Genomic DNA, 144,179 nt, shown 5'->3' with positions numbered 1-144,179 from the left:
AAGGTCAGATAACTAGAACTGTGGTTTTGCAGTGCCACGGTTCCAATCTCTGTATTATCCTGCCTTGGCATTTTTTCCGTAAAAAAAACAGTAATAGTGTCTCCTTGACTGTTCAGACACTAATATACCTGTTTAAAATAGTCTGGAGAAGGCCAGATAACTTGAACAGTGGTTTTGCAGTTCCGTGGTTCAAATCTCTGTATTGTCCTGCTTTTGGCATTTTTTCCGTAAAAAAACAGTAATAGTGTCTCCCTGACTATTCAGACACAAATATATCTGTTTAAAAGAGTCTGGTGTAGGCCAGATAACAAGAACTGTGGTTTTGCAGTTCCTCGGTTCAAAACTCTGTATTATCCTGCTTTTGGCATTTTTTCCGTTAAAAAAAAAGCAGTAATAGTGTCTCCCTGAGTGTTCAGACACAAATATATCTGTTTAAAAGAGTCTGGTGAAGGTCAGATAACTAGAACTGTGGTTTTGCAGTGCCACGGTTCCAATCTCTGTATTATCCTGCCTTGGCATTTTTTCCGTTAAAAAAAAAGCAGTAATAGTGTCTCCCTGACTGTTCAGACACAAATACATCTGTTTTAAAGAGTCTGGTGTCGGCCAGATAACTAGAACTGTGGTTTTGCAGTTCCACTGTTCAAATCTCTCTATTATCCTGCTTTTGGCATTTTTTCTGTAAAAAAAACAGTAATAGTGTCTCCTTGACTGTTCAGACACAAATATATCTGTTTAAAATAGTCTGCTATAGGTCAGATAACTAGAACTGTGGTTTTGCAGTTCCACGGTTCAAATCTCTGTATTATCCTGATTTTGGCATTTTTTCCATAAAAAAAAAAACAGTAATAGTGTCTCCCTGACTATTCAGGCACAAATATATCTGTTTAAAAGAGTCTGGTGCAGGCCAGATAACAAGAACTGTGGTTTTGCAGTTCCAGGGTTCAAAACTCTGTATTATCCTGATTTTGGCATTTTTTCCATAAAAAAAACAGTAATAGTGTCTTCCTGACTGTTGGCACACAAATATATCTGTTTAAAAGAGTCTAGTGTCGGCCAGATAGCTTGAACTGTGGATTTGCAATTCCACGGTTCAAATCTCTGTATTATCCTGCTTTTGGCAATTTTTCCGTAAAAAAAAAGCAGTAATAGTGTTTCCCTCACTGTTCAGACACAAATATATCTGTTTAAAAGAGTCTGGTGTAGGCCAGATAACTAGAACAGTGGTTTTGCATTTCCACGGTTCAAATCTCTGTATTATCCTGCTTTTGGCATTTTTTTCCATAAAAAAACAGCAATAGTGTCTCCTTGACTGTTCAGACACAAATATACCTGTTTAAAATAGTCTGGTGTAGGTCAGATAACAGGAACTGTGGTTTTGCAGTTCCATTGTTCAAATCTCTGTATTATCCTGCTTTTGGCATTTTTTCCGTAAAAAAAAGCAGTAATAGTGTCTCCCTGACTGTTCAGACACAAATTTATCTGTTTAAAAGAGTCTGGTGTAGGACAGATTACTAAAACTGTGGTTTTGCAGTTCCACGGTTCAAATCTCTGTATTATCCTGCTTTTTGGCTTTTTTTCTGTAAAAAAAAACAGTAGTAGTGTTTCCCTGACTGCTCAAACACAAATATGTCTGTTTAACAGAGTCTGGTGTAGGCCAGAAAACTAGAACTGTGGTTTTGCAGTTCCATGGTTCAAAACTCTGTATTTTCCTGCTTTTGGCATTTTTTCCGTAAAAAAAAACAGTAATAGTGTCTCCCTGACGGTTCAAACACAAATATATCTGTTTAAAAGAGTCTGGTGTAGGCCAGAAAGCTAGAAATGTGGTTTTACAGCTCCGTGGTTCAAATCTCTGTATTGTCCTGCTTTTGGCATTTTTTCCGTAAAAAAAACAGTAATAGTGTCTCCCTGACTATTGAGACACAAATATATCTGTTTAAAAGAGTCTGGTGTAGGCCAGATAACTAGAACTGTGGTTTTGCAATTCCACGTTTAAAATTCTGTAGTATTGTAATTTTGGCATTTTTTCCGTAAAAAAAACAGTAATAGTGTCTCCATGACTGTTCAGACACAAATATATCTGTTTAAAAGAGTCTGGTGTAGGACAGATACCAAGAACTGTGGTTTTGCAGTTCCACGGTTCAAATCTCTGTATTATCCTGCTTTTGGCATTTTTTCTGTAAAAGAAACAGTAATAGTGTCTCCCTGACTGTTGAGACACAAATATATCTGTTTAAAAGAGTCTGGTGAAGGTAAGATAACTAGAAGTGTGGTTTTGCAGTTCCACGGTTCAAATCTCTGTATTATTCTGCTTTTGGCATTTTTTCCGTAAAAAAAACAATAATAGTGTCTTCCTGACTGTTCAGACACAAATATATCTGTTTAAAAGAGTCTGGTGTAGGCCAGATACCTAGAACTGTGGTTGCGCAGTTCCACGGTTCAAATCTCTGTATTATCCTGCTTTTGGCATTTTTTCCATAAAAAAAAAACAGTAATAGTGTCTCCCTGACTGTTCAGACACAAATTTATCTGTTTAAAAGAGTCTGGTGAAGGTAAGATAACTAGAACTGTGGTTTTGCAGTTCCACGGTACAAATCTCTGTATTATACTGCCTTTGGCATTTTTTCCATAAAAAAAACAGTAATAGTGTCTCCCTGAGTGTTCAGACACAAATATATCTGTTTAAAAGAGTCTGGTGAAGGTCAGATAACTAGAACTGTGGTTTTGCAGTGCCACGGTTCCAATCTCTGTATTATCCTGCCTTGGCATTTTTTCCGTGAAAAAAACAGTAATAGTGTCTCCTTGACTGTTCAGACACTAATATACCTGTTTAAAATAGTCTGGAGAAGGCCAGATAACTTGAACAGTGGTTTTGCAGTTCCGTGGTTCAAATCTCTGTATTGTCCTGCTTTTGGCATTTTTTCCGTAAAAAAAACAGTAATAGTGTCTCCCTGACTATTCAGACACAAATATATCTGTTTAAAAGAGTCTGGTGTAGGCCAGATAACAAGAACTGTGGTTTTGCAGTTCCTCGGTTCAAAACTCTGTATTATCCTGCTTTTGGCATTTTTTCCGTTAAAAAAAAAGCAGTAATAGTGTCTCCCTGAGTGTTCAGACACAAATATATCTGTTTAAAAGAGTCTGGTGAAGGTCAGATAACTAGAACTGTGGTTTTGCAGTGCCACGGTTCCAATCTCTGTATTATCCTGCCTTGGCATTTTTTCCGTTAAAAAAAAAGCAGTAATAGTGTCTCCCTGACTGTTCAGACACAAATACATCTGTTTTAAAGAGTCTGGTGTCGGCCAGATAACTAGAACTGTGGTTTTGCAGTTCCACTGTTCAAATCTCTCTATTATCCTGCTTTTGGCATTTTTTCTGTAAAAAAAACAGTAATAGTGTCTCCTTGACTGTTCAGACACAAATATATCTGTTTAAAATAGTCTGCTATAGGTCAGATAACAAGAACTGTGGTTTTGCAGTTCCTCGGTTCAAATCTCTGTATTGTCCTGCTTTTGGCATTTTTTCCGTAAAAAAAACAGTAATAGTGTCTCCCTGACTATTCAGACACAAATATATCTGTTTAAAAGAGTCTGGTGTAGGCCAGATACCTAGAACTGTGGTTGCGCAGTTCCACGGTTCAAATCTCTGTATTATCCTGCTTTTGGCATTTTTTCCATAAAAAAAAAACAGTAATAGTGTCTCACTGACTGTTCAGACACAAATTTATCTGTTTAAAAGAGTCTGGTGAAGGTAAGATAACTAGAACTGTGGTTTTGCAGTTCCACGGTACAAATCTCTGTATTATACTGCCTTTGGCATTTTTTCCATAAAAAATACAGTAATAGTGTCTCCCTGAGTGTTCAGACACAAATATATCTGTTTAAAAGAGTCTGGTGAAGGTCAGATAACTAGAACTGTGGTTTTGCAGTGCCACGGTTCCAATCTCTGTATTATCCTGCCTTGGCATTTTTTCCGTAAAAAAAACAGTAATAGTGTCTCCTTGACTGTTCAGACACTAATATACCTGTTTAAAATAGTCTGGAGAAGGCCAGATAACTTGAACAGTGGTTTTGCAGTTCCGTGGTTCAAATCTCTGTATTGTCCTGCTTTTGGCATTTTTTCCGTAAAAAAACAGTAATAGTGTCTCCCTGACTATTCAGACACAAATATATCTGTTTAAAAGAGTCTGGTGTAGGCCAGATAACAAGAACTGTGGTTTTGCAGTTCCTCGGTTCAAAACTCTGTATTATCCTGCCTTTGGCATTTTTTCCGTTAAAAAAAAAGCAGTAATAGTGTCTCCCTGAGTGTTCAGACACAAATATATCTGTTTAAAAGAGTCTGGTGAAGGTCAGATAACTAGAACTGTGGTTTTGCAGTGCCACGGTTCCAATCTCTGTATTATCCTGCCTTGGCATTTTTTCCGTTAAAAAAAAAGCAGTAATAGTGTCTCCCTGACTGTTCAGACACAAATACATCTGTTTTAAAGAGTCTGGTGTCGGCCAGATAACTAGAACTGTGGTTTTGCAGTTCCACTGTTCAAATCTCTCTATTATCCTGCTTTTGGCATTTTTTCTGTAAAAAAAACAGTAATAGTGTCTCCTTGACTGTTCAGACACAAATATATCTGTTTAAAATAGTCTGCTATAGGTCAGATAACTAGAACTGTGGTTTTGCAGTTCCACGGTTCAAATCTCTGTATTATCCTGATTTTGGCATTTTTTCCATAAAAAAAAAAACAGTAATAGTGTCTCCCTGACTATTCAGGCACAAATATATCTGTTTAAAAGAGTCTGGTGCAGGCCAGATAACAAGAACTGTGGTTTTGCAGTTCCAGGGTTCAAAACTCTGTATTATCCTGATTTTGGCATTTTTTCCATAAAAAAAACAGTAATAGTGTCTTCCTGACTGTTGGCACACAAATATATCTGTTTAAAAGAGTCTAGTGTCGGCCAGATAGCTTGAACTGTGGATTTGCAATTCCACGGTTCAAATCTCTGTATTATCCTGCTTTTGGCAATTTTTCCGTAAAAAAAAAGCAGTAATAGTGTTTCCCTCACTGTTCAGACACAAATATATCTGTTTAAAAGAGTCTGGTGTAGGCCAGATAACTAGAACAGTGGTTTTGCATTTCCACGGTTCAAATCTCTGTATTATCCTGCTTTTGGCATTTTTTTCCATAAAAAAACAGCAATAGTGTCTCCTTGACTGTTCAGACACAAATATACCTGTTTAAAATAGTCTGGTGTAGGTCAGATAACAGGAACTGTGGTTTTGCAGTTCCATTGTTCAAATCTCTGTATTATCCTGCTTTTGGCATTTTTTCCGTAAAAAAAAGCAGTAATAGTGTCTCCCTGACTGTTCAGACACAAATTTATCTGTTTAAAAGAGTCTGGTGTAGGACAGATTACTAAAACTGTGGTTTTGCAGTTCCACGGTTCAAATCTCTGTATTATCCTGCTTTTTGGCTTTTTTTCTGTAAAAAAAAACAGTAGTAGTGTTTCCCTGACTGCTCAAACACAAATATGTCTGTTTAACAGAGTCTGGTGTAGGCCAGAAAACTAGAACTGTGGTTTTGCAGTTCCATGGTTCAAAACTCTGTATTTTCCTGCTTTTGGCATTTTTTCCGTAAAAAAAAACAGTAATAGTGTCTCCCTGACGGTTCAAACACAAATATATCTGTTTAAAAGAGTCTGGTGTAGGCCAGAAAGCTAGAAATGTGGTTTTACAGCTCCGTGGTTCAAATCTCTGTATTGTCCTGCTTTTGGCATTTTTTCCGTAAAAAAAACAGTAATAGTGTCTCCCTGACTATTGAGACACAAATATATCTGTTTAAAAGAGTCTGGTGTAGGCCAGATAACTAGAACTGTGGTTTTGCAATTCCACGTTTAAAATTCTGTAGTATTGTAATTTTGGCATTTTTTCCGTAAAAAAAACAGTAATAGTGTCTCCATGACTGTTCAGACACAAATATATCTGTTTAAAAGAGTCTGGTGTAGGACAGATACCAAGAACTGTGGTTTTGCAGTTCCACGGTTCAAATCTCTGTATTATCCTGCTTTTGGCATTTTTTCTGTAAAAGAAACAGTAATAGTGTCTCCCTGACTGTTGAGACACAAATATATCTGTTTAAAAGAGTCTGGTGAAGGTAAGATAACTAGAAGTGTGGTTTTGCAGTTCCACGGTTCAAATCTCTGTATTATTCTGCTTTTGGCATTTTTTCCGTAAAAAAAACAATAATAGTGTCTTCCTGACTGTTCAGACACAAATATATCTGTTTAAAAGAGTCTGGTGTAGGCCAGATACCTAGAACTGTGGTTGCGCAGTTCCACGGTTCAAATCTCTGTATTATCCTGCTTTTGGCATTTTTTCCATAAAAAAAAAACAGTAATAGTGTCTCCCTGACTGTTCAGACACAAATTTATCTGTTTAAAAGAGTCTGGTGAAGGTAAGATAACTAGAACTGTGGTTTTGCAGTTCCACGGTACAAATCTCTGTATTATACTGCCTTTGGCATTTTTTCCATAAAAAAAACAGTAATAGTGTCTCCCTGAGTGTTCAGACACAAATATATCTGTTTAAAAGAGTCTGGTGAAGGTCAGATAACTAGAACTGTGGTTTTGCAGTGCCACGGTTCCAATCTCTGTATTATCCTGCCTTGGCATTTTTTCCGTGAAAAAAACAGTAATAGTGTCTCCTTGACTGTTCAGACACTAATATACCTGTTTAAAATAGTCTGGAGAAGGCCAGATAACTTGAACAGTGGTTTTGCAATTCCGTGGTTCAAATCTCTGTATTGTCCTGCTTTCGGCATTTTTTCCGTAAAAAAAACAGTAATAGTGTCTCCCTGACTATTCAGACACAAATATATCTGTTTAAAAGAGTCTGGTGTAGGCCAGATAACAAGAACTGTGGTTTTGCAGTTCCTCGGTTCAAAACTCTGTATTATCCTGCTTTTGGCATTTTTTCCGTTAAAAAAAAAGCAGTAATAGTGTCTCCCTGAGTGTTCAGACACAAATATATCTGTTTAAAAGAGTCTGGTGAAGGTCAGATAACTAGAACTGTGGTTTTGCAGTGCCACGGTTCCAATCTCTGTATTATCCTGCCTTGGCATTTTTTCCGTTAAAAAAAAAGCAGTAATAGTGTCTCCCTGACTGTTCAGACACAAATACATCTGTTTTAAAGAGTCTGGTGTCGGCCAGATAACTAGAACTGTGGTTTTGCAGTTCCACTGTTCAAATCTCTCTATTATCCTGCTTTTGGCATTTTTTCTGTAAAAAAAACAGTAATAGTGTCTCCTTGACTGTTCAGACACAAATATATCTGTTTAAAATAGTCTGCTATAGGTCAGATAACTAGAACTGTGGTTTTGCAGTTCCACGGTTCAAATCTCTGTATTATCCTGCTTTTGGCATTTTTTCCGTAAAAAAAAGCAGTAATAGTGTCTCCCTGACTGTTCAGACACAAATATATCTGTTTAAAAGAGTCTGGTGAAGGTCAGATAACTAGAACTGTGGTTTTGCAGTGCCTCGGTTCAAAACTCTGTATTATCCTGCTTTTGGCATTTTTTCTGTAAAAGAAACATTAATAGTGTCTCCCTGACTGTTCAGACACAAATATATCTGTTTAAAAGAGTCTGGTGTAGGCCAGATAGCTAGAACTGTGGTTTTGCAGTTCCACGGTTCAAATCTCTGTATTATCCTGCTTTTGGCATTTTTTCCGTAAAAAAAACAGTAATAGTGTCTCCTTGACTGTTCAGACACTAATATACCTGTTTAAAATAGTCTGGAGAAGGCCACATAACTTGAACAGTGGTTTTGCAGTTCCGTGGTTCAAATCTCTGTATTGTCCTGCTTTTGGCATTTTTTCCGTAAAAAAAACAGTAATAGTGTCTCCCTGACTATTCAGACACAAATATATCTGTTTAAAAGAGTCTGGTGTAGGCCAGATAACAAGAACTGTGGTTTTGCAGTTCCTCGGTTCAAATCTCTGTATTGTCCTGCTTTTGGCATTTTTTCCGTAAAAAAAACAGTAATAGTGTCTCCCTGACTATTCAGACACAAATATATCTGTTTAAAAGAGTCTGGTGTAGGCCAGATAACAAGAACTGTGGTTTTGCAGTTCCTCGGTTCCAAACTCTGTATTATCCTTATTTTGGGATTTTTTCCATAAAAAAAACAGTAATAGTGTCTCCCTGACTATTCAGACACAAATATATCTGTTTAAAAGAGTCTGGTGTAGGCCAGATAACAAGAACTGTGGTTTTGCAGTTCCACGGTTCAAAACTCTGTATTATCCTGATTTTGGCATTTTTTCCATAAAAAAAACAGTAATAGTGTCTCCCTGACTGTTGACACACAAATATATCTGTTTAAAAGAGTCTGGTGTAGGCCAGATAACAAGAACTGTGGTTTTGCAGTTCCTCGGTTCAAATCTCTGTATTGTCCTGCTTTTGGCATTTTTTCCGTAAAAAAAACAGTAATAGTGTCTCCCTGACTATTCAGACACAAATATATCTGTTTAAAAGAGTCTGGTGTAGGCCAGATAACAAGAACTGTGGTTTTGCAGTTCCTCGGTTCAAAACTCTGTATTATCCTTATTTTGGCATTTTTTCCATAAAAAAAACAGTAATAGTATCTCCCTGACTATTCAGACACAAATATATCTGTTTAAAAGAGTCTGGTGTAGGCCAGATAACAAGAACTGTGGTTTTGCAGTTCCACGGTTCAAAACTCTGTATTATCCTGATTTTGGCATTTTTTCCATAAAAAAAACAGTAATAGTGTCTCCCTGACTGTTGACACACAAATAACTCTGGTTCAAAGAGTCTGGTGTCGGCCAGATAACTAGAACTGTGGTTTTGCAGTTCCATGGTTCAAATCTCTGTATTATCCTGCTTTTGGCATTTTTTACGCAAAAAAAACCCAGTAATAGTGTCTCCCTGACTGTTCAGACACAAATATATCTGTTTAAAAGAGTCTGGTGTAGGCCAGATAACAAGAACTGTGGTTTTGCAGTTCCACGGTTCAAAACTCTGTATTATCCTGATTTTGGCATTTTTTCCATAAAAAAAACAGTAATAGTGTCTCCCTGACTGTTGACACACAAATATATCTGTTTAAAAGAGTCTGGTGTAGGCCAGATAACAAGAACTGTGGTTTTGCAGTTCCTCGGTTCAAATCTCTGTATTGTCCTGCTTTTGGCATTTTTTCCGTAAAAAAAACAGTAATAGTGTCTCCCTGACTATTCAGACACAAATATATCTGTTTAAAAGAGTCTGGTGTAGGCCAGATAACAAGAACTGTGGTTTTGCAGTTCCTCGGTTCCAAACTCTGTATTATCCTTATTTTGGGATTTTTTCCATAAAAAAAACAGTAATAGTGTCTCCCTGACTATTCAGACACAAATATATCTGTTTAAAAGAGTCTGGTGTAGGCCAGATAACAAGAACTGTGGTTTTGCAGTTCCACGGTTCAAAACTCTGTATTATCCTGATTTTGGCATTTTTTCCATAAAAAAAACAGTAATAGTGTCTCCCTGACTGTTGACACACAAATATATCTGTTTAAAAGAGTCTGGTGTAGGCCAGATAACAAGAACTGTGGTTTTGCAGTTCCTCGGTTCAAATCTCTGTATTGTCCTGCTTTTGGCATTTTTTCCGTAAAAAAAACAGTAATAGTGTCTCCCTGACTATTCAGACACAAATATATCTGTTTAAAAGAGTCTGGTGTAGGCCAGATAACAAGAACTGTGGTTTTGCAGTTCCTCGGTTCAAAACTCTGTATTATCCTTATTTTGGCATTTTTTCCATAAAAAAAACAGTAATAGTATCTCCCTGACTATTCAGACACAAATATATCTGTTTAAAAGAGTCTGGTGTAGGCCAGATAACAAGAACTGTGGTTTTGCAGTTCCACGGTTCAAAACTCTGTATTATCCTGATTTTGGCATTTTTTCCATAAAAAAAACAGTAATAGTGTCTCCCTGACTGTTGACACACAAATAACTCTGGTTCAAAGAGTCTGGTGTCGGCCAGATAACTAGAACTGTGGTTTTGCAGTTCCATGGTTCAAATCTCTGTATTATCCTGCTTTTGGCATTTTTTACGCAAAAAAAACCCAGTAATAGTGTCTCCCTGACTGTTCAGACACAAATATATCTGTTTAAAAGAGTCTGGTGTAGGCCAGATAACAAGAACTGTGGTTTTGCAGTTCCACGGTTCAAAACTCTGTATTATCCTGATTTTGGCATTTTTTCCATAAAAAAAACAGTAATAGTGTCTCCCTGACTGTTGACACACAAATATATCTGTTTAAAAGAGTCTGGTGTAGGCCAGATAACAAGAACTGTGGTTTTGCAGTTCCTCGGTTCAAATCTCTGTATTGTCCTGCTTTTGGCATTTTTTCCGTAAAAAAAACAGTAATAGTGTCTCCCTGACTATTCAGACACAAATATATCTGTTTAAAAGAGTCTGGTGTAGGCCAGATAACAAGAACTGTGGTTTTGCAGTTCCTCGGTTCAAAACTCTGTATTATCCTTATTTTGGCATTTTTTCCATAAAAAAAACAGTAATAGTATCTCCCTGACTATTCAGACACAAATATATCTGTTTAAAAGAGTCTGGTGTAGGCCAGATAACAAGAACTGTGGTTTTGCAGTTCCACGGTTCAAAACTCTGTATTATCCTGATTTTGGCATTTTTTCCATAAAAAAAACAGTAATAGTGTCTCCCTGACTGTTGACACACAAATAACTCTGGTTCAAAGAGTCTGGTGTCGGCCAGATAACTAGAACTGTGGTTTTGCAGTTCCATGGTTCAAATCTCTGTATTATCCTGCTTTTGGCATTTTTAACGCAAAAAAAACCCAGTAATAGTGTCTCCCTGACTGTTCAGACACAAATATATCTGTTTAAAAGAGTCTGGTGTAGGCCAGATAACAAGAACTGTGGTTTTGCAGTTCCACGGTTCAAAACTCTGTATTATCCTGATTTTGGCATTTTTTCCATAAAAAAAAAACAGTAATAGTGTCTCCCTGACTATTCAGACACAAATATATCTGTTTAAAAGAGTCTGGTGTAGGCCAGATAACAAGAACTGTGGTTCTGCATTTCCATGGTTCAAATCTCTGTATTATCCTGCTTTTGGCATTTTTTTCCATAAAAAAACAACAATAGTGTCTCCTTGACTGTGCAGACACAAATATACCTGTTTAAAATAGTCTGGTGTTGGTCAGATAACAGGAACTGTGGTTTTGCAGTTCCTTGGTTCAAATCTCTGTATTATCCTGCTTTTCGGCATTTTTTCCGTAGAAAAAAACAGTAATAGTGTCTCTCTGACTGTTCAAACACAAATGTATCTGTTTAAACGAATCTGGTGTAGGTCAGATAACTAGAACTATGGTTTTGCAGTTCCACTGTTCAAATCTCTGTATTATCCTGCTTTTGGCATTTTTTTCCGTAAAAAAAACAGTAATAGTGTCTCCCTGACTGTTCAAACACAAATATATCTGTTTAAAAGAGTCTGGTGTAGGCCAGATAACTAGAACTGTGGTTTTGCATTTCCACGGTTCAAAAATCTGCATTATCCTGCTCTTGGCATTTTTTCCGTAAAAAAAAACAGTAATAGTGTCTCCCTAACTGATCAGACACAAATATATCTGTTTAAAAGAGTCTGGTGTAGGCCAGATAACTAGAACTGTGGTTTTGCAGTTCCACAGTTCAAATCTCTGTATTATCCTGCTTTTGGCATTTTTTCCGTAAAAAAAACAGAAATAGTGTTTCCCTCACTGTTCAGACACAAATATATCTGTTTAAAAGAGTGTGGTGTAGGCCAGATAACTAGAACTGTGGTTTTGCAGTTACACGGTTCAAATCTCTGTATTATCCTGCTTTTGGCATTTTTTTCTGTAAAAGAAACAGTAATAGTGTCTCCCTGACTGTTCAGACACAAATATATCTGTTTAAAAGAGTCTGGTGTCGGTCAGAGAACTAGAACTGTGGTTTTGCAGTTTCACGGTTCAAATCTCTGTATTATTCTGTTTTTGACATTTTTTCCGTAAAAAAAACAATAATCCTGTCTTCCTGACTGTTCAGACACAAATATACCTGTTTAAAATAGTCTGGTGTAGGCCAGATAACTAGAACTGTGGTTTTGCAGTTCCACGGTTCAAATCTCTGTATTATCCTGCTTTTGGCATTTTTTCCGTAAAAAAAAAAACAGTAATAGTGTCTCCCTGACTGTTCAGACACAAATATATCTGTTTAAAAGAGTCTGGTGTAGGCCAGATAACTAGAACAGTGGTTTTGCAGCTCCACGGTTCAAATCTCTGTATTATCCTGCTTTCGGTATTTTTTTCCGTAAAAAAAACAGTAGTAGTATCTCCCTGACTGTTCAGACACAAATATATCTATTTAAAAGAGTCTGGTGTGGGCCAGATAACTAAAACTGTGGTTTTGCAGTTCCACGGTTCAAATCTCTGTATTATCCTGCTTTTTGCCATTTTTTCTAAAAAAAAAACAGTAATAGTGTCTCCCTGACTGTTCAGACACAAATATATTTGTTTAAAAGAATCTGGTGTAGGTCAGATAACTAGAAGTGTGGTTTTCCAGTTCCACGGTTCAAAATTCTGTATTATCCTGCTTTTGGCATTTTTTCCGTAAAAAAACAGTAATAGTGTCACCCTGACTGTTCAGACACGAATATATCTGTTTAAAAGAGTCTGGTGTCGGCCAGATAACTAGAACTGTGGTTTTGCAGTTCCACGGTTAAAATCTCTGTATTATCCTGCTTTTTGGCATTTTTTCCGCAAAAAAAAACAGTAATAGTGTCTCCGTGACTGTTCAGACACAAATATACCTGTTTAAAATAGTCTGATGTAGGCCAGATAACTAGAACTGTGGTTTTGCAGTTCCACGCTTCAAATCTCTGTATTATCCTGCTTTTGGCATTTTTTCCGTAAAAAAAAACAGTAATAGTGTCTCCTTGACTGTTCAGACACAAATATATCTGTTTAAAAGAGTCTGGTGTAGGCCAGATAACTAGAAGAGTGGTTTTGCAGCTCCACGGTTCAAATCTCTGTATTATCCTGCTTTCGGTATTTTTTTCCGTAAAAAAAACAGTAGTAGTATCTCCCTGACTGTTCAGACACAAATATATCTGTTTAAAAGAGTCTGGTGTGGGCCAGATAACTAAAACTGTGGTTTTGCAGTTCCACGGTTCAAATCTCTGTATTATACTGCTTTTTACCATTTTTTCTGTAAAAAAAACAGTAATAGTGTCTCCCTGACTGTTCAGACACAAATATATCTGTTTAAAAGTGTCTGGTGTAGGTCAGATAACTAGAAGTGTGGTTTTCCAGTTCCACGGTTCAAAATTCTGTATTATCCTGCTTTTGGCATTTTTTCCGTAAAAAAACAGTAATAGTGTCACCCTGACTGTTCAGACAAGAATATATCTGTTTAAAATAGTCTGGTGTCGGACAGATAACTAGAACTGTGGTTTTGCAGTGCCACGCTTCAAATCTCTGTATTATCCTGCTTTTGGCATTTTTTCCGTAAAAAAAACAGTAATAGTGTCTCCTTGACTGTTAAGAAACAAATATATCTGTTTAAAAGAGTCTGGTGTAGGCCAGATAGCTAGAACAGTGGTTTTGCAGCTCCATGTTTCAAATCTCTGTATTATCCTGCTCTTGGCATTTTTTTACATAAAAAAAGCAGCAATAGTGTCTCCCTGACTGTTCAAACACAAATATATGTGTTTAAAAGAGTCTGGTGTGAGCCAGATAACTAGAACTGTGGTTTTGCATTTCCACGGTTCAAAACTCTGCATTATCCTGCTTTTGGCATTTTTTCCGTAAAAAAAAACAGTAATAGTGTCTCCCTAACTGTTCAGACACAAATATATCTGTTTAAAAGAGTCTGGTGTAGGCCAGATAACTAGAACTGTGTTTTTTTCAGTTCCACGTTCAAAACTCTGTATTATCCTGATTTTGACATTTTTTCCATAAAAAAAAAACAGTAATAGTGTCTCCCTGACTGTTGACACACAAATAACTCTGGTTCAAAGAGTCTGGTGTCGGCCAGATAACTAGAACTGTGGTTTTACAGTTCCACGGTTCAAATCTCTGAATTATCCTGCTTTTGGCATTTCTTCTGTAAAAAAATAAAAAAATAGTGTTTCCCTCTCTGTTCAGACACAAATGTATCTGTTTAAAAGAGTCTGGTGTAGGCCAGATAACTAGAACTGTGGTTTTGCAGTTCCATGGTTCAAATCTCTGTATTTTCCTGCTTTTTGGCATTTTTTTCCATAAAAAAAAACAGTAATAGTGTCTCTCTGACTGTTCAAACACAAATAAATCAGTTTAAAAGAATCTGGTGTAGTTCAGATAACTAGAACTGTGGGTTTGCAGTTCCACGGTTCAAATCTCTGTATTATCCTGCTTTTGGCATTTTTTCCATAAAAAATACAGTAATAGTGTCTCCCTGACTGTTCAGACACAAATATATCTGTTTAAAAGAGTCTGGAGAAGGCCAGAAAACTAGAACTGTGGTTTTGCAGTTCCACGGTTCAAATCTCTGTATTATCCTGCTTTTGGCATTATTCCGTAAATAAAAAAAAAAACAGTAATAGTGTCTCCCTGACTGTTCAGACACAAATATATCTGTTTAAAAGAGTCTGGTGTCGTCCAGATAACTAGAACTGTGGTTTTGCAGTTCCACGGTTCAAATCTCTGTATTATCCTGCTTTTGGCATTTTTTCCGTAAAAAAAAAACAGTAATAGTGTCTCCCTGACTGTTCAGACACATTTATATCTGTTTAAAAGAGTCTGGTGTAGGCCAGATAACTAGAACAGTGGTTTTGCAGTTCCATGGTTCAAATCTCTGTATTATCCTGCTTTTGGCATTTTTCCGTAAAAAAAAACAGTAATAGTGTCTCTCTGACTGTTCAGACACAAATATATCTATTTAAAAGAGTCTAGTGTAGGCCAGATAGCTAGAACTGTGGTTTTGCAGTTCCACAGTTCAAATCTCTGTATTATCCTGCTTTTGGCATTTTTTCCGTAAAAAAAACAATAATAGTGTCATCCTGACTGTTCAGACACAAAAATACCTGTTTAAAATAGTCTGGTGTAGGCCAGATAACTAGAACTGTGGTTTTGCAGTTCTACGGTTCAAATCTCAGTATTTTCCTGCTTTTGGCATTTTTTCCGTAAAAAAAACAGTAATAGTGTCTCCCTCACTGTTCAGACACAAATATATCTGTTTAAAAGAGTCTGGTGTAGGCCAGATAACTAGAACTGTGATTTTACAGTTCCACGTTCAAAACTCTGTATTATCCTGATTTTGGCATTTTTTCCATAAAAAAAACAGTAATAGTGTCTGTCTGACTGTTGACACATAAATAAATCTGGTTCAAAGAGTCTGGTGTCGGCCATATAGCTAGAACTGTGGTTTTGCAGTTCCACGGATCAAATCTCTGTATTATCCTGCTTTTGGCATTTTTTCCGTAAAAAAAAACAGTAATAGTATTTCCCTCACTGTTCAGACACAAATATATCTCTTTAAAAGCGTCTGGTGTAGGCCAGATAACTAGAACTGTGGTTTTGCAGTTCCATGTTTCAAATCTCGGTATTATCCTGTTTTTTGGCATTTTTTCCGTAAAAAAAAACAGTAATAGTGTCTACCTGACTGTTCAGACACAAATATATCTGTTTAAAAGTGTTTGGTGTAGGCCAGATAACTAGAACTGTGGTTTTTCAGTTCCACGGTTCAAATCTCTGTATTATCCTACTTTTTGGCATTTTTTGCGTAAAAAAAAACAGTAATATTGTCTCCCTGACTGTTCAAACACAAATATATCTGTTTAAAAGAGTCTGGTGTAGGCCAGATAGCTAGGACTGTGGTTTTGCAGTTCCACCGTTTAAATCTCTGTATTATCCTGCTTTTGGCATTTTTTCCGTAAAAAAAACAGTAATAGTGTCTCCCTGACTGTTGAGACACAAATATATCTGTTTAAAAGTGTTTGGTGTAGGCCAGATAACTAGAACTGTGGTTTTGCAGTTCCACGGTCCAAATCTCTGTATTATCCTGCTTTTGGCATTTTTTTCCGTAAAAAAAACAGTAATAGTGTCTCCCTGACTGTTGAGACAGAAATATATCTGTTTAAAAGAGTCTGGTGTCGGCCAGATAACTAGAACTGTGGTTTTGTAGTTCCACGGTTCAAATCTCTGTATTATCCTGCTTTTGGCATTTTTTCCGTAAAAAAAAACAGTAATAGTATTTCCCTCACTGTTCAGACACAAATATATCTGTTTAAAAGAGTCTGGTGTAGGCCAGATAGCTAGGACTGTGGTTTTGCAGTTCCACCATTTAAATCTCTGTATTATCCTGCTTTTGGCATTTTTTCCGTAAAAAAACAGTAATAGTGTCTCAGTGACTGTTGAGACACAAATATATCTGTTTAAAATAGTCTGGGTTAGGCCAGATAACTAGAACTGTGTTTTTTCAGTTCCACGGTTCAAATCTCTGTATTATCCTGCTTTTGGCATTTTTTCCGTAAAAAAAACCCAGTAATAGTGTCTCCCTGACGGTTCAGACACAAATATATTTATTTAAAAGAGTCTGGTGTAGGCCAGATAGCTAGAACTGTGGTTTTGCAGTTCCACAGTTCAAATCTCTGTATTATCCTGCTTTTGGCATTTTTTTAGTAAAAAAAACAATAGTAGTGTCATCCTGACTGTTCAGACAGAAAAATACCTGTTTAAAATAGTCTGGTGTAGGCCAGATAACTAGAACTGTGGTTTTGCTGTTCCACGGTTCAAATCTCTGTATTATCCTGCTTTTGGCATTTTTTCCATAAAAAAAAAAACAGTGGTAGTGTCTCCCTGACTGTTCAGACACATTTATATCTGCTTAAAAGAGTCTGGTGTAAGACAGATAACTAGAACTGTGATTTTGCAGTTCTACGTTCAAAACTCTGTATTATCCTGATTTTGGCATTTTTTCCATAAAAAAAACAGTAATAGTGTCTCTCTGACTGTTGACACATAAATAAATCTGGTTCAAAGAGTCTGGTGTCGGCCAGATAACTAGAACTGTGGTTTTGCAGTTCCACGGTTCAAATCTCTGTATTATCCTGCTTTTGGCATTTTTTTCGTTAAAAAAAACAGTAATAGTATTTCCCTCACTGTTCAGACACAAATATATCTCTTTAAAAGCGTCTGGTGTAGGCCAGATAACTAGAACTGTGGTTTTGCAGTTCCATGGTTCAAATCTCGGTATTATCCTGTTTTTTGGCATTTTTTCCGTAAAAAAAAACAGTAATAGTGTCTCCCTGACTGTTCAGACACAAATATATCTGTTTAAAAGTGTTTGGTGTAGGCCAGATAACTAGAACTGTGGTTTTGCAGTTCCACGGTCCAAATCTCTGTATTATCCTGCTTTTGGCATTTTTTTCCGTAAAAAAAACAGTAATAGTGTCTCCCTGACTGTTGAGACACAAATATATCTGTTTAAAAGAGTCTGGTGTCGGCCAGATAACTAGAACTGTGGTTTTGTAGTTCCACGGTTCAAATCTCTGTATTATCCTGCTTTTGGCATTTTTTCCGTAAAAAAAAACAGTAATAGTATTTCCCTCACTGTTCAGACACAAATATATCTGTTTAAAAGAGTCTGGTGTAGGCCAGATAGCTAGGACTGTGGTTTTGCAGTTCCACCGTTTAAATCTCTGTATTATCCTGCTTTTGGCATTTTTTCCGTAAAAAAACAGTAATAGTGTCTCCCTGACTGTTGAGACACAAATATATCTGTTTAAAAGAGTCTGGTGTAGGCCAGATAACTAGAACTGTGGTTTTTCAGTTCCACGGTTCAAATCTCTGTATTATCCTGCTTTTGGCATTTTTTCCGTAAAAAAAACCCAGTAATAGTGTCTCCCTGACGGTTCAGACACAAATATATTTATTTAAAAGAGTCTGGTGTAGGCCAAATAGCTAGAACTGTGGTTTTGCAGTTCCACAGTTCAAATCTCTGTATTATCCTGCTTTTGGCATTTTTTCAGTAAAAAAAACAATAATAGTGTCATCCTGACTGTTCAGACAGAAAAATACCTGTTTAAAATAGTCTGGTGTAGGCCAGATAACTAGAACTGTGGTTTTGCTGTTCCACGGTTCAAATCTCTGTATTATCCTGCTTTTGGCATTTTTTCCATAAAAAAAATACAGTGGTAGTGTCTCCCTGACTGTTCAGACACATTTATATCTGCTTAAAAGAGTCTGGTGGAAGCCAGATAACTAGAACTGTGATTTTGCAGTTCTACGTTCAAAACTCTGTATTATCCTGATTTTGGCATTTTTTCCATAAAAAAAACAGTAATAGTGTCTCTCTGACTGTTGACACATAAATAAATCTGGTTCAAAGAGTCTGGTGTCGGCCAGATAACTAGAACTGTGGTTTTGCAGTTCCACGGTTCAAATCTCTGTATTATCCTGCTTTTGGCATTTTTTCCGTAAAAAAAAACAGTAATAGCATTTCCCTCACTGTTCAGACACAAATATATCTCTTTAAAAGCGTCTGGTGTAGGCCAGATAACTAGAACTGTGGTTTTGCAGTTCCATGGTTCAAATCTCGGTATTATCCTGTTTTTTGGCATTTTTTCCGTAAAAAAAAACAGTAATAGTGTCTCCCTGACTGTTCAGACACAAATATATCTGTTTAAAAGTGTTTGGTGTAGGCCAGATAACTAGAACTGTGGTTTTGCAGTTCCACGGTCCAAATCTCTGTATTATCCTGCTTTTGGCATTTTTTTCCGTAAAAAAAACAGTAATAGTGTCTCCCTGACTGTGGAGACAGAAATATATCTGTTTAAAAGAGTCTGGTGTCGGCCAGATAACTAGAACTGTGGTTTTGTAGTTCCACGGTTCAAATCTCTGTATTATCCTGCTTTTGGCATTTTTTCCGTAAAAAAAAACAGTAATAGTATTTCCCTCACTGTTCAGACACAAATATATCTGTTTAAAAGAGTCTGGTGTAGGCCAGATAGCTAGGACTGTGGTTTTGCAGTTCCACCATTTAAATCTCTGCATTATCCTGCTTTTGGCATTTTTTCCGTAAAAAAACAGTAATAGTGTCTCACTGACTGTTGAGACACAAATATATATGTTTAAAAGAGTCTGGGTTAGGCCAGATAACTAGAACTGTGTTTTTTCAGTTCCACGGTTCAAATCTCTGTATTATCCTGCTTTTGGCATTTTTTCCGTAAAAAAAACCCAGTAATAGTGTCTCCCTGACGGTTCAGACACAAATATATTTATTTAAAAGAGTCTGGTGTAGGCCAGATAGCTAGAACTGTGGTTTTGCAGTTCCACAGTTCAAATCTCTGTATTATCCTGGTTTTGGCATTTTTTCAGTAAAAAAAACAATAATAGTGTCTCCCTGACTGTTCAGACACATTTATATCTGCTTAAAATAGTCTGGTGTAGGCCAGATAACTAGAACTGTGGTTTTGCTGTTCCACGGTTCAAATCTCTGTATTATCCTGCTTTTGGCATTTTTTCCATAAAAAAAACAGTAATAGTGTCTCTCTGACTGTTGACACATAAATAAATCTGGTTCAAAGAGTCTGGTGTCGGCCAGGTAACTAGAACTGTGGTTTTGCAGTTCCACGGTTCAAATCTCTGTATTATCCTGCTTTTGGCATTTTTTCCATAAAAAAAAAAAACAGTAATAGTATTTCCCTCACTGTTCAGACACAAATATATCTCTTTAAAAGCGTCTGGTGTAGGCCAGATAACTAGAACTGTGGTGTTGCAGTTCCATGGTTCAAATCTCGGTATTATCCTGTTTTTTGGCATTTTTTCCGTAAAAAAAAACAGTAATAGTGTCTCCCTGACTGTTCAGACACAAATATATCTGTTTAAAAGTGTTTGGTGTAGGCCAGATAACTAGAACTGTGGTTTTGCAGTTCCACGGTCCAAATCTCTGTATTATCCTGCTTTTGGCATTTTTTTCCGTAAAAAAAACAGTAATAGTGTCTCCCTGACTGTTGAGACACAAATATATCTGATTAAAAGAGTCTGGTGTCGGCCAGATAACTAGAACTGTGGTTTTGTAGTTCCACGGTTCAAATCTCTGTATTATCCTGCTTTTGGCATTTTTTCCGTAAAAAAAAACAGTAATAGTATTTCCCTCACTGTTCAGACACAAATTTATCTGTTTAAAAGAGTCTGGTGTAGGCCAGATAGCTAGGACTGTGGTTTTGCAGTTCCACCATTTAAATCTCTGTATTATCCTGCTTTTGGCATTTTTTCCGTAAAAAAACAGTAATAGTGTCTCACTGACTGTTGAGACACAAATATATCTGTTTAAAAGAGTCTGGGTTAGGCCAGATAACTAGAACTGTGTTTTTTCAGTTCCACGGTTCAAATCTCTGTATTATCCTGCTTTTGGCATTTTTTCCGTAAAAAAAAAACAGTAATAGTGTCTCCCTGATGGTTCAGACACAAATATATCTATTTAAAAGAGTCTGGTGTAGGCCAGATAGCTAGAACTGTGGTTTTTCAGTTCCACAGTTCAAATCTCTGTATTATCCTGCTTTTGGCATTTTTTCCGTAAAAAAAACAATAATAGTGTCATCCTGACTGTTCAGACACAAAAATACCTGTTTAAAATAGTCTGGTGTAGGCCAGATAACTAGAACTGTGGTTTTGCATTTCCACGGTTCAAATCTCTGTATTATCCTGCTTTTGGCATTTTTTCCATAAAAAAAACAGTGGTAGTGTCTTTCTGACTGTTCAAACACATTTATATCTGCTTAAAAGAGTCTGGTGTAGGCCAGATAACTAGAACAGTGGTTTTGCAGTTCCATGGTTCAAATCTCTGTACTATCCTGCTTTTGGCATTTTTTCCGCAAAAAAAAACAGTAATAGTGTCTCCCTGACTATTCAGACACAAATATATCTGTTTAAAAGAGTCTGGTGTCGTCCAGATAACTAGAACTGTGGTTTTGCAGTTCCACGGTTCAAATCTCTGTATTATCCTGCTTTTTGGCATTTTTTCCGTAAAAAAAAACAGTAATATTGTCTCCCTGACTGTTCAAACACAAATATATCTCTTTAAAAGAGTCTGGTGTGGGCCAGATAACTAAAATTGTGGTTTTGCAGTTCCTCAGTTCAATTCTCTGGTATATACTGCTTTTGGCATTTTTTCCGTAGAAAGAAACAGTAGTAGTGTCTCCCTGACTGGTCAGACACAAATATATCTGTTTAAAAGAGTCTCGTGTAGGCCAGGAAACTAGAACTGTGGTTTTGCAGTTCCACAGTTCAAATCTCTGTATTGTCCTGCTTTTGCCATTCTTCCGTAAAAAAAACAGTAATAGTGTCTCCCTGACTTTTCAGACACAAATTTATCTGTTTAAAAGAGTCTGGTGTAGGGCAGATAACTAGAACTGTGGTTTTGCGGTTCCACGGTTCAAAACTGTGTATTATCCTGCTTTTGGCATTTTATCCATAAAAAAAACAGTAATAGTGTCTCCCTGACTGTTCAGACACAAATACATCTGTTTAAAATAGTCTGGTGTAGGTCATATAACTAGAACTGTGGTTTTGCAGTTCCATGGTTCATATCTCTGTATTATCCTGCTTTTGGCATTTTTTCCTTAAAAAAAAACAGTAACAGTGTCTCCCTGACTGTTCAAACAAAAATATATCTGTTTAACAGAGTCTGCTGTAGGTCAAATAACTAGAACTGTGGCTTTGCAGTTCCACGGTTCAAATCACTGTATTATCCTGTTTTTTGGCATTTTTTCCGTAAAAAAAAACAGTAATAGTGTCTCCCTGACTGTTCAGACACAAATATATCTGTTTAAGAGTTCTTGGTGTAGGCCAGATAACTAGAACTGTGGTTTTGCAGTTCCACGGTCCAAATCTCTGTATTATCCTGCTTTTGGCATTTTTTTCCGTAAAAAAAACAGTAATAGTGTCTCCCTGAGTATTGAGACACAAATATATCTGTTTAAAAGAGTCGGGTGTAGGCCAGATAACTAGAACTGTAGTTTTTCAGTTCCACGGTTCAAATCTCTGTATTATCCTGCTTTTTGGCATTTTTTCCGTAAAAAAAAACAATAATATTGTCTCCCTGACTGTTCAAACACAAATATAACTGTTTAATAGAGTCTGGTGTAGGCCAGATAGCTAGGACTGTGGTTTTGCAGTTCCACCGTTCAAAACTCTGTATTATCCTGATTTTGGCATTTTTTCCATAAAAAAACAGTAATAGTGTCTCTCTGACTGTTGACACATGAATAAATCTGGTTCAAAGAGTCTGGTGTCGGCCAGATAACTAGAACTGTGGTTTTGCAGTTCCACGGTTCAAATCTCTGTATTATCCTGCTTTTGGCATTTTTTCCGTAAAAAAAAAACAGTAATAGTATTTCCCTCACTGTTCAGACACAAATATATCTGTTTAAAAACGTCTGGTGTAGGCCAGATAACTAGAACTGTGGTTTTGCAGTTCCACGGTTCAAATCTCTGTATTATCCTGCTTTTTGGCATTTTTTCTGTAAAAAAAAACAGTAATAGTGTCTCCCTGACTGTTCAAACACAAATATATCTGTTTTAAAGAGTCTGGTGTAGGCAAGATAACTAGAACTGTGGTTTTGAAGTTTCATGGTTGAAATCATTGTATTATCCTGCTTTTGGCATTTTTTCCGTAAAAAAAACAGTAATAGTGTCTCCCTGACTGTTCAAACACAAATATATCTCTTTAAAAGAGTCTGGTGTGGGCCAGATAACTAAAATTGTGGTTTTGCAGTTCCTCAGTTCAATTCTCTGTTATATCCTGCTTTTGGCATTTTTTCCGTAAAAAAAAACCGTAATAGTGTCTCCCTGACTGTTCAAACACAAATATATCTGTTTAACAGAGTCTGCTGTAGGTCAGAGAACTAGAACTGTGGCTTTGCAGTTCCACGGTTCAAATCTCTGTATTATCCTGCTTTTGCCATTTTTCCGTAAAAAAAAACAGTAATAGTGTCTCCCTGACTATTCAGACTCAAATATATATCTGTGTAAAAGTGTCTGGTGTAGGCCAGATAACTAGAACTGTGATTTTGCAGTTCCACGTTCAAAACTCTGTATCATCCTGATTTTGGCATTTTTTCCGTTAAAAAAACAGTAATAGTGTCTCCTTGACTGTTCAGTAGTGTTGAGCCACCCCCGTAGTGTTCGAGTTCGGTTCGGTTCGTCGAGCACCCGTGTGTTCGCCGAACTGTTCGTCGAACTGTTCGTCGAACACCTTCGAACACCGTTAAAACCAATGGCAGGCAAACAAAAACACATAGAAACACATAGAAAACACCTTCAAAGGTGTCCAAAAGCTGACAAACTGCTCAGAAGACACAACTAACACATGGAAAAGTGACAAGTACATATAGTCATGCGAAAAGAAAAGAGGTGGAGGAGTAAAAGGAGGGGGAGACACAGATATAGGCATGTCATGCCCTTCTAAAATCCAAAAAGTGAGAAGCCGACACGTTCAGTCCGCTCCTGCCCGTGCCACCTCCGTGTCGCCGGGTTTGTGCCAGAGCCGCGGTGAACCCTGACGGCCAGCCCCCCTCTCCCAATACTGGTGCCTGTCTGCTGGTGGGTCGAGCGAGCCCCCCTGTGGTGGAGGCAGCTCTAAGCTTTTTAATTTAAATTGTCTCTCTAATTTGAATAAATACACTTTAAATCCATTTACAAGGATCTATTGGAGGGCAAGTCTCATGCCAGCTGCCGCGTAATTCCAGCTCCAGTAGCGTCCACTAAAGCTGCTGCAGTTAAAAAGCTTTTATAAGGATCGAGCTCGGCTGTCCACCACAAGGCATCCTACTGCCAGTCCGAGCTCCTATGCCTTGGGGTGCCTCCTGATGCTCTTTACTGAGTATCCCGTGGTCCCGAAGCATTTCCTTTGAAAAAATGAAGTGTCCAAACTACAGGTGGTGTAGCTTGCTTAACAGCCGGGATAATCCGCTGACTAGCAGACCCTGCTACTAGGCACAAAGTATTTCCTGGGCTAGATGCAGTTAAAAATTTGTATTTAGATACTCTCGTTGGATGCTGAGAAAGCATTCCATAGAGTCTCCTGGCACGCCATATATGATTCTCTTAAAAAGCTTGGGGTAGGGGTCTAGGGGACCCTTTTATAGCCAAAATCACGGCCCTGTATCGCAATACGTCACCTAGGCTGAAGATAAATGGAACTGTAGCACCCTGAGGGCTCGGTTGCTACAGAGGTATTGCACCTCACCCAGAGGTGTGATATCTCACTCTCAGGTAAGGATGTAGTGTGGATCAGGACCCGACACCTGCAGGCATTACAACACATTGCCGTGCGGCAGGGCGACCAATATGCCCCTGAGATGGGCACGACAGTCCCTGTCCCTGGCTGGAGTGGGGAGAGGGAACACTGAGGAAGGGGAACCCTGTAGTGCAGGAGCAGGGAGGAAGCAGTTCCTGGGTGCATTGAGAAGGGAGTATAAAAGGTGGGCACCATCTTAGTTCAGTGCAGAGAAGTCTGAGCAGAAGTGGCAGGGAGCAGGGGCTCTGCATGAGCTCTGCTCCGGAGTCGGGCCTAGTAACAGAGGCCCAGGCCTGGAAGAGGGAGAAGGAAGGAAGAGGAGCCGAGAAGGCTCCAGGAACGAGGAACGAAGGGATCTCAGGGGTGCGGACGGGCGAGTCGCCACCGTACGCCCGAATCCACCTGCGTGGAGGGGTCAGGCCAAAGGGGGAGACCGGTCCCCGAAACTAGTGGAGGCAGGAAACGACCCTCAGCTAGAAACAGGAGGCTGTGACATTTTATGTGGCGCAGCCCCTCGCTACACCCGCTAGGAAGGCACCACATAGGGTCAGGGAAACTGGCGCCAAGTTTACCAAGAGGAGGCCCGAGGCAGCCGGACAGAAGTGTTGGTAAGAAAGGCCAGACAAAGGACACACAAAGGGGGTCCTGTGAAGCACTCCAAAGTTATCTGGGAGTTGTCTGAGCCCCTCACCTGGTGAGCACAGTACGACGTGGGCAGCCGTTACCTGCAGACGTGGTCTGGATAATAAGAACTGTGAGTAAAGGCCCTGGACTGCATCACTGACTCCGTGTCATTACTGCTGCTGCCCTGCACCATCACCCCCATCCTCCGCATACACTGCCCTGAGGCTATACTCCTCCCGTGGGGAGTTATGCTACGCTCTGCTGCACCCACAACACCAGCCTCAGCGGTCTGCCCTGGAGCGGCGGTTCACTCTGACCGCAATCCACGGGTGGCGTAGTCGGACATTTAAACATCAAAACCACATAAATAGTTCCGCCACTGGTCTGACCGCCCTGAGCCACGGAACCGGGTTGCCGCCACGGAGACTACAACCACCAGCATCCACCAAAAAGGGTCCGGCTCCGGGTGTCCCAAGGCCCAGGGGGCGCGTCAGAACATTTTCATCACCTTTCACAATCACCAATGGGACAAGGCAGGGATGTTCTCTGTCCCCTCTCTTATACATCCTAGTGACGGAGCACCTGCTCTCATCAATTCGCCATAACCCCAATATTAGGTGGATTGAGGTGGGAGGCACCGAGTACAAGTGATCTCTATTTGCTGATGATGTCCTAGTATATATCACTCAATCACATATATCCATCCATGCTGTTATGGCTGAAATAGATCACTTTGTTACATGGTCAAATTTTAAAATCAATGCAGCGAAGTCTGAGGCCCTCGATGTCTCCCTCCCCAAATCCATATAGGATTCCATCCAGTCCAACTTTCCCTTTGCCTGGCCCTCACAGGGTATCAAATACTTAGGAATTCCTATTCATAGAGACCTCTCCCATCTATGTTATCTTAATTTTGGGCCCTTTATTGAACAACTCCATACAGACCACGGTTGGCAAGTTAGAACTGTAAGATTCACTACGTGAACCACTGGTGTTTTGTGGAAAAGCACATGTACACTGTGTTCCAAATTATTATGCAAAAAGTGTTTAGGAGTGATAAGGGAAGAATTTGTTTGTTTGTCAGTTAAACTCATTGATGGTGATGTGTGTCAGGGCTCTTTATATCACTGTAAGCAATTGCAGACACCTGTGCTAATTAGTTTGGCAGGTGTGTCCAATGAAAGGCAAGACTACTTAAGAAGGCTGTCTCACATTATTAAGCAGCCTACATTTTCTGCCAAAATGGGAAAGAAAAAGGATGTGTCGGCTGCTGAGAAGCAACAAATTGTGGAGTGTTTAGGTCAAGGCATGACTACAATCAACATTGTGCGATGATCAGGATGAAGTGTCTTGGCAATCAAGAAGTATGTAGCTGATTCACAGTACACACGTGTGCGTGCTGATAAGGGCAAATTGAGGACTCTTTCCTACAGGCAATTACGTCAGGTTGAAAGAGCAGCGGCAAAATAGCCTTGTCATAGCAGCAGACAAGTTTTTGAAGCTGCTTGTGCCTCCAACGTCCCCCGAACAACAAGATGCAGGGTCCTTCAGAGGTTTGCAGCTGTGCATACGCCATCCTGTCGACCTCCTCTATCCACTTCACACAAGCAGAAATGGCTCCAGTGGGCCAAACATTACATGAAGACTGATTTCAAAACTGTTTTGTTCACGGATGAGTGCCTTGCAGCGCTCGATGGTCCAGATGGATGGAGTGGAGGATGGCTGGTTGATGGACACCCCACGCAAACACGGCTACAGCGCCAACAAGGAGGAGGTGGAGTAATGTTTTGGGCTGGAATCATGGGGAGAGAGATTGTCGGCCCCTTTAGGATCCCTGAAGGCGCTAAAGATGAACTCCATAATGTATGTGGATTTTCTCAAACAGCACTTCCTGCCATGGTTCAAGAAGAAGAACCGTGTATTTCACAGCAAGATCATTTTTCTGCATGATAATGCACCATCTCATGCTGCACATAAAACATCTGCATCTCTGGCTGATATGGGCAGAAAAGGGGACAAACTTATTGTGTGACCCCCATGCTCCCCTGACCTCTACCCCATTCAGAACGTTTGGAGCATCATTAAAAGGAGTGTCTATGATGGCGAGAGGCAGTTCACATCTAAGCAACAGCTCTGGGAGGGTATTCTGTCCTCATGCAAAACAATTGAAGCAGAAACCATCCAAAACCTGACAAATTCAATGGCCGAGAGAGTTCAGAAGCTCCTTTCGAACAAGGGGTCCTATGTGAAAATGTAACATCACCTAGAATAAAGTTTTGAGTTGAAAACTGTTTGATTTCAGTTTCTAACAACCTGCTAATGCATATAATTTCAAAAATGACCATTTTTTTGGTCTTTATTAAAATGAAAAGGTTGATCGAAAAGTTTGGGGGATCTAAGAGTGTGGCAACCCAGTAGTCATGATTACTTCGAATTCTGACAATATGAGGGTCATGCTGCAGGTAGTGCAGCAAGAAGGCACTTATGTGTCTTGCGCATCTCGGAGCCCCAAAATTATTTTCCGGGCTAGATGCAGCTAAAAATTATTATTAATTTTAAATCTGGTGAAGCTTTAGTATAGATGGCCTAATAGGATCAGTGCTGCACACTGCTACAAAGCCCAAATTATTTTCCAGTCAAGATACAGATAAACATGATTAGTAATTTTAAATCTGGTGGAGCTTATTATAGATGGCCTAATAGAATCAGTGCTGCACACTGCTACAAAGCCCAAATTATTTTCCAGCCAAGATACAGATAAACATGATTAGTAATTTGAAAGCTTAAAACGGTTGGTAGGGTGATTTTAACCAATCATCAAGCTTTTACTCTCCCCAGGATGACACAGGGGTAGAAAAGTCGTTTCGGATCCATGATTTGTTCATCTTTATGAACGTGAGTCTGTCTACATTATCAGTGGAGAGCCGCGTGCGCTTATCTGTCAGCACACCACCAGCAGCGCTGAACACACGTTCAGACAGAACGCTGGCTGCGGGGCATGACAAGATCTCCAAGGCGTAAGTGGCTAGCTCCGGCCATTTATCCAGATTGGAAGCCCAAAAAGAGCAAGGGTCCAGTGACACAGTCGTGGCTTCAATGTTTACTTGGAGATACTCCTGTACCATCGTCTCTAGGTGTTGACTATGTGTCAGACTTCTTGTCTCCTGTGGCCTTGCAAAGGATGGGCTAAAAAAGTGGTGAAATGATTCCGCAAAATTGATGTTACCAGCAGATACTGTGGTTCTGTTACGGTTTGAGTGCTGAACACTTGACGGTCCCACGGTTGGCAAGTTGGAACTGTGAGATTCACTACGTGCACCACTGGTATTTTGTGGAAAAGCACATGTAAGATTCTGCAACAGTCTCTGCTGATACTCCTGCATGCGTGCATCCCTTTCTATGGCAGGAATAATTTCTGCAAATTTACTTTTGTACCGGGGATCTAACAGTGTGGCAACCCAGTAGTCAGGATTATTTCTAATTCTCACAATTCGAGGGTCATGTTGCAGGTAGTGCAGCAAGAAGGCACTCATGTGTGTTGCGCATCCAGGAGCACCAAGTTCCTGTTGTGTTGGTGGCGAGGTAACAATCATGCTTCCTTCCTCTGTCCTCTCCCCCCAACCTCGCACAACAGAAATGTGATCAAGGTCTCCCTCATCTGATGAGTCTTCCATCAGTTCGTCCTCCACTTCTTCCTGGGCTCCTGCACCTTCCTCACTAGTTTGGCTGCTACCATGCGCCCTGGTAAAACCATCTCCCCCACCCTCACATGCCTGCCGCCTTGGTGCTGCCGACCGTCTGGACCTTGCAGATGTTAGCCCTTCCGCATACAACTCCTCCTCCTCTACTTCCTCCACCTCCTCTTGTGCCACCACCTGACTCCGAATTCTGTTTAACATGTGCTCCAGCATGTAAATCACCGGAATAGTCATGCTGATAATGGCATCGTCAGCACTAAACATCTTTGTCGCCATTTCAAAACTGTGCAGAAGGGTGCATAGGACCCTGATCTGAGACCACTCCTCCAGCGTGATTTGCCCCACCTCTGGATCTCGTTGACCCAGGCTATACGTCAGAACTAGTGTTGAGCCACCCCCGTAGTGTTCGAGTTCGGTTCGGTTCGTCGAATACCCGTGTGTTCGCCGAACTGTTCGTCGAACTGTTCGTCGAACACCTTCGAACACCGTTAAAACCAATGGCAGGCAAACAAAAACACATAGAAACACATAGAAAACACCTTCAAAGGTGTCCAAAAGCTGACAAACTGCTCAGAAGACACAACTAACACATGGAAAAGTGACAAGTACATATAGTCATGAGAAAAGAAAAGAGGTGGAGGAGTAAAAGGAGGGGGAGACACAGATATAGGCATGTCATGCCCTTCTAAAATCCAAAAAGTGAGAAGCCGACACGTTCAGTCCGCTCCTGCCCGTGCCACCTCCGTGTCGCCGGGTTTGTGCCAGAGCCGCGGTGAACCCTGACGGCCAGCCCCCCTCTCCCAATACTGGTGCCTGTCCGCTGGTGGGTCGAGCGACCCCCCCTGTGGTGGAGGCAGCTCTAAGTTTTTTAATTTAAATTGTCTCTCTAATTTGAATGAATACACTTTAAATCCATTTACAAGGATCTATTGGAGGGCAAGTCTCATGCCAGCAGCCGCGTAATTCCAGCTCCAGTAGCGTCCACTAAAGCTGCTGCAGTTAAAAAGCTTTTATAAGGAACGAGCTCGGCTGTCCACCGCAAGGCATCCTACTGCCAGTCCCAGCCCCTATGCCTTGGGGTGCCTCCTGACGCTCTTCACTGAGTATCCCGTGGTCCCGAAGCATTTCCTTTGAAAAAATTAAGTGTCCAAACTACAGGTGGTGTAGCTTGCTTAACAGCCGGGATAATCCGCTGACTAGCAGACACTGCTACTAGGCACAAAGTATTTCCTGGGCTAGATGCAGTTAAAAATTTGTAAGTAGATACTCTCGTTGGATGATGAGAAAGCATTCCATAGAGTCTCCTGGCACGCCATATATGATTCTCTTAAAAAGCTTGGGGTAGGGGTCTAGGGGACCCTTTTATAGCCAAAATCACGGCCCTGTATCACAATACGTCACCTAGGCTGAAGATAAATGGAACTGTACCACCCTGAGGGCTCGGTTGCTACAGACGTATTGCACCTCACCCAGAGGTGTGATATCTCACTCTCAGGTAAGGATGGAGTGTGGATCAGGACCCGACACCTGCATGCATTACACCACATTGCCGTGGGGCAGGGCGACCAATATGCCCCTGAGATGGGCACGACAGTCCCTGTCCCTGGCTGGAGTGGGGGGAGGGAACACTGAGGAAGGGGAACCCTGTAGTGCAGGAGCAGGGAGGAAGCAGTTCCTGGGTGCATTGAGAAGGGAGTATAAAAGGTGGGCACCATCTTAGTTCAGTGCAGAGAAGTCTGAGCAGAAGTGGCAGGGAGCAGGGGCTCTGCATGAGCTCTGCTTCGGAGGCGGGCCTAGTAACAGAGGCCCAGGCCTGCAAGAGGGAGAAGGAAGGAAGAGGAGCGGAGAAGGCTCCAGGAACGAGGAATGAAGGGATCCCAGGGGTAAGGACGGGCGAGTCGCCACCGCACGCCCGAATCCACCTGCGTGGAGGGGTCAGGCCAAAGGGGGAGACCGGTCCCCGAACTAGTGGAGGCAGGAAACGACCCTCAGCTAGAAACCGGAGGCTCTGACATTTTATGTGGCGCAGCCCCTCGTTACACCCGCTAGGAAGGCACCACATAGGGTCAGGGAAACTGGCGCCAAGTTTACCAAGAGGAGGCCCGAGGCAGCCGGACAGAAGTGTTGGTAAGAAAGGCCAGACAAAGGACACACAAAGGGGGTCCTGTGAAGCGCTCCAAAGTTATCTGGGAGTTGTCTGAGCCCCTCACCTGGTGAGCACAGTACGACGTGGGCAGCCGTTACCTGCAGACGTGGTCTGGATAATAAGAACTGTGTGTAAAGGCCCTGAACTGCATCACTGACTCCGTGTCGTTACTGCTGCTGCCCTGCACCATCACCCCCATCCTCCGCATACACTGCCCTGAGGCTATACTCCTCCCGTGGGGAGTTATGCTACGCTCTGCTGCACCCACAACACCAGCCTCAGCGGTCTGCCCTGTAGCGTCGGTTCACTCTGACCGCAATCCACGGGTGGCGTAGTCGGACATTTAAACATCAAAACCACATAAATAGTACCGCCACTGGTTTGACCACCCTGAGCCACGGAACCGGGTCGCCGCCACGAAGACTACAACCACCAGCATCCACCAAAAAGGGTCCGGCTACGGGTGTCCCAAGGCCCAGGGGGTGCGTCAGAACATTTTCATCACCTTTCACAATCACCAATGGGACAAGGCAGGGATGTCCTCTGTCCCCTCTCTTATACATCCTAGTGACGGAGCACCTGCTCTCATCAATTCGCCATAACCCCAATATTAGGTGGATTGAGGTGGGAGGCACCGAGTACAAGTGCTCTCTATTTGCTGATGATGTCCTAGTATATATCACTCAATCACATATATCCATCCATGCTGTTATGGCTGAAATAGATCACTTTGTTACATGGTCAAATTTTAAAATCAATGCAGCGAAGTCTGAGGCCCTCGATGTCTCCCTCCCCAAATCCATATAGGATTCCATCCAGTCCAACTTTCCCTTTGCCTGGCCCTCACAGGGTATCAAATACTTAGGAATTCCTATTCATAGAGACCTCTCCCATCTATGTTATCTTAATTTTGGGCCCTTTATTGAACAACTCCATACAGTCCACGGTTGGCAAGTTAGAACTGTAAGATTCACTACGTGAACCACTGGTGTTTTGTGGAAAAGCACATGTACACTGCGTTCCAAATTATTATGCAAAAAGTGTTTAGGAGTGATAAGGGAAGAATTTGTTTGTTTGTCAGTTAAACTCATTGATGGTGATGTGTGTCAGGGCTCTTTATATCACTGTAAGCAATTGCAGACACCTGTGCTAATTAGTTTGGCAGGTGTGTCCAATGAAAGGCAAGACTACTTAAGAAGGCTGTCTCACATTATTAAGCAGCCTACATTTTCTGCCAAAATGGGAAAGAAAAAGGATGTGTCGGCTGCTGAGAAGCAACAAATTGTGGAGTGTTTAGGTCAAGGCGTGACTACAATCAACATTGTGCGATGATCAGGATGAAGTGTCTTGGCAATCAAGAAGTATGTAGCTGATTCACAGTACACACGTGTGCGTGCTGATAAGGGCAAATTGAGGACTCTTTCCTACAGGCAATTACGTCAGGTTGAAAGAGCAGCGGCAAAAAAGCCTTGTCATAGCAGCAGACAAGTTTTTGAAGCTGCTTGTGCCTCCAACGTCCCCCGAACAACAAGATGCAGGGTCCTTCAGAGGTTTGCAGCTGTGCATATGCCATCCTGTCGACCTCCTCTATCCACTTCACACAAGCAGAAACGGCTCCAGTGGGCCAAACATTACATGAAGACTGATTTCAAAACTGTTTTGTTCATGGATGAGTGCCGTGCAGCGCTCGATGGTCCAGATGGATGGAGTGGAGGATGGCTGGTTGATGGACACCCCACGCAAACACGGCTACAGCGCCAACAAGGAGGAGGTGGAGTAATGTTTTGGGCTGGAATCATGGGGAGAGAGATTGTCGGCCCCTTTAGGATCCCTGAAGGCGCTAAAGATGAACTCCATAATGTATGTGGATTTTCTCAAACAGCACTTCCTGCCATGGTTCAAGAAGAAGAACCGTGTATTTCACAGCAAGATCATTTTTCTGCATGATAATGCACCATCTCATGCTGCACATAAAACATCTGCATCTCTGGCTGATATGGGCAGAAAAGGGGACAAACTTATGGTGTGACCCCCATGCTCCCCTGACCTCTACCCCATTCAGAACATTTGGAGCATCATTAAAAGGAGTGTCTATGATGGCGAGAGGCAGTTCACATCAAAGCAACAGCTCTGGGAGGGTATTCTGTCCTCATGCAAAACAATTGAAGCAGAAACCATCCAAAACCTGACAAATTCAATGGACGAGAGAGTTCAGAAGCTCCTTTCGAACAAGGGGTCCTATGTGTAAATGTAACATCACCTAGAATAAAGTTTTGAGTTGAAAACTGTTTGATTTCAGTTTCTAACAACCTGCTAATGCTTATAATTTCAAAAATGACCATTTTTTTGGTCTTTATTAAAATGAAAAGGTTGATCGAAAAGTTTGGGGGATCTAAGAGTGTGGCAACCCAGTAGTCATGATTACTTCGAATTCTGACAATATGAGGGTCATGCTGCAGGTAGTGCAGCAAGAAGGCACTTATGTGTCTTGCGCATCTCGGAGCCCCAAAATTATTTTCCGGGCTAGATGCAGCTAAAAATTATTATTAATTTTAAATCTGGTGAAGCTTTAGTATAGATGGCCTAATAGGATCAGTGCTGCACACTGCTACAAAGCCCAAATTATTTTCCAGTCAAGATACAGATAAACATGATTAGTAATTTTAAATCTGGTGGAGCTTATTATAGATGGCCTAATAGAATCAGTGCTGCACACTGCTACAAAGCCCAAATTATTTTCCAGCCAAGATACAGATAAACATGATTAGTAATTTGAAAGCTTAAAACGGTTGGTAGGGTGATTTTAACCAATCATCAAGCTTTTACTCTCCCCAGGATGACACAGGGGTAGAAAAGTCGTTTCGGATCCATGATTTGTTCATCTTTATGAACGTGAGTCTGTCTACATTATCAGTGGAGAGCCGCGTGCGCTTATCTGTCAGCACACCACCAGCAGCGCTGAACACACGTTCAGACAGAACGCTGGCTGCGGGGCATGACAAGATCTCCAAGGCGTAAGTGGCTAGCTCCGGCCATTTATCCAGATTGGAAGCCCAAAAAGAGCAAGGGTCCAGTGACACAGTCGTGGCTTCAATGTTTACTTGGAGATACTCCTGTACCATCGTCTCTAGGCGTTGACTATGTGTCAGACTTCTTGTCTCCTGTGGCCTTGCAAAGGATGGGCTAAAAAAGTGGTGAAATGATTCCGCAAAATTGATGTTACCAGCAGATACTGTGGTTCTGTTACGGTTTGAGTGCTGAACACTTGACGGTCCCACGGTTGGCAAGTTGGAACTGTGAGATTCACTACGTGCACCACTGGTATTTTGTGGAAAAGCACATGTAAGATTCTGCAACAGTCTCTGCTGATACTCCTGCATGCGTGCATCCCTTTCTATGGCAGGAATAATTTCTGCAAATTTACTTTTGTACCGGGGATCTAACAGTGTGGCAACCCAGTAGTCAGGATTATTTCTAATTCTCACAATTCGAGGGTCATGTTGCAGGTAGTGCAGCAAGAAGGCACTCATGTGTGTTGCACATCCAGGAGCACCAAGTCCCTGTTGTGTTGGTGGCGAGGTAACAATCATGCTTCCTTCCTCTGTCCTCTCCCCCCAACCTCGCACAACAGAAATGTGATCAAGGTCTCCCTCATCTGATGAGTCTTCCATCAGTTCGTCCTCCACTTCTTCCTGGGCTCCTGCACCTTCCTCACTAGTTTGGCTGCTACCATGCGCCCTGGTAAAACCATCTCCCCCACCCTCACATGCCTGCCGCCTTGGTGCTGCCGACCGTCTGGACCTTGCAGATGTTAGCCCTTCCGCATACAACTCCTCCTCCTCTACTTCCTCCACCTCCTCTTGTGCCACCACCTGACTCCGAATTCTGTTTAACATGTGCTCCAGCATGTAAATCACCGGAATAGTCATGCTGATAATGGCATCGTCAGCACTAAACATCTTTGTCGCCATTTCAAAACTGTGCAGAAGGGTGCATAGGTCCCTGATCTGAGACCACTCCTCCAGCGTGATTTGCCCCACCTCTGGATCTCGTTGGCCCAGGCTATACATCAGAACTAGTGTTGAGCCACCCCCGTAGTGTTCGAGTCCGGTTCGGTTCGTCGAACACCCGTGTGTTCGCCGAACTGTTCGTCGAACTGTTCGTCGAACACCTTCGAACACCGTTAAAACCAATGGCAGCCAAACAAAAACACATAGAAACACATAGAAAACACCTTCAAAGGTGTCCAAAAGCTGACAAACTGCTCATAAGACACAACTAACACATGGAAAAGTGACAAGTACATATAGTCATGAGAAAAGAAAAGAGGTGGAGGAGTAAAAGGAGGGGGAGACACAGATATAGGCATGTCATGCCCTTCTAAAATCCAAAAAGTGAGAAGCTGACACGCTCAGTCCGCTCCTGCCCGTGCCACCTCCGTGTCGCCGGGTTTGTGCCAGAGCCGCGGTGAACCCTGACGGCCAGCCCCCCTCTCCCAATACTGGTGCCTGTCCGCTGGTGGGTCGAGCGAGCCCCCCTGTGGTGGAGGCAGCTCTAAGTTTTTTAATTTAAATTGTCTCTCTAATTTGAATGAATACACTTTAAATCCATTTACAAGGATCTATTGGAGGGCAAGTCTCATGCCAGCAGCCGCGTAATTCCAGCTCCAGTAGCGTCCACTAAAGCTGCTGCAGTTAAAAAGCTTTTATAAGGAACGAGCTCGGCTGTCCACCGCAAGGCATCCTACTGCCAGTCCCAGCCCCTATGCCTTGGGGTGCCTCCTGATGCTCTTCACTGAGTATCCCGTGGTCCCGAAGCATTTCCTTTGAAAAAATTAAGTGTCCAAACTACAGGTGGTGTAGCTTGCTTAACAGCCGGGATAATCCGCTGACTAGCAGACACTGCTACTAGGCACAAAGTATTTCCTGGGCTAGATGCAGTTAAAAATTTGTAAGTAGATACTCTCGTTGGATGATGAGAAAGCATTCCATAGAGTCTCCTGGCACGCCATATATGATTCTCTTAAAAAGCTTGGGGTAGGGGTCTAGGGGACCCTTTTATAGCCAAAATCACGGCCCTGTATCACAATACGTCACCTAGGCTGAAGATAAATGGAACTGTACCACCCTGAGGGCTCGGTTGCTACAGACGTATTGCACCTCACCCAGAGGTGTGATATCTCACTCTCAGGTAAGGATGGAGTGTGGATCAGGACCCGACACCTGCATGCATTACACCACATTGCCGTGGGGCAGGGCGACCAATATGCCCCTGAGATGGGCACGACAGTCCCTGTCCCTGGCTGGAGTGGGGGGAGGGAACACTGAGGAAGGGGAACCCTGTAGTGCAGGAGCAGGGAGGAAGCAGTTCCTGGGTGCATTGAGAAGGGAGTATAAAAGGTGGGCACCATCTTAGTTCAGTGCAGAGAAGTCTGAGCAGAAGTGGCAGGGAGCAGGGGCTCTGCATGAGCTCTGCTTCAGAGGCGGGCCTAGTAACAGAGGCCCAGGCCTGCAAGAGGGAGAAGGAAGGAAGAGGAGCGGAGAAGGCTCCAGGAACGAGGAATGAAGGGATCCCAGGGGTAAGGACGGGCGAGTCGCCACCGCACGCCCGAATCCACCTGCGTGGAGGGGTCAGGCCAAAGGGGGAGACCGGTCCCCGAACTAGTGGAGGCAGGAAACGACCCTCAGCTAGAAACCGGAGGCTCTGACATTTTATGTGGCGCAGCCCCTCGTTACACCCGCTAGGAAGGCACCACATAGGGTCAGGGAAACTGGCGCCAAGTTTACCAAGAGGAGGCCCGAGGCAGCCGGACAGAAGTGTTGGTAAGAAAGGCCAGACAAAGGACACACAAAGGGGGTCCTGTGAAGCGCTCCAAAGTTATCTGGGAGTTGTCTGAGCCCCTCACCTGGTGAGCACAGTACGACGTGGGCAGCCGTTACCTGCAGACGTGGTCTGGATAATAAGAACTGTGAGTAAAGGCCCTGAACTGCATCACTGACTCCGTGTCGTTACTGCTGCTGCCCTGCACCATCACCCCCATCCTCCGCATACACTGCCCTGAGGCTATACTCCTCCCGTGGGGAGTTATGCTACGCTCTGCTGCACCCACAACACCAGCCTCAGCGGTCTGCCCTGTAGCGTCGGTTCACTCTGACCGCAATCCACGGGTGGCGTAGTCGGACATTTAAACATCAAAACCACATAAATAGTACCGCCACTGGTTTGACCACCCTGAGCCACGGAACCGGGTCGCCGCCACGAAGACTACAACCACCAGCATCCACCAAAAAGGGTCCGGCTACGGGTGTCCCAAGGCCCAGGGGGTGCGTCAGAACATTTTCATCACCTTTCACAATCACCAATGGGACAAGGCAGGGATGTCCTCTGTCCCCTCTCTTATACATCCTAGTGACGGAGCACCTGCTCTCATCAATTCGCCATAACCCCAATATTAGGTGGATTGAGGTGGGAGGCACCGAGTACAAGTGCTCTCTATTTGCTGATGATGTCCTAGTATATATCACTCAATCACATATATCCATCCATGCTGTTATGGCTGAAATAGATCACTTTGTTACATGGTCAAATTTTAAAATCAATGCAGCGAAGTCTGAGGCCCTCGATGTCTCCCTCCCCAAATCCATATAGGATTCCATCCAGTCCAACTTTCCCTTTGCCTGGCCCTCACAGGGTATCAAATACTTAGGAATTCCTATTCATAGAGACCTCTCCCATCTATGTTATCTTAATTTTGGGCCCTTTATTGAACAACTCCATACAGTCCACGGTTGGCAAGTTAGAACTGTAAGATTCACTACGTGAACCACTGGTGTTTTGTGGAAAAGCACATGTACACTGCGTTCCAAATTATTATGCAAAAAGTGTTTAGGAGTGATAAGGGAAGAATTTGTTTGTTTGTCAGTTAAACTCATTGATGGTGATGTGTGTCAGGGCTCTTTATATCACTGTAAGCAATTGCAGACACCTGTGCTAATTAGTTTGGCAGGTGTGTCCAATGAAAGGCAAGACTACTTAAGAAGGCTCTCTCACATTATTAAGCAGCCTACATTTTCTGCCAAAATGGGAAAGAAAAAGGATGTGTCGGCTGCTGAGAAGCAACAAATTGTGGAGTGTTTAGGTCAAGGCATGACTACAATCAACATTGTGCGATGATCAGGATGAAGTGTCTTGGCAATCAAGAAGTATGTAGCTGATTCACAGTACACACGTGTGCGTGCTGATAAGGGCAAATTGAGGACTCTTTCCTACAGGCAATTACGTCAGGTTGAAAGAGCAGCGGCAAAAAAGCCTTGTCATAGCAGCAGACAAGTTTTTGAAGCTGATTGTGCCTCCAACGTCCCCCGAACAACAAGATGCAGGGTCCTTCAGAGGTTTGCAGCTGTGCATACGCCATCCTGTCGACCTCCTCTATCCACTTCACACAAGCAGAAACGGCTCCAGTGGGCCAAACATTACATGAAGACTGATTTCAAAACTGTTTTGTTCATGGATGAGTGCCGTGCAGCGCTCGATGGTCCAGATGGATGGAGTGGAGGATGGCTGGTTGATGGACACCCCACGCAAACACGGCTACAGCGCCAACAAGGAGGAGGTGGAGTAATGTTTTGGGCTGGAATCATGGGGAGAGAGATTGTCGGCCCCTTTAGGATCCCTGAAGGCGCTAAAGATGAACTCCATAATGTATGTGGATTTTCTCAAACAGCACTTCCTGCCATGGTTCAAGAAGAAGAACCGTGTATTTCACAGCAAGATCATTTTTCTGCATGATAATGCACCATCTCATGCTGCACATAAAACATCTGCATCTCTGGCTGATATGGGCAGAAAAGGGGACAAACTTATGGTGTGACCCCCATGCTCCCCTGACCTCTACCCCATTCAGAACGTTTGGAGCATCATTAAAAGGAGTGTCTATGATGGCGAGAGGCAGTTCACATCAAAGCAACAGCTCTGGGAGGGTATTCTGTCCTCATGCAAAACAATTGAAGCAGAAACCATCCAAAACCTGACAAATTCAATGGACGAGAGAGTTCAGAAGCTCCTTTCGAACAAGGGGTCCTATGTGTAAATGTAACATCACCTAGAATAAAGTTTTGAGTTGAAAACTGTTTGATTTCAGTTTCTAACAACCTGCTAATGCTTATAATTTAAAAAATGACCATTTTTTTGGTCTTTATTAAAATGAAAAGGTTGATCGAAAAGTTTGGGGGATCTAAGAGTGTGGCAACCCAGTAGTCATGATTACTTCGAATTCTGACAATATGAGGGTCATGCTGCAGGTAGTGCAGCAAGAAGGCACTTATGTGTCTTGCGCATCTCGGAGCCCCAAAATTATTTTCCGGGCTAGATGCAGCTAAAAATTATTATTAATTTTAAATCTGGTGAAGCTTTAGTATAGATGGCCTAATAGGATCAGTGCTGCACACTGCTACAAAGCCCAAATTATTTTCCAGTCAAGATACAGATAAACATGATTAGTAATTTTAAATCTGGTGGAGCTTATTATAGATGGCCTAATAGAATCAGTGCTGCACACTGCTACAAAGCCCAAATTATTTTCCAGCCAAGATACAGATAAACATGATTAGTAATTTGAAAGCTTAAAACGGTTGGTAAGGTGATTTTAACCAATCATCAAGCTTTTACTCTCCCCAGGATGACACAGGGGTAGAAAAGTCGTTTCGGATCCATGATTTGTTCATCTTTATGAACGTGAGTCTGTCTACATTATCAGTGGAGAGCCGCGTGCGCTTATCTGTCAGCACACCACCAGCAGCGCTGAACACACGTTCAGACAGAACGCTGGCTGCGGGGCATGACAAGATCTCCAAGGCGTAAGTGGCTAGCTCCGGCCATTTATCCAGATTGGAAGCCCAAAAAGAGCAAGGGTCCAGTGACACAGTCGTGGCTTCAATGTTTACTTGGAGATACTCCTGTACCATCGTCTCTAGGCGTTGACTATGTGTCAGACTTCTTGTCTCCTGTGGCCTTGCAAAGGATGGGCTAAAAAAGTGGTGAAATGATTCCGCAAAATTGATGTTACCAGCAGATACTGTGGTTCTGTTACGGTTTGAGTGCTGAACACTTGACGGTCCCACGGTTGGCAAGTTGGAACTGTGAGATTCACTACGTGCACCACTGGTATTTTGTGGAAAAGCACATGTAAGATTCTGCAACAGTCTCTGCTGATACTCCTGCATGCGTGCATCCCTTTCTATGCCAGGAATAATTTCTGCAAATTTACTTTTGTACCGGGGATCTAACAGTGTGGCAACCCAGTAGTCAGGATTATTTCTAATTCTCACAATTCGAGGGTCATGTTGCAGGTAGTGCAGCAAGAAGGCACTCATGTGTGTTGCGCATCCAGGAGCACCAAGTCCCTGTTGTGTTGGTGGCGAGGTAACAATCATGCTTCCTTCCTCTGTCCTCTCCCCCCAACCTCGCACAACAGAAATGTGATCAAGGTCTCCCTCATCTGATGAGTCTTCCATCAGTTCGTCCTCCACTTCTTCCTGGGCTCCTGCACCTTCCTCACTAGTTTGGCTGCTACCATGCGCCCTGGTAAAACCATCTCCCCCACTCTCACATGCCTGCCGCCTTGGTGCTGCCGACCGTCTGGACCTTGCAGATGTTAACCCTTCCGCATACAACTCCTCCTCCTCTACTTCCTCCACCTCCTCTTGTGCCACCACCTGACTCCGAATTCTGTTTAACATGTGCTCCAGCATGTAAATCACCGGAATAGTCATGCTGATAATGGCATCGTCAGCACTAAACATCTTCGTCGCCATTTCAAAACTGTGCAGAAGGGTGCATAGGTCCCTGATCTGAGACCACTCCTCCAGCGTGATTTGCCCCACCTCTGAATCTCGCTGGCCCAGGCTATACGTCACAACGTATTGCACCGGGGCTTGTCGGTGCTGCCACAGTCGCTGCAACATGTGCAGAGTTGAATTCCACCGGGTAGGCACATCGCATTTTAGCCGGTGAAGTGGCAGGCCCAACGACTTCTGTAGAGATGTAAGTCGCTGAGCTGCGGGATGCGAACGGCGGAAGTGAGCACACAGCGACCGTGCCCTCTGCAGAAGGCCATCTAGTCTGGGATAGTGGGCTAAAAATTGCTGGACAACCAGGTTCAACACGTGAGCCATACAAGGCACGTGTGTGACATTGCCCCGGCGAAGGGCCGCACCCAGGTTTGCAGCATTGTCGCACACGGCCTTCCCTGGTTTCAGGTCCAGTGGAGACAACCATTCATGAAATTGGTTCTCCAGAGCTGACCACAACTCCTCAGCTGTGTGACTCACATTTCCCAGACATTTCAATGTAAAAACCGCCTGATGACGTTGAGCCCTACTGCCAGCATAGTAAGGAGGTGTGCAGGATCCCTTCTGCGCAGTTAGAAAGCTTGTGGCATGACCAGACAGGCTTTGGGTGCAGGTGGAGGACCGAGAGGAGGTTGAGGAGGCAGAAGCAGTGGAGGAACTTTGACATAAAGAGGATTGACGCACAACTCGTGGGGACGGCAAGACTTGGACAGCAGCCCCTTGTCCTGCTGTCACCATAGTTACCCAGTGCCCAGTCAGCGACATGTAATGCCCCTGTCCATGCCTACTCGTCCAAGTGTCTGTGGTGAAATGCACCCTGTCACACACAGAGTGTCTCAAAGAAGCGGTGATGTTGTGTGCAACATGCTGGTGGAGCGCAGGCACACCTTTCTTTGAGAAGTAGTGCCGACTGGGCATCTGGTACTGGGGCACTGCGACGGACATAAGGTCTCGAAAATCCTCTGTGTCTACCAGGCGGAAAGGCAGCATTTCTGTAGCCAAGAGCTTGCAGATGGTGAAATTCAACCTCTTAGCTTTCTCATGGCTAGGAGGAAATGGTCTTTTACTTGTCCACATCTGAGGGACCGAGGGCTGGCTATTGTGCTTAGACGGGGTTGATAAGGGTGTCCCCGGCAAACTGCCGGTCTGTGAGGAAGATGCAGGCGGACATGATAGGTTGCCTTGATCCAAAGGTGGTGCTATCGATGTCGGACAGCGCTCAACACCAGCTGGTGTTACCACCTCCAAAGAAAATGATGACCTGCCAATCACGCTGGCTGTTGCGGGTAAAGAGGTGGCAGGTCTGCGCCCCAAAACAGGTGTGACTGCTGTCCCCCCAGTCACAGAGGATGAAGAGGCCGCGGATGCACAAGATATGGCAGACGGTGGTTGGCCCGGCCGGCTAGGCCGCATTGTAGCACACTGAGCTTCCCACTGCAACTTATGCTTCATGTCCATGTGCCGGTTCATGCATGAAGTACTCAAACTATGTATTTTTTGGCCTCTACTTAGCTTTTGCTGACAAATGTTACAGATAACACGAGTTGGGTCATCTTTATCGATCTGAAAAAATGCCCAGGCTATGCAAGGCTTAGCACCCATGCGACCTGAAGAGCCACCACGACTTGTGGTGAGAGGCAGAGTTGTATTTGAGGATGCAGTTGTTGACGTGCTTCCAGTACTACGTCTCTGTCCAGGAAGGCGCAACCTGACCTCGTCGTCACTAGCATCTTCCTCCACCTCCTCTGCTGACCTCATCTCTTGGCTGACTGTGAGTTGACAGTAAGTGGGATCTCCAACCTCATCATCATCACCCTGTGCGTTATCACACCCGTCGTCCTCAGAGCCAACCTGTTCCTGCCCTGACAAAAAACTAAAGTTGTCGCTCCAATCAGGTATTTGAGTCTTATCATCGTCTTCCTCATTGTCTCCACCAACAGGAGTTACAGTTTGGGAATGAGGGTCTACATTATGGTCAGAACCTTCTGCGTCTGGTCCTGGATCCGACTCATAAAGATTCTGGGCATCAGTGCAGATCATTTCCTCGTCTGGATTCACAGAAGCACTGGAGTCGACCTCTGATTCCCAGGCTATAGTATGAGTAAACAGCTCTGCAGACTCAACCATCTGTTCTACCTCATACTCAGACGGGCAGCTGGAGATTTGGGAGCTGTGAGGAAGCAAGTGCGATTGGGGTGACACCTTTGAGGACTGGAGTATTTGTGATGTTGAAGTTGATGTGGAGGAGAGCCCACTTAAAGGAGCACTTGATATCCGTTGAAGCACCTGCGGTTTTTGTGCCTCATCTGGAATTTGTAGCGATTGGCGTTGAAGTAAGAAAGGGATCTTATCACATTGTCCGCTAAAAGAAGTAGACATTTTAGTTTGGCTGGAAGATGGTCTTTCTTCTGCAGATGTTACTGTTGCTTTAACACCTACCCCACGGACACAACCTTTTTTCCCCTTCCCAACACGCCTATTCCCCTTTCCACCAGCAGCAGGCCTTTTTCCACTCATTTTGGTGGTTAACTAATTCACAACTCTGGAGTTGTTTGCACAAAAAAACAATGGATGGTAGCCGAGCAGAGCTGAGTGGCCAAACTGTGGTATTAGGCCAAAACTATTGGCTGGGTTAGATGCAGAAAAAAATTATATTCAATTTGCAACCTGATGGAGGTCTGTATAGATGGACTAATAGAACAAGTCCCACAAACAGCTAGAAGCCCAATATTTTTTCAGAGGTAGATGCAGAAAAAAATATATTCAGTTTGCAACCTGATGGAGGTCTGTATAGATGGATTAATAGAACAAGTCCCACACATAGCTAGAAGCCCAATATTTTTTCAGAGGTAGATGCAGAAAAAAATTATATTCAGTTTGCAACCTTATGGAGGTCAGTATAGATGGACTAATAGAACAAGTCCCACACACAGCTAGAAGGCCAAATATTTTTTCAGAGGTAGATGCAGAAAAAAATTATATTCAGTTTGCAACCTTATGGAGGTCAGTATAGATGGACTAATAGAACAAGTCCCACACACAGCTAGAAGGCCAAATATTTTGTCAGAGGTAGATGCAGAAAAAAATTATATTCAGTTTGCAACCTTATGGAGGTCAGTATAGATGGACTAATACAACAAGTCCCACACACAGCTAGAAGCCCAATATTTTTTCAGAGGTAGATGCAGAAAAAAATATATTCAGTTTGCAACCTGATGGAGGTCTGTATAGATGGATTAATAGAACAAGTCCCACACACAGCTAGAAGCCCAATATTTTTTCAGAGGTAGATGCAGAAAAAAATATATTCAGTTTGCAACCTGATGGAGGTCTGTATAGATGGATTAATAGAACAAGTCCCACACACAGCTAGAAGCCCAATATTTTTTCAGAGGTAGATGAAGAAAAAAATATATGCAGTTTGCAACCTGATGGAGGTCAGTATAGATGGACTAGTACAACAAGTCCCACACATAGCTAGAAGACCAATATTTTTTCAGAGCTAGATGCAGAAAAAAATTATATTCAATTTGCAACCTGATGGAGGTCAGTATAGATGGACTAATAGAACAAGTCCCACACACAGCTAGAAGGCCAAATATTTTTTCAGAGGTAGATGTAGAAAAAATTATATTCAGTTAGCAACCTTATGGAGGTCAGTATAGATGGACTAATAGATCAAGTCCCACACACAGCTAGAAGGCCAAATATTTTTTCAGAGGTAGATGCAGAAAAAAATTATATTCAGTTTGCAACCTTATGGAGGTCAGTATAGATGGACTAATAGAACAAGTCCCACACACACCTAGAAGGCCAAATATTTTTTCAGAGGTAGATGCAGAAAAAAATTATATTCAGTTTGCAACCTTATGGAGGTCAGTATAGATGGACTAATAGAAAAAGTCCCACACACAGCTAGAAGGCCAAATATTTTTTCAGAGGTAGATGTAGAAAAAAATATATTTAGTTTGCAACCTGATGGAGGTCTATATAGATGGATTAATAGAACAAGTGCCACACACAGCTAGAAGCCCAATATTTTTTCAGAGGTAGATGCAGAAAAAAATATATTCAGTTTGCAACCTGATGGAGGTCTGTATAGATGGATTAATAGAACAAGTCCCACACACAGCTAGAAGCCCAATATTTTTTCAGAGGTAGATGCAGAAAAAAATATATTCAGTTTGCAACCTGATGGAGGTCTGTATAGATGGATTAATAGAACAAGTCCCACACACAGGTAGAAGCCCAATATTTTTTCAGAGGTAGATGAAGAAAAAAATATATGCAGTTTGCAACCTGATGGAGGTCAGTATAGATGGACTAATAGAACAAGTCCCACACACAGCTAGAAGGCCAAATATTTTTTCAGAGGTAGATGCAGAAAAAAATTATATTGAGATTGCAACCTTATGGAGGTCAGTATAGATGGACTAATAGAACAAGGCCCACACACAGCTAGAAGGCCAAATATTTTTTCAGAGGTAGATGCAGAAAAAAATTATATTCAGTTTGCAACCTTATGGAGGTCAGTATAGATGGACTAATAGAACAAGTCCCACACACAGCTAGAAGGCCAAATATTTTTTCAGAGGTAGATGCAGAAAAAAATTATATTCAGTTTGCAACCTTATGGAGGTCAGTATAGATGGACTAATAGAAAAAGTCCCACACACAGCTAGAAGGCCAAATATTTTTTCAGAGGTAGATGCAGAAAAAAATATATTTAGTTTGCAACCTGATGGAGGTCTGTATAGATGGATTAATAGAACAAGTCCCACACACAGCTAGAAGCCCAATATTTTTTCAGAGGTAGATGAAGAAAAAAATATATGCAGTTTGCAACCTGATGGAGGTCAGTATAGATGGACTAATAGAACAAGTTCCACACACAGCTAGAAGCCCAATATTTTTTTCAGAGCTAGATGCAGAAAAAAATTATATTCAATTTGCAACCTGATGGAGGTCAGTATAGATGGACTAATAGAATGATGCTATGCCCAAAAGATTTTACTTCACTAGGTGCAGTAAAAAAATTGGTATTCTATACACAGGTGGTATATCTTGCAATACAGATAGGCTACTCCACTGACTAACACACTCTGCAATAGGCCAAAAAGGATTAGCTTTGCTAGATTCAGCCAAATGCTGTGAAAAAAACTTGCACAGCACTGGCACAGACCTGCCTGGCAAAAACTGATAGGAACTGATGTAACCTAGTCCTGAAAAGGACTCCAATTACAATTAGTCTTTACTCCCACAATCTATCTATTTAAGAGCACAGACCTGCCTGATAAAAGTCGTAGGAAATGCTGTAACCTAGTCCTTAAAAGGACTGCAATCACAACTATTCCCTACTCCCAAGCTATCTGTAGATTTGTGCGAAAATTGGCTTGAATTTAACAAGGTATAGCGCACACAGCAACAGCGGTGCCGTCTAACACGCAGCTGCAGCAGTGAGAAAATGGTGGCGACGGGGAAAATGGCTTGGTCTTATAGGGCAAGGACATGTGACATACACTGCCAATGACACATGCCCTTGCTTGTATGAAAAAAAGCACTTCGCTCCGTGTGTGCGCTGCTGATAGGCTGACAGATTGCACCTCCCCACTGCAAATGCGGGAAAGAGAAAAAAAAATGGAGATCTTCATTGTTCCTGCAGAGATCCATCCCCTGCCCCTCCCCCCATCCCGCTGTACACTCAAACTGCGTATTAACATTAATTTTCATCATTACTGAGAAAAAATCCAGTTATGATTTTGGTGCACGAACAGTTATCGAACATAACCTCGAACAGCCGAATTTTTCTCAAATTGTTCGTGTTCGCCGAACGGCTCGAACACCGCCCAAAACAGCTCGAATTTGAGATTGGCGAACAGTTCGAGTAGAACAACGCTCATCTCTAGTCAGAACGTATTGCACCAGGGCTTGTCGGTGCTGCCACAGTCGCTGCAACATGTGCAGAGTTGAATTCCACCGGGTAGGCACATCGCATTTTAGCCGGTGAAGTGGCAGGCCCAACGACTTCTGTAGAGATGTAAGTCGCTGAGCTGCGGGATGCGAACGGCGAAAGTGAGCACACAGCGACCGTGCCCTCTGCAGAAGGCCATCTAGTCTGGGATAGTGGGCTAAAAATTGCTGGACAACCAGGTTCAACACGTGAGCCATACAAGGCACGTGTGTGACATTGCCCCGGCGAAGGGCCGCACCCAGGTTTGCAGCATTGTCGCACACGGCCTTCCCTGGTTTCAGGTCCAGTGGAGACAACCATTCATGAAATTGGTTCTCCAGAGCTGACCACAACTCCTCAGCTGTGTGACTCACATTTCCCAGACATTTCAATGTAAAAACCGCCTGATGACGTTGAGCCCTACTGCCAGCATAGTAAGGAGGTGTGCAGGATCCCTTCTGCGCAGTTAGAAAGCTTGTGGCATGACCAGACAGGCTTTGGGTGCAGGTGGAAGACCGAGAGGAGGTTGAGGAGGCAGAAGCAGTGGAGGAACTTTGACATAAAGAGGATTGACGCACAACTCGTGGGGACGGCAAGACTTGGACAGCAGCCCCTTGTCCTGCTGTCACCATAGTTACCCAGTGCCCAGTCAGCGACATGAAACGCCCCTGTCCATGCCTACTCGTCCAAGTGTCTGTGGTGAAATGCACCCTGTCACACACAGAGTTTCTCAAAGAAGCGGTGATGTTGTGTGCGACATGCTGGTGGAGCGCAGGCACACCTTTCTTTGAGAAGTAGTGCCGACTGGGCATCTGGTACTGGGGCATTGCGACGGACATAAGGTCTCGAAAATCCTCTGTGTCCACCAGGCGGAAATGCAGCATTTCTGTAGCCAAGAACTTGCAGATGGTGAAATTCAACCTCTTAGCTTTCTCATGGCTAGGAGAAAATGGTCTTTTACTTGTCCACATCTGAGGGACCGAGGGCTGGCTATTGTGCTTAGACGGGGTTGATAAGGGTGTCCCCGGCAAACTGCCGGTCTGTGAGGAAGATGCAGGCGGACATGTTAGGTTGCCTTGATCCAAAGGTGGTGCTATCGATGTCGGACAGCGCTCAACACCAGCTGGTGTTACCACCTCCAAAGAAAATGATGACCTGCCAATCACGCTGGCTGTTGCGGGTAAAGAGGTGGCAGGTCTGCGCCCCAAAACAGGTGTGACTGCTGTCCCCCCAGTCACAGAGGATGAAGAGGCCGCGGATGCGCAAGATATGGCAGACGGTGGTTGGCCCGGCCGGCTAGGCCGCATTGTAGCACACTGAGCTTCCCACTGCAACTTATGCTTCATGTCCATGTGCCGGTTCATGCATGAAGTACTCAAACTATGTATTTTTTGGCCTCTACTTAGCTTTTGCTGACAAATGTTACAGATAACACGAGTTGGGTCATCTTTATCGATCTGAAAAAATGCCCAGCCTATGCAAGGCTTAGCACCCATGCGACCTGAAGAGCCACCACGACTTGTGGTGAGAGGCAGAGTTGTGTTTGAGGATGCAGTTGTTGACGTGCTTCCAGTACTACGTCTCTGTCCAGGAAGGCGCAACCTGACCTCGTCGTCACTAGCATCTTCCTCCACCTCCTCTGCTGACCTCATCTCTTGGCTGACTGTGGGTTGACAGTAAGTGGGATCTCCAACCTCATCATCATCACCCTGTGCGTTATCACACCCGTCGTCCTCAGAGCCAACCTGTTCCTGCCCTGACAAAAAACTAAAGTTGTCGCTCCAATCAGGTATTTGAGTCTTATCATCGTCTTCCTCATTGTCTCCACCAACAGGAGTTACAGTTTGGGAATGAGGGTCTACATTATGGTCAGAACCTTCTGCGTCTGGTCCTGGATCCGACTCATAAAGATTCTGGGCATCAGTGCAGATCATTTCCTCGTCTGGATTCACAGAAGCGCTGGAGTCGACCTCTGATTCCCAGGCTATAGTATGAGTAAACAGCTCTGCAGACTCAACCATCTGTTCTACCTCATACTCAGACGGGCAGCTGGAGATTTGGGAGCTGTGAGGAAGCAAGTGCGATTGGGGTGACACCTTTGAGGACTGGAGTATTTGTGATGTTGAAGTTGATGTGGAGGAGAGCCCACTTAAAGGAGCACTTGATATCCGTTGAAACACCTGCGGTTTTTGTGCCTCATCTGGAATTTGTAGCGATTGGCGTTGCCGTAAGAAAGGGATCTTATCACATTGTCCGCTAAAAGAAGTAGACATTTTAGTTTCCCTGGAAGATGGTCTTTCTTCTGCAGATGTTACTGTTGCTTTAACACCTACCCCACGGACACAACCATTTTTCCCCTTCCCAACACGCCTATTCCCCTTTCCACCAGCAGCAGGCCTTTTTCCACTCATTTTGGTGGTTAACTAATTCACAACTCTGGAGTTGTTTGCACAAAAAAACAATGGATGGGAACCGAGCAGAGCTGAGTGGCCAAACTATGGTATTAGGCCAAAACTATTGGCTGGGTTAGATGCAGAAAAAAATTATATTCAATTTGCAACCTGATGGAGGTCTGCATAGATGGACTAATAGAACAAGTCCCACACACAGCTAGAAGCCCAATATTTTTTCAGAGGTAGATGCAGAAAAAAATATATTCAGTTTGCAACCTGATGGAGGTCTGTATAGATGGATTAATAGAACAAGTCCCACACACAGCTAGAAGCCCAATATTTTTTCAGAGATAGATGCAGAAAAAAATATATTCAGTTTGCAACCTGATGGAGGTCTGTATAGATGGATTAATAGAACAAGTCCCACATATAGCTAGAAGCCCAATATTTTTTCAGAGGTAGATGCAGAAAAAAATTATATTCAGTTTGCAACCTTATGGAGGTCAGTATAGATGGACTAATAGAACAAGTCCCACACACAGCTAGAAGGCCAAATATTTTTTCAGAGGTAGATGCAGAAAAAAATTATATTCAGTTTGCAACCTTATGGAGGTCAGTATAGATGGACTAATAGAACAAGTCCCACACACAGCTAGAAGGCCAAATATTTTTTCAGAGGTAGATGCAGAAAAAAATTATATTCAGTTTGCAACCTTATGGAGGTCAGTATAGATGGACTAATAGAAAAAGTCCCACACACAGCTAGAAGGCCAAATAGTTTTTCAGAGGTAGATGCAGAAAAAAATATATTTAGTTTGCAACCTGATGGAGGTCTGTATAGATGGATTAATAGAACAAGTGCCACACACAGCTAGAAGCCCAATATTTTTTCAGAGGTAGATGCAGAAAAAAATATATTCAGTTTGCAAGCTGATGGAGGTCTGTATAGATGGATTAATAGAACAAGTCCCACACACAGCTAGAAGCCCAATATTTTTTCTGAGGTAGATGCAGAAAAAAATATATTCAGTTTGCAACCTCAATCCTCAGAGCCAACCTGTTCCTGCCCTGACAAAAAACTAAAGTTGTCGCTCCAATCAGGTATTTGAGTCTTATCATCGTCTTCCTCATTGTCTCCACCAACAGGAGTTACAGTTTGGGAATGAGGGTCTACATTATGGTCAGAACCTTCTGCGTCTGGTCCTGGATCCGACTCATAAAGATTCTGGGCATCAGTGCAGATCATTTCCTCGTCTGGATTCACAGAAGCGCTGGAGTCGACCTCTGATTCCCAGGCTATAGTATGAGTAAACAGCTCTGCAGACTCAACCATCTGTTCTACCTCATACTCAGACGGGCAGCTGGAGATTTGGGAGCTGTGAGGAAGCAAGTGCGATTGGGGTGACACCTTTGAGGACTGGAGTATTTGTGATGTTGAAGTTGATGTGGAGGAGAGCCCACTTAAAGGAGCACTTGATATCCGTTGAAGCACCTGCGGTTTTTGTGCCTCATCTGGAATTTGTAGCGATTGGCGTGGCCGTAAGAAAGGGATCTTATCACATTGTCCGCTAAAAGAAGTAGACATTTTAGTTTGGCTGGAAGATGGTCTTTCTTCTGCAGATGTTACTGTTGCTTTAACACCTACCCCACGGACACAACCATTTTTCCCCTTCCCAACACGCCTATTCCCCTTTCCACCAGCAGCAGGCCTTTTTCCACTCATTTTGGTGGTTAACTAATTCACAACTCTGGAGTTGTTTGCACAAAAAAACAATGGATGGGAACCGAGCAGAGCTGAGTGGCCAAACTATGGTATTAGGCCAAAACTATTGGCTGGGTTAGATGCAGAAAAAAATTATATTCAATTTGCAACCTGATGGAGGTCTGCATAGATGGACTAATAGAACAAGTCCCACACACAGCTAGAAGCCCAATATTTTTTCAGAGGTAGATGCAGAAAAAAATATATTCAGTTTGCAACCTGATGGAGGTCTGTATAGATGGATTAATAGAACAAGTCCCACACACAGCTAGAAGCCCAATATTTTTTCAGAGATAGATGCAGAAAAAAATATATTCAGTTTGCAACCTGATGGAGGTCTGTATAGATGGATTAATAGAACAAGTCCCACATATAGCTAGAAGCCCAATATTTTTTCAGAGGTAGATGCAGAAAAAAATTATATTCAGTTTGCAACCTTATGGAGGTCAGTTTAGATGGACTAATAGAACAAGTCCCACACACAGCTAGAAGGCCAAATATTTTTTCAGAGGTAGATGCAGAAAAAAATTATATTCAGTTTGCAACCTTATGGAGGTCAGTATAGATGGACTAATAGAACAAGTCCCACACACAGCTAGAAGGCCAAATATTTTTTCAGAGGTAGATGCAGAAAAAAATTATATTCAGTTTGCAACCTTATGGAGGTCAGTATAGATGGACTAATAGAAAAAGTCCCACACACAGCTAGAAGGCCAAATAGTTTTTCAGAGGTAGATGCAGAAAAAAATATATTTAGTTTGCAACCTGATGGAGGTCTGTATAGATGGATTAATAGAACAAGTGCCACACACAGCTAGAAGCCCAATATTTTTTCAGAGGTAGATGCAGAAAAAAATATATTCAGTTTGCAACCTGATGGAGGTCTGTATAGATGGATTAATAGAACAAGTCCCACACACAGCTAGAAGCCCAATATTTTTTCTGAGGTAGATGCAGAAAAAAATATATTCAGTTTGCAACCTGATGGAGGTCTGTATAGATGGATTAATAGAACAAGTCCCACACACAGCTAGAAGCCCAATATTTTTTCAGAGGTAGATGAAGAAAAAAATATATGCAGTTTGCAACCTGATGGAGGTCAGTATAGATGGACTAGTACAACAAGTCCCACACACAGCTAGAAGACCAATATTTTTTCAGAGCTAGATGCAGAAAAAAATTATTCAATTTGCAACCTGATGGAGGTCAGTATAGATGGACTAATAGAACAAGTCCCACACACAGCTAGAAGGCCAAATATTTTTTCAGAGGTAGATGCAGAAAAAAATTATATTCAGTTTGCAACCTTATGGAGGTCAGTATAGATGGACTAATAGAACAAGTCCCACACACAGCTAGAAGGCCAAATATTTTTTCAGAGGTAGATGCAGAAAAAAATTATATTCAGTTTGCAACCTTAAGAAGGTCAGTATAGATGGACTAATAGAACAAGTCCCACACACAGCTAGAAGGCCAAATATTTTTTCAGAGGTAGATGCAGAAAAAAATTATATTCAGTTTGCAACCTTATGGAGGTCAGTATAGATAAACTAATAGAAAAAGTCCCACACACAGCTAGAAGGCCAAATATTTTTTCAGAGGTAGATGCAGAAAAAAATATATTTAGTTTGCAACCTGATGGAGGTCTGTATAGATAGATTAATAGAACAAGTCCCACACACAGCTAGAAGCCCAATATTTTTTCAGAGGTAGATTAAGAAAAAAATATATGCAGTTTGCAACCTGATGGAGGTCAGTATAGATGGACTAATAGAACAAGTCCCACACACAGCTAGAAGCCCAATATTTTTTCAGAGCTAGATGCAGAAAAAAATTATATTCAATTTGCAACCTGATGAAGGTCAGTATAGATGGACTAATAGAATGATGCTATGCCCAAAATATTTTACTTCACTAGGTGCAGTAAAAAAATTGGTATTCTATACACAGGTGGTATATCTTGCAACACAGATAGGCTACTCCACTGACTAACACACTCTGCAATAGGCCAAAAAGGATTAGCTTTGCTAGATTCAGCCAAATGCTGTGAAAAAAACTTGCACAGCACTGGCACAGACCTGTCTGGCAGAAACTGATAGGAACTGATGTAACCTAGTCCTGAAAAGGACTCCAATTACAATTAGTCTTTACTCCCACAATCTATCTATTTAAGAGCACAGACCTGCCTGATAAAAGTCGTAGGAAATGCTGTAACCTAGTCCTTAAAAGGACTGCAATCACAACTATTCCCTACTCCCAAGCTATCTTTTGGTTTTGTGCCAAAATTGGCTTGTAATTAACAAGGTATAGCGCACACTGCAACAGCGGTGCCGTCTAACACGCAGCTGCAGCAGTGAGAAAATGGTGGCGACGGGGAAAATGGCTTGGTCTTATAGGGCAAGGACATGTGACATACACTGCCAATAACACATGCCCTAGCTTGTATGAAAAAAAGCACTTCACTCCGTGTGTGCGCTGCTGATAGGCTGACAGATTGAACCTCCCCACTGCAAATGCGGGAAAGAGAAAAAAAAATGGAGATCTTCATTGTTCCTGCAGAGATCCATCCCCTGCCCCTCCCCCCACCCCGCTGTACACTCAAACTGCGTATTAACATTAATTTTCATCATTACTGAGAAAAAATCCAGTTATGATTTTGGTGCACGAACAGTTATCGAACATAACCTCGAACAGCCGAATTTTTCTCAAATTGTTCGTGTTCGCCGAACGGCTCGAACACCGCCCAAAACAGCTCGAATTTGAGATTGGCGAACAGTTCGAGTAGAACAACGCTCATCTCTAGTCAGAACGTATTGCACCAGGGTTTGTCGGTGCTGCCACAGTCGCTGCAACATGTGCAGAGTTGAATTCCACCGGGTAGGCACATCGCATTTTAGCCGGTGAAGTGGCAGGCCCAACGACTTCTGTAGAGATGTAAGTCGCTGAGCTGCGGGATGCGAACGGCGAAAGTGAGCACACAGCGACCGTGCCCTCTGCAGAAGGCAATCTAGTCTGGGATAGTGGGCTAAAAATTGCTGGACAACCAGGTTCAACACGTGAGCCATACAAGGCACGTGTGTGACATTGCCCCGGCGAAGGGCCGCACCCAGGTTTGCAGCATTGTCGCACACGGCCTTCCCTGGTTTCAGGTCCAGTGGAGACAACCATTCATGAAATTGGTTCTCCAGAGCTGACCACAACTCCTCAGCTGTGTGACTCACATTTCCCAGACATTTCAATGTAAAAACCGCCTGATGACGTTGAGCCCTACTGCCAGCATAGTAAGGAGGTGTGCAGGATCCCTTCTGCGCAGTTAGAAAGCTTGTGGCATGACCAGACAGGCTTTGGGTGCAGGTGGAAGACCGAGAGGAGGTTGAGGAGGCAGAAGCAGTGGAGGAACTTTGACATAAAGAGGATTGACGCACAACTCGTGGGGACGGCAAGACTTGGACAGCAGCCCCTTGTCCTGCTGTCACCATAGTTACTCAGTGCCCAGTCAGCGACATGTAACGCCCCTGTCAATGCCTACTCGTCCAAGTGTCTGTGGTGAAATGCACCCTGTCACACACAGAGTTTCTCAAAGAAGCGGTGATGTTGTGTGCGACATGCTGGTGGAGCGCAGGCACACCTTTCTTTGAGAAGTAGTGCCGACTGGGCATCTGGTACTGGGGCACTGCGACGGACATAAGGTCTCGAAAATCCTCTGTGTCCACCAGGCGGAAATGCAGCATTTCTGTAGCCAAGAACTTGCAGATGGTGAAATTCAACCTCTTAGCTTTCTCATGGCTAGGAGGAAATGGTCTTTTACTTGTCCACATCTGAGGGACCGAGGGCTGGCTATTGTGCTTAGACGGGGTTGATAAGGGTGTCCCCGGCAAACTGCCGGTCTGTGAGGAAGATGCAGGCGGACATGTTAGGTTGCCTTGATCCAAAGGTGGTGCTATCGATGTCGGACAGCGCTCAACACCAGCTGGTGTTACCACCTCCAAAGAAAATGATGACCTGCCAATCACGCTGGCTGTTGCGGGTAAAGAGGTGGCAGGTCTGCGCCCCAAAACAGGTGTGACTGCTGTCCCCCCAGTCACAGAGGATGAAGAGGCCGCGGATGCACAAGATATGGCAGACGGTGGTTGGCCCGGCCGGCTAGGCCGCATTGTAGCACACTGAGCTTCCCACTGCAACTTATGCTTCATGTCCATGTGCCGGTTCATGCATGAAGTACTCAAACTATGTATTTTTTGGCCTCTACTTAGCTTTTGCTGACAAATGTTACAGATAACACGAGTTGGGTCATCTTTATCGATCTGAAAAAATGCCCAGGCTATGCAAGGCTTAGCACCCATGCGACCTGAAGAGCCACCACGACTTGTGGTGAGAGGCAGAGTTGTGTTTGAGGATGCAGTTGTTGATGTGCTTCCAGTACTACGTCTCTGTCCAGGAAGGCGCAACCTGACCTCGTCGTCACTAGCATCTTCCTCCACCTCCTCTGCTGACCTCATCTCTTGGCTGACTGTGGGTTGACAGTAAGTGGGATCTCCAACCTCATCATCATCACCCTGTGCGTTATCACACCCGTCGTGCTCAGAGCCAACCTGTTCCTGCCCTGACAAAAAACTAAAGTTGTCGCTCCAATCAGGTATTTGAGTCTTATCATCGTCTTCCTCATTGTCTCCACCAACAGGAGTTACAGTTTGGGAATGAGGGTCTACATTATGGTCAGAACCTTCTGCGTCTGGTCCTGGATCCGACTCATAAAGATTCTGGGCATCAGTGCAGATCATTTCCTCGTCTGGATTCACAGAAGCGCTGGAGTCGACCTCTGATTCCCAGGCTATAGTATGAGTAAACAGCTCTGCAGACTCAACCATCTGTTCTACCTCATACTCAGACGGGCAGCTGGAGATTTGGGAGCTGTGAGGAAGCAAGTGCGATTGGGGTGACACCTTTGAGGACTGGAGTATTTGTGATGTTGAAGTTGATGTGGAGGAGAGCCCACTTAAAGGAGCACTTGATATCCGTTGAAGCACCTGCTGTTTTTGTGCCTCATCTGGAATTTGTAGCGATTGGCGTGGCCGTAAGAAAGGGATCTTATCACATTGTCCGCTAAAAGAAGTAGACATTTTAGTTTGGCTGGAAGATGGTCTTTCTTCTGCAGATGTTACTGTTGCTTTAACACCTACCCCACGGACACAACCTTTTTCCCCCTTCCCAACACGCCTATTCCCCTTTCCACCAGCAGCAGGCCTTTTTCCACTCATTTTGGTGGTTAACTAATTAACAACTCTGGAGTTGTTTGCACAAAAAAACAATGGATGGGAACCGAGCAGAGCTGAGTGGCCAAACTGTTGCATTAGGCCAAAACTATTGGCTGGGTTAGATGCAGAAAAAAATTATATTCAATTTGCAACCTGATGGAGGTCAGTATAGATGGACTAATAGAGAAAGTCCCACACACTGCTAGAAGGCCAAATATTTTTTCAGAGCTATATGCAGATAAAAATTATTTTTAATTTGCAACCTGATGGAGGTCAGTATAGATGGACTAATAGAGAAAGTCCCACACACTGCTAGATGGCCAAATATTTTTTCAGAGCTAGATGTAGATAAAAATTATTTTTAATTTGCAACCTGATGGAGGTCAGTATAGATGGACTAATAGAGAAAGTCCCACACACTGCTAGAAGGCCAAATATTTTTTCAGAGGTAGATGCAGAAAAAAATATATTCAGTTTGCAACCTGATGGAGGTCTGTATAGATGGATTAATAGAACAAGTCCCACACACAGCTAGAAGCCCAATAATTTTTCAGAGGTAGATGCAGAAAAAAATATATTCAGTTTGCAACCTGATGGAGGTCAGTATAGATGGACTAATTCAACAAGTCCCACACACAGCTAGAAGTCCAATATTTTTTCAGAGGTAGATGCAGAAAAAAATATATTCAGTTTGCAATCTGATGGAGGTCAGTATAGATGGACTAATACAACAAGTCCCACACACAGCTAGAAGCCCAATATTTTTTCAGAGGTAGATGCAGAAAAAAATATATTCAGTTTGCAACCTGATGGAGGTCTGTATAGATGGATTAATATAACAAGTCCCACACACAGCTAGAAGCCCAATATTTTTTCAGAGGTAGATGCAGAAACAAATATATTCAGTTTGCAACCTGATGGAGGTCAGTATAGATGGACTAATACAACAAGTCCCACACACAGCTAGAAGCCCATTATTTTTTCAGAGGTAGATGCAGAAAAAAATATATTCAGTTTGCAACCTGATGGAGGTCTGTATAGATGGATTAATAGAACAAGTCCCACACACAGCTAGAAGCCCAATATTTTTTCAGAGGTAGATGCAGAAAAAAATATATTCAGTTTGCAACCTGATGGAGGTCAGTATAGATGGACTAATACAACAAGTCCCACACACAGCTAGAAGCCCAATATTTTTTCAGAGGTAGATGCAGAAAAAAATATATTCAGTTTGCAACCTGATGGAGGTCTGTATAGATGGATTAATAGAACAAGTCCCACACACAGCTAGAAGCCCAATATTTTTTCAGAGGTAGATGCAGAAAAAAATATATTCAGTTTGCAACCTGATGGAGGTCAGTATAGATGGACTAATACAACAAGTCCCACACACAGCTAGAAGCCCAATATTTTTTCAGAGGTAGATGCAGAAAAAAATATATTCAGTTTGCAACCTGATGGAGGTCTGTATAGATGGATTAATAGAACAAGTCCCACACACAGCTAGAAGCCCAATATTTTTTCAGAGGTAGATGCAGAAAAAAATATATTCAGTTTGCAACCTGATGGAGGTCAGTATAGATGGACTAATACAACAAGTCCCACACACAGCTAGAAGCCCAATATTTTTTCAGAGGTAGATGCAGAAAAAAATATATTCAGTTTGCAACCTGATGGAGGTCTGTATAGATGGATTAATAGAACAAGTCCCACATACAGCTAGAAGCCTAATATTTTTTCAGAGGTAGATGAAGAAAAAAATATATGCAGTTTGCAACCTGATGGAGGTCAGTATAGATGGACTAATACAACAAGTCCCACACACAGCTAGAAGCCCAATATTTTTTCAGAGCTAGATGCAGAAAAAAATTATATTCAATTTGCAACCTGATGGAGGTCAGTATAGATGGACTAATAGAATGATGCTATGCCCAAAAGATTTTACTTCACTAGGTGCAGTAAACAAATTGGTATTCTATACACAGGTGGTATATCTTGCAACACAGATAGGCTACTCCACTGACTAACACACTCTGCAATAGGCCAAAAAGGATTAGCTTTGCTAGATTCAGCCAAATGCTGTGAAAAAAACTTGCACAGCACTGGCACAGACCTGCCTGGCAAAAACTGATAGGAACTGATGTAACCTAGTCCTGAAAAGGACTCCAATTACAATTAGTCTTTACTCCCACAATCTATCTATTTAAGAGCACAGACCTGCCTGATAAAAGTCGTAGGAAATGCTGTAACCTAGTCCTTAAAAGGACTGCAATCACAACTATTCCCTACTCCCAAGCTATCTGTAGATTTGTGCGAAAATTGACTTGAAATTAACAAGGTATAGCGCACACAGCAACAGCGGTGTCGTCTAACACGCAGCTGCAGCAGTGAGAAAATGGTGGCGACGGGGAAAATGGCTTGGTCTTATAGGGCAAGGACATGTGACTAGTGTGGAGTCACCCCCGTAGTGTTCGGGTTCGGTTCGGTTCATCGAACACCGGGATGTTCGAGGAACTGTTCGTCGAACTGTTCGTCGAACACCTTAGAACACCGTCGAACACCGTTAAAACCAATGGCAGGCAAACAAAAACACATAGAAACACATAGAAAACACCTGCAAAGGTGTCCAAAAGCTGACAAACTGCTCAGAAGACACTCTCTTTAAAAAAGCCGGCCGGCAAATTCAGCAGCGGCATACACCGGTACCCGACAATTTAGACAAGAAGGAATAGAGCATCACACATAGATTAGATAGATAGAAACATGTCAGTCACACATATAAGAAGCACAGTGACAGTGCTGCTTACTGTACTTGTCATTTAGTGTAAAGGATTTATTAAAAAAAATATTAGTGTTTTCATGCACCGTCTCTTTAAAAAAGCCGGCCGGCAATTCAGCATCTGTACCCGACAATTTAGAACAGAAAGAATAGAGCTTCACACATAGATTAGATAGATAGAAACATGTCAGTCACATATATAATAAGTACAGTGATAGTGTTGCTTACTATACTTGTCATTTAGTGTAAAGGATTTATTTAAAAAAATAATAGTGTTTTCATGCACTGTCTCTTTAAAAAAGCCGGCCGGCAATTCATCAGCGGTACCCGACAATTTAGAACAGAAAGATAGAGCATCACACATAGATTAGATAGATAGAAACATGTCAGTCACATATATATGAAGTACAGTGATAGTGTTGGTTACTGTACTTGTCATTTAGTATTAAAATAAAGGATTTATTATTAAAAAAATTGGCGTGGGGTTCCCCTTAATTTTAGGCTCTAGCGGAGGTTAAGCAGACGGCTGGGGCAGATGTTTGAAGCCTGGGAAGGGGGTAATACCCACGGAGCTTCCCAGGCTACTAATATCAGCCCCCAGCTGAATACATAGCCTTTACTAGCTATTAAAATGGGGGACCCCCCAAAAAAAATGACGTGGGGTCCCCCCTAATTTAATAGCTAGCAAAGGCTAGGCAGACAGCTGGGGGCTGATATTAATAGCCCAGGAAGGGAGCCATGAATATTGGCCCCCTCCCAGGCTAGAAACACCAGCCGTCAGCCGCCCCAGAAATGGCGCATTCATAGGATGCGCCAATTCTGGCACTTAGCCTCGCTCTTCCATGCTGCCCTGGTGCGGTGGCAGGGGGTAATAGGGTTGGGGTTGATGTCAGCTTATAATGCCAGCTGACATCAAGCCCAGGTTAGTAATGGAGAGGCGTCTATAAGACACCCCCATTACTAACCCCATAGTCAAAGTTAAAAAAAACACAAACACCCAGAATAAAGTCCTTTAATTGAAATAAAGACACAATCCTTTATTGTTCTAAATTAAACCATACTTACCATCATGCCCATTCCAGCTGAAGCCAACGATCTCCTGCAATAAAAGAAAAATAATAAAGCAACCTCATCCTTACCTTTCCATGGTTCCCACGACAGCTTCAGCTCTGCTACATCGAGATGACAGGCTGGACCGCAGCAGAACGCTGCCATCCAGCCTGTCATCCCGCAGACACTGAGAAGTGCAGGCTTGCTTGCGCTGCTCAGCGTCTCTCTGTGACGACATCCAGATGAGCCGAGTTCATGTCCAATGAACTCGGCTCACCTCAAGCACGTCACTGACAGCGTGGGAAAATTCGCAACTATCCCCATGCAAGTCCTTGACCCAGGGCAGTGTTCAATTGTACCTCCCCCATTCCTTGCAATGCAAGCGCAAATATGCAGCCTACCACCCACCCATCCACAGGCTGCAATACCAACCTCCCCCATTCCTTGCAATGCAAGCGCAAATATGCAGCCTACCACCCACCCATCCACAGGCTGCAATACCATACTGCTAGCTTGCACTTGAAATGGGGCCTTTTAGTTTTGAGGTGGCCGAAGCTGGCCACTACCTCATGGCTGCTTCTGCAGCGAGATATCCACACACGGTCCCCAGCCGCCCCGATTTCTCCACGGAACATCCCCACAGACTTTTCTTAGCCCGGCCTACTTTAGGGCAGCATTGGACGAGCCCACCAGAGAACCAGACTCCTCCAGTGGGCCCTGGCTTCTCCATCAGGGCAGTTGAGAGTGCCAATGTGAGGAGCATGATGATGATAGAAGTTAACATCTGCTTTGTTTTGTTGGAATGCAAGCGTATGTGTGCAACCTGCCACCCACCCACCCCCAGGCTGCAATACCATACTGCTAGCTTGCACTTGAAATGGGGCCTTTTAGTTTTGAGGTGGCCGAAGCTGGCCACTACCTCATGGCTGCTTCGGCAGCGAGATATCCACACACGGTCCCCAGCCGCCCCGATTTCTCCACGGAACATCCCCACAGACTTTTCTTAGCCCGGCCTACTTTAGGGCAGCATTGGACGAGCCCACCAGAGAACCAGACTCCTCCAGTGGGCCCTGGCTTCTCCATCAGGGCAGTTGAGAGTGCCAATGTGAGGAGCATGATGATGATAGAAGTTAACATCTGCTTTGTTTTGTTGGAATGCAAGCGTATGTGTGCAACCTGCCACCCACCCACCCCCAGGCTGCAATACCATACTGCTAGCTTGCTTGCACTTGAAATTGGGCCTTTTAGGCATGTGGAGGCAGACGCCGGCCACCATGTCATGGCTGCGTTTGGGGCCCTTTTATCCATACTCAGTCCCCAGCCGCCCGGCGGCCAGGTATCCACGCTTGGTCCCCAGCCGCCTGGGGGCGGCCGGGTGTCCACACTCGGTCCCCAGCCGCCTGTGGGCAGTCTGGTGTCCATAAACGGTCCCCAGCCACCCCGATTTCTCCTGTTACCGACCCACACACTTTTCTTAGACCGGCCTGCTTTAGGGCAGCAATGGACGAGCCCACCAGAGAACGAGACTCCTCCGGTGGGCCCTGGCTTCTCCATCAGGTGAGTTGAGAGTGCCAAGGTGAGCATGATGATGATAGAAGTTAGCATCTGCTTTGTTTTCTTTGAATGCAAGCACATGTATGTAGTAGAGGCTAGGCCTTAGGTGGTCAGCGTTTTGGCGCATATCCTACCTCCTACGAGGATTGCTGGATGTTTTCCTGCTACTATCCCAGTTCTAAGACTCCTGCTAAAATAAAGCTTCAAGTGATAAATGATGGATGAGGTGGTGGCAAAGGAGAAAGAGCAGGAGGAACAGGGACCATTCACATCAATGTCAGGCCAGTCAACCACACATGTCTTGTAGGATATGTTTCTGTAACAAAAGGAGCAGTTCAGCTACACAGTTATAGGGCATACAGTGAGTGCAAAGCCTACCAAACATTTCGAGGCACTCCAACGCCCCTTGGACATGACATGGAGGTCAGAGGGCCTTAACTAAACCGTTTTTTCCATTTATAGCAACTGGGTGTCCTGTACACTGTTGGCCTAAGCAGTGAATGGAAGGCTTTCCAAAAATTATGAGGATCTGCAATGCCCCTTGAAACAGACGTGGATTACAGCGTCCTAAAATCTTCTACTCATTATTGGGGAGTGGGTCTCCGTTATTTTTTGCCTTTGCATTGAAAAGCAAAAGCTGACTAAAATTAGGAGGAAATGCAATGCCCGTTGGAAGAGTCGAGGAGGTTAGAGGTAATTGAAAACAACATTTCAATGCCCCTCGGAAGAGACATGGAGGTCGCAGTAGCATAACAAGATGCTTTTAATGCCCCTTGGAAAAGTGGTGGAGGTCGCAGTAGCTTAACAAGACGGTTTTAATGCCCCTCATAAGAGACGTGGAGGTCAGAGTGGTATAACAAGACGGTTTTAATGTTCCTTGGAAGAGACGTGGAGGTCAGAGTGGTATAACAACACGATTTTAATGCCCCTCAGAATAGACGTGGAGGTCGCAGTAGCTTAGCAAGATGCTTTTAATGCCCCTCAGAAGAGACGTGGATGTCGCAGTAGCTCAGCAAGACGGTTTTAATGCCCCTTACAAGAGCCATACAGTACAGCATATTACAAACATTATTCCCAATATTGGGAAGTGGGTCTCCCATAGTCTTTGCTCATGCCTTCCAAGCAAAAGGTGCCAAAAATTAGGACGTAGGAACTTGCAATACCCTTACAAGAGCCATGCAATACAGCATATTACAAACATTATTCCCATTATTGAGAAGTGGGTCTCCCATAGTCTTTGCTTAAGCCTTACAAGCAAAAGCTGCCAAAAATTAGGATGTAGGAACTTGCAATACCCTTACAAGAGCCATGCAGTACAGCATATTACAAACATTATTCCCATCATTGGGGAGTGGGTCTCCTATAGTATTTGCTTATGCCTTCCAAGCAAAAGCTGCCAAAAATTATGAGGAAATGCAATGCCCGTTCGAAGAGTCATGGAGGTCCCAGTAGCTTAACAAGACCATTTTAGTGCTCCTCAGAAGAGACGTGGAGGTCTGAGTGGTATAACAACAAGCTTTTAATGCCCCTCATAAGAGACGTGGAGGTCAGAGTGGTATAATAAGAGGGTTTTAATGCCCCTCAGAAGAGACGTGGAGGTCACAGTAGCTTAACAAGACACTTTTAATGCCCCTCGGAAAAGTGGTGGAGGTCGCAATAGCTTAACAAGACGCTCTTAATGCCCCTTACAAGAGCCATACAGTACAGCATCTTAAAAACATTATTCCCATTATTGGGGAGTGTGTCCCCCATAGTCTTTGCTTATGCCTTCCAAGCAAAAGCTGCCAAAAATTAGGATGGAGGAACTTGCAATGCCCCATACAAGAGCCATGCAGTACAGCATATTACAAACATTATTCCCATTATTGGGGAGTGGGTCTCCCATAGTCTTTGCTTATTCCTTCCAGGAAAAGCTGCCAAAAATTAGGATGGAGGAACTTGCAATGCCCCTTACAAGAGCCATGCAGTACAGCACATTACAAACATTATTCCAATGATTGGGGACTGGGTCTCCCATAGTATTTGCTTATGCCTTCCAAGCAAAAGCTGCCAAAAATTAGGATGGAGGAACATGCAATCCCCCTTACAAGAGCCATACAGTACAGCATCTTAAAAATATTATTCCCATTATTAGGGAGTGGGTCTCCCACAGTCTTTGCTTATGCCTTCCAAGCAAAAGCTGACAAAAATAAGCACAGAGGAACTTTCAATAATGGCAACACGGACCACGGTCACCCTGGTGGTATAGTGGTGGTGGAGGCTGAGGATAAGGAGAAGAACATAAATGAGGAAGTGTATACCCATGTGTGGATGTGAAGCGGTGCATGTGAATACACCTCCCGAAAAAACACAGTGGATTTGACTTTATGTTACTCTGCTGTCATTTGGTGGTGATGAGAAGTCTGGCCCAATCCAGCCCTTGTTCATTTTGATAAGGGTCAGCTTGTCAGCATATTCAGTTGATAGGCGAGTGCGCTTATCAGTTATAATTCCCCCAGCGGCACTAAAAACACGCTCCGATAACACGCTAGCAGCAGGGCAGGCCAGGACCTCCAAGGCGTACAGAGCGAGTTCATTCCAAGTGTCCAGCTTGGATACCCAATAATTAAAAAGCACATAGGAATCACGGAGGATGCTGGTATGGTCGGCAAGGCACTCCCTCACCATCTTTTGAAACTTTCCACTCCATGTGAGAGTACCCCGCGCCTCAGGGCCTGTAAGCTGTGCGGTTCTCAGAAAACTGTCCCAGAACGTTGACAGTGTTCCCCTGCCTCTGCTGGATTGGAGTTGGGACTCTCTCGCTCTACGCCTTGGTTGGTCAACGAACTGTGACCTCTACCGCTAGCGTGTTCAGATGGGAACTTTTTTAACAGTTCTGCAGCAAGGGCCTTCTGGTACTGCCCCATTTTTGTAGACCTCTCCACCTCAGGAATAAGAGAGTGAAAGTTCTCCTTGTAGCGGGGGTCTAAAAGTGTCACCAACAAGTAATGACTGTCACCCAACATTTTGACAACGCGAGTGTCATGGTTAAGGCAGCGTAACATAAACTCCTACACCCCGGTCCTCAGGCCACCCACGCTGAACCGACGGTATGACAGTTGTACAGGTACTACCGTCTACAGCGTATGACACAAGCTCCTGTTCTTCTTTCTCCTCCTCCTCCTCCTCTCCCTCATTGTCCCCCAATGCACGTTGGGATGAGATGAGACTGGGCTGTGTGTAATCGACCGATACAGCTTCTTGATCCATCTCATCATACTCTGGCTGCAATGCTTCCTCTTTAATTCTCTGCAGAGAGCGTTGCAAAAGACAGACAAGTGGAATGCTGATGCTAATGATGGCATCATCGCCACTCACCATCTGGGTGGACTCCTCAAAGTTTGTCAAGATTAGAGATGAGCGTTGTTCTACTCGAACTGTTCGCCAATCTCAAATTCGAGCTGTTTTGGGCGGTGTTCGAGCCGGTCGGCGAACACGAACAATTTGAGAAAAATTCGGCTGTTCGAGGTTATGTTCGATAACTGTTCGTGCACCAAAATCATAACTGGATTTTTTCTCAGTAATGATGAAAATGAATGTTAATACGCAGTTTGAGTGTACAGCGGGGCGGGGGGAGGGGCAGGGGATGGATCTCTGCAGGAACAATGAAGATCTCCATTTTTTTTTCTCTTTCCCGCATTTGCAGTGGGGAGGTGCAATCTGTCAGCCTATCAGCAGCGCACACACGGAGCGAAGTGCTTTTTTTCACACAAGCAAGGGCATGTGTGATTGGCAGTGTATGTCACATGTCCTTGCCCTATAAGACCAAGCCATTTTCCCCGTCGCCACCATTTTCTCACTGCTGCAGCTGCGTGTTAGACGGCACCGCTGTTGCTGTGTGCGCTATACCTTGTTAATTTCAAGCCAATTTTCGCACAAATATACAGATAGCTTGGGAGTTGGGAATAGTTGTGATTGCAGTCCTTTTAAGGACTAGGTTACAGCATTTCCTACGACTTTTATCAAGCAGGTCTGTGCTCTTAAATAGATAGATTGTGGGAGTAAAGACTAATTGTAATTGGAGTCCTTTTCAGGACTAGGTTACATCAGTTCCTATCAGTTTTTGCCAGGCAGGTCTGTGCCAGTGCTGTGCAAGTTTTTTTCACAGCATTTGGCTGAATCTAGCAAAGCTAATCCTTTTTGGCCTATTGCAGAGTGTGTTAGTCAGTGGAGTAGATTATCTGGGTTGCAAGATATACCACCTGTGTATAGAATACCAATTTTTTTACTGCACCTAGTGAAGTAAAATCTTTTGGGCATAGCATCATTCTATTAGTCCATCTATACTGACCTCCATCAGGTTGCAAACTGAATATAATTTTTTTCTGCATCTAGCTCTGAAAAAATATTTGGGCTTCTAGCAGCGTGTGGGACTTGTTCTATTAGTCCATCTATACTGACCTCCATCAGGTTGCAAATTAAAAATAATTTTTTTCTGCATCTAGCTCTGAAAAAATATTTGGGCTTCTAGCAGTGTGTGGGACTTGGTCTATTAGTCCATCTATACTGACCTCCATCAGGTTGCAAATTAAAAATAATTTTTTTCTGCATCTAGCTCTGAAAAAATATTTGGGCTTCTAGCAGTGTGTGGGACTTGGTCTATTAGTCCATCTATACTGACCTCCATCAGGTTGCAAATTGAATAAAAAAAATTTCTGCATCTAGCTCTGAAAAAATATTTGGGCTTCTAGCGGTGTGTGGGACTTGGTCTATTAGTCCATCTATACTGACCTCCATCAGGTTGCAAATTAAAAATAATTTTTTTCTGCATCTAGCTCTGAAAAAATATTTGGGCTTCTAGCAGTGTGTGGGACTTGGTCTATTAGTCCATCTATACTGACCTCCATCAGGTTGCAAATTGAATAAAAAAAATTTCTGCATCTAGCTCTGAAAAAATATTTGGGCTTCTAGCGGTGTGTGGGACTTGGTCTATTAGTCCATCTATACTGACCTCCATCAGGTTGCAAATTAAAAATAATTTTTTTCTGCATCTAGCTCTGAAAAAATATTTGGGCTTCTAGCAGTGTGTGGGACTTGGTCTATTAGTCCATCTATACTGACCTCCATCAGGTTGCAAATTAAAAATAATTTTTTTCTTCATTTATCTCTGAAAAAATATTTGGGCTTCTAGCAGCGTGTGGGACTTGTTCTATTAGTCCATCTATACTGACCTCCATCAGGTTGCAAATTAAAAATAATTTTTTCTGCATCTAGCTCTGAAAAAATATTTGGGCTTCTAGCAGTGTGTGGGACTTGGTCTATTAGTCCATCTATACTGACCTCCATCAGGTTGCAAATTAAAAATAATTTTTTTCTGCATCTAGCTCTGAAAAAATATTTGGGCTTCTAGCAGTGTGTGGGACTTGGTCTATTAGTCCATCTATACTGACCTCCATCAGGTTGCAAATTGAATAAAAAAATTTTCTGCATCTAGCTCTGAAAAAATATTTGGGCTTCTAGCGGTGTGTGGGACTTGGTCTATTAGTCCATCTATACTGACCTCCATCAGGTTGCAAATTAAAAATAATTTTTTTCTGCATCTAGCTCTGAAAAAATATTTGGGCTTCTAGCAGTGTGTGGGACTTGGTCTATTAGTCCATCTATACTGACCTCCATCAGGTTGCAAATTAAAAATAATTTTTTTCTTCATTTAGCTCTGAAAAAATATTTGGGCTTCTAGCAGTGTGTGGGACTTCTTCTATTAGTCCTTCTATACTGACCTCCATCAGGTTGCAAATTGAATATAATTTTTTTCTGCATCTAGCTCTGAAAAAATATTTGGGCTTCTAGCGGTGTGTGGGACTTGGTCTATTAGTCCATCTATACTGACCTCCATCAGGTTGCAAATTAAAAATAATTTTTTCTGCATCTAGCTCTGAAAAAATATTTGGGCTTCTAGCAGTGTGTGGGACTTGGTCTATTAGTCCATCTATACTGACCTCCATCAGGTTGCAAATTAAAAATAATTTTTTTCTGCATCTAGCTCTGAAAAAATATTTGGGCTTCTAGCAGTGTGTGGGACTTGGTCTATTAGTCCATCGATACTGACCTCCATCAGGTTGCAAATTAAAAATAATTTTTTTCTTCATTTAGCTCTGAAAAAATATTTGGGCTTCTAGCAGTGTGTGGGACTTGTTCTATTAGTCCTTCTATACTGACCTCCAGCAGGTTGCAAATTGAATATAATTTTTTTCTGCATCTAGCTCTGAAAAAATATTTGGGCTTCTAGCGGTGTGTGGGACTTGGTCTATTAGTCCATCTATACTGACCTCCATCAGGTTGCAAATTAAAAATAATTTTTTTCTGCATCTAGCTCTGAAAAAATATTTGGGCTTCTAGCAGTGTGTGGGACTTGGTCTATTAGTCCATCTATACTGACCTCCATCAGGTTGCAAATTAAAAATAATTTTTTTCTGCATCTAGCTCTGAAAAAATATTTGGGCTTCTAGCAGTGTGTGGGACTTGGTCTATTAGTCCATCTATACTGACCTCCATCAGGTTGCAAATTGAATAAAAAAATTTTCTGCATCTAGCTCTGAAAAAATATTTGGGCTTCTAGCGGTGTGTGGGACTTGGTCTATTAGTCCATCTATACTGACCTCCATCAGGTTGCAAATTAAAAATAATTTTTTTCTGCATCTAACCCAGCCAATAGTTTTGGCCTAATACCACAATTTGGCCACTCAGCTCTGCTCGGTTACCATCCATTGTTTTTTTGTGCAAACAACTCCAGAGTTGTGAATTAGTTAACCACCAAAATGAGTGGAAAAAGGCCTGCTGCTGGTGGAAAGGGGAATAGGCGTGTTGGGAAGGGGAAAAAAGGTTGTGTCCGTGGGGTAGGTGCAGAAGAAAGACCATCTTCCAGCCAAACTAAAATGTCTACTTCTTTTAGCGGACAATGTGATAAGATCCCTTTCTTACGGCCACGCCAATCGCTACAAATTCCAGATGAGGAACAAAAACAGCAGGTGCTTCAACGGATATCAAGTGCTCCTTTAAGTGGGCTCTCCTCCACATCAACTTCAACATCACAAATACTCCAGTCCTCAAAGGTGTCACCCAAATCGCACTTGCTTCCTCACAGCTCCCAAATCTCCAGCTGCCCGTCTGAGTATGAGATAGAACAGATGGTTGAGTCTGCAGAACTGTTTACTCATACTATAGCCTGGGAATCAGAGGTCCCAAATCTCCAGCTGCCCGTCTGAGTATGAGATAGAACAGATGGTTGAGTCTGCAGAGCTGTTTACTCATACTATAGCCTGGGAATCAGAGGTCGACTCCAGCGCTTCTGTGAATCCAGACGAGGAAATGATCTGCACTGATGCCCAGAATCTTTATGAGTCGGATCCAGGACCAGACGCAGAAGGTTCTGACCATAATGTGGACCCTCATTCCCAAACTGTAACTCCTGTTGGTGGAGACAATGAGGAAGACGATGATAAGACTCAAATACCTGATTGGAGCGACAACTTTAGTTTTTTGTCAGGGCAGGAACAGGTTGGCTCTGAGGACGACGGGTGTGATAACGCACAGGGTGATGATGATGAGGTCAGAGATCCCACTTACTGTCAACCCACAGTCAGCCAAGAGATGAGGTCAGCAGAGGAGGTGGAGGAAGATGCTAGTGACGACGAGGTCAGGTTGCGCCTTCCTGGACAGAGACGTAGTACTGGAAGCACGTCAACAACTGCATCCTCAAACACAACTCTGCCTCTCACCACAAGTCGTGGTGGCTCTTCAGGTCGCATGGGTGCTAAGCCTTGCATAGCCTGGGCATTTTTTCAGATCGATAAAGATGACCCAACTCGTGTTATCTGTAACATTTGTCATCAAAAGCTAAGTAGAGGCCAAAAAATATATAGTTTGAGTACTTCATGCATGAACCGGCACATGGACATGAAGCATAAGTTGCAGTGGGAAGCTCAGTGTGCTACAATGCGGCCTAGCCGGCCGGGCCAACCACCGTCTGCCATATCTTGTGCATCCGCGGCCTCTTCATCCTCTGTGACTGGGGGGACAGCAGTCACACCTGTTTTGGGGCGCAGACCTGCCACCTCTTTACCCGCAACAGCCAGCGTGATTGGCAGGTCATCATTTTCTTTGGAGGTGGTAACACCAGCTGGTCTTGAGCGCTGTCCGACATCGATAGCACCACCTTTGGATCAAGGCAACCTAACATGTCCGCCTGCATCTTCCTCACAGACCGGCAGTTTGCCGGGGACACCCTTATCAACCCCGTCTAAGCACAATAGCCAGCCCTCGGTCCCTCAGATGTGGACAAGTAAAAGACCATTTCCTCCTAGCCATGAGAAAGCTAAGAGGTTGAATTTCACCATCTGCAAGCTCTTGGCTACAGAAATGCTGCCTTTCCGCCTGGTGGACACAGAGGATTTTCGAGACCTTATGTCCGTCGCAGTGCCCCAGTACCAGATGCCCAGTCGGCACTACTTCTCAAAGAAAGGTGTGCCTGCGCTCCACCAGCATGTCGCACACAACATCACCGCTTCTTTGAGAAACTCTGTGTGTGACAGGGTGCATTTCACCACAGACACTTGGACGAGTAGGCATGGACAGGGGCGTTACATGTCGCTGACTGGGCACTGGGTAACTATGGTGACAGCAGGACAAGGGGCTGCTGTCCAAGTCTTGCCGTCCCCACGAGTTGTGCGTCAATCCTCTTTATGTCAAAGTTCCTCCACTGCTTCTGCCTCCTCAACCTCCTCTCGGTCTTCCACCTGCACCCAAAGCCTGTCTGGTCATGCCACAAGCTTTCTAACTGCGCAGAAGGGATCCTGCACACCTCCTTACTATGCTGGCAGTAGGGCTCAACGTCATCAGGCGGTTTTTACATTGAAATGTCTGGGAAATGTGAGTCACACAGCTGAGGAGTTGTGGTCAGCTCTGGAGAACCAATTTCATGAATGGTTGTCTCCACTGGACCTGAAACCAGGGAAGGCCGTGTGCGACAATGCTGCAAACCTGGGTGCGGCCCTTCGCCAGGGCAATGTCACACACGTGCCTTGTATGGCTCACGTGTTGAACCTGGTTGTCCAGCAATTTTTAGCCCACTATCCCAGACTAGATGGCCTTCTGCAGAGGGCACGGTCGCTGTGTGCTCACTTCCGCCGTTCGCATCCCGCAGCTCAGCGACTTACATCTCTACAGAAGTCGTTGGGCCTGCCACTTCACCGGCTAAAATGCGATGTGCCTACCCGGTGGAATTCAACTCTGCACATGTTGCAGCGACTGTGGCAGCACCGACAAGCCCTGGTGCAATACGTTCTGACGTATAGCCTGGGCCAACGAGATTCAGAGGTGGGGCAAATCACGCTGGAGGAGTGGTCTCAGATCAGGGACCTATGCACCCTTCTGCACAGTTTTGAAATGGCGACGAAGATGTTTAGTGCTGACGATGCCATTATCAGCATGACTATTCCGGTGATTTACATGCTGGAGCACATGTTAAACAGAATTCGGAGTCAGGTGGTGGCACAAGAGGAGGTGGAGGAAGTAGAGGAGGAGGAGTTGTATGCGGAAGGGCTAACATCTGCAAGGTCCAGACGGTCGGCAGCACCAAGGCGGCAGGCATGTGAGGGTGGGGGAGATGATTTTACCAGGGCGCATGGTAGCAGCCAAACTAGTGAGGAAGGTGCAGGAGCCCAGGAAGAAGTGGAGGACGAACTGATGGAAGACTCATCAGATGAGGGAGACCTTGATCACATTTCTGTTGTGCGAGGTTGGGGGGAGAGGACAGAGGAAGGAAGCATGATTGTTACCTCGCCACCAACACAACAGGGACTTGGTGCTCCTGGATGCGCAACACACATGAGTGCCTTCTTGCTGCACTACCTGCAACATGACCCTCGAATTGTGAGAATTAGAAATAATCCTGACTACTGGGTTGCCACACTGTTAGATCCCCGGTACAAAAGTAAATTTGCAGAAATTATTCCTGCCATAGAAAGGGATGCACGCATGCAGGAGTATCAGCAGAGACTGTTGCAGAATCTTACATGTGCTTTTCCACAAAATACCAGTGGTGCACGTAGTGAATCTCACAGTTCCAACTTGCCAACCGTGGGACCGTCAAGTGTTCAGCACTCAAACCGTAACAGAACCACAGTATCTGCTGGTAACATCAATTTTGCGGAATCATTTCACCACTTTTTTAGCCCATCCTTTGCAAGGCCACAGGAGACAAGAAGTCTGACACATAGTCAACGCCTAGAGACGATGGTACAGGAGTATCTCCAAGTAAACATTGAAGCCATGACTGTGTCACTGGACCCTTGCTCTTTTTGGGCTTCCAATCTGGATAAATGGCCGGAGCTAGCCACTTACGCCTTGGAGATCTTGTCATGCCCCGCAGCCAGCGTTCTGTCTGAACGTGTGTTCAGCGCTGTTGGTGGTGTGCTGACAGATAAGCGCACGCGGCTCTCCACTGATAATGTAGACAGACTCACGTTCATAAAGATGAACAAATCATGGATCCGAAACGACTTTTCTACCCCTGTGTCATCCTGGGGAGAGTAAAAGCTTGATGATTGGTTAAAATCACCCTACCAACCGTTTTAAGCTTTCAAATTACTAATCATGTTTATCTGTATCTTGACTGGAAAATAATTTGGGCTTTGTAGCAGTGTGCAGCACTGATCCTATTAGGCCATCTATAATAAGCTTCACCAGATTTAAAAGTAAAAATAATTTTTAGCTGCATCTAGCCCGGAAAATAATTTTGGGGCTCCGAGATGCGCAAGACACATAAGTGCCTTCTTGCTGCACTACCTGCAGCATGACCCTCATATTGTCAGAATTCGAAGTAATCATGACTACTGGGTTGCCACACTCTTAGATCCCCCAAACTTTTCGATCAACCTTTTCATTTTAATAAAGACCAAAAAAATGGTCATTTTTGAAATTATAAGCATTAGCAGGTTGTTAGAAACTGAAATCAAACAGTTTTCAACTCAAAACTTTATTCTAGGTGATGTTACATTTTCACATAGGACCCCTTGTTCGAAAGGAGCTTCTGAACTCTCTCGTCCATTGAATTTGTCAGGTTTTGGATGGTTTCTGCTTCAATTGTTTTGCATGAGGACAGAATACCCTCCCAGAGCTGTTGCTTAGATGTGAACTGCCTCCCGCCATCATAGACACTCCTTTTAATGATGCTCCAAAGGTTCTGAATGGGGTAGAGGTCAGGGGAGCATGGGGGTCACACCATAAGTTTATCCCCTTTTATGCCCATATCAGCCAGAGATGCAGATGTTTTATGTGCAGCATGAGATGGTGCATTATCATGCAGAAAAATGATCTTGCTGTGAAATACACGGTTCTTCTTCTTGAACCATGGCAGGAAGTGCTGTTTGAGAAAATCCACATACATTATGGAGTTCATCTTTAGCGCCTTCAGGGATCCTAAAGGGGCCGACAATCTCTCTCCCCATGATTCCAGCCCAAAACATTACTCCACCTCCTCCTTGTTGGCGCTGTAGCCGTGTTTGCGTGGGGTGTCCATCAACCAGACATCCTCCACTCCATTCATCTGGACCATCGAGCGCTGCACGGCACTCATCCGTGAACAAAACAGTTTTGAAATCAGTCTTCATGTAATGTTTGGCCCACTGGAGCCGTTTCTGCTTGTGTGAAGTGGATAGAGGAGGTCGACAGGATGGCGTATGCACAGCTGCAAACCTCTGAAGGACCCTGCATCTTGTTGTTCGGGGGACGTTGGAGGCACAAGCAGCTTCAAAAACTTGTCTGCTGCTATGACAAGGCTTTTTTGCCGCTGCTCTTTCAACCTGACGTAATTGCCTGTAGGAAAGAGTCCTCAATTTGCCCTTATCAGCACGCACACGTGTGTACTGTGAATCAGCTACATACTTCTTGATTGCCAAGACACTTCATCCTGATCATCGCACAATGTTGATTGTAGTCATGCCTTGACCTAAACACTCCACAATTTGTTGCTTCTCAGCAGCCGACACATCCTTTTTCTTTCCCATTTTGGCAGAAAATGTAGGCTGCTTAATAATGTGAGAGAGCCTTCTTAAGTAGTCTTGCCTTTCATTGGACACACCTGCCAAACTAATTAGCACAGGTGTCTGCAATTGCTTACAGTGATATAAAGAGCCCTAACACACATCACCATCAATGAGTTTAACTGACAAACAAACAAATTCTTCCCTTATCACTCCTAAACACTTTTTTCATAATAATTTGGAACGCGGTGTACATGTGCTTTTCCACAAAACACCAGTGGTTCACGTAGTGAATCTTACAGTTCTAACTTGCCAACCGTGGTCTGTATGGAATTGTTCAATAAAGGGCCCAAAATTAAGATAACATAGATGGGAGAGGTCTCTATGAATAGGAATTCCTAAGTATTTGATACCCTGTGAGGGCCAGGCAAAGGGAAAGTTGGACTGGATGGAATCCTATATGGATTTAGGGAGGGAGACATCGAGGGCCTCAGACTTCGCTGCATTGATTTTAAAATTTTACCATGTAACAAAGTGATCTATTTCAGCCATAACAGCAGGGATGGATATATGTGATTGAGTGATATATACTAGGACATCATCAGCAAATAGAGAGCACTTGTACTCGGTGCCTCCCACCTCAATCCACCTAATATTGGGGTTATGGCGAATTGATGAGAGCAGGTGCTCCGTCACTAGGATGTATAAGAGAGGGGACAGAGTACATCCCTGCCTTGTCCCATTGGTGATTGTGAAAGGTGATGAAAATGTTCTGACGCACCCCCTGGGCCTTGGGACACCCGGAGCCGGACCCTTTTTGGTGGATGCTGGTGGTTGTAGTCTTCGTGGCGGCGATTCGGTTCCGTGGCTCAGGGCGGTCAAACCAGTGGCGGAACTATTTATGTGGTTTTGATGTTTAAATGTCCGACTACGCCACCCGTGGATTGCGGTCAGAGTGAACCGCCGCTACAGGGCAGACCGCTAAGGCTGGTGTTGTGGGTGCAGCAGAGCATTGCATAACTCCCCACGGGAGGAGTATAGCCTCAGGGCAGTGTATGCGGAGGATGGGGGTGATGGTGCAGGGCAGCAGCAGTAACGACACGGAGTCAGTTATGCAGTTCAGGGCCTTTACTCACAGTTCTTATTATCCAGACCACGTCTGCAGGTAACGGCTGCCCACGTCGTACTGTGCTCACCAGGTGAGGGGCTCAGACAACTCCCAGATAACTTTGGAGCGCTTCACAGGACCCCCTTTGTGTGTCCTTTGTCTGGCCTTTCTTACCAACACTTCTGTCCGGCTGCCTCGGGCCTCCTCTTGGTAAACTTGGCGCCAGTTTCCCTGACCCTATGTGGTGCCTTCCTAGCGGGTGGAGCATGGGGCTGCGCCACATAAAATGTCAGAGCCTCCGGTTTCTAGCTGAGGGTCGTTTCCTGCCTCCACTAGTTCGGGGACCGGTCTCCCCCTTTGGCCTGACCCCTCCACGCAGGTGGATTCGGGCGTGCGGTGGCGACTCGCCCGTCCGCACCCCTGGGATCCCTTCATTCCTCGTTCCTGGAGCCTTCTCCGCTCCTCTTCCTTCCTTCTCCCTCTTGCAGGCCTGGGCCTCTGTTACTAGGCCCGCCTCCGGAGCAGAGCTCATGCAGAGCCCCTGCTCCCTGCCACTTCTGCTCAGACTTCTCTGCACTGAACTAAGATGGTGCCCACCTTTTATACTCCCTTCTCAATGCACCCAGGAACTGCTTCCTCCCTGCTCCTGCACTGCAGGGTTCCCCTTCCTCAGTGTTCCCTCCCCCCACTCCAGCCAGGGACAGGGACTGTCGTGCCCATCTCAGGGGCATATTGGTCGCCCTGCCCCACGGCAATGTGGTGTAATGCATGCAGGTGTCGGGTCCTGATCCACACTCCATCCTTATCTGAGAGTGAGATATCACACCTCTGGGTGAGGTGCAATACGTCTGTAGCAACCGAGCCCTCGGTGCTACAGTTCCATTTATCTTCAGCCTAGGTGACGTATTGTGATACAGGGCCGTGATTTTGGCTATAAAAGGGTCCCCTAGACCCCTACCCCAAGCTTTTTAAGAGAATCATATATGGCGTGCCAGGAGACTCTATGGAATGCTTTCTCAGCATCCAACGAGAGTATCTACTTACAAATTTTTAACTGCATCTAGCCCAGGAAATACTTTGTGCCTAGTAGCAGTGTCTGCTAGTCAGCGGATTATCCCGGCTGTTAAGCAAGCTACACCACCTGTAGTTTGGACACTTAATTTTTTCAAAGGAAATGCTTCGGGACCACGGGATACTCAGTGAAGAGCATCAGGAGGCACCCCAAGGCATAGGGGCTGGGACTGGCACTAGGATGCCTTGCGGTGGACAGCCGAGCTCGATCCTTATTAAAGCTTTTTAACTGCAGCAGCTTTAGTGGACGCTACTGGAGCTGGAATTACGCGGCTGCTGGCATGAGACTTGCCCTCCAATAGATCCTTGTAAATGGATTTAAAGTGTATTCATTCAAATTAGAGGGACAATTTAAATTAAAAAGCTTAGAGCTGCCTCCACCACAGGGGGGCTCTCTCGACCCACCAGCGGACAGGCACCAGTATTGGGAGAGGGGGGCTGGCCGTCAGGGTTCACCGCGGCTCTGGCACAAACCCGGCGACACGGAGGTGGCACGGGCAGGAGCGGACTGGCCGTCTCGGCTTCTCACTTTTTGGATTTTAGAAGGGCATGACATGCCTATATCTGTGTCTCCCCCTCCTTTTACTCCTCCACCTCTTTTCTTTTCGCATGACTATATGTACTTGTCACTTTTCCATGTGTTAGTTGTGTCTTCTGAGCAGTTTGTCAGCTTTTGGACACCTTTGAAGGTGTTTTCTATGTGTTTCTATGTGTTTTTGTTTGCCTGCCATTGGTTTTAACGGTGTTCGAAGGTGTTCGACGAACAGTTCGACGAACAGTTCGGCGAACACACGGGTGTTCGACGAACCGAACCGAACTCGAACACTACGGGGGTGGCTCAACACTAGTCAAGATGGCACAGATGTCAGACATCCAGGTCCGCTCCTGAGGTCTTATGTGTGGAGTCTGACCTGAATATCGATGGCCTTGTTGCAGCTGGTACTCCACAACTGCTCTCTTCTGCTCACAAATCCTTTGCAACATGTGGAGGGTAGAGTTCCAACGTGTGGGGACATCACACACCAGTCGGTGTGATGGAAGCTGAAAACGCTGCTGCAACACAGCAAGGGCGGCGGAAGCTGTAGCTGACTTCCGCAAATGAGCTGACAGGCGGCGCACTTTGAAGAGCAGATCTGGCAACTCAGGGTATGATTTAAGAAACCACTGAACCACAAGGTTAAGCACATGAGCCAGGCATGGTACGTGTGTGATCTCGCCTCGCCTCAGAGCCGCCACCAGGTTACGGCCATTGTCACACGCGACCATGCCTGGATGTAGGTTCAGCGGTCTCAGCCACAGATCTGCCTGCTCTTTCACAGCTGTCCACAACTCACAAGCAGTGTGAGGTTTCTCACCTAAGCTTATGAGTTTCAGCACAGCCTGTTGCCCTTGGCGGAGGCAGTACTGCAGTTCTTCCAGCTTGTAACTGATGTGTTGATATGTGAGATGGAGGCTGAACATGAGGAGGAGGAGGAGGAGGATGATGCGCAAGAGCTGTACACTGTGGGGGCAACTCTGACTGACATAGGACCCGCAATCCTCGGTGTGGGGAGGATGTGTTCCATCCCAAGGTCTGACTGGGTACCGGCTTTCACTATGTTTACCCAGTGTGCCATCAGGGAGATGTACCGTCCCTGGCCACAAGCACTTGTCCACGTGTCCGTTGTCAGGTGGACTCTCCCAGTAATTGCGTTGTTGAGGGCACGGCAGATGTTTTGGGACACGTGCTTGTGTAGTGCGGGGATGGAACACCAGGCAAAATAGTGTTGGCAGGGGACCGAGTACCGAGGGACGGCCACCGCCATAAGGCTGCGGAAGGATTCTGTCTCCACCAGCCTTAAAGGCAGCATTTCCAACGCAAGCAGTCATGAAATGTGCGAATTTAGGACTGTGGCCTGTGGGGCGTTAGCTGCGAATTTCCGCTTTCGTTCAAAGGTCTGGGATATGGACAATTGAACGCTGCGGTGGGACGTGGACGTTGATGCTGTTTCCTGAGAAACTGCCATAACAAGCGAAGACTGAGAGGAGGGGGCATCTTTGCATGCAGTATGGACAGGGGATTGCCTTGCACACACGACAGGGGGTTCTATTGCATGCACAACAACGGAAGAAGCAGTGGTGATACCTGCTGACACTGGTCGTGGACCCTGGGGTTCACCCCACAAAGTCGGGTGCTTTGCTGCCATGTGCCTGATCATGCTGGTGGTGGTCAGGCTGGTAGTTTTGTCACCCCTGCTGATTATTTTCAACAGATATATTTGTGTCTGAATAATCAGGAGACACTATTATTTATTTTTTACAGCAAAAAATGCCAAAAGCAGGAAAATAGAGATTTTTTACCGTGGAACAGCAAAACCACAGTTATAATTTACTGGTGTATACCAGACTATTTTCAACAGATATTTGTGTCTGAACAATCAGGAGACACTATTATTTATTCTTTACGGCCAAAAATTGCGAAAAGCAGGATAATACAGAGATTTGATCCCTAGAACTGCAAAACCACACTTTTATTTCTCGGGCCTACACAAGACTATTTTCAACAGATATATTTGTGTCTGAACAATCAGGAGACATTATTATTTATTTTTTATGGCAAAAAATGCCAAAAGCAGGATAATAGAGATTTTTTACCGTGGAACAGCATAACCACAGTTATAATTTACTGGTGTACACCAGACTATTTTCAACAGACATATTTGTGTCTGAACAATAAGGAGACACTATTATTTATTTTTTACGGCCAAAAATTGCGAAAAGCAAGATAATACAGAGATTTGACCCATGGAACTGCAAAACCATGCTTGTATTTCTCGGGCCTACACCAAACTATTTTCAACAGATATATTTGTGTCTTAACAATCAGGAGATGCTATTTATTTTTTTACGGCAAAAAATGCCAAAAGCAGGATAATAGAGATTTTTTACCGTGGAACAGCAAAACCACAGTTGAAATTTACTAGTGTATACCAGACTATTTTCAACAGATATATTTGTGTCTGAACTATCAGGAGACACTATTATTTATTTTTTACGGCAAAAAATGCCAAAAGCAGGATAATAGAGATTTTTTACCGTGGAAAAGCAAAACCACAGTTATAATTTACTGCTGTATACCAGACTATTTTCAACAGATATATTTGTGCCTGAACAATCAGGATACACTATTATTTATTTTTTACGGCAAAAATTGCGAAAAGCAGGATATTACAGAGATTTGACCCGTGGAACTGCAAAACCACACTTGTATTTCTCGGGCCTACAACAGACAATTTTCAACAGATATATTTGTGTGTGAACAATCAGGAGACACTATTATTTATTTTTTATGGCAAAAAATGCCAAAAGCATGATAATAGAGATTTTTTACCGTGGAACAGCAAAACCACAGTTATAATATACAGGTGTATACCAGACTATTTTCAACAGATATATTTGTGTCTGAACAATCAGGAGACACTATTATTTATTTTTTATGGCAAAAAATGCCAAAAGCATGATAATAGAGATTTTTTACCGTGGAACAGCAAAACCACAGTTATAATTCACTGGTGTATACCAGACTATTTTCAACAGATATATTTGTGTCTGAACAATCAGGAGACACTATTATTTATTTTTAACGGCCAAAAATTGCGAAAAGCAAGATAATACAGAATTGACCCGTGGAACTGCAAAACCACACTTGTATTTCTCGGGCCTACACCAGACTATTTTCAACAGATATATTTGTGTCTGAACAATAAGGAGACACTATTATTTATTTTTTATGGCCAAAAATTGCTAAAAGCAGGATAATACAGAGATTTAACCCGTGGAACTGCAAAACCACACTTGTATTTCTCAGACCTACGCCAGACTATTTTCAACAGATATATTTGTGTCTGAACAATCAGGAGACACTATTTATTGTTTACGGCAAAAAATGCAGGATAATAGAGATTTTTTACCGTGGAACAGCAAAACCACAGTTATAATATACAGGTGTATACCACACTATTTTCAACAGATATCTTTGTGTCTGAACAATCAGGAGACACTATTATTTATTTTTTATGCCAAAAAATGCCAAAAGCAGGATAATAGAGATTTTTTACCGTGGAACAGCAAAAACACAGGTATAATTAACTGGTGTATACCAGACTATTTTCAACACATATATTTGTGTCTGAACAATCAGGAGACACTATTATTTATTTTTTATGGCAAAAAATTGCCAAAAGCAGGTTAATAGAGATTTTTTACCGTGGAACATCAAAACCACAGTTTTAATTTACTGGTGTATACTAGACTATTTTCAACAGATATATTTGTGTCTGAACAATCAGGAGACAATATTATTAATTTTTAACAGCCAAAAATGGCAAAAAGCAGGATAATACAGAGATTTGACCCGTGGTACTGCAAAACAACACTTGTATTTCTCGGGCCTTCACCAGACTATTTTCAACAGATATATTTGTGTCTGAACAATCAGGAAACGCTATTATTAATTTTTTATGGCCAAAAATTGCGAAAAGCAAGATTATTCAGAGATTTGACCCGTGGAACTGCAAAACCACATGTGTATTTCTTGGGCCTACACCAGATTATTTTCACAGATATATTTGTGTCTGAACAATCATGATACCCTATTATTTATTTTTACGGCAAAAAATGCCAATAGCAGGATAATAGAGATTATTTACCGTGGAACAGCAAAACCACAGTTATAATTTACTGGTGTATACCAGACTATTTTCAACAGATATATTTGTGTCTGAACAATCAGGAGACACTATTATTTATTTTTTAAGGTCAAAAAATGCCAAAAGCAGGATAATAGAGATTTTTTTACCGTGGAACAGCAAAACCACAGTTATAATTTACTGGTGTATACCAGACTATTTTCAACAGATATATTAGTGTCTCCTGATTGTTCAGACACAATTATTTATTTTTTACGGCAAAAATGCCAAAAGCAGGATAATAGAGATTTTTTACCGTGGAACAGCAAAACCACAGTTATAATTTACTGGTGTATACCAGACTATTTTCAACAGATATATTTGTGTCTGAACAATCAGGAGACACTATTATTTATTTTTAACAGCCAAAAATTGCGAAAAGCAGGATAATACAGAGATTTGACCCGTGGCACTGCAAAACCACACTTGTATTTCTCGGGCCTACACCAGAAACAAATATATCTGTTGAAAATAGTCTGGTGTAGGCCCGAGAAATACAAGTGTGGTTTTGCAGTTCCACGGGTCAAATCTCTGTATGATCTTGCTTTTCGCAATTTTTGGCAATAAAAAATAAATAATAGTGTTTCCTGATTGTTCAGAAACAAATATATCTGTTGAAAATAGTCTGAACAATCAGGAAACTCTATTATTTATTTTTTATTGCCAAAAATTGCGAAAAGCAAGATTATACAGAGATTTGACCCGTGGAACTGCAAAACCACACTTGTATTTCTTGGGCCTACACCAGACTAATTTCAACAGATATATTTGTGTCTGAACAATCAGGAGACACTATTATCTATTTTTACGGCAAAAAATGCCAAAGGCAGGATAATAGAGATTTTTTACCTTGGAACAGCAAAACCACAGTTAAAATGTACTTGTGTATACCAGACTATTTTCAACAGATATATTTGTGTCTGAACAATTAGGAGACACTATTTATTTTTTCCGGGAAAAAATGCCAGAAGCAGGATAATAGAGATTTTTTACCGTGGAATTGCAAAACCACAGTTATAATTTACTTGTGTATACCAGACTATTTTCAACAGATATATTTGTGTCTGAACAATCAGGAGACACTATTATTTATTTTTAACGGCCAAAAATTGCGAAAAGCAAGATAATACAGAGATTTGACCCGTGGAACTGCAAAACCACACTTGTATTTCTCAGACCTACGCCAGACTATTTTCAACAGATATATTTGTGTCTGAACAATCAGGAGACACTATTTATTGTTTACGGCAAAAAATGCCAAAAGCAGGATAATAGAGATTATTTTCCGTGGAACAGCAAAACCACAGTTATAATTTTCTGGTGTATACCAGAATATTTTCAAAAGATATATTTGTGTCTGAACAATAAGGAGACACTATTATTTATTTTTTATGGCCAAAAATTGCTAAAAGCAGGATAATACAGAGATTTGACCCGTGGAATAGCAAAACCACACTTGTATTTCTCGGGCCTACACGAGACTATTTTCAACAGATATATTTGTGTCTGAACAATCAGGAGACACTATTTATTTTTTATGGCAAAAAATGCCAAAAGCAGGATAATAGAGATTTTTTACCGTGGAACAGCAAAACCACAGGTATAATTAACTGGTGTATACCAGACTATTTTCAACACATATATTTGTGTCTGAACAATCAGGAGACACTATTATTTATTTTTTATGGCAAAAAATTGCCAAAAGCAGGTTAATAGAGATTTTTTACCGTGGAACAGCAAAACCACAGTTTTAATTTACTGGTGTATACTAGACTATTTTCAACAGATATATTTGTGTCTGAACAATCAGGAGACACTATTATTTATTTTTTATGGCAAAAAATGCCAAAAGCATGATAATAGAGATTTTTTACCGTGGAACAGCAAAACCACAGTTATAATATACAGGTGTATACCAGACTATTTTCAACAGATATATTTGTGTCTGAACAATCAGGAGACACTATTATTTATTTTTTATGGCAAAAAATGCCAAAAGCATGATAATAGAGATTTTTTACCGTGGAACAGCAAAACCACAGTTATAATTCACTGGTGTATACCAGACTATTTTCAACAGATATATTTGTGTCTGAACAATCAGGAGACACTATTATTTATTTTTAACGGCCAAAAATTGCGAAAAGCAAGATAATACAGAGATTTGACCCGTGGAACTGCAAAACCACACTTGTATTTCTCGGGCCTACACCAGACTATTTTCAACAGATATATTTGTGTCTGAACAATCAGGAGACACTATTATTTATTTTTTATGGCCAAAAATTGTGAAAAGCAAGATAATACAGAGATTTAACCCGTGGAACTGCAAAACCACACTTGTATTTCTCAGACCTACGCCAGACTATTTTCAACAGATATATTTGTGTCTGAACAATCAGGAGACACTATTTATTGTTTACGGCAAAAAATGCAGGATAATAGAGATTATTTTCCGTGGAACAGCAAAACCACAGTTATAATTTACTGGTGTATACCAGAATATTTTCAAAAGATATATTTGTGTCTGAACAATAAGGAGACACTATTATTTATTTTTTATGGCCAAAAATTGCTAAAAGCAGGATAATACAGAGATTTGACCCGTGGAATAGCAAAACCACACTTGTACTTCTCGGGCCTACACGAGACTATTTTCAACAGATATATTTGTGTCTGAACAATCAGGAGACACTATTATTTATTTTTTATGGCAAAAAATGCCAAAAGCAGGATAATAGAGATTTTTTACCGTGGAACAGCAAAAACACAGGTATAATTAACTGGTGTATACCAGACTATTTTCAACACATATATTTGTGTCTGAACAATCAGGAGACACTATTATTTATTTTTTATGGCAAAAAATTGCCAAAAGCAGGTTAATAGAGATTTTTTACCGTGGAACATCAAAACCACAGTTTTAATTTACTGGTGTATACTAGACTATTTTCAACAGATATATTTGTGTCTGAACAATCAGGAGACACTATTATTAATTTTTAACAGCCAAAAATGGCAAAAAGCAGGATAATACAGAGATTTGACCCGTGGTACTGCAAAACAACACTTGTATTTCTCGGGCCTTCACCAGACTATTTTCAACAGATATATTTGTGTCTGAACAATCAGGAAACGCTATTATTAATTTTTTATGGCCAAAAATTGCGAAAAGCAAGATTATTCAGAGATTTGACCCGTGGAACTGCAAAACCACATGTGTATTTCTTGGGCCTACACCAGATTATTTTCACAGATATATTTGTGTCTGAACAATCATGATACCCTATTATTTATTTTTACGGCAAAAAATGCCAATAGCAGGATAATAGAGATTATTTACCGTGGAACAGCAAAACCACAGTTATAATTTACTGGTGTATACCAGACTATTTTCAACAGATATATTTGTGTCTGAACAATCAGGAGACACTATTATTTATTTTTTAAGGTCAAAAAATGCCAAAAGCAGGATAATAGAGATTTTTTTACCGTGGAACAGCAAAACCACGGTTATAATTTACTGGTGTATACCAGACTATTTTCAACAGATATATTAGTGTCTCCTGATTGTTCAGACACAATTATTTATTTTTTACGGCAAAAATGCCAAAAGCAGGATAATAGAGATTTTTTACCGTGGAACAGCAAAACCACAGTTATAATTTACTGGTGTATACCAGACTATTTTCAACAGATATATTTGTGTCTGAACAATCAGGAGACACTATTATTTATTTTTAACAGCCAAAAATTGCGAAAAGCAGGATAATACAGAGATTTGACCCGTGGCACTGCAAAACCACACTTGTATTTCTCGGGCCTACACCAGAAACAAATATATCTGTTGAAAATAGTCTGGTGTAGGCCCGAGAAATACAAGTGTGGTTTTGCAGTTCCACGGGTCAAATCTCTGTATAATCTTGCTTTTCGCAATTTTTGGCAATAAAAAATAAATAATAGTGTTTCCTGATTGTTCAGAAACAAATATATCTGTTGAAAATAGTCTGAACAATCAGGAAACTCTATTATTTATTTTTTATTGCCAAAAATTGCGAAAAGCAAGATTATACAGAGATTTGACCCGTGGAACTGCAAAACCACACTTGTATTTCTTGGGCCTACACCAGACTAATTTCAACAGATATATTTGTGTCTGAACAATCAGGAGACACTATTATCTATTTTTACGGCAAAAAATGCCAAAGGCAGGATAATAGAGATTTTTTACCTTGGAACAGCAAAACCACAGTTAAAATGTACTTGTGTATACCAGACTATTTTCAACAGATATATTTGTGTCTGAACAATTAGGAGACACTATTTATTTTTTCCGGGAAAAAATGCCAGAAGCAGGATAATAGAGATTTTTTACCGTGGAATTGCAAAACCACAGTTATAATTTACTTGTGTATACCAGACTATTTTCAACAGATATATTTGTGTCTGAACAATCAGGAGACACTATTATTTATTTTTAACGGCCAAAAATTGCGAAAAGCAAGATAATACAGAGATTTGACCCGTGGAACTGCAAAACCACACTTGTATTTCTCGGGCCTACACCAGACTATTTTCAACAGATATATTTGTGTCTGAACAATCAGTAGACACTATTATTTATTTTTTATGGCCAAAAATTGCGAAAAGCAAGATAATACAGAGATTTGACCCGTGGAACTGCAAAACCACACTTGTATTTCTCAGACCTACGCCAGACTATTTTCAACAGATATATTTGTGTCTGAACAATCAGGAGACACTATTTATTGTTTACGGCAAAAAATGCCAAAAGCAGGATAATAGAGATTATTTTCCGTGGAACAGCAAAACCACAGTTATAATTTTCTGGTGTATACCAGAATATTTTCAAAAGATATATTTGTGTCTGAACAATAAGGAGACACTATTATTTATTTTTTATGGCCAAAAATTGCTAAAAGCAGGATAATACAGAGATTTGACCCGTGGAATAGCAAAACCACACTTGTATTTCTCGGGCCTACACGAGACTATTTTCAACAGATATATTTGTGTCTGAACAATCAGGAGACACTATTATTTATTTTTTATGGCAAAAAATGCCAAAAGCAGGATAATAGAGATTTTTTACCGTGGAACAGCAAAACCACAGGTATAATTAACTGGTGTATACCAGACTATTTTCAACACATATATTTGTGTCTGAACAATCAGGAGACACTATTATTTATTTTTTATGGCAAAAAATTGCCAAAAGCAGGTTAATAGAGATTTTTTACCGTGGAACAGCAAAACCACAGTTTTAATTTACTGGTGTATACTAGACTATTTTCAACAGATATATTTGTGTCTGAACAATCAGGAGACACTATTATTAATTTTTAACAGCCAAAAATGGCAAAAAGCAGGATAATACAGAGATTTGACCCGTGGTACTGCAAAACAACACTTGTATTTCTCGGGCCTTCACCAGACTATTTTCAACAGATATATTTGTGTCTGAACAATCAGGAAACGCTATTATTAATTTTTCATGGCCAAAAATTGCGAAAAGCAAGATTATTCAGAGATTTGACCCGTGGAACTGCAAAACCACACGTGTATTTCTTGGGCCTACACCAGACTATTTTCACAGATATATTTGTGTCTGAACAATCAGGATACACTATTATTTATTTTTACGGCAAAAAATGCCAATAGCAGGATAAGAGATTATTTACCGTGGAACAGCAAAACCACAGTTATAATTTACTGGTGTATACCAAACTATTTTCAACAGATATATTTGTGTCTGAACAATCAGGAGACACTATTATTTATTTTTTAAGGTAAAAAAATGCCAAAAGCAGGATAATAGAGATTTTTTACCGTGGAACAGCAAAACCACAGTCATAATTTACTGGTGTATACCAGACTATTTTCAACAGATATATTTGTGTCTGAACAATCAGTAGACACTATTATTTATTTTTAACAGCCAAAAATTGCGAAAAGCAGGATAATACAGAGATTTGACCCGTGGCACTGCAAAACCACACTTGTATTTCTCGGGCCTACACCAGAAACAAATATATCTGTTGAAAATAATCTGGTGTAGGCCCGAGAAATACAAGTGTGGTTTTGCAGCTCCACGGGTCAAATCTCTGTATAATCTTGCTTTTCGCAATTTTTGGCAATAAAAAATAAATAATAGTGTTTCCTGATTGTTCAGAAACAAATATATCTGTTGAAAATAGTCTGAACAATCAGGAAACACTATTATTTATTTTTTATTGCCAAAAATTGCGAAAAGCAAGATTATACAGAGATTTGACCCGTGGAACTGCAAAACCACACTTGTATTTCTTGGGCCTACACCAGACTAATTTCAACAGATATATTTGTGTCTGAACAATCAGGAGACACTATTATCTATTTTTACGGCAAAAAATGCCAAAGGCAGGATAATAGAGATTTTTTACCTTGGAACAGCAAAACCACAGTTAAAATGTACTTGTGTATACCAGACTATTTTCAACAGATATATTTGTGTCTGAACAATTAGGAGACACTATTTATTTTTTCCGGGAAAAAATGCCAGAAGCAGGATAATAGAGATTTTTTACCGTGGAATTGCAAAACCACAGTTATAATTTACTTGTGTATACCAGACTATTTTCAACAGATATATTTGTGTCTGAACAATCAGGAGACACTATTATTTATTTTTAACGGCCAAAAATTGCGAAAAGCAAGATAATACAGAGATTTGACCCGTGGAACTGCAAAACCACACTTGTATTTCTCGGGCCTACACCAGACTATTTTCAACAGATATATTTGTGTCTGAACAATCAGTAGACACTATTATTTATTTTTTATGGCCAAAAATTGCGAAAAGCAAGATAATACAGAGATTTGACCCGTGGAACTGCAAAACCACACTTGTATTTCTCAGACCTACGCCAGACTATTTTCAACAGATATATTTGTGTCTGAACAATCAGGAGACACTATTTATTGTTTACGGCAAAAAATGCCAAAAGCAGGATAATAGAGATTATTTTCCGTGGAACAGCAAAACCACAGTTATAATTTTCTGGTGTATACCAGAATATTTTCAAAAGATATATTTGTGTCTGAACAATAAGGAGACACTATTATTTATTTTTTATGGCCAAAAATTGCTAAAAGCAGGATAATACAGAGATTTGACCCGTGGAATAGCAAAACCACACTTGTATTTCTCGGGCCTACACGAGACTATTTTCAACAGATATATTTGTGTCTGAACAATCAGGAGACACTATTATTTATTTTTTATGGCAAAAAATGCCAAAAGCAGGATAATAGAGATTTTTTACCGTGGAACAGCAAAACCACAGGTATAATTAACTGGTGTATACCAGACTATTTTCAACACATATATTTGTGTCTGAACAATCAGGAGACACTATTATTTATTTTTTATGGCAAAAAATTGCCAAAAGCAGGTTAATAGAGATTTTTTACCGTGGAACAGCAAAACCACAGTTTTAATTTACTGGTGTATACTAGACTATTTTCAACAGATATATTTGTGTCTGAACAATCAGGAGACACTATTATTAATTTTTAACAGCCAAAAATGGCAAAAAGCAGGATAATACAGAGATTTGACCCGTGGTACTGCAAAACAACACTTGTATTTCTCGGGCCTTCACCAGACTATTTTCAACAGATATATTTGTGTCTGAACAATCAGGAAACGCTATTATTAATTTTTCATGGCCAAAAATTGCGAAAAGCAAGATTATTCAGAGATTTGACCCGTGGAACTGCAAAACCACACGTGTATTTCTTGGGCCTACACCAGACTATTTTCACAGATATATTTGTGTCTGAACAATCAGGATACACTATTATTTATTTTTACGGCAAAAAATGCCAATAGCAGGATAAGAGATTATTTACCGTGGAACAGCAAAACCACAGTTATAATTTACTGGTGTATACCAAACTATTTTCAACAGATATATTTGTGTCTGAACAATCAGGAGACACTATTATTTATTTTTTAAGGTAAAAAAATGCCAAAAGCAGGATAATAGAGATTTTTTACCGTGGAACAGCAAAACCACAGTCATAATTTACTGGTGTATACCAGACTATTTTCAACAGATATATTATTGTCTCCTGATTGTTCAGACACAATTATTTATTTTTTACGGCAAAAATGCCAAAAGCAGGATAATAGAGATTTTTTACCGTGGAACAGCAAAACCACAGTTATAATTTACTGGTGTATACCAGACTATTTTCAACAGATATATTTGTGTCTGAACAATCAGTAGACACTATTATTTATTTTTAACAGCCAAAAATTGCGAAAAGCAGGATAATACAGAGATTTGACCCGTGGCACTGCAAAACCACACTTGTATTTCTCGGGCCTACACCAGAAACAAATATATCTGTTGAAAATAATCTGGTGTAGGCCCGAGAAATACAAGTGTGGTTTTGCAGCTCCACGGGTCAAATCTCTGTATAATCTTGCTTTTCGCAATTTTTGGCAATAAAAAATAAATAATAGTGTTTCCTGATTGTTCAGAAACAAATATATCTGTTGAAAATAGTCTGAACAATCAGGAAACACTATTATTTATTTTTTATTGCCAAAAATTGCGAAAAGCAAGATTATACAGAGATTTGACCCGTGGAACTGCAAAACCACACTTGTATTTCTTGGGCCTACACCAGACTAATTTCAACAGATATATTTGTGTCTGAACAATCAGGAGACACTATTATCTATTTTTACGGCAAAAAATGCCAAAAGCAGGATAATAGAGATTTTTTACCGTGGAACAGCAAAACCACAGTTAAAATTTACTTGTGTATACCAGACTATTTTCAACAGATATATTTGTGTCTGAACAATTAGTAGACACAATTTATTTTTTCCGGGAAAAAATGCCAGAAGCAGGATAATAGAGATTTTTTACCGTGGAATTGCAAAACCACAGTTATAATTTACTTGTGTATACCAGACTATTTTCAACAGATATATTTGTGTCTGAACAATCAGGAGACACTATTATTTATTTTTAACGGCCAAAAATTGCGAAAAGCAAGATAATACAGAGATTTGACCCGTGGAACTGCAAAACCACACTTGTATTTCTCGGGCCTACACCAGACTATTTTCAACAGATATATTTGTGTCTGAACAATCAGTAGACACTATTATTTATTTTTTATGGCCAAAAATTGCGAAAAGCAAGATAATACAGAGATTTGACCCGTGGAACTGCAAAACCACACTTGTATTTCTCAGACCTACGCCAGACTATTTTCAACAGATATATTTGTGTCTGAACAATCAGGAGACACTATTTATTGTTTACGGCAAAAAATGCCAAAAGCAGGATAATAGAGATTATTTTCCGTGGAACAGCAAAACCACAGTTATAATTTACTGGTGTATACCAGAATATTTTCAACAGATATATTTGTGTCTGAACAATAAGGAGACGCTATTATTTATTTTTTACGGCCAAAAATTGCGAAAAGCAGGATAATACAGAGATTTGACCCGTGGAATAGCAAAACCACACTTGTATTTCTCGGGCCTAGACGAGACTATTTTCAACAGATATATTTGTATCTGAACAATCAGGAGACACTATTATTTATTTTTTATGACAAAAAATGCCAAAAGCAGGATAATAGAGATTTTTTACCGTGGAACAGCAAAACCACAGTTATAATTTACTGGTGTATACCAGACTATTTTCAACAGATATATTTGTGTCTGAACAATCAGGAGACACTATTATTTATTTTTAACGGCCAAAAATTGCGAAAACCAGGATAGTACAGTGATTTGACCCGTGGCACTGCAAAACCACACTTGTATTTCTCGGGCCTACACCAGACTATTTTCAACAGATGTATTTGTTTCTGAACAATCATGAAACACTATTATTTATTTTTTATTGCCAAAAATTGCGAAAAGCAAAATTATACAGAGATTTGACCCGTGGAACTGCAAAACCACACTTGTATTTCTTGGGCCTACACCAGACTATTTTCAACAGATATATTTGTGTCTGAACAATCAGGAGACACTATTATTTATTTTTACGGCAAAAAATGCCAAAAGCAGGATAATAGAGATTTTTTACCGTGGAATAGCAAAACCACAGTTATAATTTACTGGTGTATACCAGACTATTTTCAACAGATATATTTGTGTCTGAACAATCAGGAAACGCTATTTATTTTTTACGGCAAAAAATGCCAATAGCAGGATAATAGAGATTTTTTACTGTAAAACAGCAAAACCACAGTTATAATTTACTGGTGTATACCAGACTATTTTGAACAGATATATTTGTGTCTGAACAATTAGGAGACACTATTATTTATATTTTCCGGCAAAAAATGCCAGAAGCAGAATAATAGAGATTTTTTACCGTGGAATAGCAAAACCACAGTTACAATTTACTGGTGTATACCAGACTTTTATAAATATATATGTATTTGCAGCTGAACAGTGAGCGACACACTCAAACTGTTTTTTTTAGATACGAAAGGCACAAAACTGGATAATACAGAGATTTGACCCGTGGAACTGTAAAACCACACTTTTGTTTCTGTTGCCTATACAAGACTCTTTTCAACAGATATATTTGTGTCTGAAAATGCAGAGACACACTTTTTTTGTTTTTGGGGGGGGGGGGACACCAATAGGTTAATAAGATGGGTATTTGTACAGTGTGAAGGAGGAAAAAAAAAGGATTTAGATGAAAAAAATGCATTTTTCCTGGCCCCCGAGACCTGGAGCTAAGTCCAGCAATTTCAGAAACAGGAGCACACAGGACTGTAATGCAGCGTTTGCTGGTATAACCCCACAGCGTCTCCTATACAGCCTGCCTGTCTGCCTGATATCTGGGATGGATATTAGTCCTGAGAAGGACTGTTTGTTTGCTCTGGCAGCCTTTACAGACCCTACACTAACTATTTCGCAGGATAAATCTCTCCCTAGCTCAGCAGCGCTGTCCCTACACTGTCTAATCTGAAACGACTGTGTCCAAGATGGCGGCGCCTGGTTTTAAATACTCGAGGTGACGCTGTGCGGCCAGCCAATCACTGTAATGCCCACAAACAACATGGCTGCGGCATTACATTGACTGGCTGGCAATCCCTGCATGTTCATTTGCTCTGTAAAGAGCTCCAAACATGCAGGGCGGAGACCCGATTTCCTGCCCGAGTAACCCGGAAATGTTCGGTGCTCACCGAACATCCCGAGTTGCGTGATGCTCGGGCGAATACCGAGCAGTGTCGAGCATGCTCGCTCAACACTAGTGATGAAGCCATCATTAGCGTCAGCATCCCACTTGCCGACTGTACTAGCGTCCTCCGTGATTCCTCTGTGCCTTTTAATCATTGGATATCCAAGCTGGACACTTGGAATGAACCCGTTGTGTACGCCTTGGAGGTCCTGGCCTGCCCTGCCGCTGGCGTGTTATCAGAGCGTGTTTTTAGTGCGCTGGGGGAATTATAACTGATAAGCGCACTCGCCTGTCAACTAACAATGCTGACAAGCTGACCCTTATCAAAATGAACAAGGGCTTCATTGGGCCAGACTTCTCATCACCACCAAATGACAGCAGAGTAACATAAAGTCAAATCCACTGTGTTATTTCGGGAGGTGTATTCCCATGCACCGCTTCACACCCACACATGGGTATACGCTTCCTCATTTCGTCTGTTTTTTTCTCTTCTCCTTATCCTCAGCCTCCACCACCACTATACCACCAGGGTGACCGTGGTCCGTGTTGCCAGCATTGCAAGTTCCTCCGTCCTAAGTTTTCGCAGCTTTTGCTTGGAAGACATAGGCAAAGACTATGGGAGACCCACTCCCCAATAATGGGAATAATGTTTTTAATATGCTGTACTGCATGGCTCTTGTAAGGGGTATTAAAACCGTCATGTTAAGCTACTGTGACCCCCTTGTCTCTTCCAAGGGGCATTAAAACCGTTTTGTTAAACCACTCTGACCTCCACGTCTCTTCCAAGGGGCATTAAAACTGTCTTGTTAAGCTATTGTGACCTCCACCACTCTTCCAAGGGGCATTAAAATAGTCTTGTTAAGCGACTGTGGCCTCCACCACTCTTCCAAGGGGCATTAAAACTGTCTTGTTAAGCTACTGTGACCTCCATGTCTCTTCCAAGGGGCTTTAAAACTGTCTTGTTAAGCTACTGTGACCTCCACCGCCCTTCCAAGGGGCATTAAAACTGTCTTGTTAAGCTACTGTGACCTCCACCACTCTTCCAAGGGGCATTAAAACCGTCTTGTTAAGCTACTGTGACCTCCACCACTCATCCAAGGGACATTAAAACCGTCTTGGTTAGCTACTGTGACCTCCACGTCTCTTCCAAGGGATATTAAAACCGTCTTGTTAAACCACTCTGACCTCCAAGTCTCTTCCAAGGGGCATTAAAACTGTCTTGTTAAGCTACTGTGACCTCCACCACTCTTCCAAGGGGCATTAAAACCATCTTGTTAAGCTACTGTGACCTCCACGTCTCTTCCAAGGGACATTGAAATGTTGTTTTTAATTAACTCTAACCTCCAAGACTCTTCCAACGGGCATTGCATTTCCTCCTAATTTTAGTCAGCTTTTTCTTTTCAATGTATAGGCGAACACTAAGGGAGACCCACTCCCCTATAATCGGTAGAAGGTTTTTAGTACGCTGTAATCCACGTCTGTTTCAAGGGGCATTGCAATTCCTCATAATTTTTTGAAAGCCTTCCATTCACTGCTTAGGCCAACAGTGTACAGGAGACCCATTTGCTAAAATGGATAAAATGGTTTAGTTAAGGCACTCTGACCTCCATGTCACTTCCAAGGGGCATTAGAGTGCCTCGAAATTTTTGGTAGGCAATGCACTCACTGTATGCCTTATAACTGTGTAGCCGAACCGCTCCTTTTGGTACAGAAACAAATCCTACAAGACATGTGTGGTTGACTGGCCTGATATTGATGTGAATGATCCCTGTTCCTCCTGCTCTTTCTCCTTTGCCACCACCTCATCCATCATTCATCACCTGAAGCTTTGTTTTAACGGGAGTCATAGAACTGGGATAGTAGCAGGAAAACTTCCAGCAATCCTCGGAGGAGGTAGGATATGCGCCAAAATGCTGACCACCTCAGGCCTAGCCGCTACTACATACATGCACTTGCATTCCAAGTAACAGAAAGCTAAGGAGATGGTTGGCCTCATGATTAGAGATGAGCGTTGTTCTACTCGAACTGTTCGCCAATCTCAAATTCGAGCTGTTTTGGGCGGTGTTCGAGCCGGTTGGCGAACACGAACAATTTGAGAAAAATTTGGCTGTTCGAGGTTATGTTCGATAACTGTTCGTGCACCAAAATCATAACTGGATTTTTTCTCAGTAATGATGAAAATTAATGTTAATACGCAGTTTGAGTGTACAGCGGGGCGGGGGGAGGGGCAGGGGATGGATCTCTGCAGGAACAATGAAGATCTCCATTTTTTTTTCTCTTTCCCGCATTTGCAGTGGGGAGGTGCAATCTGTCAGCCTATCAGCAGCGCACACACGGAGCGAAGTGCTTTTTTTCACACAAGCAAGGGCATGTGTGATTGGCAGTGTATGTCACATGTCCTTGCCCTATAAGACCAAGCCATTTTCCCCGTCGCCACCATTTTCTCACTGCTGCAGCTGCGTGTTAGACGGCACCGCTGTTGCTGTGTGCGCTATACCTTGTTAATTTCAAGCCAATTTTCGCACAAATATACAGATAGCTTGGGAGTAGGGAATAGTTGTGATTGCAGTCCTTTTAAGGACTAGGTTACAGCATTTCCTACGACTTTTATCAGGCAGGTCTGTGCTCTTAAATAGATAGATTGTGGGAGTAAAGACTAATTGTAATTGGAGTCCTTTTCAGGACTAGGTTACATCAGTTCCTATCAGTTTTTGCCAGGCAGGTCTGTGCCAGTGCTATGCAAGTTTTTTTCACAGCATTTGGCTGAATCTAGCAAAGCTAATCCTTTTTGGCCTATTGCAGAGTGTGTTAGTCAGTGGAGTAGCCTATCTGTGTTGCAAGATATACCACCTGTGTATAGAATACCAATTTTTTTACTGCACCTAGTGAAGTAACATCTTTTGGGCATAGCATCATTCTATTAGTCCATCTATACTGACCTCCATCAGGTTGCAAACTGAATATAATTTTTTTCTGCATCTAGCTCTGAAAAAATATTTGGGCTTCTAGCAGTGTATGGGACTTGGTCTATTAGTCCATCTATACTGACCTCCATCAGGTTGCAAATTAAAAATAATTTTTTTCTTCATTTAGCTCTGAAAAAATATTTGGGCTTCTAGCAGTGTGTGGGACTTGTTCTATTAGTCCTTCTATACTGACCTCCAGCAGGTTGCAAATTGAATATAATTTTTTTCTGCATCTAGCTCTGAAAAAATATTTGGGCTTCTAGCGGTGTGTGGGACTTGGTCTATTAGTCCATCTATACTGACCTCCATCAGGTTGCAAATTAAAAATAATTTTTTTCTGCATCTAGCTCTGAAAAAATATTTGGGCTTCTAGCAGTGTGTGGGACTTGGTCTATTAGTCCATCTATACTGACCTCCATCAGGTTGCAAATTAAAAATAATTTTTTTCTTCATTTATCTCTGAAAAAATATTTGGGCTTCTAGCAGCGTGTGGGACTTGTTCTATTAGTCCATCTATACTGACCTCCATCAGGTTGCAAATTAAAAATAATTTTTTTCTGCATCTAGCTCTGAAAAAATATTTGGGCTTCTAGCAGTGTGTGGGACTTGGTCTATTAGTCCATCTATACTGACCTCCATCAGGTTGCAAATTGAATAAAAAAAATTTCTGCATCTAGCTCTGAAAAAATATTTGGGCTTCTAGCGGTGTGTGGAACTTGGTCTATTAGTCCATCTATACTGACCTCCATCAGGTTGCAAATCAAAAATAATTTTTTTCTGCATCTAGCTCTGAAAAAATATTTGGGCTTCTAGCAGTGTGTGGGACTTGGTCTATTAGTCCATCTATACTGAACTCCATCAGGTTGCAAATTAAAAATAATTTTTTTCTGCATCTAGCTCTGAAAAAATATTTGGGCTTCTAGCAATGTGTGGGACTTGGTCTATTAGTCCATCTATACTGACCTCCATCAGGTTGCAAATTAAAAATAATTTTTTTCTGCATCTAGCTCTGAAAAAATATTTGGGCTTCTAGCAGTGTGTGGGACTTGGTCTATTAGTCCATCTATACTGACCTCCATCAGGTTGAAAATTAAAAATAATTTTTTTCTTCATTTAGCTCTGAAAAAATATTTGGGCTTCTAGCAGTGTGTGGGACTTGTTCTATTAGTCCTTCTATACTGACCTCCAGCAGGTTGCAAATTGAATATAATTTTTTTCTGCATCTAGCTCTGAAAAAATATTTGGGCTTCTAGCGGTGTGTGGGACTTGGTCTATTAGTCCATCTATACTGACCTCCATCAGGTTGCAAATTAAAAATAATTTTTTTCTGCATCTAGCTCTGAAAAAATATTTGGGCTTCTAGCGGTGTGTGGGACTTGGTCTATTAGTCCATCTATACTGACCTCCATCAGGTTGCAAATTAAAAATAATTTTTTTCTGCATCTAGCTCTGAAAAAATATTTGGGCTTCTAGCAGTGTGTGGGACTAGGTCTATTAGTCCATCTATACTGACCTCCATCAGGTTGCAAATTGAATAAAAAAAAATTCTGCATCTAGCTCTGAAAAAATATTTGGGCTTCTAGCGGTGTGTGGGACTTGGTCTATTAGTCCATCTATACTGACCTCCATCAGGTTGCAAATTAAAAATAATTTTTTTCTGCATCTAGCCCAGCCAATAGTTTTGGCCTAATACCACAGTTTGGCCACTCAGCTCTGCTCGGTTACCATCCATTGTTTTTTTGTGCACACAACTCCAGAGTTGTGAATTAGTTAACCACCAAAATGAGTGGAAAAAGGCCTGCTGCTGGTGGAAAGGGGAATAGGCATGATGGGAAGGGGAAAAAAGGTTGTGTCCGTGGGGTAGGTGCAGAAGAAAGACCATCTTCCAGCCAAACTAAAATGTCTACTTCTTTTAGCGGACAATGTGATAAGATCCCTTTCTTACGGCCACGCCAATCGCTACAAATTCCAGATGAGGCACAAAAACAGCAGGTGCTTCAACGGATATCAAGTGCTCCTTTAAGTGGGCTCTCCTCCACATCAACTTCAACATCACAAATACTCCAGTCCTCAAAGGTGTCACCCAAATCGCACTTGCTTCCTCACAGCTCCCAAATCTCCAGCTGCCCGTCTGAGTATGAGGTAGAACAGATGGTTGAGTCTGCAGAGCTGTTTACTCATACTATAGCCTGGGAATCAGAGGTCGACTCCAGCGCTTCTGTGAATCCAGACGAGGAAATGATCTGCACTGATGCCCAGAATCTTTATGAGTCGGATCCAGGACCAGACGCAGAAGGTTCTGACCATAATGTAGACCCTCATTCCCAAACTGTAACTCCTGTTGGTGGAGACAATGAGGAAGACGATGATAAGACTCAAATACCTGATTGGAGCGACAACTTTAGTTTTTTGTCAGGGCAGGAACAGGTTGGCTCTGAGGACGACGGGTGTGATAACGCACAGGGTGATGATGATGAGGTCGGAGATCCCAGTTACTGTCAACCCACAGTCAGCCAAGAGATGAGGTCAGCAGAGGAGGTGGAGGAAGATGCTAGTGACGACGAGGTCAGGTTGCGCCTTCCTGGACAGAGACGTAGTACTGGAAGCACGTCAACAACTGCATCCTCAAACACAACTCTGCCTCTCACCACAAGTCGTGGTGGCTCTTCAGGTCGCATGGGTGCTAAGCCTTGCATAGCCTGGGCATTTTTTCAGATCGATAAAGATGACCCAACTCGTGTTATCTGTAACATTTGTCAGCAAAAGCTAAGTAGAGGCCAAAAAATACATAGTTTGAGTACTTCATGCATGAACCGGCACATGGACATGAAGCATAAGTTGCAGTGGGAAGCTCAGTGTGCTACAATGCGGCCTAGCCGGCCGGGCCAATCACCGTCTGCCATATCTTGTGCATCCGCGGCCTCTTCATCCTCTGTGACTGGGGGGACAGCAGTCACACCTGTTTTGGGGCGCAGACCTGCCACCTCTTTACCCGCAACAGCCAGCGTGATTGGCAGGTCATCATTTTCTTTGGAGGTGGTAACACCAGCTGGTGTTGAGCGCTGTCCGACATCGATAGCACCACCTTTGGATCAAGGCAACCTAACATGTCCGCCTGCATCTTCCTCACAGACCGGCAGTTTGCCGGGGACACCCTTATCAACCCCGTCTAAGCACAATAGCCAGCCCTCGGTCCCTCAGATGTGGACAAGTAAAAGACCATTTCCTCCTAGCCATGAGAAAGCTAAGAGGTTGAATTTCACCATCTGCAAGCTCTTGGCTACAGAAATGCTGCCTTTCCGCCTGGTGGACACAGAGGATTTTCGAGACCTTATGTCCGTCGCAGTGCCCCAGTACCAGATGCCCAGTCGGCACTACTTCTCAAAGAAAGGTGTGCCTGCGCTCCACCAGCATGTCGCACACAACATCACCGCTTCTTTGAGAAACTCTGTGTGTGACAGGGTGCATTTCACCACAGACACTTGGACGAGTAGGCATGGACAGGGGCGTTACATGTCGCTGACTGGGCACTGGGTAACTATGGTGACAGCAGGACAAGGGGCTGCTGTCCAAGTCTTGCCGTCCCCACGAGTTGTGCGTCAATCCTCTTTATGTCAAAGTTCCTCCACTGCTTCTGCCTCCTCAACCTCCTCTCAGTCTTCCACCTGCACCCAAAGCCTGTCTGGTCATGCCACAAGCTTTCTAACTGCGCAGAAGGGATCCTGCACACCTCCTTACTATGCTGGCAGTAGGGCTCAACGTCATCAGGCGGTTTTTACATTGAAATGTCTGGGAAATGTGAGTCACACAGCTGAGGAGTTGTGGTCAGCTCTGGAGAACCAATTTCATGAATGGTTGTCTCCACTGGACCTGAAACCAGGGAAGGCCGTGTGCGACAATGCTGCAAACCTGGGTGCGGCCCTTCGCCGGGGCAATGTCACACACGTGCCTTGTATGGCTCACGTGTTGAACCTGGTTGTCCAGCAATTTTTAGCCCACTATCCCAGACTAGATGGCCTTCTGCAGAGGGCACGGTCGCTGTGTGCTCACTTCCGCCGTTCGCATCCCGCAGCTCAGCGACTTACATCTCTACAGAAGTCGTTGGGCCTGCCACTTCACCGGCTAAAATGCGATGTGCCTACCCGGTGGAATTCAACTCTGCACATGTTGCAGCGACTGTGGCAGCACCGACAAGCCCTGGTGCAATACGTTCTGACGTATAGCCTGGGCCAACGAGATTCAGAGGTGGGGCAAATCACGCTGGAGGAGTAGTCTCAGATCAGGAACCTATGCACCCTTCTGCACAGTTTTGAAATGGCGACGAAGATGTTTAGTGCTGACGATGCCATTATCAGCATGACTATTCCGGTGATTTACATGCTGGAGCACATGTTAAACAGAATTCGGAGTCAGGTGGTGGCACAGGAGGAGGTGGAGGAAGTAGAGGAGGAGGAGTTGTATGCGGAAGGGCTAACATCTGCAAGGTCCAGACGGTCGGCAGCACCAAGGCGGCAGGCATGTGAGGGTGGGGGAGATGGTTTTACCAGGGCGCATGGTAGCAGCCAAACTAGTGAGGAAGGTGCAGGAGCCCAGGAAGAAGTGGAGGACGAACTGATGGAAGACTCATCAGATGAGGGAGACCTTGATCACATTTCTGTTGTGCGAGGTTGGGGGGAGAGGACAGAGGAAGGAAGCATGATTGTTACCTCGCCACCAACACAACAGGGACTTGGTGCTCCTGGATGCGCAACACACATGAGTGCCTTCTTGCTGCACTACCTGCAACATGACCCTCGAATTGTGAGAATTAGAAATAATCCTGACTACTGGGTTGCCACACTGTTAGATCCCCGGTACAAAAGTAAATTTGCAGAAATTATTCCTGCCATAGAAAGGGATGCAAGCATGCAGGAGTATCAGCAGAGACTGTTGCAGAATCTTACATGTGCTTTTCCACAAAATACCAGTGGTGCACGTAGTGAATCTCACAGTTCCAACTTGCCAACCGTGGGACCGTCAAGTGTTCAGCACTCAAACCGTAACAGAACCACAGTATCTGCTGGTAACATCAATTTTGCGGAATCATTTCACCACTTTTTTAGCCCATCCTTTGCAAGGCCACAGGAGACAAGAAGTCTGACACATAGTCAACGCCTAGAGACGATGGTACAGGAGTATCTCCAAGTAAACATTGAAGCCACGACTGTGTCACTGGACCCTTGCTCTTTTTGGGCTTCCAATCTGGATAAATGGCCGGAGCTAGCCACTTACGCCTTGGAGATCTTGTCATGCCCCGCAGCCAGCGTTCTGTCTGAACGTGTGTTCAGCGCTGCTGGTGGTGTGCTGACAGATAAGCGCACGCGGCTCTCCACTGATAATGTAGACAGACTCACGTTCATAAAGATGAACAAATCATGGATCCGAAACGACTTTTCTACCCCTGTGTCATCCTGGGGAGAGTAAAAGCTTGATGATTGGTTAAAATCACCCTACCAACCGTTTTAAGCTTTCAAATTACTAATCATGTTTATCTGTATCTTGACTGGAAAATAATTTGGGCTTTGTAGCAGTGTGCAGCACTGATCCTATTAGGCCATCTATAATAAGCTTCACCAGATTTAAAATTAAAAATAATTTTTAGCTGCATCTAGCCCGGAAAATAATTTTGGGGCTCTGAGATGCGCAAGACACATAAGTGCCTTCTTGCTGCACTACCTGCAGCATGACCCTCATATTGTCAGAATTCGAAGTAATCATGACTACTGGGTTGCCACACTCTTAGATCCCCCAAACTTTTCGATCAACCTTTTCATTTTAATAAAGACCAAAAAAATGGTCATTTTTGAAATTATAAGCATTAGCAGGTTGTTAGAAACTGAAATCAAACAGTTTTCAACTCAAAACTTTATTCTAGGTGATGTTACATTTTCACATAGGACCCCTTGTTCGAAAGGAGCTTCTGAACTCTCTCGTCCATTGAATTTGTCAGGTTTTGGATGGTTTCTGCTTCAATTGTTTTGCATGAGGACAGAATACCCTCCCAGAGCTGTTGCTTAGATGTGAACTGCCTCCCGCCATCATAGACACTCCTTTTAATGATGCTCCAAAGGTTCTGAATGGGGTAGAGGTCAGGGGAGCATGGGGGTCACACCATAAGTTTGTCCCCTTTTATGCCCATATCAGCCAGAGATGCAGATGTTTTATGTGCAGCATGAGATGGTGCATTATCATGCAGAAAAATGATCTTGCTGTGAAATACACGGTTCTTCTTCTTGAACCATGGCAGGAAGTGCTGTTTGAGAAAATCCACATACATTATGGAGTTCATCTTTAGCGCCTTCAGGGATCCTAAAGGGGCCGACAATCTCTCTCCCCATGATTCCAGCCCAAAACATTAATCCACCTCCTCCTTGTTGGCGCTGTAGCCGTGTTTGCGTGGGGTGTCCATCAACCAGCCATCCTCCACTCCATTCATCTGGACCATCGAGCGCTGCACGGCACTCATCCGTGAACAAAACAGTTTTGAAATCAGTCTTCATGTAATGTTTGGCCCACTGGAGCCGTTTCTGCTTGTGTGAAGTGGATAGAGGAGGTCGACAGGATGGCATATGCACAGCTGCAAACCTCTGAAGGACCCTGCATCTTGTTGTTCGGGGGACGTTGGAGGCACAAGCAGCTTCAAAAACTTGTCTGCTGCTATGACAAGGCTTTTTTGCCGCTGCTGTTTCAACCTGACGTAATTGCCTGTAGGAAAGAGTCCTCAATTTGCCCTTATCAGCACGCACACGTGTGTACTGTGAATCAGCTACATACTTCTTGATTGCCAAGACACTTCATCCTGATCATCGCACAATGTTGATTGTAGTCATGCCTTGACCTAAACACTCCACAATTTGTTGCTTCTCAGCAGCCGACACATCCTTTTTCTTTCCCATTTTGGCAGAAAATGTAGGCTGCTTAATAATGTGAGAGAGCCTTCTTAAGTAGTCTTGCCTTTCATTGGACACACCTGCCAAACTAATTAGCACAGGTGTCTGCAATTGCTTACAGTGATATAAAGAGCCCTGACACACATCGCCATCAATGAGTTTAACTGACAAACAAACAAATTCTTCCCTTATCACTCCTAAACACTTTTTGCATAATAATTTGGAATGCGGTGTACATGTGCTTTTCCACAAAACACCAGTGGTTCACGTAGTGAATCTTACAGTTCTAACTTGCCAACCGTGGTCTGTATGGAATTGTTGAATAAAGGGCCCAAAATTAAGATAACATAGATGGGAGAGGTCTCTATGAATAGGAATTCCTAAGTATTTGATACCCTGTGAGGGCCAGGCAAAGGGAAAGTTGGACTGGATGGAATCCTATATGGATTTAGGGAGGGAGACATCGAGGGCCTCAGACTTCGCTGCATTGATTTTAAAATTTTACCATGTAACAAAGTGATCTATTTCAGCCATAACAGCAGGGATGGATATATGTGATTGAGTGATATATACTAGGACATCATCAGCAAATAGAGAGCACTTGTACTCGGTGCCTCCCACCTCAATCCACCTAATATTGGGGTTATGGCGAATTGATGAGAGCAGGTGCTCCGTCACTAGGATGTATAAGAGAGGGGACAGAGGACATCCCTGCCTTGTCCCATTGGTGATTGTGAAAGGTGATGAAAATGTTCTGACGCACCCCCTGGGCCTTGGGACACCCGGAGCCGGACCCTTTTTGGTGGATGCTGGTGGTTGTAGTCTTCGTGGCGGCGATCCGGTTCCGTGGCTCAGGGCGGTCAAACCAGTGGCGGAACTATTTATGTGGTTTTGATGTTTAAATGTCCGACTACGCCACCCGTGGATTGCGGTCAGAGTGAACCGCCGCTACAGGGCAGACCGCTAAGGCTGGTGTTGTGGGTGCAGCAGAGCGTAGCATAACTCCCCACGGGAGGAGTATAGCCTCAGGGCAGTGTATGCGGAGGATGGGGGTGATGGTGCAGGGCAGCAGCAGTAACGACACGGAGTCAGTGATGCAGTTCAGGGCCTTTACTCACAGTTCTTATTATCCAGACCACGTCTGCAGGTAACGGCTGCCCACGTCGTACTGTGCTCACCAGGTGAGGGGCTCAGACAACTCCCAGATAACTTTGGAGCGCTTCACAGGACCCCCTTTGTGTGTCCTTTGTCTGGCCTTTCTTACCAACACTTCTGTCCGGCTGCCTCGGGCCTCCTCTTGGTAAACTTGGCGCCAGTTTCCCTGACCCTATGTGGTGCCTTCCTAGCGGGTGGAGCAAGGGGCTGCGCCACATAAAATGTCAGAGCCTCCGGTTTCTAGCTGAGGGTCGTTTCCTGCCTCCACTAGTTCGGTGACCGGTCTCCCCCTTTGGCCTGACCCCTCCACGCAGGTGGATTCGGGCGTGCGGTGGCGACTCGCCCGTCTGCACCCCTGGGATCCCTTCATTCCTCGTTCCTGGAGCCTTCTCCGCTCCTCTTCCTTCCTTCTCCCTCTTGCAGGCCTGGGCCTCTGTTACTAGGCCCGCCTCCAGAGCAGAGCTCATGCAGAGCCCCTGCTCCCTGCCACTTCTGCTCAGACTTCTCTGCACTGAACTAAGATGGTGCCCACCTTTTATACTCCCTTCTCAATGCACCCAGGAACTGCTTCCTCCCTGCTCCTGCACTGCAGGGTTCCCCTTCCTCAGTGTTCCCTCCCCCCACTCCAGCCAGGGACAGGGACTGTCGTGCCCATCTCAGGGGCATATTGGTCGCCCTGCCCCACGGCAATGTGGTGTAATGCATGCAGGTGTCGGGTCCTGATCCACACTCCATCCTTATCTGAGAGTGAGATATCACACCTCTGGGTGAGGTGCAATACGTCTGTAGCAACCGAGCCCTCGGTGCTACAGTTCCATTTATCTTCAGCCTAGGTGACGTATTGTGATACAGGGCCGTGATTTTGGCTATAAAAGGGTCCCCTAGACCCCTACCCCAAGCTTTTTAAGAGAATCATATATGGCGTGCCAGGAGACTCTATGGAATGCTTTCTCAGCATCCAACGAGAGTATCTACTTACAAATTTTTAACTGCATCTAGCCCAGGAAATACTTTGTGCCTAGTAGCAGTGTCTGCTAGTCAGCGGATTATCCCGGCTGTTAAGCAAGCTACACCACCTGTAGTTTGGACACTTAATTTTTTCAAAGGAAATGCTTCGGGACCACGGGATACTTAGTGAAGAGCATCAGGAGGCACCCCAAGGCATAGGGGCTGGGACTGGCACTAGGATGCCTTGCAGTGGACAGCCGAGCTCGATCCTTATAAAAGCTTTTTAACTGCAGCAGCTTTAGTGGACGCTACTGGAGCTGGAATTACGCGGCTGCTGGCATGAGACTTGCCCTCCAATAGATCCTTGTAAATGGATTTAAAGTGTATTCATTCAAATTAGAGGGACAATTTAAATTAAAAAGCTTAGAGCTGCCTCCACCACTGGGGGGCTCTCTCGACCCACCAGCGGACAGGCACCAGTATTGGGAGAGGGGGGCTGGCCGTCAGGGTTCACCGCGGCTCTGGCACAAACCCGGCGACACGGAGGTGGCACGGGCAGGAGCGGACTGGCCGTCTCGGCTTCTCACTTTTTGGATTTTAGAAGGGCATGACATGCCTATATCTGTGTCTCCCCCTCCTTTTACTCCTCCACCTCTTTTCTTTTCGCATGACTATATGTACTTGTCACTTTTCCATGTGTTAGTTGTGTCTTCTGAGCAGTTTGTCAGCTTTTGGACACCTTTGAAGGTGTTTTCTATGTGTTTCTATGTGTTTTTGTTTGCCTGCCATTGGTTTTAACGGTGTTCGAAGGTGTTCGACGAACAGTTCGACGAACAGTTCGGCGAACACACGGGTGTTCGACGAACCGAACCGAACTCGAACACTACGGGGGTGGCTCAACACTACTCATGATCATGAATAATTTACTCGTTGTGTAGGAGGCTGACCACTGCTGCTGTCTACCTTCTGAACTTTGTGTTGAAGCCTGATTGACCCAGGACCCGCAATCCTCTATGTCTGGAGGACGTGTTGCATTCCAGTGTCCAACTGTGTCCCGGCTTCCACAATATTAACACAGTGTGAAGGCATCAGTCAGATAGACCATCCCTGGCCACATTCACTTGTCCACGTGTTTGTGGTTAGGCTGTCCTTCAAATAGGGGCAGCTGGGGACCGTTTATGGACACCCGGCTGCCCCCAGGCGGCTGGGGACCGTGTGTGGGCACCTGGCCGCGGGGCGGCTGGGGACCAAGTATGGACACCTGGCCGCCCCCTGGCGGCTGGGGACCAAGCGTGGACACCCGGCCGCCGGGCGCCTGGGGACTGAGTATGGATACCAGGCCGCCGACGCAGCCATGACGTGGTGGTCAGATTCTGCCTCCACATGCCTAAAAGGCCCAATTTCAAGTGCAAGCAAGCAGTATGGTATTGCAGCCTGGGGGTGGGTGGGTGGCAGGCTGCATACTTGCGCTTGCATTGCAAGGAATGGGGGAGGTACAATTGAACACTGCCCTGGAACAAGGACTTGCATGGGGATAGTTGCAAGTCTGCATCTTCTGATGCAGCAAGGATGACTTCTGATGGGCACACTTTTAGGCAGTGACCTGGGTGTCAGAGATGCTTCCCGGGGTCTTCCCCATGCTGTTCCCATGTCTTTTCAGCACTGTATGCATGTGTCACACAGCACATGGCCAGATAAGGTTGTAAAATGTTAAAATGACATTTCCCGGTGAATGCATTTGTCACGGTTGAAAGCAATACAAAAGTGCAAAAACGCATAAAAAATGCTACTTGTGAACATAGCCCAAGGTGTGGAGGAGTATTTTTGTTTTTGGTTATTTATTTTACCTTATACACAAGTCTTTACCCTTGAAAGGATGTTCCTTAACATATTTCACAGGAAAACAGTTTCAGTTTCATTTTTGAACGTTTTATTGTGAGTCCGTAAAAGTGGCTTAATATCTCTGACCACGTTGTTGACAGCAGTGCCCTGGGAGTTAGAAATGCTTCCTGGGGCGATCACCATGCAGTCCCCATGTCATTTGAGCACTGTCACTATCGTTTTGAGCACTTTTTAGGCTTTCTACAGACTGCCGGGGGTGCCGCCGCAACAATGCTCGGGTTTCTCATAGACTAACATTGGGCTCGCTGCTCGCGTCGAGCACCCGAGTATCACGGTGAGCTCAGCCCGAGCTTCAAGCACCCGAGCATTTTACTGCTCGTTCATCACTACACCTGTCCCCTCGCTATTTCCTGGCCTCTCCTCTCTGTCAATCCCTTCACTGGCTCCCCATTACCCAGAGACTCCAGTTCAAAACCCTAACCTTGCAATGCAAAGCTATCTACAACCTGTCTCCTCCATACATCTGTGACCTAGTTTCCCAGTACTTACCTCCACACAACCTCCGATCCTCACAAGATCTCCTTCTCTACCCCCCTCTTATCTCCTCTTCCCACAATCGCATACAAGATTTCTCCCATGTATCCCTCCTTCGTTGGAACTCTCTACCCCACCATTTCTGACTCTTACCTACTTTTGAAACCTTTAAAGGGAAACTGAAGACCCACCTCCTGCGACATGCGTACAACCTGCAGTAACCCTCGCTTTACCATACAGCTGCAAGACCAGCTCCATCCTCATGTACCGTATCCTCACCCATGCCTTGTAGACTGAGCCCTTGCGGGCAAGGTCCTCTCCTGTACCAGTCGCTGTCACATTTTTGTTCAAGATTATAGTCATTGTTTTTGTGTACCCCTTTTTCACATGTAAAATGCCATGGAATAAATAGCAATAAAGTAATAATAATAATGTGATCCAGACTCACATCTACTGAGACTGGACCATGTGGAACACAGAGTGGTGGTGGCAAACTGACTGGAAGCTTTATCTGCTATCCAACCATCAACATTTTCACACTGCTCAGGCTTCAATAGTGATGTTCTGCTGCCCCCTAGAAATTGGGACAGGAAATGTAGTTCGACATGACGTGGGTTTTTGTTGTGCTCCCTCAGCAGGCACAGTTTCATCTTGCCCACGGCCTATGTGTGCACTATCACCATAATGTCCACTTCCTCGTCCCTTGACACACACCTTGCCAATTTTAAATGGAGTTTAAGATTTTTCACGCTGCCAAAAATGTCTGTATTATTACCGCAGTAATATAGGATCACGTCTGTTGAGATGACCACAGTTTTAGGCAATGCCCTGGGAGTCAGAGATGTTTCCAGCCCTAGGGGTCTTCCCCATGCTGTTCACACACCACATGGCCAGATAAGGTTGTAAAATGTTAAAATGACATTTCCCAGTGAATGCATTTGTCTTGGTTGAAAGCAATACAAAAGTGCAAAAATGCATCAAAAACGCTACGTGTGAACATAGCCCAAGGTGTGGAGGAGCATTTTTGTATTTGTTTATTTATTTTGCCTTATATACAAGCTATTATCCTGGAAAGGATGTTACTTAACATATTTCCCAGGAAAATCCATTTAGGATTCGTTTTTGTCTGTTTTATTGTGAGTCCGTAAAAGTGGCGTAATACCTCTGACAACATTATTTACAGCAGTGACCTGGGAGTCAGAAATGTTTCCGGGGTCTTCCACATGCTCTCCCCATGTCATTTGAGCACTGTTCCCATCGATTTGGGCAATTTTTAGGCCCTCTGCAGACTGCCCGGGGGAGCCGCAGGAAAAATGCTCGAGTTTCCCATAGACTTACATTGGGCTCGTTACGCGGACCAAGCACTCGAGCATTCCAATTTGCTCGACTCGAACAACGAGTACCCAAGCATTTTAGTGCTCGCTCATCACAAATAGAATATTAGAACCAGGAGGCAGAGGTCCAAGTGGAGGAGGAGATGGAGGAGGCGGCGAAGGTGGACATGGCGGTGTAGGTGGCAGAGGCGGAGGAGGAGGTAGCCAACACAGTGTTTTTGTTTTGTTTTGTTCTGTTTTTTTTCATAAATTTGGGGAGGACCCAAAACATTGAGAATGGCAAATAGAATGAACAAACTGTGGTGGAGTATAACAATGGATGGGTGCATCTGTTCTACCTTTCTAGTCAGCCAAAGGTACAGACAAGTCCTGTGGGATCCACGCCTGGTTCATTTTAATGAATGTGAGCTTGTCCACGTTGGTTGTGGACAGGCAGATATGCCTGTCTGTGATAACACCCCCTGTCATGCTAAACAGACATTCCAACAGCATACTCGCCGCAGGGCAGACCAGCATCTCCAAGGCATAAAGCCGAAGCTCAGGCCATTTCACTAATTTGGAGACCCAGAAGTTAAATGGGGCAGACCCATGAATCAGTAAGTGGAGATATGTGGACACGTACTCTTTCACCATGTTGTTGAAATGCTGCCTCCTGCTAGTACGGGCCGTATCAGATGGTGGTGCCAGATGTTTTAACGTGCAGAGGAAGGTTTTCCCTATTTCGACCATGCTAACCCTCCCTTCTGAGGTGGTGCTGGTGTCCCAGCTGCATTGGTGACTTCCTCCTCAACCTCTGCCTTGTGCTTCCACTGAGCCCCTGCTGTCAGGTGGGAACGCCGCTAGCAGTGCATTTATCCAAAAAAACATCACACTTGGAGGGCACCACCCAAATAATGGGGATCTACATGCAGTGTACCCAAAGACACTATATATCAAACAAAGAGAAGGAGGTACACTTTATTCGCAGTGATCACCCAAAATACTTTAAAGTGAATATGAATACGTAAATTTTATTGAATATCCACAATTGCACTAGAAACCGACAAAAAAACGTAGAACACAAGTAAAAAGCTCAGTGACATGCGTCCCACTGAGTAAAGACCCATCCAACGTATACATCCTCCCATTATGTAAGTAACAAAATAATTAATATCTAAAGGGTGTCTCTGATGGTCAATGTGCTAGAGTCTCTATAATCAGGTCAAACATACATAATCATCATTGTACAATAATACACAATGCATAGCTAAGCCCATTGGTGCTCCAAAGCTCAAAAATTGTATATATTCAGTATGTATAAACTTGTAAAAAAAGAGAGAACTCACAATACAATACACAAATTGTTTAGACCACCTATCTATATAAAGACCTGAGACCTATTAGAAGTATCAACAAATGACAAGATATATTGCACATTCCCTCAGTCTTATATTAAAAGGAGGGAGGATAATCTTAGTTTGCTAAATCAGGATTTGCCCTATGTCATCCTATCAATAAATATATGCTTAGTAAATAAATGCAGGATAGTAAGGAGACAGGGAAAAAGAAAGAGAATGTAAAGTTAGATAACCCATATTCACTGCCAAGAGTAATCCAGTGGGTGGGCTATTTTTGCCCAGTTTTTTTGAAGTTTTGAAGGTGGTCCACTGGCACTAAGTAGATTGACCTGAGTAAGAAAAGGGGAAGAGGGCACCACACAAAAACATCTAATATATATAATTGTCTTATCCCGTCTGTCTGTCCTTCTGTCCAGGAAATCCCACGTCGCTGATTGGTCCGGCCTCTGCCAATCAGCGTCGCAGGATTTCAGAACAAGATGGCGGCCATTAGCGGCTCATCTGCCGCACGGAGTCTCCCGGCTGCTCGCAGCAGAAGTACCCCGACCGGCGGCCTAGGCGGCGCCGCTCCCCGGTCCTCCCTTCACACTTGCCGTCGGGAGATCAGCGGCCCTAGCCGCTGATCCCCCGATCGTAGCCGCATGGAGGTCAGAGGCGATGCCGCCGGCTGCGACCAATCAGCGATATTGGCGCCAAATTTACACACTCGCCCTCAAACGCTCACCCTCACCCGCTCACACGCACACCCACAGACGCTCACACTCTCACCCCCTCACCCACTCACGCTCACACGCTCAACCTCACATGCTCACCCCCACACACTCACCCTCACCCTCAGATGCTCACCCTCAGACGCTCCCACGCTCACCCTCAGACGCTCACCCTCAGACGCTCCCACGCTCACCCTCAGAGGATCCCACGCTCACCCTCAGAGGATCCCACGCTCACCCTCAGAGGATCCCACGCTCACCCTCAGACGCTCACACTCAGACGCTCACACACTCACCCTCAGACCCTCACCCTCAATCGCTCCCACGCTCACCCTCAGATGCTCCCACGCTTACCCTCAGACGCTCCCATGCTCACCCTCAGACGCTCACCCTCAGACGCTCCCATGCTCACCCTCAGACGCTCACACGCTCACCCTCAGACGCTCACCCTCAGACGCTCCCACACTCACCTTCAGATGTTCCCACGCTCACCCTCAGACACTCACCCTCAAACGCTCCCAATCTCACCCTCAGACGCTCAACCTCAGACGCTCCCATGCTCACCCTCAGACGCTCTCATGCTCACCCTCAGATGCTCACCCTCAGACACTCACCCTCAGATGCTCCCACGCTCACACTCAGACGATCACCCCCAGACGTTTCCACGCTCACCCTCAGACGCTCCCACGCTCACCCTCAGACGCTCACCTGCACAAGCTCACCCTCAGACGCTTCCAAGCTCACCCTCAGACGCTCACCCGCACACCCTCAGACGCTCCCACGCTCACCCTTAGACGTTCACCTTCAGATGCTCCCATGCTCACCCTCAGACGCCCACCCGCACACGCTCACCCTCAGACGCTCCCACGCTCACCCGCACCCGCTCCTACTCTTACCCTTAGACGCTCACTCTCAGATGCTCCCACGCTCAACCTGAGACGCTCACCCTCAGACTCTCCCACGCTCACCCTCAAATGCTAACACACTCACCCTCAGAGGCTCACCCGCACACGCTCAACCTCAGACGCTCCCACGCTCACCCTCAGACGCTCCCACGCGCACCCTCAGATGCTCACCCTCAGACGCTCCCACGCTCACCCACAGACGCTCCCACGCTCACCCTCAAATGCTCACCCTCAGACGCTCCCATGCTCACCCTCAGATGCTCACCCGCACATGCTCACCCTCAGACGCTCCCACGCTCACCCTCAGATGCTCACTCGCTCACGCTCACCCTCAGATGCTCCCATGCTCAGCCGCACCCGCTCCCACTCTTACCCTCAGACGCTCACCCTCAGACGTTCCCACGCTCACCCTCAGATGCTCACCCTCAGACGCTCCCATGCTCACCCTCAGATGCTCCCACGCTCAGCCTCAGACGTTCCCACGCTCAGCCTCAGACGCTCCCACGCTCACCCTCAGACGCTCACCTGCACATGCTCACCCTCAGACGCTCCCATGCTCACCCTCAGGCGCGCACCCGCACACGCTCACTCTCAGACGCTCCCACGCTCACCCGCACCCACTCCCACACTTACTCTCAGACGCTAACCCTCAGAAGCTCCCACGCTCACCCTCAGACGCTCCCACGCTCACCCTGAGACGCTCACCCGCACACGCTCACCCTCAGACGCTCCCACGCTCACCCTCAGACGCTCACCCTCAGACGCTCCCACGCTCACCCTCAGACGCTCCCACGCTCACACTGAGACGCTCACCCGCACACGCTCACCCTCAGATGCTCCCACGCTCACCCTCAGACACTCACCCTCAGACGCTCCCACGCTCATCCTCAGACGCTCCCACGCTCACCCTCAGACGCTCCCACGCTCACCCTCAGACACTCCCACGCTCACCCTCAGACGCTGACCCTCAGACACTCCCACACTCACCTTCAGACGCTCCCACGCTCACCCTCAGACGCTCACCCTCAGACGCTCCCACGCTCACCCTCAGACGCTCCCACGCTCACCCTCAGACGTTAACCCTCAGACGCTCCCATGCTCACCCTCAGACGCTCCCACACTCACCTTCAGATGCTCCCACGCTCACCCTCAGAAGCTCACCCTCAGACGCTCACCCTCAGACGCTCACCCTCAGACGCTCCCACGCCCACCCTCAGACCCTTACCCTCAGACGCTCCCATACTTACCCTCAGATGCTCACCCTCAGACGCTCCCACGCTCACCCTCAGACCCTCACCCTCAGACTTTCCCACGCTCACCCTCAGACGCTCCCACGCTCACCCTCAGACGCTGACTCTTAGACACTCCCACACTCACCTTCAGACGCTCACCCTACAACGCTCCCACGCTCACCCTCAGACGCTCACCCTCAGAAGCTCCCATGCTCACTCTCAGACGCTCCCATGCTCACCCTCAGACGCTCACCCTCTGACGCTCCCATGCTCACCCTCAGACGCTCCCACACTCACCTTCAGACGCTCCCACGCTCACCCTCAGATGCTCACCCTAAAATGCTCCCACGCTCACCCTCAGACGCTCACCATCAGACGCTCCCATGCTCACTCTCAGACGTTCCCACGCTCACCCTCAGAGGCTAACCCTCAGACGCTCCCACGCTCACCCTCAGACGCTCCCATGCTTACCCTCAGATGCTCACCCTCAGATGCTCCCACGCTCACCCTCAGACGATCACCCCCAGACATTCCCACGCTCACCCTCAGACGCTACCACGCTCACCCTCAGACGCTCACCCGCACATGCTCACCCTCAGACGTTTCCATGCTCACCCTCAGAATGTCCCATGCTCACCCTCAGAATGTCCCACGCTCACCCTCAGACGCTCCCACGCTCACCCTCAGACGCTCCCACGCTCACCCTCAGACGCTCCCACGCTCACCCTCAGATGCTCACCCGCACAAGCTCACCCTCAGATGCACCCACGCTCACCCGCACATGCTCCCACGCTCACCCTCAGATGCTCAGCCTCAGACGCTCCCACGCTCACCCTCAGATGCTCATCCGCACACGCTCGCCCTCAGATGCTCCCACGCTCACCCGCACACGCTCCCACGCTCACCCTCAGATGCTCACCCTCAGACGCTCCCATGCTCACCCTCAGACGCTCACCCTCCGACGCTCCCACGCTCACCCTCCGACTGTCCCACGCTCACCCTCAGACGCTCCCACGCTCACCCTCAGACGCTCCCACGCTCACCCTCAGACGCTCCCACGCTCACCCTCAGACGCTCCCACGCTCATCCTCAGACCCTCACCCTCAGATGCTCCCATGCTCACCCTCAGACGCTCCCACACTCACCCTCAGACGCTGACTCTCAGACACTCCCACACTCACCATCAGATTCTCCCACGCTCACCCTCAGACGCTCACCCTAAAACGCTCCCACGCTCACCCTCAGACGCTCACCCTCAGACGCTCACCCGCACACGCTCACCCTCAGATGCTCACTCGCACACGCTCACCCTCAGACGCTCACCTGCTCACCCTCAGACGCTCACCTTCAGACGCTCCAACACTCACCCTCAGACGCTCTCACGCTCACCCGAACACTCCCACGCTCACCCTCAGATGCTACCACTCTCACCCTCAGACGCTCACCCTCAGACGCTCCCACGCTCACCCTCAGACGCACCCATGCTCACCCTCAGACGCTCCCACGCTCACCCTCAGATGCTACCACTCTCACCCTCAGACGCTCCCACGCTCACCCTCAGACGCTCCCACGCTCACCCTCAGACGCTCCCATGCTCATTCTCAGACGCTCACCCTCAGACGCTCCCACGCTCACCCTCAGACGCTCCCATGCTCACCCTCAGACGCTCCCACGCTCACCATCAGACGCTCACCCTCAGAAGCTCACCCGCACACGCTCACCCTCAGAAGCTCACCCTCAGATGCTCACCCTAAAATTCTCCCACGCTCACCCTCAGACGCTCACCCTCAGACGCTCCCATGCTCACTCTCAGACGTTCCCACGCTCACCCTCAGAGGCTAACCCTCAGACGCTCCCACGCTCACCCTCAGACGCTCCCATGCTTACCCTCAGATGCTCACCCTCAGATGCTCCCACGCTCACCCTCAGACGATCACCCCCAGACATTCCCACGCTCACCCTCAGACGCTACCACGCTCACCCTCAGACGCTCACCCGCACATGCTCACCCTCAGACGTTTCCATGCTCACCCTCAGAATGTCCCATGCTCACCCTCAGAATGTCCCACGCTCACCCTCAGACGCTCCCACGCTCACCCTCAGACGCTCCCACGCTCACCCTCAGACGCTCCCACGCTCACCCTCAGATGCTCACCCGCACAAGCTCACCCTCAGATGCACCCACGCTCACCCGCACATGCTCCCACGCTCACCCTCAGATGCTCAGCCTCAGACGCTCCCACGCTCACCCTCAGATGCTCACCCGCACACGCTCGCCCTCAGATGCTCCCACGCTCACCCGCACACGCTCCCACGCTCACCCTCAGATGCTCACCCTCAGACGCTCCCATGCTCACCCTCAGACGCTCACCCTCCGACGCTCCCACGCTCACCCTCCGACTGTCCCACGCTCACCCTCAGACGCTCCCACGCTCACCCTCAGACGCTCCCACGCTCACCCTCAGACGCTCCCACGCTCACCCTCAGACGCTCCCACGCTCATCCTCAGACCCTCACCCTCAGATGCTCCCATGCTCACCCTCAGACGCTCCCACACTCACCCTCAGACGCTGACTCTCAGACACTCCCACACTCACCATCAGATTCTCCCACGCTCACCCTCAGACGCTCACCCTAAAACGCTCCCACGCTCACCCTCAGACGCTCACCCTCAGACGCTCACCCGCACACGCTCACCCTCAGATGCTCACTCGCACACGCTCACCCTCAGACGCTCACCTGCTCACCCTCAGACGCTCACCTTCAGACGCTCCAACACTCACCCTCAGACGCTCTCACGCTCACCCGAACACTCCCACGCTCACCCTCAGATGCTACCACTCTCACCCTCAGACGCTCACCCTCAGACGCTCCCACGCTCACCCTCAGACGCACCCACGCTCACCCTCAGACGCTCCCACGCTCACCCTCAGATGCTACCACTCTCACCCTCAGACGCTCCCACGCTCACCCTCAGACGCTTCCACGCTCACCCTCAGACGCTCCCATGCTCATTCTCAGACGCTCACCCTCAGACGCTCCCACGCTCACCCTCAGACGCTCCCATGCTCACCCTCAGACGCTCCCACGCTCACCATCAGACGCTCACCCTCAGAAGCTCACCCGCACACGCTCACCCTCAGAAGCTCACCCTCAGATGCTCACTCTAAAATTCTCCCACGCTCACCCTCAGACGCTCACCCTCAGACGCTCCCATGCTCACTCTCAGACGTTCCCACGCTCACCCTCAGAGGCTAACCCTCAGACGCTCCCACGCTCACCCTCAGACGCTCCCATGCTTACCCTCAGATGCTCACCCTCAGATGCTCCCACGCTCACCCTCAGACGATCACCCCCAGACATTCCCACGCTCACCCTCAGACGCTACCACGCTCACCCTCAGACGCTCACCCGCACATGCTCACCCTCAGACGTTTCCATGCTCACCCTCAGAATGTCCCATGCTCACCCTCAGAATGTCCCACGCTCACCCTCAGACGCTCCCACGCTCACCCTCAGACGCTCCCACGCTCACCCTCAGACGCTCCCACGCTCACCCTCAGATGCTCACCCGCACAAGCTCACCCTCAGATGCACCCACGCTCACCCGCACATGCTCCCACGCTCACCCTCAGATGCTCAGCCTCAGACGCTCCCACGCTCACCCTCAGATGCTCACCCGCACACGCTCACCCTCAGATGCTCCCACGCTCACCCGCACACGCTCCCACGCTCACCCTCAGATGCTCACCCTCAGACGCTCCCATGCTCACCCTCAGACGCTCACCCTCCGACGCTCCCACGCTCACCCTCCGACTGTCCCACGCTCACCCTCAGACGCTCCCACGCTCACCCTCAGACGCTCCCACGCTCACCCTCAGACGCTCCCACGCTCACCCTCAGACGCTCCCACGCTCATCCTCAGACCCTCACCCTCAGATGCTCCCATGCTCACCCTCAGACGCTCCCACACTCACCCTCAGACGCTGACTCTCAGACACTCCCACACTCACCATCAGATTCTCCCACGCTCACCCTCAGACGCTCACCCTAAAACGCTCCCACGCTCACCCTCAGACGCTCACCCTGAGACGCTCACCCGCACACGCTCACCCTCAGATGCTCACTCGCACACGCTCACCCTCAGACGCTCACCTGCTCACCCTCAGACGCTCACCTTCAGACGCTCCAACACTCACCCTCAGACGCTCTCACGCTCACCCTAACACTCCCACGCTCACCCTCAGATGCTACCACTCTCACCCTCAGACGCTCACCCTCAGACGCTCCCACGCTCACCCTCAGACGCACCCACGCTCACCCTCAGACGCTCCCACGCTCACCCTCAGATGCTACCACTCTCACCCTCAGACGCTCCCACGCTAACCCTCAGACGCTCCCACGCTCACCCTCAGACGCTCCCATGCTCATTCTCAGACGCTCACCCTCAGACGCTCCCACGCTCACCCTCAGACGCTCCCATGCTCACCCTCAGACGCTCCCACGCTCACCATCAGACGCTCACCCTCAGAAGCTCACCCGCACACGCTCACCCTCAGAAGCTCACCCGCACACGCTCACCATCAGACACTCCCACGCTCACCCTCAGACGCTCACCTGCACACGCTCACCCTCAGACACTCACCCTAAGACACTCACCCTCAGACACTCACCCTCAGACACTCACCCTCAGATGCTCCCACGCTCACCCTCAGACGCTCACCCGCACACGCTCACCCTCAGACGCTCACCCGCACACACTCACCCTCAGACGCTCACCCGCACACGCTCACCCGCACACGCTCACCCGCACACGCTCACCCTCAGACGCTCCCACGCTCACCCTCAGACCCTCACTCTCAGACGCTCCCACACTCACCCTCAGACGCTCACCCTCAAACGCTCCCACGCTCACCCTCAGACGCTCACCCTCAGATGCTCCCATGCTCACCGTCAGATGCTCCCATGCTCACCGTGAGACGCTGACCCTCAGACGCTCCCACGCTCACACTCAGTAGCTCACCCTCAGATGCTCCGACGCTCACCCTCAGACGCTCCCACGCAGACGCTCCCACGCTCACCCTCAGACTTTCCCACGCTCACCCTCAGACGCTCACCCTCAGACGCTTCCAAGCTCACCCTCAGACGCTCCCACGCTCACCGTCAGACGTTCACCCTCAGATGCTCCCATGCTCACCCTCAGACGCTCACACGCTCACCCTCAGACGATCAGCCTCAGAGGCTTACCCCCAGACGCTCCCACGCTCACCCTCAGAGGCTCACCCTCAGACGCTCCCACGCTCACCCTCAGATGCTCCCACGCTCACCCGCACACGCTCCCACGCTCACCCGCACACGCTCACCCTCAGACGCTCCCATGCTCGCTCTCAGATGCTCACCCTCAGACGCTTGCCCTCAGACGCTCCCACGCTCACCCTCAGATGCTCACCATCAGACGCTCCCACGCTCACCCTCAGACGTTCACCCGCAGATGCTCACCCTCAGACGTTCCCACGCTCACCCTCAGATGCTCACCCGCACACGCTCACCCTCAGACACTCACCGGCACACGCTCACCCTCAGACGCTCACCCGCACATGCCCACCCTCAGATGCTCACCCGCTCACCCACACACGCTATCCCTCAGACTCTCACCCGCTCACCCTCAGATGCTCACCCTCAGACGCTCCCACGCTCACCCTCAGACGCTCCCACGTTCACCCTCAGACGCTCCCACGCTCACTCTCAGACGCTCCCACGCTCACCCTCAGACGCCCCCACGCTCACCCTCAGACGCTCCCACGCTCACCCTCAGATGCTCCCACGCTCACCCTCAGATGCTCCCACGCTCACCCTCAGACGCTCACCCGCACACGCTCACCCTCAGACGCTCCCACGCTCACCCTCAGATGCTCACCCGCACACGCTCTCCCTCAGGCACTCTCACGCTCACCCTCAGACGCTCACCCGCACACGCTCACCCGCACACGCTCACCCTCAGACGCTCACCCGCACACGCTCACCCGCACACGCTCACCCTCAGACGCTCACCCTCAGACGCTCACCCTCAGATGCTCACCCGCACACGCTCACCCTCAGACGCTCACTCGCACACGCTCACCCTCAGACGCTCACCCGCTCACCCTCAGACGCTCATCTTCAGACGCTCCAACACTCACCCTCAGACGCTCTCACGCTCACCCTGACACTCCCACGCTCACCCTCAGATGCTACCGCTCTCAAACTCAGACGCTCACCCTCAGACGCTCCCACGCTCACCCTCAAACGCACCCACGCTCACCCTCAGACGCTCTGACGCTCACCCTCAGATGCTCCCACGCTCACCCTCAGACGCTCCCATGCTCATTATCAGACGCTCACCCTCAGATGCTCCCACGCTCACCCTCAGACGCTCCCACGCTCACCCTCAGACGCTCCCACACTCACCCTCAGACGCTCCCACGCTCACCCTCAGACGCTCACCCTCAGAAGCTTACCCTCAGAAGCTCACCCTCAGAAGCTCACCCGCACACGCTCACCATCAGACGCTCCCACGCTCACCCTCAGACGCTCACCCGCACACGCTCACCCTCAGACGCTCACCCTCAGACGCTCACCCTCAGACGCTCACCCTCAGACGCTCCCACGCTCACCCTCAGACGCTCACCCGCACACTCACCCGCACACGCTCACCCGCACACGCTCACCCGCACACGCTCACCGGCAGACGCTCACCCTCAGACGCTCACCCTCAGACGCTCCAACACTCACCCTCAGACGCTCTCACGCTCACCCTGACACTCCCACGCTCACCCTCAGACGCTCACCCTCAGACGCTCCCACGCTCACCCTCAGACGCACCCACGCTCACCCTCAGACGCACCCACGCTCACCCTCAGACGCACCCACGCTCACCCTCAGACGCACCCACGCTCACCCTCAGACGCACCCACGCTCACCCTCAGACGCTCCCACGCTCATTCTCAGACGCTCACCCTCAGATGCTCCCACGCTCACCCTCAGACGCTCCCACGCTCACCCTCAGACGCCCCCACGCTCACCCTCAGATGCTCCCACGCTCACCCTCAGACCCTCCCACGCTCACCCTCAGATGCTCCCACGCTCACCCTCAGACGCTCACCCGCACACGCTCACCCTCAGACGCTCCCACGCTCACCCTCAGATGCTCACCCGCACACGCTCTCCCTCAGGCACTCCCACGCTCACCCTCAGACGCTCACCCGCACACGCTCACCCGCACACGCTCACCCTCAGACGCTCACCCGCACACGCTCACCCGCACACGCTCACCCTCAGACGCTCACCCTCAGACGCTCACCCTCAGATGCTCACCCGCACACGCTCACCCTCAGACGCTCACTCGCACACGCTCACCCTCAGACGCTCACCCGCTCACCCTCAGACGCTCATCTTCAGACGCTCCAACACTCACCCTCAGACGCTCTCACGCTCACCCTGACACTCCCACGCTCACCCTCAGATGCTACCGCTCTCAAACTCAGACGCTCACCCTCAGACGCTCCCACGCTCACCCTCAAACGCACCCACGCTCACCCTCAGACGCTCTGACGCTCACCCTCAGACGCTCCCACGCTCACCCTCAGACGCTCCCATGCTCATTATCAGACGCTCACCCTCAGATGCTCCCACGCTCACCCTCAGACGCTCCCACGCTCACCCTCAGACGCTCCCACACTCACCCTCAGACGCTCCCACGCTCACCCTCAGACGCTCACCCTCAGAAGCTTACCCTCAGAAGCTCACCCTCAGAAGCTCACCCGCACACGCTCACCATCAGACGCTCCCACGCTCACCCTCAGACGCTCACCCGCACACGCTCACCCTCAGACGCTCACCCTCAGACGCTCACCCTCAGACGCTCACCCTCAGACGCTCCCACGCTCACCCTCAGACGCTCACCCGCACACTCACCCGCACACGCTCACCCGCACACGCTCACCCGCACACGCTCACCGGCAGACGCTCACCCTCAGACGCTCACCCTCAGACGCTCCAACACTCACCCTCAGACGCTCTCACGCTCACCCTGACACTCCCACGCTCACCCTCAGACGCTCACCCTCAGACGCTCCCACGCTCACCCTCAGACGCACCCACGCTCACCCTCAGACGCACCCACGCTCACCCTCAGACGCACCCACGCTCACCCTCAGACGCACCCACGCTCACCCTCAGACGCACCCACGCTCACCCTCAGACGCTCCCACGTTCATTCTCAGACGCTCACCCTCAGATGCTCCCACGCTCACCCTCAGACGCTCCCACGCTCACCCTCAGACGCCCCCACGCTCACCCTCAGATGCTCCCACGCTCACCCTCAGACCCTCCCACGCTCACCCTCAGACCCTCCCACGCTCACCATCAGACGCTCCCACGCTCACCATCAGACGCTCACAAGCACACGCTCACCCTCAGACGCTCACCCTCAGACGCTCACCCTCAGACGCTCCCACGCTCACCCTCAGACGCACACCCGCACACGCTCACCCTCAGATGCTCACCCACACACGCTCACCCGCACACGCTCACCCGCACACGCTCCCACGCTCACCCTGAGACGCTCACCCTCAGATGCTCCCACACTCATTCTCAGTAGCTCACCCTCAGATGCTCCGACGCTCACCCTCAGAAGCTCACGCTCCCACGCTCACCCTCACGCTCCCACGCTCACCCTCAGACGCTCCCACGCTCACCCTCAGACGCTCCCACGCTCACCCTCAGACGCTCCCACGCTCACCCTCAGACGCTCCCACGCTCACCCTCAGATGCTCACCCTCAGACGCTCCCACGCTCACCCGCAGACGCTCCCACGCTCACCCTCAGACGCTCACCCTCAGACGCTCCCATGCTCACCCTCAGACGCTTCCATGCTCACCCTCAGACGCTCACCCTCAGACGCTCCCACGCTCACCCTCAGACGCTCTCACGCTCACCCTCAGACGCTCCCATGCTCACCCTCAGACGCTCCCAAGCTCACCCTCAGACGCTCCCATGCTCACCCTCAGACGCTCCCACGCTCACCCTCAGACGCTCCCACGCTCACCCTGACGCTCCCACGCTCACCCTCAGAAGCTCACCTTCAGAAGCTCACCCGCACACGCTCACCATCAGATGCTCCCATGCTCACCCTCAGATGCTCCCACGCTCACCCTCAGACGCTCCCATGCTCACCCTCAGACGCTCCCACGCTCACCCTCAGATGCTCCCACGCTCACCCTCAGACGCTCACACACTCACCCTCAGACTCTCACCCTCAGACACTCCCACGCTCACCCTCAGACGCTCACCCTCAGAAGCTCCCACGCTCACCCTCAGAAGGTCCCACGCTCACCCTCAGAAGGTCCCACGCTCACCCTCAGACGCTCCCACGCTCACCCTCAGACGCTCCCACGCTCACCCTCAGACGCTCCCACGCTCACCCTCAGACGCTCCCACGCTCACCCTCAGATGCTCCCATGCTCACCCGCACACGCTCCCACGCTCACCCTCAGACGCTCACCCTCAGACGCTCCCATGCTCACCCTCAGACGCTCACCCTCAGAATGTTCCACGCTCACCCTCAGACGCTCCCACGCTCACCCTCAGATGCTCCCACGCTCACCCTCAGACGCTCCCACGCTCACCCAGAGATGCTCACCCGCACACGCTCACCCTCAGATGCTCCCACGCTCACCCGCACATGCTCCCACGCTCACCGTCAGATGCTCACCCTCAGATGCTCCCACGCTCACTCTCAGACACTCATCCTCAGACGATCCCACGCTCACCCTCAGACGCTCTCCCGCACACGCTCACCATCAGACGCTCCCACGCTCACCCTCAGACTCTAACCCGCACGCGCTCACTCTCAGACGCTCCCACGCTCGCCTGCAGATGCTCACCCGCACACGCTCACCCTCAGACGCTCACCCGCACAAGCTCACCCTCAGACGCTCCCACTCTCACCCTCAGACGCTCACCCTCAGACGCTCCCATGCTCACCCTCAGATGCTCCCACGCTCACCCTCAGACGCTCCCACGCTCACCCTCAGACGCTCCCACGCTCACCCTCAGAATGTCCCATGCTCACCCTCAGAATGTCCCACGCTCACCCTCAGACGCTCCCACGCTCACCCTCAGACGCTCCCACGCTCACCCTCAGATGCTCACCCGCACAAGCTCACCCTCAGATGCACCCTCGCTCACCCGCACATGCTCCCACGCTCACCCTCAGATGCTCAGCCTCAGACACTCCCACGCTCACCCTCAGCTGCTCCCACGCTCACCCTCAGATGCTCACCCGCACACGCTCACCCTCAGATGCTCCCACGCTCACCCGCACATGCTCCCACGCTCACCCTCAGACGCTCACCCTCAGACGCTCCCATGCTCACCCTCAGACGCTCACCCTCCGACGCTCCCACGCTCACCCTCCGACTGTCCCACGCTCACCCTCAGACGCTCCCACGCTCACCCTCAGACGCTCCCACGCTCACCCTCAGACGCTCCCACGCTCACCCTCAGATGCTCACCCGCACACCCGCACATGCTCCCACGCTCACCCTCAGATGCTCAGCCTCAGATGCTCCCACGCTCACCCGCACACGCTCCCATGCTCACCCTCAGATGCTCACCCTCAGATGCTCCCACGCTCACTCTCAGACGCTCACCCTCAGACGCTCCCACGCTCACCCTCAGACGCTCCCACGCTCACCCTCAGACGCTCACCCGCACACGCTCACCCTCAGACGCTCGCACGCTCACCCTCAGACTCTAAACCGCACACTCTCACCCTCAGACGCTCCCACGCTCACCTGCACACGCTCACCTGCACACGCTCACCCGCACACGCTCACCCGCACACGCTCACCCGCACACGCTCACCCTCAGATGCTCACCTGCCAACGCTCACCCGCTCACCCTCAGACGCTCCCACGCTCACCCTCAGATGCTCCCACGCTCACCCTCAGACGCTCACCCGCACACGCTCTCCCTCAGACGCTCCCACGCTCACCCTCAGATGCTCACCCGCACACGTTCTCCCTCAGACGCTCACCCGCACACGCTCACCCTCAGACGCTCCCATGCTCACCCTCAGACGCTCACCCTCAGACGCTCCCATGCTCACCCTCAGACGCTCCCACGCTCACCCTCAGACGCTCACACTCAGTCGCTCCCACACTCACCCTCAGATGCTCACCCTCAGACGCTCACACGCTCACCCTCAGAATGTCCCATGCTCACCCTCAGAATGTCCCACGCTCACCCTCAGACGCTCCCACGCTCACCCTCAGACGCTCCCACGCTCACCCTCAGATGCTCACCCGCACAAGCTCACCCTCAGATACTCCCACGCTCACCCGCACATGCTCCCACGCTCACCCTCAGATGCTCAGCCTCAGACGCTCCCACGCTCACCCTCAGATGCTCACCCGCACACATTCACCCTCAGACGCTCACCCGCACACGCTCACCCTCAGACGCTCACCCGCACACGCTCACCCTCAGATGCTCACCCTCAGACGCTCACCCGCTCACCCTCACTCAGATGCTCTCCCGCTCACCCTCAGACGCTCACCTTCAGACGCTCCCACACTCACCCTCAGACGCTCCCACGCTCACCCTCAGACGCTCACCCTCAGACGCTCCCACGCTCACTCTCAGACGCTCCCACGCTCACCCGCAGACGCTCACCTGCAGACGCTCACCCGCACACGCTCACCCGCACCCGCTCACCCGCACACGCTCACCCTCAGACATCCGGTCATCTCCCTCACAGGCTCACCCGCTCACCCTGTGCTAGCCGGTCATCTCACGGCTGCTTGCAGCAAAAGTACCCCGACCGGCGGCCTCACTCCCCGGTTCTCCAAAATTCATTAGGGCACCCGGAGGGATAAATTGGGGGGTTAATTTAAAGTAGTGCACAACCCATTTAAATACTGCTTCGCTGATTAGTCGTGCCTGGTCGGCTGCATACATATTCTAGAATACCCGATGCGTTAGAATCGGGCCACCATCTAGTATATATATATATATATATATATATATATATATATATATATATATATATATATAAATAGTTAGGGATCTATCTGCCACATACAGAGAATGCACTCATATAGACAAGAAAAAAGGAGTATGCATAGACAAGGATCACCAATATAATATTAGAAATAATTTATTCACAAACAAGCCAGAAGAGCACACATTTTAAAAACAATTAAAAGCACAAGAAATGCACTATACAAGACCACAACATTATAATGTCACGATCAATCCTCAATTCATATTATAATTCAAAAATCACAGAATGCAAAGATTCCCCCTCAGCAAATCCATAACAGTATATCAATAAATAATGACATACAAACAACTCCCTCATGATACAGCATATATATAGTCAGATGCACATAGCACTCACAACTATACAAAAGCTGTACAATACTAGCCTATAGTGCTCACAACTATGCAAAAGCTGTATACCGTATTTTTCGGACTATGAGACGCACTGGACCATAAGGCGCACCTAGGTTTTAGAGGAGGAAAATAGAAAAAAAATAAGCAAAAATGTGGTCACAATGCACTGTTAAGGGAGATGGGGTCTACTGCTGACACTGGTGTAGGGGTAATGTCCCCCAATTCTGTTAATATCCCCCATCCTGGTATATATGCCCCCCTTCCTATTATACGTGGCCCCCATCCCCATCCTGGCATGCATGGCACCCCTCCATCCTGGTATGCATGGCACCCCTCCATCCTGGTATTCATGGCACCCCTCACATCCTTATCCTGGTATGCATGGCACCCCTCATCCCTATCCTGGTTTACATGGCATCCCTTATCCCTTATCCCTATCCTGGTATACATGGTATCCCTCATCCTTATCCCAGAATGCATGGCATCCCTCATCCCTATCATGATATGCATGACACCCCTCATCCTTATCCTGGTATGCATGGCACTGCAATCCCCATCCTAGTATGCATGGCTCCCCTCATCCCTATCCTGGTATGCATGGCACAGCAATCTCCATCCTGGTATGCATGACACCCCGCATCCTTATCCTGGTAGGCATGGCACTGCAATCCCTATCCTGGTGTGCGTGGCACCCCTCATCCCTATCCTGGCAAGCATGGCACAGCAATCCCCATCCTGGTATGCATGGCACCCCTCATCCCTATCCTGGTATGCATGGCCCCCTAATCCTTATCCTGGTATGCATGGCCCCCTCATCCTTATCCTGGTATGCATGGCCCCCTCATCCCCATCACGCTGCACATAAAAGAATAAACACTCCTACTCACCTTCATTCTCTCTCCTCCAGCGCTACGTGCTGTCTGCCCGCACTGATCTCACCATGTGAGCCGCGCATGACGTCACTGCCATGCGCGGCTCACAAGGTGAGATCAGCTGCTGGAAAAGTCACTGCTCCCTACGCCGGGACTGAGTGTGTGGGTAGCAGTGACTTCATGCTCCTTAATAGCCGACACACAGCATAGCCGCAGCGCGGCTCCTGCTGTTGCTGGGCGATCATGTGTGCCCGCTATTAAAGGGCATGAATATTCACCCCTCTCCACTCCCATGTGCCGGCCCATGGACGTGGGGAGCACTGAATGTTCTTTTTCTTTAGCAGCGGGGACAGTGTAGGCTGCAGCAGGCAGCTGCTGCCTCCTGTGCCCCGCTACCGCTCCCCCCCGCACCCCACACAGTATATATTTCCCCCCCAACATTCAGACTATAAGACGCACCCCCCATTTTCCTCCAAAATTTTGGAGGAAAAAAGTGCATCTTATAGTCTGAAAAATACGGTAATAGTAGCCTATAGAATAATAAACTGCTGCACCTGGAAATAGTAGTCCCTATGTGCCCAAAACCTATATCAATAACATACAAATAGACATATAGGTAGTATATACTGCTGGCACAGACAGAAAGTAGCAAAAGAAAAGGTTAGCAAGATATTAGCCCATATTTGATATTTAGAAGAGGATATGCTCCTTTGGCCCTATGCGTATTACCACTACAAGCATGGCTTCATCAGGGAAGCATTGACTGTGACATTATAATGTTGTGGTCTTGTACAGTGCATTTCTTGTGCTTTTAATTGTTTTTAAAATGTTTGTTCTTTTGGCTTGTTTGTTAATAAATTATTTCTAATATTATATTGGTGATTCTTGTCTTTACATAATGCTTTTTTCTTATGCATATTCTATAAGTAGATTGACCCCGCGCTCCATTGCCAGTTCTGTCAGGGCTATTTGTAAAGGTACAGGATACCTTTGCCTTGTATGAGACTCTGGTATCCCTTGAGGCGGCCATGACTTTGGCTATTTGGGTGGATTGCAGTCTTCGCCAGAGACATAAAGAGACACCCCAATTTGCCGGCGATCTGGGGTCAAGGGAACCTTGGTCTGAGTGATTTGACGAACCCATGTAGTTGGGTGGGGCAACCCGTTCTGTGGATCAAACTGTAGTTTGGCATAAAGTGGGAGTGTGTTTCTTCTGCGGTGGAAAGGGTAATTTTGTGGGTGCTTGTCTATCCATTTCACACCGTAAACACCACCGGAAAACTATCTCCTCCGTGAGTAGGTTAAAATTTTTCATACCGGCTGAGATCCACCTGCATAAAAATAAGGTGGTAATTTCTGCCCTTCTGGACAGTGGAGCGGGGTTTTATTTCGTCCAGGTCCAGGGCCTCAAACCACATACACTGTCTAGACATATACCCATAATTGCCATTGATTCTGCACCCTTGAGTCAGGAGTATTTTACTCCAGTCGTCCGAGGGATACATCTACAGTTAGGAGCCATGCACTCAGAAAGTATTGCCTGTTACGTGCTAGAGGGTCTGCCCTCTCTTGTGATTCTTGGACTACCTTGGCTCATGCTACACAATCCTGTGCTAGACTGGCAGACTTGGGAGGTGGTAAAATGGAGCGAGTATTGTCAAAGACACTGTTTGGTCATCTGGCTAGCCAGGGTGGTGTTTGGCCAAGTTTTTAACGCTAAGGTTCGGATACGGCTTTAAAGAAGGCAACCACTTGTGATATAATGCAATTTTATTTATAATAGTTGATTTAAAAGATAAAATACACAATTAAAGGAATAGTATGATATTATGATATTGTGTAAACTTTTGTATATGTTAACATACAAAGGTTAAGTACATATACTCACGTCATCACCAAGGAGATTTTAAATATCCATCTGGAATATCAGAGAAGAAACCACCAAGACTGAGAACCCTTGGACAAATCACAACACTGCATGGGCATACCACTTATTGCAGGTATTACAACACTACACATCAGTGCAGGTACAGCTATGGATTTAGTCTTAGTAATATTTCTCTGGCCTTATATATAGTGAATCTACACTAGTAAGTTTAGCTCACCTTTAACCTCCAATGGCCAGCCTTTGGGAAATGATGAATCAGAGAAACAAGCTCTCATCGAAAAATGGTGTGCAATAAGCGCTCACAATTCAAAAGCTCTCTGTGATCATATCTGTCAATTGCAGACAAAGGTTAAACAAATCTCCATGTTTTACAATAACAAATAATAAACATAGGGATTTTTAAGAGGTGAACTTTCAGACAAAGTAAACAGTTTCTCTGGATTTTGTCACTATGAACATTGTCTATGTGTAAACATCAGATAACACTAACACAGAATGATCCTTATCTATCTACGAATGTGTAACCAGTGAAACTGATTAGTAATGCATTCTGTATATGGACTCAAAATATCCATTTTTATGTTCACACTACAGGTGGGTACCCAATCTGTGCCTAAATACCTGTCTAACTTTGGGGATGTGTTTTTGGAGCAGGGGTGCCAAGAACTTCATCTCCATCATCTTTATGACTGCGCCATTAATCTTAGTCCTGTTGCCAAACTGCCAAAGAGCAAACTATATAATATCTCTGGTCCAGAGAGGCAGGCCATGAAGGACTATATCACAGAACGTTTGGCAAAGGGTTAAATCAGACCATCCTCATCCCCCTTTGCTGCAAGGTTTTTCTTTGTAAAGAAGAAAGACGGGGGGTTATGCCCCTGCCTAGGTTTCCTCGAATTCAATCAGATCATGGATCAGGATCCGTGCCCTCTCCCTCTCATCCTGTACTTCTTTAACCAGATCGTAGGTGAAAAATGGTTTTCTAAACTTGATCTCAGGGGGGCATATAATCTCATTCATATTAAAGAGGAAGCTGAGTGAAAAACAGCCTTCAATACACCTGAGGGACACTATGAGAAGCTCGTGATACAATTTGAGTTGACTAACGCTCCCGCCGTCTTTCAGCACTTGGAAAATTACATCTTCAGTCACCTGACAGGGAGATTTGTTGTGATCTATCTTGATGACATGTTGGTTTATTCGCCTGACCTTGAGTCACATCAGATACATGTCAGTCAGTTCTTACAGATACTCAGAGACAATAAATTATTTGTCAAACCTGAGAAATGTATGATCTCTGTTGAGGAGATCCATTTTCTGGGTTATGTTGTCTACCAGTTTTGGCATGGATCTGGCGAAAGTCGGGGTGGTACTGGATTTGGATTGTTCAGAGGACTTAAAGGCATTACAAAAATTTTTAGGTTTCTCAAACTACTACCGTAAGTTCATCAAAAACTTTTTGGTAGTGGCCAAACCTCATTTGATACCTTGAAGGAGTGTTTTGCATCTGCGCCAATTCTCATACAGCCTGACGTCACTCAGCCATTTATTGTAGAAGTTGATGTGTTTGAAGTAGGGGTGGGGCTGTATTGACGCAGCGTACATCTCCTAGTAAATGGCGTTGTAACGGGGCCGGGTGGTGGAACCTCTGTGCCTTGGAACAAGGAAGGACCCCGAGGGGCAGGTGTTATACTGGGGACGACCTTGTAATAGAGCAGGTGGCTCCCACGGGTCAGGTAGCTGGGACTGACCGGAGTAGCGGATGGACACAACAGGTAGGTAGCAGTCTCTGGGTGAGTAGGCGGGTGGTCACGGGAAGTGACGGAAGAGCAGGTAAGAGTCTCTTGGCAGGCAGGCAGGTGGTCACGGCAAGTGACGGCTGAGCGGGTAAGAGTCTCTTAGCTGGCAGGCAGGTGGTCAGGGCAAGTGACGGCTGAGTGGGTAAGAGTCTCTTGGCTGGCAGGCAGTCACGGCAAGTGACGGCTGAGCGGGTAAGAGTCTCTTGGCTGGCAGGCAGGCGGTCACGGCAAGTGACGGCTGAGCGGGTTAGAGTCTCTTGGCTGGCAGGCAGGTGGTCTCGGCAAGTGACGGCGGAGCCTCCAGGTAGGCTAGCAGGCGGGTAGCAAGTGAGCGCTCCCAGGTGAGCGGGCTAGCAGGTACGGCAGGTAGCAGGCAGGTAACTGGCAGGTGCCTCCTGGTCCGCAGGTGGACTTGCCCATAGACTGACTGGCGGATGCAGGAGACAGACTGTCGGGATGAAGAGAAGACAAGCAGGCAGACAGGACTGGTAGTCAGACTGGCAACGGGACCTGAGGGCTGAAGCAGAGGTGAGTATGCTTTGCAACAACTTTTCTCGGGCACCTCCATTTTGGAGGAGGTGCCTTATATATGGGAAGTCCTCCGGCTATTGGCCGGGGACTCTTTAGGACGGCGCGCGGGGTCCCTTTAAGAGAGGGGGAGCGCGCGCGCACCCTAAATACAGTGCCCGGGAAGGAGCGCGCGCCGGCAGCAGCGAGGGAAGGAGCGCTGGAGGACGCCGTGCGCTGAACAGGAAGGTGAGAGGGACAGCGTCTCTGCCTAGCAGGAGGCAGAGACGCCGATGCTACAGTCCCCCCCCTTTAGGCCCCCCCTTTTTAAGGCCAGAGAGAAATTTCTCTAGGAGAAGCGGAGCGTTGATGTTCTCCCTGGGTTCCCAAGTTCTTTCCTCAGGACCAAACCCCTTCCAATCCACCAGAAAAAAAGGTTCTCCCTCTTACCCTCTTGGTGGCCAGGATACTCTCCACTTCAAAGACGTCATCAGTAGTGTTGAGCCACCCCCGTAGTGTTCGAGTTCGGTTCGGTTCGTCGAACACCCGTGTGTTCGCCGAACTGTTCGTCGAACTGTTCGTCGAACACCTTCGAACACCGTTAAAACCAATGGCAGGCAAACAAAAACACATAGAAACACATAGAAAACACCTTCAAAGGTGTCCAAAAGCTGACAAACTGCTCAGAAGACACAACTAACGCATGGAAAAGTGACAAGTACATATAGTCATGAGAAAAGAAAAGAGGTGGAGGAGTAAAAGGAGGGGGAGACACAGATATAGGCATGTCATGCCCTTCTAAAATCCAAAAAGTGAGAAGCCGACACGTTGAGTCCGCTCCTGCCCGTGCCACCTCCGTGTCGCCGGGTTTGTGCCAGAGCCGCGGTGAACCCTGACGGTCAGCCCCCCTCTCCCAATACTGGTGCCTGTCCGCTGGTGGGTCGAGCGAGCCCCCCTGTGGTGGAGGCAGCTCTAAGTTTTTTAATTTAAATTGTCTCTCTAATTTGAATGAATACACTTTAAATCCATTTACAAGGATCTATTGGAGGGCAAGTCTCATGCCAGCAGCCGCGTAATTCCAGCTCCAGTAGCGTCCACTAAAGCTGCTGCAGTTAAAAAGCTTTTATAAGGATCGAGCTCGGCTGTCCACCGCAAGGCATCCTACTGCCAGTCCCAGCCCCTATGCCTTGGGGTGCCTCCTGATGCTCTTCACTGAGTATCCCGTGGTCCCGAAGCATTTCCTTTGAAAAAATTAAGTGTCCAAACTACAGGTGGTGTAGCTTGCTTAACAGCCGGGATAATCCGCTGACTAGCAGACACTGCTACTAGGCACAAAGTATTTCCTGGGCTAGATGCAGTTAAAAATTTGTAAGTAGATACTCTCGTTGGATGCTGAGAAAGCATTCCATAGAGTCTCCTGGCACGCCATATATGATTCTCTTAAAAAGCTTGGGGTAGGGGTCTAGGGGACCCTTTTATAGCCAAAATCACGGCCCTGTATCACAATACGTCACCTAGGCTGAAGATAAATGGAACTGTAGCACCCTGAGGGCTCGGTTGCTACAGACGTATTGCACCTCACCCAGAGGTGTGATATCTCACTCTCAGTTAAGGATGGAGTGTGGATCAGGACCCGACACCTGCATGCATTACACCACATTGCCGTGGGGCAGGGCGACCAATATGCCCCTGAGATGGGCACGACAGTCCCTGTCCCTGGCTGGAGTGGGGGGAGGGAACACTGAGGAAGGGGAATCCTGTAGTGCAGGAGCAGGGAGGAAGCAGTTCCTGGGTGCATTGAGATGGGAGTATAAAAGGTGGGCACCATCTTAGTTCAGTGCAGAGAAGTCTGAGCAGAAGTGGCAGGGAGCAGGGGCTCTGCATGTGCTCTGCTCCGGAGGCAGGCCTAGTAACAGAGGCCCAGGCCTGCAAGAGGGAGAAGGAAGGAAGAGGAGCGGAGAAGGCTCCAGGAACGAGGAATGAAGGGATCCCAGGGGTGCGGACGGGCGAGTCGCCACCGCACGCCCGAATCCACCTGCGTGGAGGGGTCAGGCCAAAGGGGGAGACCGGTCCCCGAACTAGTGGAGGCAGGAAACGACCCTCAGCTAGAAACCAGAGGCTCTGACATTTTATGTGGCGCAGCCCCTCGCTACACCCGCTAGGAAGGCACCACATAGGGTCAGGGAAACTGGCGCCAAGTTTACCAAGAGGAGGCCCGAGGCAGCCGGACAGAAGTGTTGGTAAGAAAGGCCAGACAAAGGACACACAAAGGGGGTCCTGTGAAGCGCTCCATAGTTATCTGGGAGTTGTCTGAGCCCCTCACCTGGTGAACACAGTACGACGTGGGCAGCCGTTACCTGCAGACGTGGTCTGGATAATAAGAACTGTGAGTAAAGGCCCTGAACTGCATCACTGACTCCGTGTCGTTACTGCTGCTGCCCTGCACCATCACCCCCATCCTCCGCATACACTGCCCTGAGGCTATACTCCTCCCTTGGGGAGTTATGCTACGCTCTGCTGCACCCACAACACCAGCCTCAGCGGTCTGCCCTGTAGCGGCGGTTCACTCTGACCGCAATCCACGGGTGGCGTAGTCGGACATTTAAACATCAAAACCACATAAATAGTTCCGCCACTGGTTTGACCACCCTGAGCCACGGAACCGGGTTGCCGCCACGAAGACTACAACCACCAGCATCCACCAAAAAGGGTCCGGCTCCGGGTGTCCCAAGGCCCAGGAGGTGCGTCAGAACATTTTCATCACCTTTCACAATCACCAATGGGACAAGGCAGGGATGTCCTCTGTCCCCTCTCTTATACATCCTAGTGACGGAGCACCTGCTCTCATCAATTCGCCATAACCCCAATATTAGGTGGATTGAGGTGGGAGGCACCGAGTACAAGTGCTCTCTATTTGCTGATGATGTCCTAGTATATATCACTCAATCACATATATCCATCCATGCTGTTATGGCTGAAATAGATCACTTTGTTACATGGTCAAATTTTAAAATCAATGCAGCGAAGTCTGAGGCCCTCGATGTCTCCCTCCCCAAATCCATATAGGATTCCATCCAGTCCAACTTTCCCTTTGCCTGGCCCTCACAGGGTATCAAATACTTAGGAATTCCTATTCATAGAGACCTCTCCCATCTATGTTATCTTAATTTTGGGCCCTTTATTGAACAACTCCATACAGACCACGGTTGGCAAGTTAGAACTGTAAGATTCACTACGTGAACCACTGGTGTTTTGTGGAAAAGCACATGTACACTGCGTTCCAAATTATTATGCAAAAAGTGTTTAGGAGTGATAAGGGAAGAATTTGTTTGTTTGTCAGTTAAACTCATTGATGGTGATGTGTGTCAGGGCTCTTTATATCACTGTAAGCAATTGCAGACACCTGTGCTAATTAGTTTGGCAGGTGTGTCCAATGAAAGGCAAGACTACTTAAGAAGGCTCTCTCACATTATTAAGCAGCCTACATTTTCTGCCAAAATGGGAAAGAAAAAGGATGTGTCGGCTGCTGAGAAGCAACAAATTGTGGAGTGTTTAGGTCAAGGCATGACTACAATCAACATTGTGCGATGATCAGGATGAAGTGTCTCGGCAATCAAGAAGTATGTAGCTGATTCACAGTACACACGTGTGCGTGCTGATAAGGGCAAATTGAGGACTCTTTCCTACAGGCAATTACGTCAGGTTGAAAGAGCAGCGGCAAAAAAGCCTTGTCATAGCAGCAGACAAGTTTTTGAAGCTGCTTGTGCCTCCAACGTCCCCCGAACAGCAAGATGCAGGGTCCTTCAGAGGTTTGCAGCTGTTCATACGCCATCCTGTCGACCTCCTCTATCCACTTCACACAAGCAGAAACGGCTCCAGTGGGCCAAACATTACATGAAGACTGATTTCAAAACTGTTTTGTTCACGGATGAGTGCCGTGCAGCGCTCGATGGTCCAGATGGATGGAGTGGAGGATGGCTGGTTGATGGACACCCCACGCAAACACGGCTACAGCGCCAACAAGGAGGAGGTGGAGTAATGTTTTGGGCTGGAATCATGGGGAGAGAGATTGGTCGGCCCCTTTAGGATCCCTGAAGGCGCTAAAGATGAACTCCATAATGTATGTGGATTTTCTCAAACAGCACTTCCTGCCATGGTTCAAGAAGAAGAACCGTGTATTTCACAGCAAGATCATTTTTCTGCATGATAATGCACCATCTCATGCTGCACATAAAACATCTGCATCTCTGGCTGATATGGGCATAAAAGGGGACAAACTTATGGTGTGACCCCCATGCTCCCCTGACCTCTACCCCATTCAGAACCTTTGGAGCATCATTAAAAGAAGTGTCTATGATGGCGGGAGGCAGTTCACATCTAAGCAACAGCTCTGGGAGGGTATTCTGTCCTCATGCAAAACAATTGAAGCAGAAACCATCCAAAACCTGACAAATTCAATGGACGAGAGAGTTCAGAAGCTCCTTTCGAACAAGGGGTCCTATGTGAAAATGTAACATCACCTAGAATAAAGTTTTGAGTTGAAAACTGTTTGATTTCAGTTTCTAACAACCTGCTAATGCTTATAATTTCAAAAATGACCATTTTTTTGGTCTTTATTAAAATGAAAAGGTTGATCAAAAAGTTTGGGGGATCTAAGAGTGTGGCAACCCAGTAGTCATGATTACTTCGAATTCTGACAATATGAGGGTCATGCCCCCAAAATTATTTTCCGGGCTAGATGCAGCTAAAAATTATTATTAATTTTAAATCTGGTGAAGCTTTAGTATAGATGGCCTAATAGGATCAGTGCTGCACACTGCTACAAAGCCCAAATTATTTTCCAGTCAAGATACAGATAAACATGATTAGTAATTTTAAATCTGGTGGAGCTTATTATAGATGGCCTAATAGAATCAGTGCTGCACACTGCTACAAAGCCCAAATTATTTTCCAGCCAAGATACAGATAAACATGATTAGTAATTTGAAAGCTTAAAACGGTTGGTAGGGTGATTTTAACCAATCATCAAGCTTTTACTCTCCCCAGGATGACACAGGGGTAGAAAAGTCGTTTCGGATCCATGATTTGTTCATCTTTATGAACGTGAGTCTGTCTACATTATCAGTGGAGAGCCGCGTGCGCTTATCTGTCAGCACACCACCAGCAGCGCTGAACACACGTTCAGACAGAACGCTGGCTGCGGGGCATGACAAGATCTCCAAGGCGTAAGTGGCTAGCTCCGGCCATTTATCCAGATTGGAAGCCCAAAAAGAGCAAGGGTCCAGTGACACAGTCGTGGCTTCAATGTTTACTTGGAGATACTCCTGTACCATCGTCTCTAGGCGTTGACTATGTGTCAGACTTCTTGTCTCCTGTGGCCTTGCAAAGGATGGGCTAAAAATGTGGTGAAATGATTCCGCAAAATTGATGTTACCAGCAGATACTGTGGTTCTGTTACGGTTTGAGTGCTGAACACTTGACGGTCCCACGGTTGGCAAGTTGGAACTGTGAGATTCACTACGTGCACCACTGGTATTTTGTGGAAAAGCGCATGTAAGATTCTGCAACAGTCTCTGCTGATACTCCTGCATGCGTGCATCCTTTTCTATGGCAGGAATAATTTCTGCAAATTTACTTTTGTACCGGGGATCTAACAGTGTGGCAACCCAGTAGTCAGGATTATTTCTAATTCTCACAATTCGAGGGTCATGTTGCAGGTAGTGCAGCAAGAAGGCACTCATGTGTGTTGCACATCCAGGAGCACCAAGTCCCTGTTGTGTTGGTGGCGAGGTAACAATCATGCTTCCTTCCTCTGTACTCTCCCCCCAACCTCGCACAACAGAAATGTGATCAAGGTCTCCCTCATCTGATGAGTCTTCCATCAGTCCGTCCTCCACTTCTTCCTGGGCTCCTGCACCTTCCTCACTAGTTTGGCTGCTACCATGCGCCCTGGTAAAACCATCTCCCCCACCCTCTCATGCCTGCCGCCTTGGTGCTGCCGACCGTCTGGACCTTGCAGATGTTAGCCCTTCTGCATACAACTCCTCCTCCTCTACTTCCTCCACCTCCTCTTGTGCCACCACCTGACTCCGAATTCTGTTTAACATGTGCTCCAGCATGTAAATCACCGGAATAGTCATGCTGATAATGGCATCGTCAGCACTAAACATCTTCGTCGCCATTTCAAAACTGTGCAGAAGGGTGCATAGGTCCCTGATCTGAGACCACTCCTCCAGCGTGATTTGCCCCACCTCTGAATCTCGTTGGCCCAGGCTATACGTCAGAACGTATTGCACCAGGGCTTGTCGGTGCTGCCACAGTCGCTGCAACATGTGCAGAGTTGAATTCCACCGGGTAGGCACATCGCATTTTAGCCGGTGAAGTGGCAGGCCCAACGACTTCTGTAGAGATGTAAGTCGCTGAGCTGCGGGATGCGAACGGCGGAAGTGAGCACACAGCGACCGTGCCCTCTGCAGAAGGCCATCTAGTCTGGGATAGTGGGCTAAAAATTGCTGGACAACCAGGTTCAACACGTGAGCCATACAAGGCACGTGTGTGACATTGCCCCGGCGAAGGGCCGCACCCAGGTTTGCAGCATTGTCGCACACGGCCTTCCCTGGTTTCAGGTCCAGTGGAGACAACCATTCATGAAATTGGTTCTCCAGAGCTGACCACAACTCCTCAGCTGTGTGACTCACATTTCCCAGACATTTCAATGTAAAAACCGCCTGATGACGTTGAGCCCTACTGCCAGCATAGTAAGGAGGTGTGCAGGATCCCTTCTGCGCAGTTAGAAAGCTTGTGGCATGACCAGACAGGCTTTGGGTGCAGGTGGAGGACCGAGAGGAGGTTGAGGAGGCAGAAGCAGTGGAGGAACTTTGACATAAAGAGGATTGACGCACAACTCGTGGGGACGGCAAGACTTGGACAGCAGCCCCTTGTCCTGCTGTCACCATAGTTACCCAGTGCCCAGTCAGCGACATGTAACGCCCCTGTCCATGCCTACTCGTCCAAGTGTCTGTGGTGAAATGCACCCTGTCACACACAGAGTTTCTCAAAGAAGCGGTGATGTTGTGTGCGACATGCTGGTGGAGCGCAGGCACACCTTTCTTTGAGAAGTAGTGCCGACTGGGCATCTGGTACTGGGGCACTGCGACGGACATAAGGTCTCGAAAATCCTCTGTGTCCACCAGGCGGAAAGGCAGCATTTCTGTAGCCAAGAGCTTGCAGATGGTGAAATTCAACCTCTTAGCTTTCTCATGGCTAGGAGGAAATGGTCTTTTACTTGTCCACATCTGAGGGACCGAGGGCTGGCTATTGTGCTTAGACGGGGTTGATAAGGGTGTCCCCGGCAAACTGCCGGTCTGTGATGAAGATGCAGGCGGACATGTTAGGTTGCCTTGATCCAAAGGTGGTGCTATCGATGTCGGACAGTGCTCAACACCAACTGGTGTTACCACCTCCAAAGAAAATGATGACCTGCCAATCACGCTGGCTGTTGCGGGTAAAGAGGTGGCAGGTCTGCGCCCCAAAACAGGTGTGACTGCTGTCCCCCCAGTCACAGAGGATGAAGAGGCCGCGGATGCACAAGATATGGCAGACGGTGGTTGGCCCGGCCAGCTAGGCCGCATTGTAGCACACTGAGCTTCCCACTGCAACTTATGCTTCATGTCCATGTGCCGGTTCATGCATGAAGTACTCAAACTATGTATTTTTTGGCCTCTACTTAGCTTTTGCTGACAAATGTTACAGATAACACGAGTTGGGTCATCTTTATCGATCTGAAAAAATGCCCAGGCTATGCAAGGCTTAGCACCCATGCGACCTGAAGAGCCACCACGACTTGTGGTGAGAGGCAGAGTTGTGTTTGAGGATGCAGTTGTTGACGTGCTTCCAGTACTACGTCTCTGTCCAGGAAGGCGCAACCTGACCTCGTCGTCACTAGCATCTTCCTCCACCTCCTCTGCTGACCTCATCTCTTGGCTGACTGTGGGTTGACAGTAAGTGGCATCTCCAACCTCATCATCATCACCCTGTGCGTTATCACACCCGTCGTCCTCAGAGCCAACCTGTTCCTGCCCTGACAAAAAACTAAAGTTGTCGCTCCAATCAGGTATTTGAGTCTTATCATCGTCTTTCTCATTGTCTCCACCAACAGGAGTTACAGTTTGGGAATGAGGGTCTACATTATGGTCAGAACCTTCTGCGTCTGGTCCTGGATCCGACTCATAAAGATTCTGGGCATCAATGCAGATCATTTCCTCGTCTAGATTCACAGAAGCGCTGGAGTCGACCTCTGATTCCCAGGCTATAGTATGAGTTAACAGCTCTGCAGACTCAACCATCTGTTCTACCTCATACTCAGACGGGCAGCTGGAGATTTGGGAGCTGTGAGGAAGCAAGTGCGATTGGGGTGACACCTTTGAGGACTGGAGTATTTGTGATGTTGAAGTTGATGTGGAGGAGAGCCCACTTAAAGGAGCACTTGATATCCGTTGAAGCACCTGCTGTTTTTGTGCCTCATCTGGAATTTGTAGCGATTGGCGTGGCCGTAAGAAAGGGATCTTATCACATTGTCCGCTAAAAGAAGTAGACATTTTAGATTGGCTGGAAGATGGTCTTTCTTCTGCAGATGTTACTGTTGCTTTAACACCTACCCCACGGACACAACCTTTTTTCCCCTTCCCAACATGCCTATTCCCCTTTCCACCAGCAGCAGGCCTTTTTCCACTCATTTTGGTGGTTAACTAATTCACAACTCTGGAGTTGTTTGCACAAAAAAACAATGGATGGGAACCGAGCAGAGCTGAGTGGCCAAACTGTGGTATTAGGCCAAAACTATTGGCTGGGTTAGATGCAGAAAAAAATTATATTCAATTTGCAACCTGATGGAGGTCAGTATAGATGGACTAATTCAACAAGTCCCACACACAGCTAGAAGCCCAATATTTTTTCAGAGGTAGATGCAGAAAAAAATATATTCAGTTTGCAACCTGATGGAGGTCTGTATAGATGGATTAATAGAACAAGTCCCACACACAGCTAGAAGCCCAATATTTTTTCAGAGGTAGATGAAGAAAAAAATATATGCAGTTTGCAACCTGATGGAGGTCAGTATAGATGGACTAGTACAACAAGTCCCACACACAGCTAGAAGCCCAATTTTTTTTCAGAGATAGATGCAGAAAAAAATTATATTCAATTTGCAACCTGATGGAGGTCAGTATAGATGGACTAATAGAACAAGTCCCACACACAGCTAGAAGGCCAAATATTTTTTCAGAGGTAGATGCAGAAAAAAATTATATTCAGTTTGCAACCTTATGGAGGTCAGTATAGATGGACTAATAGAACAAGTCCCACACACAGCTAGAAGGCCAAATATTTTTTCAGAGGTAGATGCAGAAAAAAATTATATTCAGTTTGCAACCTTATGGAGGTCAGTATAGATGGACTAATAGAACAAGTCCCACACACAGCTAGAAGGCCAAATATTTTTTCAGAGGTAGATGCAGAAAAAAATTATATTCAGTTTGCAACCTTATGGAGGTCAGTATAGATGGACTAATAGAACAAGTCCCACACACAGCTAGAAGGCCAAATATTTTTTCAGAGGTAGATGCAGAAAAAAATATATTCAGTTTGCAACCTGATGGAGGTCTGTATAGATGGATTAATAGAACAAGTCCCACACACAGCTAGAAGCCCAATATTTTTTCAGAGGTAGATGAAGAAAAAAATATATGCAGTTTGCAACCTGATGGAGGTCAGTATAGATGGACTAATAGAACAAGTCCCACACACAGCTAGAAGCCCAATATTTTTTCAGAGGTAGATGCAGAAAAAAATTATATTCAGTTTGCAACCTTATGGAGGTCAGTATAGATGGACTAATAGAACAAGTCCCACACACAGCTAGAAGGCCAAATATTTTTTCAGAGGTAGATGCAGAAAAAAATTATATTCAGTTTGCAACCTTATGGAGGTCAGTATAGATGGACTAATAGAACAAGTCCCACACACAGCTAGAAGGCCAAATATTTTGTCAGAGGTAGATGCAGAAAAAAATTATATTCAGTTTGCAACCTTATGGAGGTCAGTATAGATGGACTAATACAACAAGTCCCACACACAGCTAGAAGCCCAATATTTTTTCAGAGGTAGATGCAGAAAAAAATATATTCAGTTTGCAACCTGATGGAGGTCTGTATAGATGGATTAATAGAACAAGTCTCACACACAGCTAGAAGCACAATATTTTTTCAGAGGTAGATGCAGAAAAAAATATATTCAGTTTGCAACCTGATGGAGGTCTGTATAGATGGATTAATAGAACAAGTCCCACACACAGCTAGAAGCCCAATATTTTTTCAGAGGTAGATGAAGGAAAAATATATGCAGTTTGCAACCTGATGGAGGTCAGTACAGATGGACTAGTACAACAAGTCCCACACACAGCTAGAAGCCCAATATTTTTTCAGAGCTAGATGCAGAAAAAAATTATATTCAATTTGCAACCTGATGGAGGTCAGTATAGATGGACTAATAGAAGAAGTCCCACACACAGCTAGAAGGCCAAATATTTTTTCAGAGGTAGATGCAGTAAAAAATTATATTCAGTTTGCAACCTTTTGGAGGTCAGTATAGATGGACTAATAGAACAAGTCCCACACACAGCTAGAAGGCCAAATATTTTTTCAGAGGTAGATGCAGAAAAAAATTATATTCAGTTTGCAACCTTATGGAGGTCAGTATAGATGGACTAATAGAACAAGTCCCACACACAGCTAGAAGGCCAAATATTTTTTCAGAGGTAGATGCAGAAAAAATTATATTCAGTTTGCAACCTTATGGAGGTCAGTATAGATGGACTAATAGATCAAGTCCCACACACAGCTAGAAGGCCAAATATTTTTTCAGAGGTAGATGCAGAAAAAAATATATTCAGTTTGCAACCTGATGGAGGTCTGTATAGATGGATTAATAGAACAACTCCCACACACAGCTAGAAACCCAATATTTTTTCAGAGGTAGATGAAGAAAAAAATATATGCAGTTTGCAACCTGATGGAGGTCAGTATAGATGGACTAGTACAACAAGTCCCACACACAGCTAGAAGCCCAATATTTTTTCAGAGCTAGATGCAGAAAAAAATTATATTCAATTTGCAACCTGATGGAGGTCAGTATAGATGGACTAATAGAATGATGCTATGCCCAAAAGATTTTACTTCACTAGGTGCATTAAAAAAATTGGTATTCTATACACAGGTGGTATATCTTGCAACACAGATAGGCTACTCCACTGACTAACACACTCTGCAATAGGCCAAAAAGGATTAGCTTTGCTAGATTCAGCCAAATGCTGTGAAAAAAACTTGCACAGCACTGGCACAGACCTGCCTGGCAAAAACTGATAGGAACTGATGTAACCTAGTCCTGAAAAGGACTCCAATTACAATTAGTCTTTACTCCCACAATCTATCTATTTAAGAGCACAGACCTGCCTGATAAAAGTCGTAGGAAATGCTGTAACCTAGTCCTTAAAAGGACTGCAATCACAACTATTCCCTACTCCCAAGCTATCTGTAGATTTGTGTGAAAATTGGCTTGAAATTAACAAGGTATAGTGCACACAGCAACAGCGGTGCCGTCTAACACGCAGCTGCAGCAGTGAGAAAATGGTGGCGACGGGGAAAATGGCTTGGTCTTATAGGGCAAGGACATGTGACATACACTGCCAATGACACATGCCCTTGCTTGTGTGAAAAAAAGCACTTCGCTCCGTGTGTGCGCTGCTGATAGGCTGACAGATTGCACCTCCCCACTGCAAATGCGGGAAAGAGAAAATAAAATGGAGATCTTCATTGTTCCTGCAAAGATCCATCCCCTGCCCCTCCCCCCACCCCGCTGTACACTCAAACTGCGTATTAACATTAATTTTCATCATTACTGAGAAAAAATCCAGTTATGATTTTGGTGCACGAACAGTTATCGAACATAACCTCGAACAGCCGAATTTTTCTCAAATTGTTCGTGTTCGCCGAACGGCTCGAACACCGCCCAAAACAGCTCGAATTTGAGATTGGCGAACAGTTCGAGTAGAACAACGCTCATCTCTAGTCATCAGCAGAAACCGGAGTAGGAGGAGTACCTGGATTGTCAGAAAAAGTGTTAAGGACAATTGGTTTGAGGAGGGATACGTGGAAGGAGTTGGGAATGCGTAGGGTGGCCGGGAGTTTTAATTTGTAGGCCACTGGGTTAATTTGCCTGAGGACTTCCAAGGGTCCGATGAATCGAGGACCCAACTTGTAGGAGGGTACTTTGAGCCGCGATTTGGAAGAGAGCAAAACCTTGTCTCCCGGACGGAATTGAGGCGGATCCAGACGTCTCTTATCAGCATAACTCTTCATCCGCTCGGAGGACAGAAGAAGAGCAGACCTGGTACTCTCCCAAATGGTAGAAAATTCGCTGACAAGAAACTCCGCGGCAGGGTTGTCTACAGAAGCGGAGACAGGAACTGGAATCTGGGGATGTTGGCCACCGACTATAAAGAACGGGGATTTGGAGGAGGATTCGCTCTCATGGTTATTATAAGAGAATTCGGCCCATGGTAGGAGGTCCACCCAATCCGAATGGTGGGCATTAACGAAGTGCCGGAGGTAGCTGGTCAGGATCTGATTGATCCGCTCCACTTGACCATTGGACTGTGGGTGGTAAGCGGAGGAGAAATCCAGGGTGATGTCTAGCAGCTTACATGTGGCTCTCCAGAAGTGTGAGGTGAACTGAACCCCATGATCCGACACGATGTGGAGGGGTAGGCCATGGAGACGGAAAATGTGGCGGATAAAGTGTTTAGCCAGCTCGGCTGCAGATGGGAGACCAGGCAGGGGAATGAAGTGGGCCATTTTAGAAAAGCGGTCAGCGACCACCCAAATGACTGTACAACCGGCAGAAACAGGAAGATCGGTGATAAAGTCCATAGCAATGTGCTGCCATGGAGCAGCAGGTACGGGAAGGGGCAGGAGATGGCCAGCTGGTAGATGTCTGGGAACTTTGTTACGGTCACAGGATGAACAGGCCGCAACGAAGTCTACAACGTCCTTATGCAGGGTAGGCCACCAGTAATGCCGGGTAATGAGCTGGAAGATCTTCTTTTGGCCAGCATGGCCAGCTAGTTTAGAAGAGTGTCCCCAGCGAAGAACCCTCTCCCGATCTGGTACTGCTACAAACGTCTTACTGGGTGGAAGACGAGTCAGATCCAAGGGGGCCACATTCATCACCTTGGAGGGGTCAATGATGTGTGTAGACTCCTCCTCTTGATCGGAGGACAGGAAGGACCGGGACAAGGCATCAGCTTTGACGTTCTTGTCCGCCGGGCGGAAATGAAGTATGAAGTCGAAGCGGGCAAAAAACAACGACCACCGGGCCTGGCGAGGATTAAGTCTCTGGGCATTTTGGAGATATGCCAGGTTTTTGTGATCCATGTAGATGATCACTGGGTAAAGAGCCCCTTCAAGCAGATAGCGCCACTCCCCCAGTGCCAATTTGACGGCTAGCAATTCACGGTCTCCTATGGAGTAGTTGCGCTCAGACGAGGAGAAGATTTTGGAGAAGAAGCCGCAGGTTACCATTCTCCCGGTAGAAGATTTTTGGGTGAGTACCGCTCCGACTCCGGAGGAGGAGGCATCAACCTCCAGGTAGAATTGTTTATTGCAGTCCAGACGGTGCAGGGCGGGGGCAGAGGCGAAGGCTCTCTTTAAGGAAAGGAAGGCCTCCTCGGCTTCAGGTGACCATACCTTGGAATTTGCCCCCTTACGGGTAAGCGCAGATATGGGGGCAGTCCGGGACGAGAATTGTGGGATGAAAAGACGATAGTAATTGGCGAAGCCCAGGAATCGCTGTATCGCCTTCAATCCCTCTAGACGGGGCCATTTTTGGACGGTAGAGAGCTTCTCGGGATCCATTTGCAGACCTGTCTGGGAGATAACATAGCCCAAGAATGGAAGGGAGGTCTGGTCGAAGAGGCACTTCTCGTATTTGGCATAGAGGTGGTTCTGCCGAAGCCTAAGCAGGACCTGACGAACATCCCTCCGGTGTGTGGGGAGATCCGGAGAGAAGACCAAGATATCGTCCAGGTATACCACTACGCAGGAGTACAGGAGGTCACGGAAGATGTCGTTGACCAGCTCTTGAAAGACAGCGGGGGCATTACAGAGACCAAAGGGCATCACAAGGTACTCATAGTGACCGTCCCGGGTATTGAATGCTGTCTTCCACTCGTCTCCTTGACCGATACGGACCAGGTTATTTGCTCCTCATAGATCCAGCTTGGAGAAGATCCTGGCACCATTGAGACGGTCAAACAATTCGGAGATGAGCGGCAGGGGGTATTTGTTTTTTACAGTGATTAGATTGAGACCTCTGTAGTCAATACAGGGACGTAGAGAGCAGTCTTTCTTTTTGACAAAGAAGAATCCGGCTCCAGCCGGGGAGGTAGATTTTCGGATAAATCCCCTAGCCAAATTTTCTTCAATGTATTCAGACATGGCCCGGGTTTCAGCCGCAGACAATGGGTAGATTCGCCCACGTGGAGGAGTGGCGCCAGGTACCAGGTCGATCGGGCAGTCATATGGCCTATGGGGTGGCAACGTCTCTGCTTCCTTTTTACCGAAGACGTCCGCATAGGGCCAGTATGGAGCCGGGAGACCGGGTAGATTAGCTGGAGTAGGCGGAGGGCGAGCTGGGCGAAGCGGAACCAAGCAGGTCTTATGGCAGTCTGGACCCCACCGGAGTACTTCATCGGATCGCCAGTTCAATACAGGTTCATGTGTCTGGAGCCAAGGTAGACCTAGCGACAGGGAGTGAGAGAGTCCGGATAGCACATGGAAGGAGATCTTCTCGGAATGCAGCATTCCCACCTGCAGAGTTAAGGGTTCAGTGACGAGCAGAATGGGCACTGGAAGGAGTCTACTATCCACGGAGGCAACTGACAAAGGTTCAGTCAGAGGCTTGGTGGGAATACGGTATCTCTCTACCAAGGACTGGGAGATGAGGTTCCCAGCAGCTCCAGAGTCCAGGTGGGCGATTTCAAAGTGCCGATCCTCTCCCCAGGAGAAAGAGACAGACAAAGTCAGGGAGGGAGAGGACTTACTTTTGTCTAGGATGACCTCTCCGAGCGATCCTAGACACCGGCGTTTCCTGGCCTCTCCGGGCAGGAACGGATCAGGTGCTCCTTGC

Source organism: Phyllobates terribilis, unplaced genomic scaffold (assembly GCF_046119375.1).
Source record: "Phyllobates terribilis strain yellow unplaced genomic scaffold, ASM4611937v1 Scaffold_3__8_contigs__length_932513732, whole genome shotgun sequence".
In the NCBI taxonomy this organism is placed as follows: domain Eukaryota; kingdom Metazoa; phylum Chordata; class Amphibia; order Anura; family Dendrobatidae; genus Phyllobates; species Phyllobates terribilis.
Note: the sequence above shows the minus strand (reverse complement) of the source record.